The sequence below is a fragment of the Chanodichthys erythropterus genome, chromosome 15 (genome assembly GCF_024489055.1).
Source record: "Chanodichthys erythropterus isolate Z2021 chromosome 15, ASM2448905v1, whole genome shotgun sequence".
NCBI classification, from domain to species: domain Eukaryota; kingdom Metazoa; phylum Chordata; class Actinopteri; order Cypriniformes; family Xenocyprididae; genus Chanodichthys; species Chanodichthys erythropterus.
Genome location: NC_090235.1, coordinates 32,303,883 through 32,448,061, shown reverse-complemented (window position 1 = coordinate 32,448,061; position 144,179 = coordinate 32,303,883). Strand labels below are relative to the sequence as shown.

General features: G+C 36.2%; 6 protein-coding genes across 11 annotated transcripts in view; 4 read left to right on the top strand and 2 right to left on the bottom strand.

The window, feature by feature from the left end:
• The first annotated feature begins 21,425 nt into the window (after nt 1-21,425).
• On the top strand, nt 21,426-40,802 carry ptpn2b (protein tyrosine phosphatase non-receptor type 2b). 2 transcript variants are annotated; one of them, XR_010897239.1, is made up of 10 exons: nt 21,426-21,633; nt 22,615-22,705; nt 22,811-22,911; nt 29,035-29,133; nt 30,491-30,628; nt 30,782-30,991; nt 31,541-31,702; nt 31,807-32,003; nt 33,490-34,952; nt 40,121-40,802. XR_010897239.1 is itself a non-coding variant. In XM_067410813.1 (10 exons), exons 1-10 carry the CDS (start codon nt 21,577-21,579, stop codon nt 40,143-40,145), a joined length of 1,182 nt encoding a protein of 393 aa, XP_067266914.1. In that variant the 5' UTR covers nt 21,426-21,576; the 3' UTR covers nt 40,146-40,802. The 2 variants fall into 2 exon arrangements, 1 of the variants encoding a protein (XP_067266914.1); XM_067410813.1 differs by having other exon boundaries at nt 33,490-33,591.
• psmg2 (proteasome (prosome, macropain) assembly chaperone 2) lies at nt 40,641-47,862 on the bottom strand. The gene is made up of 7 exons (XM_067410814.1): nt 47,703-47,862; nt 47,413-47,584; nt 47,250-47,308; nt 46,347-46,465; nt 45,425-45,598; nt 45,212-45,332; nt 40,641-42,162 (listed from the first exon to the last, which is right to left on the bottom strand). Exons 1-7 carry the CDS (start codon nt 47,757-47,759, stop codon nt 42,082-42,084), a joined length of 783 nt encoding a protein of 260 aa, XP_067266915.1. The 5' UTR covers nt 47,760-47,862; the 3' UTR covers nt 40,641-42,081.
• Nucleotides 47,863-76,301: 28,439 nt separating this feature from the next.
• Nucleotides 76,302-96,077, top strand: ncaldb (neurocalcin delta b). Of its 2 annotated transcripts, none has more exons than XM_067411068.1 (4): nt 76,302-76,440; nt 88,174-88,570; nt 92,153-92,258; nt 93,836-96,077. In XM_067411068.1, the coding sequence occupies exons 2-4, from the start codon at nt 88,193-88,195 to the stop codon at nt 93,928-93,930; spliced, it is 579 nt and encodes a 192-aa protein (XP_067267169.1). In that variant the 5' UTR covers nt 76,302-76,440; nt 88,174-88,192; the 3' UTR covers nt 93,931-96,077. The 2 variants fall into 2 exon arrangements, with proteins under 2 accessions (XP_067267169.1, XP_067267170.1); XM_067411069.1 differs by lacking the exon at nt 76,302-76,440 and adding an exon at nt 77,728-77,821.
• A 2,365-nt stretch (nt 96,078-98,442) lies between these two features.
• Nucleotides 98,443-120,642, bottom strand: grhl2b (grainyhead-like transcription factor 2b). Of its 3 annotated transcripts, XM_067411490.1 has the most exons (17): nt 120,516-120,642; nt 117,918-118,104; nt 116,301-116,368; nt 115,830-116,187; nt 115,690-115,748; nt 115,458-115,614; nt 114,656-114,767; nt 108,967-109,061; nt 105,696-105,854; nt 104,713-104,770; nt 104,291-104,430; nt 103,843-103,880; nt 101,002-101,093; nt 100,297-100,382; nt 99,862-99,926; nt 99,611-99,753; nt 99,242-99,272 (listed from the first exon to the last, which is right to left on the bottom strand). In XM_067411490.1, the coding sequence occupies exons 1-16, from the start codon at nt 120,533-120,535 to the stop codon at nt 99,639-99,641; spliced, it is 1,809 nt and encodes a 602-aa protein (XP_067267591.1). In that variant the 5' UTR covers nt 120,536-120,642; the 3' UTR covers nt 99,242-99,272; nt 99,611-99,638. The 3 variants fall into 3 exon arrangements, with proteins under 3 accessions (XP_067267590.1, XP_067267592.1, XP_067267591.1); XM_067411489.1 differs by having other exon boundaries at nt 98,443-99,753; XM_067411491.1 differs by having other exon boundaries at nt 98,443-99,753; nt 115,464-115,614.
• A 13,201-nt stretch (nt 120,643-133,843) lies between these two features.
• On the top strand, nt 133,844-138,826 carry znf706 (zinc finger protein 706). 2 transcript variants are annotated; one of them, XM_067411448.1, is made up of 4 exons: nt 133,844-134,158; nt 134,660-134,727; nt 134,994-135,129; nt 138,246-138,826. In XM_067411448.1, exons 3-4 carry the CDS (start codon nt 134,995-134,997, stop codon nt 138,339-138,341), a joined length of 231 nt encoding a protein of 76 aa, XP_067267549.1. In that variant the 5' UTR covers nt 133,844-134,158; nt 134,660-134,727; nt 134,994; the 3' UTR covers nt 138,342-138,826. The 2 variants fall into 2 exon arrangements, with proteins under 2 accessions (XP_067267549.1, XP_067267548.1); XM_067411447.1 differs by lacking the exon at nt 134,660-134,727 and having other exon boundaries at nt 133,869-134,158; nt 138,246-138,379; nt 138,469-138,826.
• Nucleotides 138,827-141,566: 2,740 nt separating this feature from the next.
• Nucleotides 141,567-144,179, top strand: part of ywhaz (tyrosine 3-monooxygenase/tryptophan 5-monooxygenase activation protein, zeta polypeptide) — a 14,307-nt gene continuing 11,694 nt past the window's right edge. Inside the window, exon 1 of the mRNA XM_067410891.1 lies at nt 141,567-141,702. The gene's annotated coding sequence lies outside the window, so the exon portion shown is untranslated. The remainder of the gene's footprint in view (nt 141,703-144,179) is intronic.

The following is a 144,179-nucleotide window of genomic DNA, read 5'->3' as shown; positions in this document are numbered from 1 at the left end:
AAAACTGCTGAAAATTGTACCAAGTGATGATTATACCTCCCCTACTGCAATACTCAACTGTTCTTTTAAGATATTTTGAGATAAAGACCACTGTGGTTCTTTTATGTGTGTCACACTAAAAGACAGAAATGGTAGTTATTGCAATAAAGAGAGTGAGCGTATTACATTAAAGTTTTTTTTTTTTAATCTTGAATGTGTCAAAGAAGAAAGAAAATTTAATTTTGATACAAACAATACCAACATGTTTTTGTTTTGTTTTTTGTTTAAAAAAAATAAATAAATAAATATCGACAAAATGAGCAAATATATTTGAAACTTTAACACCCCAAAATCTTTTTTAATGTAATTCATTTGTTTGTTAAAGAAGAAATAACATTTCATTTTGTTACATCATCAACAATGTTTTTAAAAATCACTTGTTTTAGTATATGGCTGCTCTTTTTAAGGCAACATTTAGATTTTTTTTTACTTTGCGTTGTTCTATAGGATCTTTTCCCTTCTGTGTGGAGCCCTGTTATTTTTTTCTCTACTTCTCTGTCCTCTCCCTCCCACTCATTTCTCAGTTTTTTGTGTGCATGAAAATGCAGTGAGATGGGAAGCATTCCATGTCTTTCTATCACTAAGGCTACACTACACTGTAAAAAAATGACCGTGATTTTAACAGTAAAAGACTGTAACTTGTGTACTTGACTGTACTTGACTGTACTCCGTACTATATACGGTGAATAACTGTAATAGATCTAATGGTACATTTACCGTAAAATACCATTAAATTTACAGTTTTTGGAAGTGGAAAATAACAATTCATTGTAAAATTTACAGTGAAAAAACGTAAATTGACATTCCCACAATTCCCTGCGTGACACTTCACATTTGATATATTTTCGTTGAAATAACTCTGTTTCTTCTTAGTTTTTCTTATTTTTTTCTAATCAGTTATGCACATTAGGGTTTTATGTTACATTTTATGTTACATCTAATGTTGTTAAATTAATGTTTATTGCATTTTTAAAATTTCATGCATGTTACCATGATGGTGTTTAGTGTGTGTGTGAATGACACTGTGTGCACCTTCTATAGATTAGTGTTGTCCTCCTCAGCTTGTGGAAAAGCTGCTTGTGATGAACTTTGATTCATCATGTGACTCTTATCACCACTGTGTTTGGTGACTGTCAGTGTATTATAAAGGTACAAAATAGATATTAGTACTTCGTTAGGTTGGTAAATTAACATTATATCAGTTAATGAAATACGTTATTTTACCGTAAATTTAAAAAAAAAAGTTTACGTTGCTACTGTATTTTTTACGGTAAAGTTCTGGCAACCACAGCTGCCGTTTTTTTACCGTAAATTTTACTGGGATTTTTTTTTACAGTGTACAGCACCATTAGCTACCGGGTAGTAGAGAGAGAACCGATGGTGATGAAGCCCATTATAGATTGCATTTTATTGCAAGTGTGTCTTGTTATTTCTATTGCACTGATAAACATCTGACATGATGCTGTTTATTAAATAAACACCATCACATTTAATTTATGAAAGTAATGTTCTGCTTTATCATGTATTTTGTCTTTAAATCTGGATTTAAACACTGTGCATGAACTATTTAAGAAGAACAGAGTGTTCTTTCTTATTGTCATTATTATTATTGATATTATTATTATTATTATTATTACTGTCATCTTAAAATATCTTAAGATCTATCTATTCACTTTTTCTCTACATAACATTACTAGAAAAAAATGAACCAGAAAAATGTAAATGTCACAGACACGCCAGGCTCCAGCACCCTCCAATCACAGCGCACTCTATCTCCCGAATACTGATCACACACACCTGCACCTCAACAGCACGCCAATCAGCACCAGTATAAAAGACACTCACACACTCAGTCACATTGTCCGGTCTTATTTGCATATAGGACTTACCTCAAGGACTCCCATTGCTACTTACCTGTCTCCAGCATATCTGAGTTACCTCGTCTGTCTGTCTGTCTGATCTCTGCTACCGCATCCAACCAGCATCTACCCTGCAATTCACAAAAGGACAGTATCACTATTCATTCACTCATCATTCACCTCAACTGCATCTACAAACTCACCCGTGTTCACCTGTACCTCTGCTTGTGTCAAATAAACGTTATCTGTGATCCTCTGTCTCATCTCCGTCTGTATTGTAACAGTAAATAATAATTACTATAATACATTATATTAATCAATTGCATAAATTATCAGTGTACCTATACAAATTCCTGTATCTATGAATCTGTCACGGTTTGAGTTTGATCTGTTCTGTTCATGTCTGTTTCTAGATTGGGTTTTCCTGTTTAATTAGTTCAGTTCTCCTTCGTTGTCTCCTTGTTTGTTTCTATGGCCACTGATTGTGTTAGTTTAGTTCAGGTGTGTCTAGTTAATTTACCTTGTTAATCACCCCATTAGCTCCTGTTTGCCCTTGTATTTAAGGTGCGTTCCTCGTAATTCCTGTAGTTACGAGATTCTAGCTTGTAAAAAGCATTCACGTCCTCGTAGAGCTCGTAATTACAGCTTGTAAGCTGGGAGTTTTCTGAAAGCTCCCACATGTACCATGTGGCCGCTATACCACCTGACCACTGTAGATTCATTTAGGCATTGATGATAGTGGTGCAAAGGAAACGCATAATTCCCAGTCCGAGGACGTGAACAGCTCCGAATATGACGTCACGTGTTGTCATTTCAAGAATCCGGTAAATACGAGGTGACGTGAACGCAGCATTTTACCCTGTATTTCTTTCAGTTTTCTGTCAGCCCTAATGTTTTATGTTGGTTGTCCTGTTCCTAGCCTTGTTCCTGCCTCCTGAGATTCTGTATTTGTGAAGTTTTTGAGTTTAATAAATGACTGCTGCACCTTGTTGATCACCACTGGAGACTTCCTCTCAAGGAATACTACCTCAGATTCTGGGAATTGGTGGAATCCTCAAATCTGACACCAGCCTCAAAACCATCTATTTGGTTGGTGCATCAGGGTGATCAAGAACTTAAATTCCCTGGGATGGATGGCTACTCATGGAGGGAGTATGTTCTCTCTCTATGTAACTCTTTCCTAGATCTCACTCCATGGATTCCAGCATTGCCAATTACAGTGGTCACAATCAGGGGCGTAGTTTATGGGGGGGATGGGGGTGAGGTAACCCCCCCCAATATTCAAATCCATAAATTAAAACCCCCCCCCCCCCCCCCCATATTTCAACATGAAAATCACAGTAGATCAAATGAAAAATATGTAGAATTCATTTATTTTGTAACTGCTTATATTTAACTGCTGGTCAGAGAGGGATGCAAAAAAACCTAAAGCATGTACTGAGAATGAGGTATGAGAATATTGTGTAATAGCTAAGTACACACCACATATATTTTAGCTAGCTAATCCATTGCAATATATTTAGCTATAACTATCAAAACAACCGTCTGTTTTGCTAGTTCATTTTTCAATAGTCTCTGTAATTATCAATGAGTATTCACATCTGTGTTTGTTTTCTTCCTAAATTAATATGACTTTTGAACGAATTGGATGAATGAACGATTTAAGTGGCTCACTCATTGAAACAGTGAATCGCTGCCGCCTATTGGCGGTTTCAATACTTAATTTATTTCTTTTTATAATCTCTAACGTACTACTATGTTAAAATTTGATTAATGATTATACACATTTCATAACGTTATGAGGTGTATAAGCTCTTAACATGTTTTTATAACAGATTCGAGGTAAATGTAGCAGCAGGGTAGAAAAGTCAGCAGAGGGAGAGGAGGAGCAGGTGATCAGGTAAAAATTTGTTCTGGCCCTCTTCCTGTTCGTCGGAGTGATGAGATAGTTAGCAGCAGGTTATCATCACTCAATGGCTGGCTGTCTAAGTGGTGTCTGCAGAATAATATAGGTTTCATAGACAATTGGAAAAGTTTTTGGGGCAGACCTGATCTGTTGAAAAGAGATGGTATTCATCCCTCCCGGGATGGTGCTGCTCTTCTATCTAGAAATTTGGCAAATAGTCTTAGAGCTGAAACATGACAAACCAGGGCCCAGATCAGGACGCAGATAGACTGGCTAAACCGACCGTCTGCTAGCCGCCTCACGTCACAGAACTCAGATAATTCACAGCACATAGAAACTTTTTCACCTAGATATCACATAGAGACTGTGTCTGTACCTCGAACTAGTAAATACAAAAAATTTCCGAAACCTTTTAAGGGTAAAAATTTAATTGATGTTCAAAAAATGAAAATCACAGATAAATCAGATAAACAAATGATAAAGCTTGTGTTACTGAATATTAGATCTATTTCTTCAAAAGCACTTATTGTAAATGAAATTATCACAGACAATAAACTAGACTTGCTGTGTTTGACAGAAACCTGGCTAAAACCAGACGATTACATTACTTTAAATGAATCTAGTCCTCAAGGTTATGATTATCGACACAATCCTCGACCGAAAGGCAAAGGGGGAGGTGTTGCTGTAATTTATAGTAATATATTCAGAATCATTCAAAAGAATTTCAAATATAATTCCTTTGAAGTGATGGTGCTTTATGTAACATTATGTAAGTTGACATTTGTGCTGGCTACTGTATACAGGCCACCAGGGCACCATACTGACTTTATCAAAGAATTTGCTGATTTTCTATCAGAGTTAGTACTAGCTGCGGATAAAGTCCTTGTTGTTGGTGATTTTAATATCCATGTAGATAATAATAAAGACGCATTTGGATTGGCATTTGCAGACATTTTAAACTCTATTGGAGTTAGACAACACGTGTCAGGAACCACTCATTGTCGTAATCACACCCTAGATCTAATACTGTCGCATGGAATTGATATTGGTGCTGTTGAAATTCTACAGCAGAGCGATGATATATCAGATCATTATTTAGTCTCGTGTATAATACAATTAGCCAAGGCTACAAAATCACCACCCAGCTATAAATATTGTAGAACCATCACGTCTACCACTAAAGATTGCTTTATAAATAATCTCCCCGAGCAGTTTCATCGCCTTAGTATACCTGACAACTTAGAAGAACTCGATGCTGCAACAGAAACTATTGGCTCTCTCTTTTCCAGCACATTAGATGCAGTCGCTCCTTTACGTCTAAAGAAGATTAAGGAAACTAATCCAACGCCGTGGTATGATGAGCACACTCGGGCTCTAAAACGAGCTGTCAGAAAAGCTGAACGTAGTTGGAAGAAAACAAAACTAGAAGTTTTTCGCCTTTCGTGGAAAGAAAAAATGATTGAGTACAGAACGGCTATAAGAAATGCTAGATCTACTTATTTTTCAAATCTCTTAATAGAAAACAAACATAATCCTAGGTATTTATTTGACACAGTGGCTAAATTAACTAGAAACAGAGATTCAACTGCTGACGTTTCCATAGAGCACAGCAGTAATGACTTTATGAACTTCTTTACTTGCAAGATTGATAATATTAGAGAGAAAATTATAAACATGCAACCGTCTACAGCTTCGCTTCAGACAGTGCACTGTAGTGTCCCTGAGGTAAAACTAGAATCATTTGCCGCTATTGGAGAGGAAGAATTATCTAAACTTATCAAATCATCAAAATCAACGACATGTATGTTAGACCCAATTCCGACTAAACTACTGAAAGAAATGCTTCCAGAGGTCGTAGGTCCACTTCTTGATATAATTAATTAATCTCTAACACTAGGACACGTGCCAAAAACCTTTAAGCAGGCTATTATCAAACCTCTTATTAAAAAACCTCAACTAGATTCAAGAGATTTAGTAAATTACAGGCCAATCTCGAATCTACCTTTTCTGTCAAAGATACTAGAAAAGACAGTTTCAACACAACTGTGCTCCTTTTTAGAAAGAAATGGAATCTGTGAGGATTTCCAGTCAGGATTTAGACCATACCATAGTACTGAGACTGCTCTCGTTAGAGTTACAAACGATCTACTCTTATCATCCGATCGTGGCTGTATTTCTCTATTAGTGTTATTAGATCTCAGTGCTGCTTTTGACACTATCGATCACAACATTCTTTTAAAAAGACTTGAAAACTATATTGGCATTAGTGGAACTGCTTTGGCATGGTTCAAATCGTACTTATCTGACCGTTATCAGTCTGTAGTAGTTAATGAAGAGATGTCGTATCGATCACAGGTTCAATATGGAGTACCACAAGGCTCAGTACTAGGACCGTTGCTTTTCACTCTATACATGCTGCCCTTAGGACAGATAATTAGGAAGCGTGGTGTTAGTTTTCACTGCTACGCTGACGATACTCAGCTCTATATTTCCTCGCGCCCTGACGAAACCTACAAATTCACAAAACTAACAGAATGCATAGCTGACATTAAAAACTGGATGACAAGAAATTTCTTATTATTAAATTCAGAAAAAACTGATATCCTAATCTTTGGACCAAAAACTTCCTCACGAAAAAACCTTGAATACTCTCTAACACTTGACGGGTGCTCCATTAAACCTTCGCCCTCAGTTAGGAACCTGGGTGTGCTCTTTGATACCAATCTTTCATTTGAAAGTCATGTTTCTAGTATCTGTAAAACCGCATTCTTCCATCTAAAAAATATATCTAAATTACGACATATGCTCTCAATGACAAATGCGGAACAGTTGGTTCATGCATTCATGACCTCAAGACTAGATTATTGTAACGCTCTACTGGGTGGTTGTTCTGCTCGGCTTTTAAACAGACTACAGTTGGTCCAAAATGCGGCAGCTAGAGTTCTTACTAGAACCAGAAAGTATGACCATATTAGCCCAGTTCTGTCAACATTACATTGGCTCCCTATTAAACATCGTATAGATTTTAAAATCTTGCTACTTACTTATAAAGCTTTAAATGGTTTAGCTCCCCAGTACCTAAGTGAGCTCTTAATGCATTATAGTCCTTCACGTTTATTGCGATCTCAGAATTCAGGCCAGTTGATAATACCCAGAATATCAAAATCAACTGAAGGCGGCAGATCCTTTTCCTATTTAGCACCTAAACTCTGGAACAATCTTCCTAGCATTGTTCGGGAAGCAGACACACTCTGTCAGTTTAAATCTAGACTAAAAACACATCTCTTTGCTCTTGCATACACATAACACATTATCAATACATTAACATTTTTCAAATCTGTTAAAGGATTGTTACGCTGCAATAATTAGGTCGGCCGGAACCGAGAACATTTCCTATAACACTAGATATACCTGTACATCAGAATAAGAATGGCATCTACGCTAATATCTGTCTCTCTGCTTATCCTGAGGTTTGCCGGGTGCTGGATCCAGGCCGTATCCAGATCAGATGGAGAACCTGTGTCTGGACCTGCCTACGACGTAGCCCAGGAGACATTGGGCCTACAGATCCAGTTCTGGCTGCATCTATAATTCTGATTTTTAGTCCCCATATCCGCTTACATATATTTATATATAATCTATTTTTAATCTCTATAATAAAAATGTATAATTCAGATTTTGATCTCCATATCCATTTACATATATTATATATATCTTCCAAGGGGTTTTTTCCCTCCTAGGACTTTTTTCCCAGTGTTAGCACGCTGGGTTTTTCTCCTAGGGGGTTTTTTCCACCCCTGGGAGTCAGCCGACATTGGCTTAATGTAGCACCATCTTGTATATGTTACATATTACCACGCTTGTTTGTACAGCTTATTTTTAACCACTTCCCTTTTTTCTGTGCTTCTAATATGTAAAGCTGCTTTGAAACCAATTACCAATTGTAAAAGCGCTATATAAATAAATTTGACTTGACTTGACTGACTTAAAGAAGATGCCATTCAATCAATAAAATAAAATAGGAAAAAGTATAGAAAAACAGCAGCTTTGTAAAGTTAGGCTATACATTAATGCTTTTAATGTTTTAAAGGGATAGTTCACCCCAAAATGAAATTTGATGTTTATCTGCTTACCCCCAGGGCATCCAAGATGTAGGTGACTTTGTTTCTTCAGTAGATCACAAATGATGATTTTTAACTGCAACCGTTGCGGTCTGTCAGCGGTATAATGCTTGTGAATGGTAACACAATCTATAAGAGTCAAAAATATGCCCAGACAAATCCAAATCAAACCCTGCGGCCCATGACAACACATTGATGTCCTAAGACACGAAACGATCGGTTTGTGCAAGAAACCGAACAGTATTCATATAATTTTTTACCTCTAATACACCACTATGTCCAACTGCGTTCAGCAGTTGTATAAGTCTCGTGCTTATACAGTACTTCAATGAGCGCTAGACATCACTGCCGTTGTCAGAGCGCGATCAGACCTCACTAAGCGAGTGCTGAACGCAGTTGGACATAGTGGTGTATTAGAGGTAAAAAATTATATGAGTACTGTTCGGTTTCTTGCACAAACCGATCGTTTCGTGTCTTAGGACATCAATGTGTTGTCACGATCCCAAGGGTTTAATTTGGATTTGTCTGGGCATGTTTTTTGACTCTTATAAATTGTGTTACCATTGACACGCATTATAAGACTGACAGACGGCAACAGTTCGAGTTAAAAATCATCATTTGTGTTCTACTGAAGAAACAAAGTCACCTACATCTTGGATGCCCCGGGGGTAAGCAGATAAACATCAAATTTAAATTTAAATTTTTGGGTGAACTATCCCTTTAAAGACTCCAGTAAACAGCTTTATACTAAGTCAAGTTCCTATTAAGGCTGTCAAGAAACTGTTTTACATTCCGGCTTTTCTGTATCACAGTGAGAAACAGGGAGAAGACAACAGACAGGCTGCTCTTTCAGACAAATGGGTAAGAAAACAGGGAGGGGTACAGAAATGTTCAAGAATGTTTATCATCAGATTATTATACATCTTTAAAAGTATGCTGTGATTTTTATGAGTTTTATTTAACGAGGATTACTTGGTCAATTAAAAATAGTCAAATTAAATGTTACAAATAGTCAAATGTAATTTAGTTTTTGGTATTTTAGCTGTATGTCTTAGTGGTTTTGTTCTTATATCAGATCCAATGTGAAAGTAGCAGCAGATTAAACCAATCTAAAGAAGGACAGGAAGAACATCTGATCAGGTAATGACATACAAACACTAATGAAAAGTTCATTCAGTCAATAAATTCAGCTAAAACTGTAATATGTGTACATCACAGTGAGGGAAAGAGTGAGGGACAGGGTGAGGACAATAGTCAAACAGCAATTTCAGATGAGCAGGTAAGAATAAAACATTTCTGATAGGGAAGAATGTTTGATATGACAAACTAAATGTACAATTTTCTACACTGTACACAATATACTAGGGAACTATTTAGTGTGTAACAGTGTTGTAATGTCAGTTTCAGAAGGAACCTAATGTTAGAGACCAGCTGAGCACAGACAACAGGGACAGAGAAGATTCAGAAATCGTCGCTTGCTTAAAGCCTGCACATCCTGATAGAATTATAGAAGTACAGACTAGAGCAAACTATGCGCTACACTTTCAGCAAAAATGGTTTCAGATGTTCCCATGGCTGCATTACAGTACCACATTAAAAGGGGTTTTATGCTTTTATTGTGCAAAAGTCCTCTCAAAGAAGACAATGCTTGCCTCTAAGATGGATCCTGCGTTTGTGAGTACTGGTTTTAGGGACTGGAAAAAGGCAGTTGAAAAGTTTACAGCCCATGCTAAAAGCCAATCCCACTGCCATGCAACAACTGTGTATGCTCAGGAAACAAACAGCATAGCATCACAACTTTCCTCAGTTGTTTCTAGACAACAGGAAGAAGCAAGAAATACATTGCTAAAGATTGTAGGAAGTATTCAGTATTTGGCTCGACAAGGTATTGCATTGAGAGGCCATGCTGAAGAGAGGGGGAATTTTTCCCAACTTCTAAAATGCATGGCAGCAGATGATCCAGCCCTTGACAAGTGGCTGGCACAAAAGCATAATTACACAAATCCTCAGATTCAGAATGAACTACTTGGCATAATGAGCAACGTCATCATCAGAGGAATAGCTAATAACATTCGATCCCTTCCTGTTACTCAGTTTGCCTTAATTGTTGACGGAACACAAGATGTCTCAGGTACAGAGCAAGAGTCTATTTGTCTTCGTTATGTTGACCATGACTTGATTCCTCATGAGGAATTCATTGGTTTTTATGCAGTGACAGAAACTACAGGAGAGAGTCTTGCGAAAATGGCAATGGATGTACTCTCTCGATTACATTTGCCATTATCTGGATTGCGTGGCCAGATATATGATGGTGCAGCCAATATGTCTGGAAAATACTCAGGAGCACAGGCTGTAATCAAAAAGAAACAGCCTTTATCTTTATATGTGCATTGTGGAGCACATTGTGTAAACCTAGTTACCCAAAAGGCATGCACAGCTTCAAAACTGCTGCGAGATTCTCTTGACTGGGTGCATCAGCTAGGAAATCTGTATAGCCTGTCTGGTAAATTCAAAGAAAAGTTTAACCAGATTGCTAGGGCAGATCATGGTATCGCAAGCACTCTAAAGCCTCTTTGTCAAACACGATGGACACCAAGCAGTAACATCTGTTCTCAAGCAGTATGATTCTGTGCTCACTTCCTTGGAGAAAATGTCAAACAGTAATGCTCCTAGTGCAGCCACCGCCAATGGCTTGCACCAACAATTTCTCAAAGGCCAGGCCTTACTGGGTCTTGTGTTGGCAGGAGCTGTGATTGGAGAATTGGAGTGTTTGAATGCTTCTCTCCAAAGAAAGACACAGACTATCTCTGGCATGAAAGCTGCCATTTCTTGTGTTCAGTCTGTCTTGAAAGAAAAAAGAAATGAAGATGCCTTTCAAAGTCTTTTTGAGCAAGCAAATGTGATTGTGAATTCTCTAAATCTAGAGCCTATCAAAGTCCCAGAACCAAGGCGACTTCCTAAGCGTTTTAGTACAGACGCAAGCACATACAAGCCAAAAAATTGCAACAGAGTATTACAGAGTTGAGTTTTATCAGGTGCTTGATGTTGTTGAGTCAGAGCTCAATGAACGTTTTCATCAAGAAGATCTGCTGACCTTGCAGAAACTAGAGGACACTCTGCTCACTGGACAAATTGATTCAGTGTGTTGTGAGTATCCTGAGATCAACAGCCAGTTGCTTGCAGTTCAGCTACCAATGTTTAGGCATAACTACCCATTTGGATCCAGTATGGAAGCAGCAAACATTCTTAAAGGTTTGTCAGTGGAAGTCCATGGCCTTTTCAGTGAAGTGGAAACTCTGGTCAGGTTGCTTCTGGTTGTACCAGTGTCATCTTCTGAAGCAGAAAGGAGCTTTAGCGCCCTGAGAAGGTTAAAAACTTGGCTACGCTCAAGTATGTCACAAAAGAGACAGAATCATGTGGCAGTTTGTCATGTCCACCAAGACATGTTGGACCTCCTTAACAACAAGTTGGTGTGCCAAGAATTTGTTGATGCTTGTGAGAGACGCAAGCAGATATTTGGAGCTTTCATTTAACCCTTGTGCGGTCTTCGTTTGGGAAGTACTCTCAGGGTCTTCGGGGTCTCCAGAGACCCCAGGCAACAAAATGCTATTTTGTAACAAAATACTTGTTTTTTTTTGTTTTTTTAAACAAATGTAATTTTACTCTGTTTATTAATGTTTTTACTCCTTGTTTGTACAGTTTTTGGATGATTTATCATATTTTTAAAAATTATATAAATAAATAAAAAAAAAAATTTTAAATAGGTTTTTATACAAAAACAGCTTTATGTAAAATTCACTTTATAAAAGACCCCACATTTCTAAATTTCATTCATGGGGATCACATGGACAATTTGACATGGTTTAGTGTGAGATTTTTGCCCATCTTTTGGAAAATGCAGTTATAAAAGTAAAAAAATATCACTTTTACCAGTACATGCTGCAGAGCTCCACTATTTGCTGTTTGACTGACTGAAAGACTCTTTACACAAGTATTTTCAGTTTAATTCATATCTAAATATTATGAAATCACAATTATAACAATAAAGGCTACTTTTTGTCAAAGTTTTGTATTTTTTGTAATGAAAAAAAAAAAACAGTTTTTCAATATTGTTACATTATGATGAGAAATTGGACAAAATTCATCCTCAAAATCAACATTTTAGAAAAACTTTATTTTTATTATTTGTGATTTCATAACATTTAGATATGAATCCAAAAAAAAAAAAACTTTAGAAAAGACATCTTTCAGTCAGTCAAATAGCAAATAGTGGAGCTCTGCAGCATCTACTGGATAAAGTGATATATATTTTTTTTACTTTTAAAACTGCATTTTCCAAAAGATGGGCAAAAATAACACTAAACCATGTCAAATTATCCATGTGATCCACATGAATGAAAGTTAGAAATGTGGGTCTTTTATAAAGTGAATTTTACATAAAAAGCTGTTTTTGTATATAAAAAAAAATGATATAAATTTAAAGAAATGATAAATCCTCCAAAAACTGCATAAATATGAAGTAAAAACATTAATAAACAGAGTAAAATTACATTTGTTTTATTAAAAAACAAAACCATTATTTTGTTACAAAATTACATTTTGCTGCCTGTGGTCTGTGGAGACCCCGAAGACCCTGAGTGTGAACTTTTTTTTTTTTTTTACACTAACATAAAAACAAGATATCACTCCATTTTTTTTTTTTTTTCTTTGTAGATTTAGAAGGTGTTAACAACTGTACAGAGTTTCAAGTAATTTGGACAAAGAGAGTTTTATTTGAGTAAACGTCGTTGGTGGTGTATCTAAATTTCATGTTTACTGTTGTTCAAGAGCCGATGTGTTTCCCTTTCAAAAAAATGTAAATGCATTAAAGGTACAATATGTAAAATTTTTGCAGTAAAATATCCAAAAACCACTAGGCTAGTGTTATATATTTTGTCCAGCTGATTACAAACAATATCTCTAATGTTTTCAACTACTTGTAAATCATGAGAAAATCCCCATTCTAAAGGCCCTTTCACACAGGACGCGGCATGCGCTGCGCTCGCCGCTGGGTTCAGCGCAGCCCTTCAGATACAAAGCGATTTGCGCTGCGCTGGCCAGAGCACAGTAGGCGGAGTTTTCCAAACATGTAGCGGGAGTTTTATACATAGTCATTTGATTGTTGTTCCACCTTTCGGTCAGCAGTAAAGTATATGTCAAGGCCGTGCTAAGAAGTGAGCAATAGCAATAGCCCTGCTTGTAAGAAGAAAGAGAGCAGCTCTTGAAAGTGTCTGTCATGTCTCCATGACACAGCTTTTCTCCCGATGTCACTATACGACCAGCAAACTTGTATTGTATAGCTCTGGAAATTACAACTCAGTAGCTGTTCATCCATTTTGCTTTCCGATTGTTTAGATGCTCCGTTTCTATTGGCCGCGCGGGTAATCGTCACAGAGCGCAGCGGCAAAAGTTGAACTATTTTGAACTTTGACCGCGGCGTGCGCGCAAGCTGTGCTGTGCCGCGCCGCGCCGCGCTTGCGCTTTGGCCGACGCCGTCCTCGCGCAGCGCAAGCCATTGAAATGAATGGGTTTCATAGCGCAGCGCATACCGCGTCCTGTGTGAAAGGCCCTTAAACCGTGACACGGGGCAGTGCAGTCGCCTGTCAATGACGTCAGTTACCTTTGTTACCGCCTTTACTGACGTAGAAACCACATGACAACAGTGCCGTGGACAAATGCGGAAGGTTCTGAAAAGTGGGGGGGGGGCCAAGATGGCGGTAGGTGAAGACGATCTTTTCTAAGTGGAGTTGCATTTTCCGGTTTTACCCTTCTAACGTTATTTTTTTTTTATTATGAACTGACAACAATATATTTTATGAACTTTGTGTCTAATTGTTGAACTCCATCCACTTTTTCGCCGTGTATATCAAGAAGTTTTTACTGATCTGAACTGAGTTGGCCTTTACCTAAGCCATGGCGGGGAAAGGAGAAAAGCGCGCACAATGTGACGTACATTCCTATGCACATGTTACTAATGCGGAGAAGAGCAAGATCGATGGAACGAGTAGCCCTGCGAGTAAGAAAAAAAAGGAGTTTTCATTGATTGATTTGTATAACTTAATTAACGAGAGATCGGACAGAATTGAATCAAAAGTCTCCGAAAATGCTGTGCTCGTCGAAGATTTGCGGGAGAAAGTGGACTGCATATACAACGAAGTGGGCGGCTTTCGCATTGAAATGGACGCTCTCAAACAGAAACATGAAGCTTATGAACAGAAAATTGCGAAATTAGAAGAGAGACTGTCCGACGCTGAACGTTATGGAAGGAGGTGGAATTTACGGCTCTACGGGCTGTCGGAGAATAGCAAAGAGGACGTCAAGGCCCGAGTGAGGGAGGTGTGTCGAGCTGTCGTTCCAGCTTTCAACACGAGCACAGTTGATGTGGCTCATCGACTGGGTAGGTTTAATAGTGAGAACCAGCGAGCCAGGCCTGTGATCATTCGATTCATCTCGAGATCTGAGAAAGATATTCTCTGGAGAGCAGCAAAAAACAGCGAATATTTAAAGACTAGCAAGTTGCAATTCAAAGAGGATTTGACGTCCGAGCAGCGAGACAAAGTCTGTGGCCAGAAGTGGAGCGCGCAAGAAAAGCTGGGAAAACGGCGTACTTTGTTGGAGCGAAGGCGTATGTGGATGGGATCCAGATTCGACCAAAAGGTGATAAAATGGAGATCTGATGAATTTATCTGTTTTAGTGTCCAGAGGAAAGAACCAGAAGAGAGAAAATTAATGAAAACTGAAACCTTGAAACAGTTGACGTGACGTTTTAATGAGAATTTTTTTTTTTTTTTTTATGTTGAACTGTTAAAAATACTAATAGACCGTTATTTTTTTTCTAACGCGTCATCTCTCTCTCTCTCCATCTACTTGTGTACAAATAGATTGTTTTTTTTTTTTTGATAAGTTCAAGTTCATGTTCATAAAAAAAAAGAAGGGTTGACCGGGAACTGTTTGTTCTACTTGGTGAACGAGTTTATAGCAGTTGTTCAAGTTATCTTTAATCCTGTCTTTTTCATTAGTTTCTCTTAATGTTAGGGGCATCCGCGACATAAATAAAAGAAAGGCTGTGTTTTTGTTTTTGAAAGATAAAAGGGCTGATTTTTATTTATTACAAGAAACGCATAGTTCAAAGGATGATTATAAATTTTGGAAAAGTCAATGGGGTCAGGACATCTGGTTATGTCATGGTACAAATAGATCAGCAGGAGTCGCTATTCTCAAAGGAAATTTCAAGGGGAAAATTCTTCTTAAGGAAAGTAATAATAATGGAAGGTGGCTAATACTCATATTAGACGATTCTCATAAACAATATATTATTGCTAATATTTATGGTACTAATTGCAAATCTACAAATTTGCTTTTACTTCATGAATTAGAAGAACGCATTTCAGACCTTTCTACTAAATACGTGAATGCAAAATTTATACTTGGGGGTGATTTTAATGTAGTCCCAGATAATAACTTAGACAGATGGCCTCCCAAAGGAGTAAAAGATGATGTTAATAACAAAATTATTCCTGGGTTATGCAATAATTTAGGACTTGTTGATATCTGGCGAAAAATTAACCCCCAAAAACTCATGTATACATGGCAAAATAGTGATTTATCTTTGCAGTCTCGTATAGATCTATGGTTAATATCAGAGGAGTTGACATCATTAATTGACAACGTTACTATTGATCCTGCAGTTTTTACGGACCACAAATCTATTCAAATTTCCATTACCACCAATGACAGCAGAAAGAACATGAGCAGAAGTGGGTACTGGATTTTAAACAATTCCTTATTATTAAATGATGATTTTAAACAGGAAGTTTTAAGAATAATTAATAAATATTATAAACAGAGTTTAATTACTAACCAATATGGGCTACATTGGGACATTATGAAATATAAAGTAAGATGTTTAGCCATTAAAATGAGTAAATTAATTGCCAAAAATAAACAAGCCAAAATGCAAGCCATCATTCAAGAGTTTGGTGCCCTGTGTGATAGAACAGATTTAACAGAAGAAGATACTAAAAATCTCATAAAGTTACAAGGGGATTTAAATACATTCTATGAGGAGAAAGCAAAAGGTGCTTTCATACGCTCCAGAAGGAAGTGGCTTGAACATGGTGAAAAAAACACAAGATATTTTTATTCTTTGGAAAAAAGAAATGGTGAAAGATTATCAATTAATAAATTACGCATAAATAACACTGTCACCGATGATTTACCTATAATTTCAAAATATATAGCAGAATTTTATCAAACTTTGTATTCTAGCTCTGAAATTCAGTATCCCTCAATGGAGTCATTTTTAGAAAATTTGGATAATAGAAGTTTTGTTAACGATGAATTTGGCAACATTTGTGAGAAAGAACTTTGTATTACTGAAATTATTGACAATGTTAAGAAGCTCAAGGACAACAAATCTCCTGGTAATGATGGGCTTACGAATGAATTCTTTAAAACTTTCAGTGATGCCCTTTGCCCATTTATTTTAGCTATGTTTAATGAATCTATAAAGAATGGCATTTTACCTCCATCTCTTAGACAGGGTGTAATTACCTTAATACCGAAGCCAAATAAGGATACTCTATCTCTGGATGGGTGGAGACCTATAACATTGTTAAACACTGATGCCAAACTATTTTCTCTTATTTTTGCCAGCAGGCTGAAATTAGGTTTGGATTCCCTAATTGATCAGTCTCAGTCAGGTTTCATGAAAGGGAGGCATATATGCAACAATATTCGTCTTATTCTTGATTTTATTGATTACAGTCACCTTCTTGATGATGACAACCTATTACTATTTATTGACTTTAATAAAGCCTTTGATACAGTGGAACACAAATTCATGTTCGCAACATTAGAATACTTTAAATTTGGAATCTTTTTTAGAAAGGCAATTACAACCCTGTACACAGAATGTAGCAGCTCTGTTAAATTGATTAATGGGACCTCTGGTAGGTTTTTTCTCTCTAGGGGCATTAGACAGGGGTGCCCAATCTCTCCATTTCTTTTTCTGCTCGTCACACAGGTTCTTTCTTGCTATGTAAATATGAATTTCTTTCAAGGTATTAACATTTTTGGGAATGAATTAAAAATTTGCCAGCTGGCAGATGACACAACACTCTTTTTAAAAAATGCTGCAGAGGTTAGCAAAGCGATTAGTACCATAAATAATTTTTCTAAGGTATCTGGTCTCAACCTTAATGTTAGCAAATGTGAGATATTTCCACTTAAAAATGTTAACTTTGATGAAATTGATGGAATCCCTGTTAAGGAGGTAGTCACATATCTTGGTGTAAAACTTTGTAAAGATGAATCTTATCGTAATTCTCTTAACTTTCATCCAATTCTCAACAATACAAAAAGAAAATTTAACTCTTGGTTGCAGAGAGATTTGTCCATTTATGGTCGAGTCTTACTGTCTAAATCTGAAGGTTTGTCAAGATCTGCGTATGTCTCCCAAGCTCTATTTGTACCTAAGACATTTACCAAAGAGTTTGACAGGTTAATTTTTGATTTTGTTTGGAAAAACAAACCACATTATTTAAAGAAAAATATATTATGCATTGCATATGATCAGGGTGGTTTAAATGTTGTTGATTTTACGACTTTGAATAGCACTTTTAAAATAAATTGGTTAAAAAATTTTATTAAAAATAATTGTTCTATGTGGAATATTTTTCCTAACCATTTATTTAATCAACTTGGTGGTATTAATTTTTTTCTTAGATGCAGTTTTGATATTAACAAAATACCTCTTAAATTATCTAATTTTCACAGGCAAGTCCTTTTAACGTGGTGTTTGGCTTTTAAGCACAACTTCTCTCCTCACTCTTTTTTTATATGGAATAACAAGTATATCACACACCAAAACAAATCCTTATTTTTTAGACATTGGTTTGAGTCAGATATATTATTAGTTAGTCACTTGTTGAATACTGAAGGTCAGTTTTTGAGTATTGATGAACTATGTCTGAAATTTAAGTGTCATATTTCTGTTAAAGAATATTGTATTGTCTTGAATTCTATTTCTGCCAAAATTCTATCTCTGTTCAGAAATCAGGGTTCTTGGTGTAACACTGTAGGGAGTAAAGTCTCCAAACATCTGTTTTTAGATGAACTTGATTTAATTAATGATAAATGCAGTAACCGATCAATTAGATCTCTTTTTGTTAATATCTCTTCTCCTCCATCTAAATTTGTTTGGGTTAATATGTTTCCTTCTTTTGAGTGGGAAAATGTTTGGGGAGTTCTTAGTCGGTATTGTGTAACAAATAAAACCAAAGAAGTGTCATTTAAAATTGCTCACAGAATATATCCTGTGAAAGAAACACTAGAGCGTTTTCATCTGAATATTGATTACAATTGCTCTTTTTGTAATTGTGAAAGAGAGTCTATTGTGCATTTATTTTTTGAATGTGCGTGTTCATCTTTCTTTTGGTATGAGATGTCACAATTTCTAAGTGTTAAAATGAATTGCAACCTAGTCTTAAATCTGTCCTCTGTTTTACTTCATTCACATGAATATGACTTTTCCAAAAGAATAATATATATTGTCGACTTGTTTTTGTTACTGGGAAAATTTTTCATTCATCAATCTAAATGGAATAACTCGAAACCCAGTTTTGCTCATTTTCAAACAGTCTTTAAAGGTTATTTAGAATCTATAAAGTTTTCAAAAAACCAAAAAGCCCAAAGAACTGTATATTTGCTAAATGAATTTAATATGTTTGTGATGCCCTTTTAATTTTGTTGTTTTTATTTTAACTATTGTTCTCTCATTGTATACTTGAAACGTGGAAATGTGTGGAATTGAATTGTATTGCTATTGAATTCTGTAATTTTGAAAGTTTAATAAATAAAAAAAATAAATAAATAAATAAAAAAAAAAAGTGGACAAATGCGGAAGTAGTGTCTAGCGTCCAGCAAACCATTAGCTCGCTTCAAGCAGTTCCTTATTTACTTCTTGCACGTTTTATGGTGGATTGTGTTACTTATTTATGGAACGTAATTACTGTTTACCATCTGCCGCTGGTTCTGTCGACAAGGACAGCTCCCGTAAACTCATGACCGGAAAAGCGGAAGCGGCGCCGGCGACTGTGTCATAATAAAAGTCCCGCTGCTCGTGAGGCGTGTGTTGATCAATCGCTCCAGCTCCTCGTTCAGCTCCCGCAACACTCGGTCATGCTCTGCTTCATACTACAGTAACGTTAATAATCGCATCCACGAACATGAGTTATTCCAGACTCCAATCCCTATTCTTTTGCACCGTCCGTTGAGATGGAGACCACATGTCCCAAATTTCCGCTCTAAAGCTTTGCGTCATCAAACTACGCCTTTGTTTTGAATAGGCTTCTAGCGACCTCTAGCGGAAAAAAATATCACAAATTGTACCTTTAAGGTGGAATGTAAAAATCTTAAAATAAATGTCTAAATGTTGTCTCTTTCATATTTGTATATGTTGAATTTGTAATCAGTTAAAGCATGTGTTCATTTCAACTAATTTTTAATCAAACGATGTATAAATGGAGATAGATAAATACATAGATAGATAGAAATTATTCAATAACAATAGACATAAAAAAAAATAACAACAGGCAGCATACCAACGTTCAACCCCCCCAATGTTCAAACCAAATCTACGCCCTTGGTCACAATGCTTCCAGTGAGTGATCTTCCCAAGTCAGCTCCAGTGTGTGAATTCTCAGAGTCTCGTCCCGCCATGACCGCCATTCCCGAGTCTCGTCCCGCCATGGCCGCCATTCCCGAGTCTCGTCCCGCCATGGCCGCCATTCCCGAGTCTCATCCCGTCATGGCCGCCATTCTCGAGTCTCGTCCCGTCATGGCCGCCATTCCCGAGTCTCGTCCCGTCATGGCCGCCATTCCCGAGTCTCGTCCCGTCATGGCCACCAAGTCTGAGCCCTCAGCCAAAACAGCCGCCACTTCGCCTATGACTCTTACTCCCTTCCTTGTCCAGGATCCAGAAATGACCCCCTTCCTCGTCCAGAGCCCAGAGATGGCTCCAGTCCCTGAGACTGCTCCAGTCCATGTACTCATACCAGTCCCAGAACTCAGCTCAGTACTTGCTCCAATCCCAGAGAGCATTGCAATGCCCATACTGGTACTAGCGTTGGTGGTGAGCACTTCCAGGTATATCGCAGTGGGTGATGAACACAGTCTTAAGATTTAGTTCGCATGCAGACCTTGTTTCAACGGCATAGTGGCGTCGGAATTTCAAGCTCAAATCGCTCCAGTTTTAAGAGTGGAAATGCACAATCTCCTCTCAAAAGGGGTTGTGGAGATTGTACCTGACAAGAAACGCAAAACTGGGTTCTACGGCCGCTACTTTCTGGTTCTTTCTGGTTCTCTGGTTCTGTTCTTGCAAAACACTCCTTAAAAATGGTCACATTAAAATGGATACTATCGCTTGTTCAACCCAGGGACTAGTTTATTTCCGTGGATCTGAATGATGCTTATTTCCACATTCAGATATTCCCTCGCCACAGGCACTTTCTGAGGTTTGCCTACAAAGGCGTGACCTATCAATTTTCGGTCCTTCCTTTCGGCGCCTCCACCACCTGCTCATCCAGTTCTATAATCTGTATCACTGTCTGCAGGAAGGACAGAGCCTGTATATGTTCATTCTCTATTGAGCGCAGAGCTCAACGCTCGTTCATTATAACTTCAGCGGTTCCCTGGCCCCTGAACTCTTGTTTCGTTCGCTAGTCCTTGCTAGTGGAATGTATTACTGCATAAGACTGTAGTATATCGCAGTAGTATGTCACATACTGTGCGCCAAGCCAGACTCGCTGTTTGCTGAAAAATTGAATAATCACTGTGTTGTCAACGTTTCTGATAGTTAGTGCTGTTTTTCACTGCTTCTACTCTCAATATTATGTACACACTCATTCACTGATTGTCTTGGCCCTGCCCTCCCTGAGCAAATCAGGCTTCAACATTCTAATGAGGATAAAGTTGTTCCCTCAATGCGTCAGCATCAGCTGTACGCAATGTCTCGTTCCCTTCTCATGGAGCCAAGGTTACCTTTAGTAACCAGAGATGTTTTACAGTGTAAATCAAGATTGTAATAGGCTATTATGTAGTCTACTGTAGATTAGAACAAAATATCATTATATAGTATAATAACAATTGCAAAAAGAATTACAACTGAGAAGTGAGCATCACACTATAACACAAAATAAACTTGAAAACTTAAAAAAGGCTATATATGAGAAAAATGTCCAACACGTACAAATGTTTAAACGGGGTCTTTAAGAATATAATCATATACCTAGGATTGATTAAAGGGTGAGTAAATCAAGGGATAATTTTAATATTTGGGTGTATTAACCCTTGGGTGAATTAAAATATGTTTAAAATGTTCGCCCTGCTCTGACATCTTGAAACGCTCTTTCACTGCGCATGAGCAGAGCAGCGGCGCTCTCGCAGCGCATGCGCAGAGGACTGAGCTACTCGTCGCAAATGTCAGCGACGCGGACAAACACTGTCAGACTCTCAGCGGTTCAGTGTGAGAACGAGAAATGACTGATTTCTACAGTTGTGACGTTCATTCTTAATAATAAACAAGCTTAAAGCGGAAGGAGTTGACGGAGATATGGAGCAGGAGTTTGAGGACATAGATTCAGAGGGCCGCTGGCAGAACCTTTATTTAGTAAGTGAAGCTAAGTCAGCTAGCATGCTAATGAGCCACGCAATCTATAGTAAGCCGAGAGAAAAATATCTCTGTCTTTTTTGTCTCTTTTTAAACTTTAATTCAGTGTGTTTTCACTGTTCTTCGTTTTACTGTTGTTGAAATGGGGATAAAATGAAAGTGAAGCTGTAAAACCAGGATGTTATGGTGGTTGTTCTTTTGTAAACTGAAGTGTTGTGAGTGAAACTGTAACTGTACCTCAGAATCTAGTGAACTGCCTACCTAGACAGCATGTTTGGGCACTGAGTCTGTTTAACTATATATTTTTTAAATTATTATGCTTAATGTTTTGTCACAACAACAGAAAAACTGTAGGCTGAGATTGAAATCGTAACGAACCGTACGTTGTATACAACATTTAACGTGATTTAACGACAAAAATGCCGGCAACGCACTAGGTTTTGGTACAGACATCTTGTGACAATGTAACATTCCCATCGTTTAAACGAATAACAGCTGTTAGCTATTTCTGACTTAAACACGTTTATTTACTGTAAACACCAACTGTTACGTTTTCTTAATATCATTGGCTAAATGTCATCCGTAAACATAAAAAAAAGCAGTCTGTTAAATAAAACTGCCATGTAGTCTCCTTCACATTCAGTATCCTCTTGAACAAAATCTTTTTTAAAAACTTGTATCTGGATTTCAAATCTTTCACTCTTGTAGTGCTAAATAAACAAACATAATATGTAAAGGCCTCATAAATTTATTTTGTTGTTGAGGGAGTTTGTCTGTAACTAAACAAACATGTAGCTTCCTTTCCAGTAATCTTGTGTTACTTTTTCTGGAAGCAGTAGCAAACAACATGATCAGCGAATTTATTTTAAATTATTTTTTCATGTCCTGTGTTTGCAGAAATGTGCAGTTGACTTTACTGAAATGACAGTAATGACCTGATTTAACTTTTGGTTTGAAGCTCTACTTGTATTTCTTTTCCAGGAAATACGCAACCAGTCACATGAGTGTGCTTTCAAAGTGGCCAAGTATCCAGAGAATCGCAATAGAAACAGATACAGAGATGTGAGCCCATGTAAGTAACATCAGGTTCGCCTAAGTGATATGCCTCTCGTCATGGAAGGCAACTAGACTTTAATATTGCATTTGACATTGTTTCCCTTTTTTCCAAACATATCAGTTGACCACAGTCGGGTGAAATTAGAAAACACAGAAAATGACTACATCAATGCCAGCCTAGTGGTAATGGAAGAAGCCCAGAGAAGATACATACTTACACAGGTGAGTGAACTCCACCCCGGCCAATAAATTTACTCTTAGAGCTGCAAGCATGCAGCACTGACAAGGTTCCTGAGGGTCCTTAAAAAGGCTCAAATTCCTTTTTATGAGGTCTTAAATTTAGGGACAGAAAAGAAAAACAGGAATCATGATATGGCCTAATGTTATTATTACATTTCATGAAGCTGTTACTGAAGTAAATAAATTGAAGTGCTGCACGTTCAAAGTCAAAACACAGCACTGTTGCACTTGCACACTCTACAGGCTCACAATTTCAGAGCAGTTTGCAATCAATCAAAACAGCACATTTATGCCAATAATCTTATAATCTACTCAATGTATTGTGACAATGTTTACTTGATATTGTAATATGTTGTGGATGTTTATAAGTGTGCAGATTATGTGCATATTCTTTGTCTTTTTAAATGAGCAACTGGAAGTAGTAAAACATAGACATTTCAAAATAAGAGTCCTAATGTATTTTAGGGTTGTTTGTAATAAAGTCCTACATTATCTGGGTTTTTTCCATGTCAAAAAGTGGTCTTCGGTGGTGTCAAATGAACACGGCCATCCACACACACAGTACAAAAAAACGTACCCATGTAAACTGCCCAGTAATGACCATATATCCAAAATAAATGCAAAGAAACAGTTTGTAGTATTAACTTATCCTGAATATTCATCAAATGGCATACAGTATAAGATTTTGTTCATTGCTATAGTTTTTCATTGTCAGTTTGATTCAGTCGTGCGTTTTAAATATGGTTGTATCCAGAAAATTTGCAAAATGTAGTTAGTAGCATGAAAAATATATATTATATACAGAAATCGAGAAAAGATCGCTGCCATTATAATCACTGAAGCTGTCATTACTACAGCATGAGGTACACAAAGCTGCACTCTTGCGAAAACTCCTGTTATAATCAATGAAGCTGTGTAATGAATCTCTTTTTGACATTGTGTTTTATACTTTGTTGGTTATAATGAAAGGATTTGCTTGTGTACAGAACTCGCGCTGGCTAAATTAAATGCATCTAATTGGCTATTGCATTCAAGCGTTCAATAGATGTGTTTTACAACAGCCGTCTATCAGTGGGTACTGGTACTGCAGAACATTAGGTATCGTCAGATTAAATGATCAAATATATATTTGGTGGGACAAATTCATTTGAGGCCACCAAAATGTTTTTTAATGCAGGGAAAAACCCTGATTATGCATAATTTTAGCTACACAAACTGCATCTGGCATTTAATTTAACAAACTCTTGGAGCTCATAGGAAGGTAAGACGAAAAACATTTAACACCTTCATTATATGCAAGTATCGACACAATAATCTGTTTATTGTCTTTCTTTAGACACGTTGTTGTATCATCAAAATCCACTATCCTCTAATTCATATGTATTGATTTATTAGTACATTAATCAATTTGAGTACGTATATATAATGAGTGTATATATTGTAAAACATGTATTGAGTATTTTAAACTTGAAGTTAACCTGTTATGCAGCTGAAGGTGTGCCCCAGTTTAATTAAGTTAAAGTATTGGTTCACTTTCAAATGAAAATTACCCCAAGATTTACTCACCCTCAAGCCATCCTAGGTGTATATGACTTTCTTCTTTCAGATCAACACATTTGGAGATATATTAATAAATAAATCCTGATACATCCAAGCTTTATAATGGCAGTGAGCGAGACCAACGAGTATGAATCTGAAGAAAGTGACTTCATTCATCATAAAAGTGTACTCCACACGGCTCCGGGGGATAATAAAGGCCTTCTGAAGTGAAGCGATGCGACACTAGTTTCGTTTTTTTTGTTGTTGTTGTTTGTTTTTTTCCCATAACTTAAATACGGAAGGCGGTCTGGCGAAACCTAGATATTTTACTTTATAACTTAAATATGTATATTTTAAATATGGATATTTTTCAAATTTAACATATCCATATTTTTTTTTTTTTGATATGGATATGTACAAACACATTGCTTCGCTTCAGAAGGCCTTCATTTACCCACCCGGAGCCGTGTGGAGTAAGTTTATGATGGATAGAGGCATTTTCTTCAGCTTCATACTCCTTGGTCTCTCTCACTGCCATTATAAACTCGGATGCATCAGGATATTTATTAATATATCTCCAATTGTGTTCATATAAGTCATATACACCTAGAATGGCTTGAGAGTGAGTAAATCTTGGGGTAATTTTCACTTGAAAGTAAACTAATCCTTTAAGAGTTTGAGTCTGAGATACATTATTTATTCTCTATGGTATCCATTTTATCTGTGCAGCTCATAAAAAAGGTTATTAAAAAGTCTTAAAATTGTTTTTTAAAACTCTGCAGAAATAATCACAGCAGTGTTAAAATGAAAGGATAATGTAGTATATTTCATGCTTTGATTCTTCATATTTATAAGACTAGATTATTTTTTCAGTAGAGCTGCACGATTCTGGATAATTTGAGAATCACATTTTTTTTTTTTTTTTTCTAAAGAGATCACGATTCTCCCACGATTCTGAACAGAGTAACTGTTAACTAAAGAATATAACATGTAATTTATGCTGCCTTCACGTGCTATAGGAAATTTGATAATTTTCACGTGAGTGATTGATAATTTTAAGTCGTGATTACGAGCTTATCGATTCTGCAAGATTGGGCGTCCATGTGCAATTTCTACCTAGGAAACTCATTACTATAGGCTCTAACAAAATGTTAATTGCTGCAGTCTATTTAAGTGTTTAATTAAAGCTGGAGTCCGCAACGTTTTTTGTTAAAAATTTGCAAAAATGATAAAATGAGAATATACAACATGAATCCATTTTCCAAACCATGTTTTTGTCTTATCCTGAATCATTATGGTGCACTTATAATAAGTGTTTATGTTCGGACTATTTCAGACCGGACTGGTAGGACTCGCCACAGAGTATCACAGTAACTGTGTGACTCGCCTTAGACATACACGGAGAAAAGTAGCTCCGGCTAGATTGTTCCTCCGCAAGACGCATGCAGTTCTATTTATTAACCGCTAGAGGGATAAAAATCGCGGACAGCAGCTTTAAATTGAATGAATTATTTAAAAAAAAAAAAAAAAATATCAGTTTGAATGATTCAAAGACTCACTCAAATACTTGACTTGTTTTATTATTTTTGGATGAATTTCTTGAAAGAATGATTTGATGACAAATAAAACTTTTTTTTTTTTTTTCTTTTTTTTTATACAGCCACTTCTCACCACCTAGTGGTGTAACAATGTAATCGATTAAAATTGTTATTTGAAGTGCCGAGTTACATTCAAAAAGTGATATGCTCTATTTTGATCGCTACTAAAGACGTGTCTTTTTAAAAAAAAATCTTATCAATAAACATGTACTTCTATGGTATTTTGAATATTTGTAACAGAAATATTATGTGGTTGAAAAGACTGTTTGTGAAGCTGTTTAAAACCTATTCATGACAACTGCTTTCTCTGGGTCAGAGACGCAGATCTGGATGTTCTGGTGTGATTTTGTCAAAGGTTTAATAGACACAGGAGAATCGTTGTCATATAGGAATAAGATGGTGTTTGAATCAAGATTGCTATCTTTTTAACGGTTAATCGTGCAGCTCTAGTTTTCAATAATAGAAAGCTTTTGTTTTGACATATTGAATAAGATGCCTAAGCAGGCACTTTTTTTGGTTATTTTGAGTAGACTAATTGCAGTCCCTCTGTAGAAACCTGTGGTGTAATGGCTTTGCTCAGGTACAGAGAACAGGATTGTGAACTTAGCAGTTTTTGGTAAAACCTGTGTGTTACTCCTCTAGATTCAACACCATTGGCTACCTTCGCTCCACTGGCAGTTGCTTTACATTGATGTTACTACAGGATGATGTAGGCAGGTGGTAGGTTTTACGCACGTCCATTACCAACAAAGTTGTGTGGGTAGCATTTCGAAGGTCACAGACTCTAAAATACATTAGTCAGCCTTTTGAGATGCGGTTTTCGTTTGATATTTTTTAACAAATGTGTAGGTGTGCCAGACTTTTTGACATTACACGATTTTGCATAGCTATCTACTAGAGATAAGTGCTGGGCGGTATGACCAAATATTTGTATCACTGTATTTTTTAAGACTCTGGAGGTTTTTTTGTTTTGTTTTTGTTTTTTTCATTGTACTTTTATTGTGGCTTATTCTACTTATTTTATCAGGAATACAGAGAATATAAAAACAGTGTAAGGACAAATACTTTAAGTACTTTAAGAAATCAATTTATAAAACTGAAAATTTATTTAATGAAATCAAGTGAGAATTTATAATTTCTTCAATTAATACCTTTTACTTTTATTTTGATTGGTTGTCATGAAATGAAGACATAAGATGATATATGACAAATGACGATAGTTTTATTAAATGAAATGGTGAAATGCTGGTAAAGTGACTCTCAGCTCTGCCAATGAAGTTCATGTGTCCATGTCCTCATATAGTGAGATGGCAGACGCTGAAGCGTCACGCAGGCTTCAATATGTGTGTAGTAGATGAAACTGTGGCGCTCATTCACACAGAAATGCAGAACATGCAGACTTCAGAATTCAATAGCAGTATTTTCGAGCTTTAATATCCACAGACACTAGTCCATATTGAGATTTGATTCACTGTATAGCCCTACTTTTGATTTATTCACACAAATTCCATAGCGTTCTGCTTTATACAGTAAGTTCCGTATGTGACTGGATTCCGTGATTCCATCCATGTTTATGCAGTTAACGCTATGCAGTTAATGGAGTTCCTCTCTCGATACTCTACATAGTGCTCTTCATGCCCATTGAATATATACAGCAATAGAGGTGGTGCAGGTATGACATCAGAACCCGGAAGATTCATTCCCCGCTGATTCCTTCAAGATTTTCCGGTGGGGTTTTATGAGAGTTTTCGATTTTATTTGTAAAATAAAGCCTGTGGTAAACATAACTTGACTATACTTAGACATTTTAAAATAAATTGAAAAACCCCATTATAAAACCCCATAGGAAAATCTTAGAAGGAACGAGCAGCTTATCAGACTTCCAGGTTCTGAAGTCATACCTGAATCACTCTATTTTTTCAGCAATGCACCAGGATGGCGTTATTGGATAAATGCATATCGTTCTAAAAATTAAAAACAATATACCTGATGAACCTTTTACCACCCCCAGCACTACTAGAGATGTGCAAGATAGGGCTGCACGATATTGGAAAAATTGACACTGCAATATTTTGTTTTTCTGTGATGTATAAATCACCAGACGACTTCAATAGCTCTATATTTGGAAAGAATTAATAATTCTAGGATGATTGGGGTGATTTTGTAGGTGAGTGCATACACATAGAAAATAATGAACAAATTACAAGCATAGATAAATATAATAGAACAAAGATGCAAATTTATATTTATTTTTTCCAGGTAAGCCTAACAGTATTCAGATACGGAAATTGAATAATCAAATGTAAAATAATACTGTGTGTAATGATTCATAGTGTAAAATAATACATAGTGTAAAATACATAGTCTCACTGTATAAATTAAACAATTAATCTGTGTTAAAACTACAACTTTTTTTTTTCTTTACCCTCTTTCACGTGCATCTGTGGCTCTGTGTGTGCAGGTGCGCACATAAAACAGCAGCCTGTTCAGATTTGAGTTCACTTTCTCGTCTTTGTGTGATCAAATGGTTTATAATCTCTTGAATGTTTAAACTGACAGGACCTAAAACATGTTCAAATGATAAACTTTAATTGTATGATGGTCACACTTTGCTGTTAATCAGAGAATCTTGTGCATTTTAAATCGTGTTGTCTTGTCCGTACGGATTAACTATACTAGACATCGCACATCCTGCGATGTGACTATCGTGGATGCGTACGTCGTGATTTCGATGCTAAAACGATATATCGTGCAGCCCTAGTGCAAGATTACATGTTTTGATTACATGCTTGAATTAGGGTTTACCCATTGACTAGTCAACTTGTCTGTCTATCTTATGTAAGCTCTGAAAAAAATTAAGCTGGTTTCATATTTCTTAAGGGGCTATTACATAAGACATATTCTTGTGACCATTTTGGCCCATTCCTTCCTATTGTCAAACATTCTATGTTTGTTTCTTTATTGTCAGGGTCCTCTGAGAAACACCTGTGGTCACTTTTGGCTGATGATCTGGGAGCAGAAGACCAAAGCCGTTATCATGCTCAACAGAGTAATAGAAAAAGGCTCGGTAAGCATCATTGATCTAAACCTTTTAACTTTGAAAGCACCACACTTTCAGCCTCCATACTTTCATACTTCAATGAAATGTAAAGGCTTTCTGTTATTCAAATAGTTCATATTAGAGAGCTCAGCAGAGCATTAGGGAGTCTAAGTAGTATGTTAAAGAACTAACAGATCTGTAGAAGATGCAGTGCTGTTAAGACTATTAACTAGTCTTCTATAAATGAAATAAAATAAAAAAAAATAAATGTTATATGAAAAACTTTAACTGAAAATTTAATTTAGTTGGTTGTTCATTTCTTATTTTTGTTTAAGTACTAAAATTTAAAGCAGAAATAAAAATAAATGACAAAAGCACATAAAGTTATGTAAACTACAATTAAAATAAAAAATGAAAATATAAAAATAAATGTTAAATCAAAATACAGTAGTCAACATATGAAGTGGATCAAAAGAAAAGTTAATCAAAGTTGTCCTAAGAAGAAGGTTTTAGGACAACTTTGATCAAAGGATTTGATCCACTTTAAATGTTGACTGCTGTATTAATAAATAAATACTGAATAAATGATGCTACAATGGTATTGCCATCCTGTTTTTTTTGTATGACACTGAGGTATTTTATAGAACACTTTATTAGAAAATCTGAGTCTATGTTCAGTTTGAGTGCGTTGGTGAAAAATACTACCAATATATATATTTCACAATAGAATAATATGACAGATATTTTAGAAAGGCCTAACCTTGAGAATATATATATATATATATATATATATTTTTTTTTTTTTTTCAGATCTAGTAATTTATTAAAACAATACATAAAAATGCAATTTAGGTATTTTATAATTAACATTTAATTACTGAATGATTAAATTATTTAAAATTAATATTTCTCAATTCAGAATTCATGATATTTGCACATACATGTGAACTAGATTTTTATCTTCATCTCACATCATTTTTATATGTCGTTGAGCCAGTTATCAATGTATATTCTGTGATGTATGCAGTGGGTGTAACTGAAACTCAGTGGGTGTAACTGAAACTCTTTTTGGCAAATTTTAAATTGGGACATTTAAATCAAATAACTGTCAAATTTTTGCATAATGTCATGTGTTTATGGACATAGTCTAATGACTATTCACATATAAGAGGGTCAGATACTATCACAGAACATAAAAAGGAAACAAGTGTTATTTAGTCTTAATTTTGCACTGACTTGCACTGACTTTTGTATCCAAATTTTATGGACAACATCTTAAAACAGCAAAAAAAAAATCAGCCTTTTAAGTTTTAAAACAACTTTTATATCAGGAAGTTTTTAAATAAAAGAGATGTTATTTTTTTCTACACATTCCTTAATGCAGGAAAAGTGTGCACAATATTGGCCGACACAAGAAGAACGAGAAATGTCCTTCCGTGACACCCGCTTTGTGGTAACACTAGTGTCAGAGGACATCAAGTCATATTACACCACCAGAGTGCTGGAACTCCAGAACGCAAATGTAAGTTTGTCATATTAACCACTGAAAAACACATTAATGCTCACAGAATATTCTTTCTATCTGATGTCTTCCTATGCAGATTTTAATTGCAGTTCTATTCTTTTAGCAATACTAATATCATGTACATTTCTTGTCTGTTTTTTCCCCACTTAGACAGGAGAGACAAGAGAGATCTATCATTTTCATTATACCACATGGCCTGACTTTGGCGTCCCAGAATCCCCAGCCAGCTTTCTCAATTTCCTGTTTAAAGTGCGAGAGTCTGGCTCACTCGGGATGGACCATGGTCCAGCAGTGGTCCACTGCAGTGCAGGAATTGGGCGATCTGGAACATTCTCTCTGGTCGACACTTGTCTTGTCTTGGTGAGTTGGATTTCTAAAACTAGGAGCCTGAAGAAATATAACGTTTTTGTGAATACTTAATTGCACATTCTGCCAATGTTTCTAACATCAAAGCAATTTTCAGATTTGCTGTGGACTGTAGGTCACTGAAGGGCTGATTTTCAGTGATATGGATACAAAATAGGCAATACATTTACTTAAGCCACTTTTTGTATAGTCTGATTTCAAGCATTTTTGCATAGATGCATTTTTGCATTTTAAGTCATGAGAAAACAAATCCAGTCAAGTGTTTTCAAAGTTATGACCGGCAATATTAATTGATTTTTACCAAAAAGTAAACTGTTGGGAGAAAAACCTTTGACTTTACTAGTCTCAAATGATTAGACAACATATACCCGATTGTGGTGCCACATCATGAGTTATACTTGCGGTATTGTATTCTCATGAGGCTTAGAGAAAAGGGGGGGGAAAAATAATATAATTTATATATATATATTATTTTTTTATTTTATTTATCCATTTAAATTTATTTATTAACCACTGCTTTTCCTCTATCACCAATGTGTTCAGATGGACAATAGGAAAGACCCATTGGCAGTGGACATCAAAAAGATTCTTCTAGACATGAGGAAGTATCGGATGGGTTTGATTCAGACCCCCGACCAGCTGCGTTTCTCATACATGGCTGTGCTGGAAGGTGCCAAGTACATTATGGGAGACTCCTCTGTGCAGGCATGCCATTTTTTTAACAGAATCACCATTAACTGGACCCTGGACTAGATTTACTGTGTTTGTGTTTATTGTGTTTATTATAGTTTTTTTATGAATGTATGCAGAAACAATGGCGAGAGCTCTCCAGAGAGGACCAAGAACCCCTATCTGAGTCTCCCCCACCGCCGCAGCCTCCTAAATGCACAGAACGCTACAATGGCAGCAAGTTGTCTCGTCTGGAGGATGGGATGGACTCAAAGACAGGAAAGAAAACAGGCCTAGAGACCCCCAATAAAGAACCAGACAGAGATGCTCGAACAATGTATGTAACAAGACATTGTATATTTTAGATTTAACAAAGAGGTTCCGAAACTGAAAGTGATAAGGAATCAGCATTCATCAAGCATGACTTCAGATGCTGGATTTGGTTTCCAAATGAGTCCCAGGATTATTGTACTATTTTAATGTTTTAGAATGGTTGAATTACTGATTTGCTTCTATAATTTGATGAATCTTACAAAATCTGTCAAGGTCATATTTCATTCCAAAAAATATGATATGAAAAATATAATTTAGCTTTAAGAAAACAAGGCATATTTTAAAACCATTTACTTTTTGAGTTGTTCATTGTTTTGTTTTTTTTGTTTTTTTTGAAGACAATCAAGCACATTTCACATTTCAATTCGAAAAAAAAAAATTATACATTGTGGTATTACTTAAAAAATATGCTGATTTAAATCAGTTTATTTTACTGTAAGAATGTGTGAAATTCTGTAAGAAGTGTGAAAGAAGTGTAAACCTTCAGCTTCGGGTACAGGAGTGCAAGCAAAATTCTGCTGCATTGCGATGCGTTACAATGGATGCTTCAGTACCATACATGGCATCATTATGCACCTGTTCAGAAAGACAAATGTTCCAGTTTGTTTACTTTTATGTGTCCAGTGTAGACAGTCTGTGTCATGTTATGTCAAAAAATGTGCCTGGTGCAGATAAGTTGGATGGGTTTATTATAAGTGAGACGCTCGCGTTCGCTTTAGATAGTGTTATTAGCCTACTCAGTTGCTATTCCTAATATGTTGGACCTTTTATTGAATGTAGTCTATACCTGTTGAGAGATGCCTTCTCAAACACCCATTAAGAGCTGTATTTGTGATGAGTTGGGAGAGGCCTTTTTGTAATTTCGCTAGGTGCCACTAGTGTCGCAGATACTACATGCTTAATTTGTTTTTTTCCTTTTGGTTTTGGGTGTGAACTGGACAGTTTCTGTGAGATTCACCCATTTTGTTTCCTAAATTAAAGGGTTAGTTGACCCAAAAATGAATGCAGAGAGCTACTAAAGACATATTTAAATCAGTTCCTGTGACTACAGTGGTTCAGCCTTAATGTTATGAAGCGAAAAGAATACTTTGTGTGCCAAAACACTGCTTCATGAAGCTTCGAAGCTTTACGAATCTTTTGTTTCGAATCAGTGGTTTGGAGCGTCTATCAAACTGCCAAAGTCGCATAATTTCAGTAAACGAGGCTTCGTTACGTCATAAGTGTTTAGAAATGTCATTGGTTTACACTGGGAGGCATGACTTTGGCAGTTTGATTGACACTTTGAACCAATGATTTGGAACAATAGATTCGTCATGCTTCGTTGAGGATTAAATATCTATTTTGTTCTGATAGACTATGAGTTTGTGTTCTGCTTTTAGTGAGGATAGAAAAAAATACTTTTTACTGGAAATGTGACTTGTATAGTACCTTGTTAGAACACTGTTAAAATACCACATTGTCATGTTATATTCTCTGTTTTCTCTTTCCAGTGGTCACAAAAGACCAAGAGATGAGAAAATGTCCAACCCCATGCAGAAGACTCAGAAACAGACAAAACCCAGGATCAACGACCCTGATAAGAAAAGAAAAAGGTGAAACTGTCTGTCTGGAAGGAATGTTTTTTTTTTATTGTGCTCTACTCTTCACTGCCTCACTGAATCATTTCAACATGTCTGGTCATGTGTATGTAATGTCATATAATCCCACAGATCCTTCAACCCACTCAGTTCTCATAATGTCACTTGGTATTCAGTGTCTCATATGTAGGTGCCTCACTAGACTTTTAAGTTACTATTTAGTCTTTTGGGCCATTCAGAGACCAAGCCATTTGCAGACTCATGTCACTAGGATATACTTGTGTATCTTGCCATCTGCAAAATATATCTGTTGTGTTGTCATATAACAGCAGAAGCAGCTCAGTTTCACCAGTGCGGATCAGTGTACTGCTGTTCTTTTCTCTGTTTGAAATGGGGCATCTACCCAGGGAGAGAATTGAGCTGCGATTCCGTGTGCCTTTGTAATCTCTGTGTGCCAGAACTTACTGTAATTTGCGAGTTCAACTGGCATCACTGATAATACTATATTATATTAATAATATCATAATAGAATAACAAATTATATAGACATGTTGGTCAATACAATAGCAGATAATTATTTTGGAATATTTCTTTTTACAAGTTTTTCAATATCCACCATCATAAATTACCCTAATTGGCGAGTATGACAGATCTCTGACAGAAGGGGGCAAGATTTCAGACTTGAGTAGGCTAGTGGGATGCTGATGTAATCAGATGGAGCTTGATAATAAGTCTGATGGCCTGTTTAAAAAAAAAGAAAAAAAGAAAATGCATTCTGACATTTTCATGACAAGCAGATTTTCCCCTAAATGCTCATTACTGTAATACACTGTAATACAATGTTTTCCTTTTTAATAAAATTTATTTCAACAAATACTGCTATGATCTGTACTTACAACTGTACTTCAAAAATGTATTAATGCCTTTTAAAATATATCATTACTTGCATGTTAAAGTGAGATTATTTTTTTTCACATTACACTAATGATAATTTGGGGGGAAATATAAAAATACAAGAAACTTTTTGAAATACTCATGTTAAAAGTAGTCTTAATTTTCTTTAGTTAACGAGGTTTATTTTATTTTTTTTATTCAATCTTCAGCAATTTTGTAAGTGCAAGGAGGTCATATGTTACATATGAACAGGTTGTTGGGTCAGGTCAGCGTTGTGTCGAGGCTTTGTAAAGTTCTGTATAGCACAGGTGAATTCTGGCAGTAACTGTCTTATATTATGGTTTCAGTCTGGGCTGTATTTGCTGTACGTGACACAGCGAGTGCTGCCCTGTTGGGAAACCTCCCTAATGAGGCAGCAATGGCACATCTGCAGGATTTTTTGTAAAAACAAGCTTGACCAGGCTCCTCAAAATCTTCAGGCTGTACGTGAGCTCCAGACATGAGCCTTGTGTGCTGTGACATGCTGGTTTGGAGCTTGCTGCTATTCTTATGGCCGTGGCTGTTGGCATTTTAAGACTGAGCTTAAGCATGGTGTGATGTTTTTGCTTTTTTTTTTCTCAGATTAAGACGTTTGCTTTCTCTACTTGAATGAGATTAAATTGTGTTCGCAATGGCTAATTTAAACAACTTAAAAGTCTTTTGAGGGCCAAAACCTGATGGTTCTTGAAATGTGGCGAAGTTCTTTATTTTTTGGTACAGCCTCAGTGCATTAATTTTCAAATTTGAAACATTTGTGGGCGTGTGGTTTGTGTGCAGCACTGGTATGTTTCTGCAGACTGAGCTAAGAGTGTGTATTGCTTGGTTAATTTGTGTGTCACTAAAATAGATTTATTTCTTTATTTTTCATGTATATTTTTGTTTTATTCTGCCATTTTAGTGAAAAGGATGCATGTATAACAAGATTTTTTTAAGCAAAAAACTTCCCTCACTTGCCTTCATGCCCCCCTTTATCACGCTCAGGGTTGCGTTTCCCAAAAGCATCGTAAGCTTAAGTTGATCGTAGCTCCATTGAAACCAATGGAGCTACGATCAACTTAGGCTTACGATGCTTTTAGGAAATGCTACCCAGGTTTGTAACAACTGAGAAATGAACCCACTAAATATTTATCATTGGATGGATAAATATCAGTGGATAAATATTTATATCAGTCAGATGTATAAAAATGTATAAAGATGAACAAAATAGTCTAAAAACCAGTGGTTCTCAACTAGGGGACAACTTTCCTTGAAAAAATTAAATTTCTAAAATTATTTAAATGTAGTTATATTAATGTAATCTTAATTAAAATGCTTAAAAACACTTTAAAAAAATGTACAACAGTTTACATAATTGTGAGCAACAAAGTGCCTGAGGTACATATCAGCTCAGACAAAAGGGAACCTTGAAGTCAAAAAGGTTGAACCACTGGTCTAAACTGACCCATCATAACATGCAGAAACATTTGAATTACTGAAGCCAAAGGGGTGAATAAGGAGTAGGGAACAGCATACCAATACTGAATGTAATTTTTTCACAGTAATAAGAGCTTAGTCCTTACTGGTCGTTAATGCCCCTACTGCATGGTGGGACATTAACTACCTGTTATTATTCTTAATAGACTGTCAGAAGCAGAGCTTAAAAAAAACATGCATATATTGAATGTGCCACTTAAAGGGATCACCCAAAAAAATGAAAATTCTGTCATTTACTGTCACTTTCTGTCTATATCATGGAACACATTTGACATGGAATGCATGGGAATATTTATACCAGTCTGTCTCATCTCATTTACACATAATAAAAGCCGCATAGTTACCTCTAAGGCTGCGTTTACACTGCAAGTCTTAATGCTCAGATCTAGAGTTGTAATCACAAAACATCTAAGTCCTAAATTTAGGACTCCTACATTTTTGCTGTAAGAGTATTATGCACAAAGCATTTTAGCACTAAAACTAGCTCCTAAAATCTGTGAAAAGTTAGGCAAGTCACGAAGACCAAATCATAAACAATCCTAAAATGGTTGTGCCCAAAGACACTGAACACCATGGGCGATAGAGCTTTGAATCGTGAGCCTTTTCTTCATAAATGCAATAAATATTTTGATGCACATATTTTAATCTGTGACGACATAACTTGAAGGTTAATTTATGTACAGGGAAAATGTATTGAATGATGGAGAATAAAACATTGCGGTCAAGTTGAAAATAATATCCTATCGTCCTTTCTCTTTTCCACTCCTCTTCCAGTCTACTTACTGTCCTATCATAATAAAAAGGCAAAAACCGCAAAAATAAATCTTTGAAAGTAAAAAAAAATAAAATAATTGTCCGATTACCTATGGCAGTTGTTTTTACGAGGTTACTCTTACAAATGATCAAATAAGAGTAAATGAGTAAAATAAGCGTATTTGGCGTGCTGTCCGAGAAGAGGCTCCGAGCTCGGAACTTAGACCAAACCCAGAGTACTCCCAAGAGTGAGCAGTCGGGGTGGCAAAGGGATGCAGAAAACTGTCGAGGTTAACTAGGTGAGTCGGATGTGTATTTATATGCCTCCTATCGAGCTGATCAGAACATGCTTCTCCCCCAAAAAAAATTATTTATTTTTTTATTTTTTTATATATAAAGGTGCCCTAGAACCAGTTTTTACAAGATGTAATATAAGTCTAAGGTGTCCCCTGAATGTGTCTGTGAAGTTTCAGCTCAAAATACCCCATAGATTTTTTTTTTATTTATTTATTTTTAAATGCCTATTTTGGGGCATCATTAACTATGCACTGATTCCCTGCCCCCCAAGCTCTCAACGATAATACAGTGCATTTACAAAGTTCACACAGCTAATATAACCCTCAAATGGATCTTTACAAGATGTTCGTCATGCATACTGCATGCATGCGTTGGATCATGTGAGTATAGTATTTATTTGGATGTTTACATTTGATTCTGAATGAGTTTGAGGCTGTGCTGCGTGGCTAAAGCTAACATTACACACTGTTGGAGAGATTTATAAAGAATGAAGTTGTGTTTATGAATTATACACACTGCAAGTGTTTAAAAATGAAAATAGCGCCGGCTCTCGTCTCCGTGAATACAGTAATAAACTATGGTAACTTTAACCACATTTAACAGTACATTAGCAACATGCTAACGAAATATTTAGAAAGACAATTCACAAATATCACTAAAAATATCATGTAATCATGGATCATGTCAGTTATTATTGCTCCATCTTCCATTTTTCGCTATTGTTCTTGCTTGCTTACCTAGTCTGATGATTCAGCTGTGAACATCCAGACGTTAATACTGGCTGCCCTTGTGTAATGCCTTGAACATGGGCTGGCATATGCAAATATTGGGGGCGTACATATTAATGATCCCGACTGTTACGTAACAGTCGGTGTTATGTTGAGATTCGCCTGTTCTTCGGAGGTCTTTTAAACAAATGAGATTTACATAAGAAGGAGGAAACAATGGAGTTTGAGACTCACTGTATGTCATTTCCATGTACTGAACTCTTGTTATTCAACTATGCCAAGGTAAATTCAATTTTTGATTCTAGGGCACCTTTAAATAATAATTTGTCACTTGAATTCTGCAATCTCTCAAGTAAGAGGCTGACAATTAGCTAAACATATACTTGTTTAATTATTGACACTTAGCCTGTATTTTAAAATCTTTATTTGAATATGGCAACAATTTTATTTTAAAATCTTGATTTCATTTTAGTGAGTGAAATAAGTATTTGATCCCCAAGCAAAACATGACTTAGTACTTGGTGGAGAAACTCTTGTTGGCAAGCACAGAGGTAAGACGTTTCTTGTAGTTGGTCACCAGGTTTGCAAACATCTCGGATTTTGGTCCACTCCTCTTTGCAGATCTTCTCTAAATCCTTAAGGTTTCTTGGCTGTCCTTTGGCAACTCAAAGTTTCTGCTCCCTCCACAGATTTTCTCCTTGACCTTAATGTGCTGCTTCTTGAGCCACTCCTTTGTTGCCTTGGTGGAATGTTTTGGGTCATTGTCATGCTGGAAGATCCATACATGACCCATCTTCAGTGTTCTGGCTGAGGGAAGGAGGTTCTCATCCAAGATTTTACGGTACATGGTCCCGTTCATTGGCCCCCCAATGCGGTGAAGTCGCCCTGTACCCTTAGCAGAGAAACAGCCCCAAAGCATAAGGTTTCCACCTCCATGCTTAACTGTAGGGATGGTGTTCTTAGGGTCATAGTCAGCATTTCTCTCCCTTCAAACACGGCGAGTTGAGTTGATGCCAAAGAGCTTAATTTTGGTCTCATCTGACCACAGAACTTTCTCCCAAGCCTTCTCTGAATCATTTAGATGTTCTTTGGCAAACTTCAGACGGGCCTGTACATGTGCCTTTTGAGCAGGAGGGACCTTGCGGGCACTGCAGGATCTCAATCCATTGCAGCAAAGTATGTTATTTCTTCCATTTCTGAATAATGACACCAACAGTTGTCTCCTTCTCACCAAGTTTCTTGCTGATGGTCTTGTAGCCCATTCCAGCCTTGTACAGGTCTACAATCTAGTCCCTGATGTCCTTTGACAGCTTTTTGGTCTTGCCCATGGTGGTGGAGAGGTTCGAATGGAAGATACAGATTCTTTGGACAGGTGTCTTTTATACACATAACAAGCTGACATTAGGAGGACTTTCTTAAAGTGACTGGACTAATTTGTGTTTGACATGGGCACAAACAATCTGTAGGGGGCAGAATTCTTGCTGGTTGGTAGGGGATCAAATAGTTATTTCACTTGATCAAATGCTAATCAATTTATAATCTTTTATATAATGTGTTTTTTCTAGATTGTTTTGGTTGATATTGTCTCGATCCATTAAAATAAAACTACCATAAAAATGATAGACTCCTCATTTCTTTGTAAGTGGGCAAACTCTCAGGAGGGGATCAAATAATTATTTTCCCCATTGTATCCAATATCAATAATATAATATACAATAATCATCAGCAAAAATTATTCTTGGTGATTGTTTTACTATGGGAGCAGATTTTTCTGTTTACATGTGTGCAACAAATTCCAATCTGTGTCAGATGTGAGAAAAAAAATCTGTTTTTTTTTGTTGTTTTTTTCAGTGTAATCGCAGCCTAATACTGGGTGACACAACCTGCTTGAACTATATCTAGTGGTGATTCAAAGTATTCATATTTTAGTTTTGACTTTAAAGCGACATTAAGGAGAAATTGAGATGCATCGAGAATCATTTTGAAATTGCATTGTGAAGATTTGAATCATTTGGTGGTTGGCGATTCCCAACAATAATTTAAAAAAAAAAAGAAGAAAAAGAAGGTGTGTCAACTATATTTATTTGTCATAGCTGATCATAAAAATTGCTTAAGTTATTTCTTCAGTTCTCTCATGTCGTTTGACCGTCAGCTGTTTTTGGAACTTCCCATTAAGGAACAACAACAATTCTGCTAAAGTTCTCCTTTGTGTTCCATAAAAGAAAGTCATGTAGGTTTAGAACAAAATGAGTGCAAGTAAATGTTTCATTTTCATTTTTGGGTGAAGAAACCCTTTTATGACCCTTTTGTGATTTGAAATATTACATATTTGACTTTGTATTCTGTGCTTGTATTGACAGAGCAAGAACAACCAGTGACTCCTAAATCCATGGCAACCTCAGCAAGTGATCTCCAACCCATAATCCTCCCCCATCCACCCCAATGTTTTTAAAAGCCGTTAACAGCATGAACTCTTCGAGAAGGTTTCTCCACTCCGAACAACGGCACACACCAGCACTATATGTCAGTGGAGGAAACTCAATAATAATATCAAGAGGACAGTGCATCGCCATGGTTTGGATTGGGTTTTAATTTCATTGGACCTATTGTCTTTTTTTTTATTTTGCTTTTTGTTTTGTTGGAAAAAGCAGCAAGATCTGAAATAGGTCTATGCATTTCTAATGCTGTTCACACATTGTATTTTTAGACAACTTTTTTTCAAAGGCAAAATGAAATGCTCTATTTTTTATATGAAATTACTTGAAATTTCCTATATCTACAGGGCTGTATGCTCAAATCCAGTTTGTGAGATTGTTAGATGATGTCTTATGCTGGAGTGCTCACATTGTGTACATAGTGTACCTTATGAGATGTAAAAAAAAAAAAAAAAAAAAAAATTTAATTGTACAAAATGATGAACAGACATTGCATTTGGTTAAAACAAACAGAACAAACCCGCGGTGTCTGATGTTGAAGAGTCTTACTTTTCTTTATCCAAGAGTAGGATCCATGAATAAAACTACTATCATTTAGTTTCTGTAACTATGCGTTGCTTCATTCACTTTATCCAAGCAGTCAACCACCAATCTAAAATTATGGCTCATTTAATTCTCTTTATGGACTAAGCTGTCCAGTTCATAATTCAACCCTATAATAATAATGTGGCCTTTTTAAGACCATGCATAAAAAAATGCTATTACTGTAAAAATATTTTATATTTTAAAAATATAAAAAATTTCTATGAAAGTGCCTTTTTCCTTTTTTTTTTTTTTTCTCCATATTACAGGAAAGAGAATTGGGGGCTATAATATGCTTAATTATGTAAATTTCCCAATGAGAGAAACCTTATTTGTAATTTTATTTCATCATGAAAAACACTTTTTCAGTGTTTTTTGAAAGAAGTATCTTATGCTTACCGAGGCTGCATTTATTTGATCAAAAATACAGTAATATTGTGAAAAATTAAAATTTATACATTTTTATTTAATCTTATGATTAAATTATTTAATCTCATCCATTATTCCAGTCTTCAGTGTCACATGATCCTTCAGAAATCATTCTAATATGATTTCCTGCTCAAGAAACAATGTTGTGCTGCTTAATATTTTTGTGGAAACAGTGATACATTTTTTCAGGATTAGTTCAAAAGAGCAGCATTTATTTGAAATAAATCTTTTGTAACCATTGTCTTTACTGTCACTTTTGATCAATTTCATAAAGTAAAAATCTTACTGCCCCCAAACAGTAGTATATAACCTGGATATTTTTTGACCACTTGTTACATTAAGCCCATGATAATATTTAATTTCCATCACTGTGTGGTTTTAAGACAGTGATGATGGGATATGACTTGACGCTTTTAATGTGGTAATTCTTGGTGCACCAACAATGAAAGCATAGTCAAGGGGCTTTAAATGTTTTCACTTTCTTCCCACAAGAACAGAGTCACACACAACTGGTCACAGCAGGTTTAGAGCTGCGTCACATTACAAGAACTGCTACACTGCTGGGAAACAAGTGGAAGAGAGCCAGAACTAATTCTGTCATCAACTGGTGGGCGGAGAGATGAAAAAGTATCAGCATGACAAGCATAATGAGAAAAAACAATACGGGACAAACAATTTGCCAAAAATAATGTTACGGTTTATTATTTCTGTACTATTTCACTTATTTACAAGCAAAATGTGTATATAAAGCTTTGTGTAGTTTGACAGCTCAACATCAGTGATTCTCTGATTCATGTTCTAAACGGTCACACCTACAGTTCAGCAGAGTTGCAAAAAGCATGTCCAGGCGCAAACATGATGCTTTCAGCCGCGCTTCAGAAAAGAAGAGGTGGGATCCCACTGCCGAACAGCAGCCTCCATGAGGGAGGAACCTGCCACTGCACTGAGCCCTGCGTCTAAGAGAAAATATCACCATTAACAAAGCAACAACGCTATCTATGCTGGAAAAAAACCTTTCACTTCTGAAATGATGTAACCACATCCTTCTAAGGAAATGTGCCATGCTCAACAATAAGTTTTGAAATTCCATCCAATGGTGCTTCTGCATTTTTTTCTTTTATAATAACCAGATCCCATTTCCCCATGGGTACTTAAAGTCTTAAATTAAGTTTCATCATATTTAAGGCCATAAAATGTCTTAAATATGTTAAATGGTATAATAAAAGTCTTCATTTGAATTTTAAGAGGTCTTAAATTTGGGGAAGGAAAAAACAGGAAATGCAATATGGCTTAAAGGGATAGTTCACCCGAAAATGAAAATTATCCCATGATTTACTCATTCTCAAGCCATCCCAGGTATTTATGACTATCTGAATCTATTCAGATTAACACAATCTGAGTTATATTTAAAAATATCCTGGCTTTTCCAAGCTTTATGATGGTAGTGAATGGGGGGTGAAATTTTAAAGCCCAAATAATGCATCCATCCATTAAATAATCCATACGACTCCAGTGGGGTTTAATAAAGGCCTTCTGAAGCAAAGTGATGGGTTTAGTGAGAAAAATATCTATATTAACTATAAATAACTAGCTTCCAGCAGATGGCCGCATGCATCGATTTGCGGCGGAAGAGTAACCTCTGACCCAGCACATGACGCAATGATGAACGCGGAAGCTCAGAGGATAGAGCAAATCAAAATACAGGTCACAAATTAGAAGTCTAAAGCAAGTATGCGTACGGTCATCTGCCGGAAGCTAGTTATTTTAGTTTATAAAGTTTTAAATATGGATATTTTTTTTACAAAAATCCATCACTTCGCTTCAAAAGACCTTTATTAACCTCCTAGATCCGTATGGATTATTTTTATGACAAATGGATGCATTTTTTGGGCTTCAAAATCTCGCCCCCCATTCACTACCCTTATAAAGCTTGGAAGAGCCAGAATATTTTTAAATATACAGTACTGTGCAAAAGTCTTAGGCCACCTTTAGATGTTGTTTTAGCAAAGATATAATGAACATATATAATAATTTCTCAGTCTCTTTATTAGAATATAACCAGAAAAGCAGGAACCTGGCTCTCTTAAACCTAAATGGAACGGAAAAGGACTGGTAGGCCAAGAAAACTAAAAATCTGATGAGAAGTTTCTGAAAGTGGAAGAAGTCCAGGATGTCACACTAAATACTGATTTCGGCTTAAACAATTTTGTTCTGAATTTTTTTATTTTTTTTATTTTGTGTACATATTTCCTGTATTTTCTGTTTGTATCGGAATAAAGAGACTGAAAATTTTTATTTCATTCAAATGAATGGTCATTAAAACATTGCTAAAAAACAAAGCTGGTGGTGGCCTAAGACTTTTGCACAGTACTGTATCTCTGATTGTGTTCGTCATCAGGATGGCTTGAGGGTGAGTAAATCATGGGAAGATATTCATACCTTTAATGTGATGAACTACAAAAGGCAATGATTAAATGCAAGTTCTACGCATTTCAAAGTAAAAACCCGGCATAGTTGCGCGCATTCTACATCCTTGCAGTACGTAATCAATGAATAACCCACATTTAAGCCAAGCGATTGCTTATGGTCTACTAATAATGAATTATACCGTTTACTTTTATGGTGTTAATATCATAACTGCAAACTTGTCGCCTTACTAGCAGAGAAGGAATTCTACTTCTGCTCTTTTTGTTCAGACCAATGCGAAAATCAACCCATATTTTTACGCAGCATACACATACATGCTGTTATAAATGTTAACTGGTTGATCGACAAGAATCTAATATGCATTCTAAACCAGGATAATAAGGTGTGTGTGTGTGTGTGTGTGTGTGTGTGTGTGTGTGTGTGTGTGTGTGTGTGTGTGTGTGTGTGTGTGTGTGTGTGTGTGTGTGTGTGTGTGTGTGTGTGTGTGTGTGTGTGTGTGTGTGTGTGTGTATATATCATCCCTGTTCTTAAAAATTTGTTTAAAGTCTGAAATGTGAAATTCATTTTTTTTTTTTTATCATTTTATAAAACTTTATTTTGTCACACTTTACAATAGTTATAGTTAATGTATTAACATTAGTTAATGTATTAACTAACATGAACTAACCATGAGCAATATATTTGTTACTCTATTTGTTCAGCTTTGTTAATGTTAGTAAATAAAAATACAGCAGCTGTTCATAGTTTATTCATGTTAGTTCCCAGTGCATTAATTAATGTTAACAAATACAACTCTTGATTTTAATAATGTATTAGTAAATGTTGAAATTAACATTAACAAAGATGAACTAATGTTAACTAATTTAGTTAGAACCTAAAAAACAACCTTTCTTTTTGTCAAAACCTATTTGAACTGTAAAGGTTTTTTAGACTGGTTTTTACAGTCATTTTAGTGTTTAGTATTTTACCATAGACATTGCCCTACTCCACTCATAGTCATACGGTATTGATTTCACTTGTGCAGGTCTTAAAAAGCCTTCAATTTTATTTTAAAAACCCTGCAGATACTCAGTTTCTTTCATCACCATTATTCAGATCAAAGTCCCTTTTATGGAAAGTCTGTTCACTCGGCGGCCGTATTTGCAATGCCTCCAGGCAGCTATTTCGGACATCGAAGACCAAGTCCTACTTATTTGAATGGGGGAAATCAAGAAATCTCAAAAACTGCTTGGTAAACTCACAATTAAATAACATTTCAAATCAGCAACAAAATCTGACATGGACTGTACCATAAATGTTGTTTCTTATGCTCAAATAGCATTAAAAAAGCATATTTTTCAGGCTAGACGAGCCAATGTGCATGTGCAGTCCTACGAGCGAGTCTCAGGTTTCTATGGGAAACGGCAGCTGCAGTGACTCAATGACTTTATCAATCAGCGATTGGCTCTTTTACTTCGAAGGCGGGACGTATTATAGGTACATATTGCACATTGCAGTTTCTCCCAACTAATAGGAGTGAACAGTCTTTCTATATCTATAGTCTTTGTTCAGATTCAGTATATTTTCTCAAACACTTACAGGTTTTTCCAGTAGATGAAACCAGTCATTGAGATGGTTGATGAGAGCAAATGCATCAGGGATGTTGTCCCCTTCTGAGCAGAAGATCAGCAAAACTGCCATAGGGATGTCCTCTGTGCAGCTGACAAAAAAAAAAAAAAAAAAAAAACTCTTTTGGCCAAATTCACAATTGTAGATTTGATCATTTTTCGACTTTTCGATGACAGTTTTTACCAGTCTGTGTAAAGGGCTTTGGTCACTCCTCCTCCAGGAATATAGAGCCGCTGCTCTGAGTCGGAGATCCCAGGGAACATGCTGATTCTCTCCATCTCCCTCCAGCCCAGCTCCTCCACCCTCTGGCCCTCCTCCTTCTGCAGAGACGGGCTCAGGAGGTACCGCAGAGGAGTGCTTCTCAACAAGAAGACGTGGACATCAGCAACACAAGCACAGGCAAATAATTGAATCATCTGGTGTTTTGGTGACTTTTAGAGGATGTCTGAACATAAGTCAGTTCTCCTCACTATGCATAACAGGTGTAGAGAATCATCTACTAAAGTTTGAGGCACAATACATATCTATTAGTATATTGTTTTATCATTTAAAACATGTTTTAATTGAAAAATGAAATGTTTGTGTGCTACCTTAAAATACATGCCATGAAGTTTGATATGTCACTTAATACACAGAACAAAATTATAAACGCAACACTTTTGTTTTTGCCCCCAATTTTCATGATCAAAGACATAAATTAAGTCTTTCCAATTTTCAAAGATCCAAGACTTTTTCCTAAGGCACACCTGTGCAATAATCATGCTGTCTAATCAGTATCTAGATATGCCACACCTGTGAGGTGGATAGATTATCTCGGCAAAGGAGAAGTGCTCACTAACACAGATTTAGACAGATCTGTGAACAATATTTGCAAGAAATAGGCCTTTTGTATACATAGAACAAGTCTTAGATCTTTGAGTTCAGCTCATGAAAAATGGGGGCAAAAACAAAAGTGTTGCGTTTATAATTTTGTTTAGTGTACAATGATATCAAAGATCAGAAAATTAACTTAACTAATACAATGACATTTAAACAATTTTATGTGCAACAAAAAAATAATTGCCTTTATTTACATTCTATCTATCTGTCCTCACTATTTCATTACCCATGAAGCTGTTGGTCGTCTCTCTGATAAGCGTGACTGCTTGACAGCAGCACACTTCTGAGGAATCCACTACTCTTGATCCAGGAAACAATCAGCTTTCGGAATGATCTGACCTTCGTCTAAAATAAACAGTAAACGGCAGTCATGTGCAACTGAAATAACAATATTGCCTTAGTGGGTGACTGATATATTGTACTGTATTTTTGGCATTTTATAATTATCGCCATCAGATGAAATTTTTTCTGCTTTATATATAAAGAAATTATTCAAATAAATTAATAAATACTTACCCCCAGTTTCACAGACAAGGCTTAAGCTAGTCCCAGACTAAAATGCATGTTTGAGCTGTTGTAACTGAAAGTAACTTGTACTGACAGATCTTAAAATATGTCAGTGCCATTGTTTTGTCTCAAGATTCACACCAGTAATGTTTTTTTTCTAGTGAACGTTTATAAATGCTACTTAAATGCCTTAATTGAACTAAGGCTTAATCCTGGCTTCGGCTAAGCCCTGTGTGTGAAACCGGGCCATAATGTTTACATATTACTTTGGTTTAAACAAATAAATAGATTAAAATATATCAATATAGTACTATAATACTGTAGCGAGTTAAAAATCATAAATGATGTAACAATAGAAACTAAATATTTACCAAATAATACTTTAAAAATATTTATAATACTTTTTTATCAATATTAATGGGGTCTTTATTCATGAAACTATATTGCTAGCATTAAATATTTAGTATGGCATTAAATCATATTTGGGGGTCGTGGTATCTAAAAGGATTGAAACTCTCTGCTTTATCAGCAAGATATTGGCATCAGCCATCAAAAACTCCATATTGGTCCACCACTAAACTGTACAATAAAGTGTAAACTTGTATAAATGCACACCACTAACCTGGATGATGGGTGTTCTTATCTGCAGGACAGCCAGCTTTAAGTCATTGTGTGAGTAAACTGCACAAACACATTGAAAACATCAGCCACTGTACATGCAAGAATTGGTGGTGAGGGAAAATAATTCTCAGGAATTAAAGGTTAAAGCTGTAGTATCCCATTACCCTCTGCGCTGGTGCTGAGCTGGGCAGCATCCTCAGTGGATGTTGCATACGGGTTGTTCCCAACCATGGGAATCAGACAGTCCGTGTGGAAGTATCCCACTCTGGGCATATTTAATGTTGAGATGAGGAGATCCACGGCGAGCTGTCCCACATTTCCAACAGATACTGCAGGCTATGCACATGACACACAATTATAAGTAGCTCAATGATAACTGCAGCATACAGAGGATCACACGAGTTTGTGTTGATGATGAAGCTAAAATACTAATGACGGCAAATAACTTACTTACCATTATCAACGTAAAGCCTTTAAAAGATGGAACATCATCCCCCGCCGAAATGAACATTTTTAAACTGTTTATATCTAATTTAGAAGATATTTTAGATGAATTGCAGTGGATCTGTAGTGATTTTTACTTTCAATTTCCTGCGCTGTGGAAAAAAGGACCTGACATTACTGCGTCATGCCTCTCCGGGACAGCCTGATGCCTGAACAAAAAAAATCAAATCTATTAATTTGCAACGTGTATATTGACCAGTTTTTGGAAGCAAAAAATTGTAACATACATAACAATATTTCAATTTTTATCAGACCTTGAGAGACAATAATTTGCAGTTACAAGCATTTATTGCGATATAATCTTTTTAAACGTGTCAAAATAAAAGTCTTTAGCTAGCGAACTTACCAGCTAAACGAAATTTTAATATAATAATAATCATCATTGTTGTTGTTAATTAACTTTTTGAGGGTTCAAACATGCTCGAAAACTCATGAAACTTTGCATGCGCGTAAGAAGTGATGAAAAATTATGTCTGATATGGCTTTCAGAATTAGGTGTGGCAAAATGGCTCGATAGCGCCACCTACAAAATTTCAATTAAGAACCCTTTAAGCTACGTTTCACGTACAAGTATGAAATTCCTACAAAAAAAAAAAAGTCTGGAAAAAAAATCTGAAAAGCCAACAGGAAGTGAGATATTTTGAATTTTCTTTGCAAATTTTTTGCAGTTTTTGCAATTTCCAGATGTTGTACTTTAACGAACTCCTCCTAAAGCTTTAATCAGATCAACATCATATTTGGTTAGTCTAATCTTAAGGCCTTTGCCATGTTGAATTGAGAAGATCTTGAGTTTTCGCTGAAGGGCGTGTCTGTGGCGGCCTGACCAATTTTGATGTTTCGCCATGAAAGGAAGCTGTTGTAGGCATAGGCTAATGAGTGATCTGCTCCAAGAGTCCTGGCCTGAAGACATCTACATCACAATATTCAATTAGACATAGTGCCACCATGCCAGGAAATGGCATGCTTTACCCTGTAATTCATTCCCTGAAACACATTTAAATATGTCATGAAGTACCAAACATAGAAAGGCGTTAAATCATGCAACACTTGGCTAAGTGCTAATGTATACAATTAACGCCATGAAACAGAAAGTTGCTGTAACTCAGGCATACAATGTCCAATCTGCCCCAAACTTCACATGTTTGAGAAGAGTCCTAACCTGAAGGGGAAGTGTGGAATGTTGGACACTTCATGCACTCAACTGTTGCAGCTTTAATTACATATTGGAGGGGGAGGGGTATCAGACTTTGATGTTTAATGACAAAATAACCTTTTACAATTCACACACTACATGGATGAGTACATAGTGCATAAGTACATAGTGTATAAGTGCATAGTGTGTCGTTTGGGATGCAACTATTCTAAAACATGCTAGCAACACTTAGCTGAGTGCTAAAGCATGCTATTATTGTCATTAAACAGGAAGTTGTTGTAACTCAAGCATAGGCCTACAATGTCCAATCTGCCTCAGACTTCACAAGTTTAAGTGCCCTGGCCTGAAGACAACTACATGCCAAAATGTAGTTATAGTCATAGCGCCACCAGCTGGTAGCAGGAAGTGTGGTAAATACAAATGACTGATGTAGTCCTCCTATATTTATATACTTAAATGCATATTGCCCACCGTGCTCTGTTTTCCTAAATCCACTGGGTGGTGGCGGCATGGGTACGTGGGCCCTTTCATCACTGCTTGCAGCTTTTATTACAAATATTTTCCTAAATATACCTATATAACAAATAATTTTATCAATAATAGGAAACAAGCCTTTTCTCAGCTGTAAGAAGAGTTCAGTCTCGCGCGCAGTTGAAAGGGTCACTCAGGAATGTCTCTACGGTGCAGTGCCTGTGCTCTAGAGCAGTATTTCTCAACCAGGGGTCCATGGACCCCTAGTGGTCGTTGACATAATGCCAGGGGGTCCTTATAAAATATCTGAATATGAATTTTTATATATATTGACATTTGACATGTTCCCATAAAAGAAGAAGATAATATATGTATAATACAACTGATGATATGACTAAATATAGAACAAGTCAACTAAAGTAGTAGTAAATTATTCTTTATTACATCTACATTACACTACCTGCTGTCCATGCTTGACATTTCAAGTCAACTAAACTGATTCATCTTTTAACAGATGACATTCTGAGCTGGTATGAAATTGGCAGAATGCTTGGTCAGGGAGGATTTGGATCTGTCTATGAAGGGAAACGCTTGAAGGATGACCTTAGGGTATCGTCATTTCCTTACAATATAGCTAACAAATTGTTTTGTCTCTCTATATCCATTTCAAGTCATTTTAGTGTTTATTATTTTCACTTTTTAGTGCACTTGCCATATTGGAAATGTCCATTTTTTTTTATGGTTTTTATATTGTTTATCATCTGTTTCAACTGCGTGACAACTGGGAAAAAAGTTTATAGTTCTGATTTTTTTTTTTTAACTCTTTTAATGTCTACTGTAGTAAATCATCTTTTGAAAGTAACTTGAGCTTCAAATAAAGATTGTATCAATTATAGTTAGACCAGTAGATGGCGACAAGTGAATGTATTTGTCAATGAAAAAATAGGTCTTTATGAGTGAGTCAATGAATCATGCACAATTGAATGAACTTGTTTGTGCCACACACAATTCATAAATGTTGTTCATGTGCCTGCTTGATACTCAATTTACGTTTATGTGAACATCTCTGCATTTTCCATACTTCTATTTATCTTTATATGGGGAAAACTGTAGGCCTATAAGTCAAAGCTAACGATTAGGTCTTACTCCTGTTTTTTTTTTTTTTTTTAGCTATAAATATTGTAAACTTTACGCTTTGTCTTGAAACTCCTGTTCATTTTTCACTGCTCATTTGAAATATGTTATTTTATTTTCAAATATTGAAATAGAATTAGGCTAAATACTATTACTATACTAAGTAATGAATAAATAAGGACGCAAAAGATTTTTTTTTTTTTTTTTTTTTAGTAATAAGAAAACTCACTGCTAAAGCTCAGTATAGTGATTACTTGAATGACCAGAAGATGACGCTAAACTCTTAAAAAAATTAGTGAAGGCAAATCATTTGCCTTGTCCTATGTTATTAGTCTCATGATGCTGAATCATGAGATTCAAATAAAATTCAGAAGAACATTATGTGTAAATAAAGTCGTTGGCACCCTATAAATTTTATAAAAACAATAGAGAAGAAATATTTTATAACAAAATATTTGATTGAATGTGCATTAATCATTTGCAACTATAAGCAACTCTCTATATAAAACTCTAGGCTATATACTGTATGAAATAAAAATATAATAGACCAATATAATTGATAGATAATTATCTGCACAGCACACACAATTTGAGTGAAAAACGAAATCTTTTTCAGTAAACTCAATATAAACTCAGGCTGAAGATGGTACTCATGATAATATCCCTGAGCCAAGGGCTATGAAACTTACAAAACACAATAAAGTAACTTTGACTTGTGTTTTCTGCAGGGATATTCAGAAATATGGTGTTTCATAAATGACAATGTAAGAAATCAATACAGTCATCAGCCTCACCTGAAGGCTCTCATAAAGCTTTCAGTCCAGCAGAGAAATACAATCTACAAGCTAAACAATATAAAAATGTTTCTTTGAAATGTTTCTACTTTTTAAAGCTTTTAAATTGCAGAAATGCAAACTCAACGGTATGTCATCTTTATCTTTATTGAATATATGTGTCTACACTGTCTTTAGAGTTAATAAACCTTTTTTTCTTTTGTCTTTGATGAAAATTCTGTCATTAATTAATCCACAACCGCAATTCTTCGAAGCTTCATGAAGCAGTGTTTTGAAATCAGCCATCACTAGATATTGTTGAGTAAAGTCGTTATTTTGTTTTTCTGGTACACAAAAAGTATTCACGTCACTTCATAACAAGGTTGAACCACTGTAGTCACATGAACTGTTTTAAATATGTGTTTAGTAGTCAAAAATATCTTAATTTGTGTTCAGAAGATGAATGAAGGTCTTACAGGTGTGGAACGACATAAGGGTGAGTAATAAATGACAGAATTTTCATTTTTGGGTGAACTAACCATTTAAAGTTTTAGCAATTATGTTGTTGATGTTTTTTTGTTTTCTGTTTTAATTTTTATTATATTTTTTAAAACATGTTGATATAGTTTTTATTGATTTTTTCAGCTTTAGTTTTAGTTATTTTAGTGTTTTATTTTATTCTCGTTATACTAAATGAAAATGAGAAGTGTTGCTTTGGCAATTATATTTCAGTTAACTTTTATATTATTTTAAGTCAGGAAAATATCTTTGACAAAATATATTGGTATTTTTTGGACAAAATATTTTAGTATTTTTTGACCATTTTCCATATGGAAAATAGATTTCACTGATGTTTCTTCAGTATATTTTGTAATTTAGCACAACTGGAATGCTGTACTGATAAATGATCTTTCACTAAAAAGATCAGAACTATCAGTTTCACAAATATTATTTTTCCACATAATGCAAATGCATTGTTAAACTAAGCAAACAGCTTTTTAGGGTGTGAAATGTTCAGTGTACTGTACATCTCCAAGGGTCACAAGCATTAGAGCTGATTATCTGCATGATGAAAATAGTGCATCTGCCAGTTAACCTCATATAGGGTCACCAGCATCTCCGATATGTTGGAACTCTCCTCTTCATGTCCAGTTCTGGATCAGAGCCATTGTAACACATGTTCAGTTTAAGGATTTTATATATTCTCTGCTTATGCATTTGCATTCAGAGCCAGCTGTCCTGAAGTGAGCTGTGTTCCTGAAGGGCTTGTGTGTGTGTGTGTGTGTGTGTGTGTGTGTGTGTGTGTGTGTGTGTGTGTGTGTGTGTGTGTGTGTGTGTGTGTGTGTGTGTGTGTGTGTGTGTGTGTGTGTGTGTGTGTGTGTGTGTGTGTGTGTGTGTGTGTGTGTTTTCTTGAAGAAGGATCAAAGGGACTTTAACAGCAGACTTTACCTGTGAGCTATCTATAGAGCATTAGATAATGACTTAAAACAAAACCCCTATGTTCACATGCACCACAGCAGTAACACAGCAGTTAATTATTTAATTATATCAAAGTCACGATGTACCAGCAGAATAATTCAGTCAGTGTTCAGAGACCACAAACATACACATCCAAATCCTTTCTGCCGTTACATGTCGGAAAATTAAAAGCCAGATTTAATTTGATTGATTTAAACAAATGTGCACAATGTGATGAATAGGGTTGTTGAAATTACGAAATTAAGAATTGTAAAAGGCTGTGAAAAATGTAATAAAAGATCTCAATTACATTTCTTTCCCAAAATGCATTGTTGATCCCTCCTTTTTCCTTTTTAGACAGACAAAAGCTACTAAAAAGTATTTACTTTTTATACTTTTGGGGTTTTTAAGTATCTTTAACTATTATGAATATGAACTAACATTTAAATTAATCATTTGATACTTATTGTACATACATGTTTTACACTGTACAAATACCTTCATGTAATTACAGCTGTAATTAATATCTGTAATTGCATAATTACAGTTGACTCTTCCTTTACCCCTAAAGGGATAGTTCACCCAAAAATGAAAATTTGATGTTTATCTGCTTACCCCCAGGGCATCCAAGATGTAGAGGACTTTTTTTCTTCAGTCGAACGCAAATTATGATTTTTAACTGCAACCGCTGCCGTCTGTCAGTCAAATAATAGCAGTGATTGGGAACTTGAACAATAAAAGTCGAAAAAACTTCCATAGACAAATCCAAATTAAACCCTGCGGCTCGTGACGGCACATTGATGTCCTAAGACACAAAACGATCGGTTCGCGCTCATTGAAGTATATGGGCGAGACATCACTTCCGTCTTCACAACGCATTTTTTGACCTCACTAACAGGAAGCTGAACGCAGTTGGACATAGTGGTGTATTAGAGGTAAAAATGATATAAATAATGTTCGGTTTCTCGCACAAACCGATCGTTTCGTGTCTTAGGACATTAATGTGTCGTCACGAGCCGCAGGTTTTAATTTTGATTGGTCTAAGCAAGTTTTATTTACTCTTATAGTTGAAGTTCCCATCTACTGCTATTATTTGACTGACAGACGGCAGCGGTTGCAGTTAAAAATCATAATTTGCGTTCGACTGAAGAAAAAAAGTCCTCTACATCTTGGATGTCCTGGGGGTAAGCAGATAAACATCAAATTTTCATTTTTGGGTGAACTATCCCTTTAACCCACCCTTAAACCTACCCATACCACCTGTCCCTAACTTAACCTTAATAGCATAAAAAGTATTTTGGGTAACACTTTATTTTACAGTGACATTATTACATGTTACATGTAGTTACTGTAGTAATAACTATAAATTGTGCATTATTACATGCAACTAACCCTAAACCAAACCCTAATCCTAACTCTAAGTACATGTAGTTACTTAATATTACTCAGTACTTAAATGTATAATTACAGTGTAACAAAGACAACTTAAAATAAAATGTAAGCGTATTTTGCATAACAACATGAACGCAGTAAGTACATTGTACCTAACAATATTTATTTATTTATTTGAACACTTTTGCTATATGCTTCATTGGTAATACCTTTTGTCGTTGTTGTTGTTGTTTTACATTAACAGAACCAATACCATAACCCACAATGCAATGTGTTCAACATATCTTCTATTTACAGCATGACGAAGTTAAAGCAATGTTTTGCAAAATCATCCTTTAATAATAATAATACAAAATAAAATAATTAAAATACTAAATTAATACATTTTATTTCAATGTTAAGATCATTAGCCTACTACAAAGTTTTATTCAGCCTATACATATAATTATGCATTAATGCATATTATTGGATTCATGATAATATGAATACATTTAAATGTTTAATATTTAAGGACATTTTGTTTACCTTTGTATAATTCACAGTTTTGTGCTGGGTCACCACTTGTTGTCGATGTAAATTCTGGGTCCTGAGATCTGGTCTTTTCCCATTCATCTCAGTGGAAGCGTCACCCAGTACATGACTTACATGTGCCATCTTTGCTCATGGGCACTCAGTTCCACATACTGGTTTTCTTGAGCCAATCACCCCATAAATGCAACGTGTCTGTGGAAAAAAGGTACTTAATTTGATTGACCTTTTATGGAGAAACATGTTTTTTTGCCCACTTATTTGTGTAGCTACATCATCCATTAGCAGGGGCTAACTGCTAAAGCTAACTAGCCAAACTCCTCTGCTACAAGCAACACCAGCTAGAGGGGCAGAGTCGCAAAACAACCGTATGATATTAAAGAACCTTGTGAAAAAGGAGTACACTTTAGCATAGCCTACTTTTTTACAGAAATAATATACTTTAACGAATAGAGGACTACTTAAGTGAATGTAATGTTTTCAGACACTTAATTGCATGTTAATTGAAATTATATAAAAAATTTATTATAGTTTAAATTTAAATTAAATGCAGTTAATTGCTTTTTTGACCCACTTAAGTACACTGTTTTCTGCAGAGCTGCAGAGCTGATTCGACTTTCAGCACAGTTATTGAACTGAACTGAATCAACATTGAACTGAATTTAGCTGTATAATGACACTATTGTCTTCTGTAGAGCTGCTTAACAGCAGAATTAGTTTAATATTTGATGAAGTTTGCATAATTTATTATTTTCCAGTTTATTACTGTGAAACTGCTTTGAAACAATTTGTGCATAAAACGCTATAGAAATAAAGGTTACTTGACTTGACTCAAGTAAATCTTTATGTAATTTTATAATCACTTTGATTGTCTTTTAAATATGATTAATGGTTACTGCATGTACTAGCAAGCATTTATAGTTGATGCAAAAAACCAGTCCAGGCAGTCCAGCAATGATTATGTCAGAGATCAAATTTGAATAAGGAATAACACATTTATTAATTAAAAATTATAGAGACAAACAAATTAATTAAGTAATTAATAGTTAATAATAAAATCCAGAGTTTTGTATCTAACAAAATTAAAACATTTGCAGTATGAAATTAGAGGTAGAAGAGAAGAAGCAGAAGCAGCCAGAAGTAGAAGAGATGCAAAAAAAAAAGCAAAGAAAAAGCTAAACTATGAAAGACCCTGTCCATTTTATATCATAAGCATAGGAAAACTTAAATCCCACTCAAACTTACGTTTTGGTCAAATAAGAAAAGGTCAAACAGACTTATCCATTATGTCATATGGTGTAACAGCTAGGTCAGAGTGACTGGTCAAATGTCAAAAGATAGATGAAAATAGATACAGAAGGTGTTGTTTTGACACCTTTAAGAGAATATTGCAGATCTTGCATTATCACATGTCTGCAGAAATGAAAACAGACATATTTTCTAACAAAAGTACATCGAGTTCAAATGAGCAACTAATTCTGAAAACATCATCGCTTCTGCAGTACTTGGCAGGTGTCCAATATCTAACCACAAACGTGTCAACATAACCTGTCACATTGGAACATTTGAAGAACAATTGAATATAACAAGCATACATACTCTTAAAGATACAAGAAGAATAACCATAAAGGAGTACAGAATAAAGAGTAAATACTTGAAAATATCTTTAATTTTCTCTTTAATTTTACATAACAAAGAGCACTGTTTAAAAGTGTACTTAAGAGTGGTAAAGGGTTAGTTCACCCAAAAATGAAAATTATGTCATTAATGACTCACCCTCATGTCGTTCCAAACCCGTAAGACCTCCGTTCATCTTCAGAACACAGTTTAAGATATTTTAGATTTAGTCCAAGAGCTTTCTGTCCTTCCATTGAAAATGCATGTACGGTAGACTGTCCATGTCCAGAAAGGTAATAAAAACATCATCAAAGTAGTCCATGTGACATTAGTGGGTTAGTTAGATTTTTTTGAAGCATCGAAGATACATTTTGGTCCAAAAATATCAAAAACTAAGACTCTATTCAGCATTGTCTTCTCTTCCGGAATCCTTTCCATTGAATTGATTCCATTGAATTGATTCCATTGAATCCTTTCATCTGTCGGCATTGGTAATGGACTTTTACGTCGCCGTGGTTGTTTTTGGTGATTAGAACATCCGCGACATGCACACTTATGCACCATTTTAAAAAATATAGCAATACCAAAATACAAACAATGTAGAATAGCTTGAATACAGCGTGCCTCTCCCTCAGACTGTAAACGAAGCTCGGGCACACCGGATAACACGTCAGCAGCGTCTTACGTCAGCAGCGTCACTGCGGAATCGTGAACCACACTCCGGAGCAGAAGGGGGCAGTAATGCACCAATAAGCTGGATGCCAACCGCCGTAAAACAGGAAAGAAGAAGAAGAAGCGGAGTCGTGAACACGGATTGACAGCAGACCCGGAAGAGAATACAATGCTAAAGTCGTAGTTTTTGTTATTTTTGGACCAAAATGTATTTTCGATGCTTCAAAATGTCATGGATGTCCTAATCGCCAAAAACAACCAAGGCGACGTAAAAGTGCATTACCAACGCTGACAGATGAAAGGATTCAATGGAAAGGATTCCAGAAGAGAAGACGATGATGAATAAAGTCGTAGTTTTTTTTATTTTTGGACCAAAATGTATTTTTGATGCTTCAAAAACTTCTAACTAACCCACTGATGTCACATGGACTACTTAGATGATGTTTTTATTACCTTTCTGGACACGGACAGTCTACCGTACAAACATTTTCAATGGAGGGACAGAAAGCTCTCGGATTAAATCTAAAATATCTTAAACTCGGTTCCGAAGATGAACGAATGTCTTACAGGTTTGGAACGACATTGTCACAATCACAGTCAGTTCCTGTCACTTCCTGGACTACATTCCCCATAATCCTCTCTGCCAATCACCTGCACTCACTCCACCAATCACTCCATTAATCACCACATCCAGCTGCCATGCATTACCTGGACTATAAAAGACTCACACACTCATCACCTGATCGCGAAGTCTTGTTTTCACTCGTGTTACATTTCTGAGCATTACCTTGTATCCTGTTTGTCTATCTGTGATTGATCTTGCCTGATTCCTGTTTTACGACCCATTGCTGCCTGCCTCGATCCTTGCCTGTACCCTGACTACGACTCTGCCTGTTCCTTATTGCTCCTGTTTGTTCCTGTTTGACCCTGCCTGTACGACCACGCTCACTTCTAATAAAACGCTGCATTTGGCTCCCTACCTGAGTCCCGCCTTCGTTACAGACATGAGGGTGAGTCATTAATGACATCATTTTTATTTTAGGGTGAACTAACCCTTTAAGAAACAGTCATGTGTCAGGGTTATGCTCTGTTATGTTTGATTTTCTTTTTGTTTGCCTGTTTATATTAGTTCCCTTAGTTACTAATTACATTCACCTGTCAGTCATTTGCTCCCTCATTATTTCCCTGTAGCAATGTTTAAATTTCAGTGAAGAAGGAGGTGGGAACTGGAGAATGTTCAACATAAACTTTTAATCATAAAATAAACAAATAAAAAAATGAAAGAAAGAAAGCCCCTCACGGACAACTGCAGCTTAAACTAAAACTTCTCTCTCACCCTTCACTGTCATCACTCCTCCGTTTATCCTTCCGGAGCTCCTCCGTGAGACTCGAGGCTGGTGTGGCACGCAGGTGATGCTCATTAGCCCTCGCGTTACTGGCCTTGCTCCGTTCCCACGGCTCTCCCAAGGCCCCTTCCCTGCTTGCTACATTCACTTTGTATTTAAACCCTTAGTTTACTCTGTTATTTTTTCTGTGTCATCAGTGTTGTGCCTGCGGATTCTAGCTCCTGAGTTTTCCTGTTGGATTTATGTAGAGACTGTTTATTTTGTACTCATTTGTCATTGTGCGTTCATTACAGCCAGCATTTGTAACATCATGAAAGTGTACTCTCTTTTTAAGCACACTTAAGTGGCCTTTTATTATTATTATATTATCTGCAAGCAAGAACAGTTTTTTGAAACTATACTTTACTAAAGTTGAAGTACACTACAATTGCACATTCAATATAATTAAGGCGAGACACTACAGACAAAAACATTGTTTTTTCTTGCATGTCAATTTTGAGATTTTGGGCTAAGTGTTGTTTTAAACTAGTGGAAAGAAAACAACCAAAACATCCAATATTGCATTTTATCTATTTGCATATATAGATTTCAATTACAATATTTATCTACGAGACCGTTTTCTCAAAATGAGTCAGAAATCTCCACTTCAGCAGCTCTTACATATAGCCTACCAAACACTCTTAGAAATACATTTACAGTTTTATTCCTAACCATATTCTGAAAGTTTTTCTGGGGTTTGTTCATATATAATTTGCCCGATTTCATACATTCTATTCCTAAAAATTGTGAAAATGTGGTGTTTTCTGGCTGTTGAGATTTATGGAGTGATAAAAAGAGAAATCCAAAATCTCCTCTGTAAAAAATCTTTAACTCTAGTATGTCAACAAAATGAAACAAAAATTCTGAACCTGGCTTAATCCAGTGTTCAGATTTCTGTTCTGGAAGTTTATGCAAGTTAGTTATGGAATTACATTTGATCCAAAAATAATGAACGTAACTTTTCAAAAAAAAAACTAATAAAAATATAAAGGCAAAATGTTTGACTTTGTTTTTAATACACTGCATGTTTTGCTAACAGTTTCTTTTCTTTCTTTCACTGATCTTTACTTACAAAAGCATTTCCAGAGTTTTCATTTATGCTTCTGAAGTTTTCGTTTACGATCCCAGAGTTTTCGTTCGTCTTTCTGGCACAAATCTCTCGTGGGGGCGGGGCCATCAGTGGTGTGTTCTCATTGGCTACTGAGTTTTTGATTGACAGCTTTTTCTTGACCTGGAAGTGAAGACGTCAGTGTTGTGTTTACATGTGTGGAGGTGAGTGTCTGTAAGCGGCTTCTTATTTCATTTAAAGATATAAGTTTTGTTTTTGAATTTTATCTGTATTTATCTGCGGCTTCTACTTTGTCGACATAAACTTTTAGGAGCGTGAGAGATCAAACACGAGAGAAAATGAATGTCTTGAGGTTTAATTGTACATTAAATGTTATAATGCTGAAGATATTGCATAATGTCCAATGTTTTTGGAGAATATTTGATTATTTCTGATTATTCTTTTCTATTGTTGGGTCTGATTAGGTTGTGCTGTTACAGTTTAAAGAGAATACTAGTATCATATACATGTATATATTCAGCTGTCAAGAAAGTCTCACTCCAACCAGGTAATCAAGGTTTGCAACCATGGCCATCACTCTACCCATTGTTAGCATATGCACATACACCATCACAATTAATGATCACTCAATTCTGAAGGATTCAAACAATATGAAAATAACAGTCGTGGCTTGCTGTAAGACGGTATAGACCTCAAAGGGCATTTCAGTACTCCACACAAAGAATGATCTTGTTGCCATTTTTTATCATTCTAATAATTTTATTTAGTTAATTTATTTAGTTAACATTATCATCTAACATATAAAAGTAGATTTTGTTTAACAATCATCAACAGAAAAAAAAAACAGTTGAATAAATGTAAATAAAAAAATATGAATCAATTCAAATAAATTTAAATTCTTTATTGTCACTACAGCATACACACAGGTATCAAAGTGAAAGTGTTGGATGCAATTATGTTGTGAAAGGAATGACCAGAATCCACAAAACACTAACTGCATATTCATGTAATGCACAGTATTCTCATGATATACAGTACATTACTATAAAAATGCACAAGCACCTATTATAGAATACATGTGTAAAATTCATAAAATTCATTTTATTACCATTTTTTTATAAATATGGTGAATAAACTGTATTAATGAATGGAATGAAATGTTCATGTTGTCTGAATACATTTTGGTTTGACTGTATGACTTTCATTCTCCACATAAGCACAAATATCTTTAAGAAAATAGTCCATCTCTGTGAGCCCATAAGTGGACTGTAACCCATACACGTTTGATGGTTGGTGGGAAACGACTGTTAATAATTAAAACAGTTTAAATTATTAGTATTTTCCTCATCTATTGTTTCACTTCAGAAGACATTGATTCATCCACTGGGGTCGCATGGATTACTGTGTCTTTAGGACTCAAAGACGTATTATTTTCCTAAAAATCCTAATTCATGTTTATCTGTAGAAAGAAAGTAATACGCATCATGGATTGGGTGAGTAAAATATATGAGAATTTTTGAGGTGAACTATCACTTTAACATTCATATGTTGTTGGTATGCTAATCCAAGATCAGTATGGACTAGTAAGAATAAAGTACAACCTCTTGTGTGTTTGTGAACTGTGTCTTGTTTTAATCTAGAGCTCCAAAAAAATTAAAATATTTGCATAATATCAGGTGTCTGAAGATCAAGATCCCAGTCAGTCAAAGGTGATGTGTCTGAACAAAATAAGATTCTTGTCTGATGGGGACAGTGGATCTCTGGGGCTACCACTCCCTCCTCTGGGTCAGCATCAGAATTTTGTTAATGGAAATGTTGCTCCACTCCCTGGAAAATAAGAAATCAGATGTATTATAATCTAACAATACAAACTGCTTTGAATTCCCACATAACAAATTATGCAGACTTAAAATATTTATTTCAAACAAATTATATATCATTTCAGCCATAATTACTTTCATACATTTGGCCATACAGTACTGTGCAAAAGTCTTAGCTTTGTTGTTTTAGCAATGTTTTAATGACCACCCATGTTTATTTTTTGGGCTTTATTACAATGCAAACAGGAAATATGCACACAAAAAAATCAGAACAAAATTGATTCTATAAGCAAAAATCAGTATTTAACATGATCTCCTAGACTTCCAGTTTTTTCAAAGGAGAAACTTCTGATCAGATTTTGAAAGTTTTCTTGGCCTTCCAGTCATTTTCCATTCCATTTAGGTTTGAGAGAGCCAGGTTCTTACTATTACTAAAGTGTAAGGAGAGGTCACTAAATACTTGCCACTTTAGCCTGTAAAAGTCTTTGTTTCTGTTTTTTAATAATGCTTACAAATTTAAAGTATTTCCTGGTCATATTCTAATAAGTCTGAAAAAAAATTATATGGTCACTATACCATTGCTAAAACAACATCTAATGGTGTCCTAAGACTTTTGCACAGTACTTTATATGTATTATTATTAAAGACTACCTTTTCCCCTTTAAATATGATCTAATCCAGGGCTGTATGTACAGTACATAACCAGATCCTGTAATGATTGGGTTAAATCAAGACAACACTGCTGTATAAAGTGGGCTCTAAATGAGCTCTAAAATACCTCTCCATCTGAAAAAGCAAGTAATGTTACTTATATTGATTTTGTAAACGTAAAAAATACTGACTTACCGCGAGTGTCCATATAACGACGATGATTGATAATAATGATGATTATACCATTCGTCTGTGCTAGGCCTAAGAAATCATCTCACCATAGCAGCAGCAGATACAGATAAAATTAGCGATGAAAGGGCCCTCGCACCCGGGCTCACCTCCACCCGTTGGCCTCAGGAAAACAGTGGGTGACATGCATGTAAGCGAGTAAATACAGAAGAATCATGGCCAAGTCATTTCAAAGTGCCACACTTCCTGCTGCCAACAGGTGGTGCTTTGAACGTAACTGAATATTGCAATATATATGTGTTCAGGCCAGAAATATTATCAAACGTGTGAAGTTTGGAGCAGATCGGACATCGTATGACTGAGTTACAACAACTTCCTGTTTCATGGCATTAATCACATACATTAGCACTTAGCCAAGTGTTGCATGATTTAACATGTTTCTAGTATGTTTGGTACTTCGTGGCATAATGAAATGTGTTACTGGGAGTGAATTACAGTGTAAAGCATACCATTTCCTGTTGCCAGCAGGTGGCGCTACGACTAACTGAATATTGTCATATAGATGTCTTTAGGCTAGGACTCTTATCACACATGTGAAGTTTGGAGCAGATCAGACATAGTATGCCTGAGTTACAACAGTTTCCTCTTTCATGACGAAACATTGAACTTTGTCAGTCCGCCACGGACACGCCCTTCAACGAAAACTCAAGATCTTTGACATTTTTCATCGCTAAGGTCTTAAGATTAGACTGACAACGTATGATGTGGTTCTGGTTAAGTCTGTATGAGGAGTTAATCACAGTGTAAAACATTACATTTCCTTTTGCCCCCAGGTGGCGCTATGAGTGTAACTGAATATTGTCATGAAGATGTCTTCAGGTCAGGACTTTAATAAAACTTGTGAAGTTTGGGGCAGATCGGACATTGTTTGTCGGAGTTACAACAACCAGGGGCGTAGCACCAAATTTTGGGCCCTGGGTACAAACCATCTTGCTGGGCCCCCGTACCAAATACCATAGTGATACCAATGGGTGGGGTATTGCATTTTTATCATAAAAACACTTAAAATGTAAACGAAATAAGCCACACTCTGATTAATATATTTTTGTTTTATTGTCAAAAGTACTACTACTTACTGAGATGACAAAAGGTCTAGCAGGTCCAAACCTGGACTATGAATATCAACCTCATCTTCTATTTCTGCCTCTGCTACAAGAGGAGATAAGCAAAATGGGTACATTGTTATTGTACACATTTAAACTTTAAAGGGATAGTTTACCCAAAAATGAAAATTCTGTCATCATTTACTCACCCTCAAGTTGTTCCAAACCTGTATGACTTTCTTTCTTCTGCTGAACACAAAAGAAGATATTTTGAAGAAAGTCGGTAACCAAACGACTGATGGACCCCATTGACTTCCATAGTAGGAAAAAAAAATTATATGGAAGTCAATGGGGACCAGCAACTGTTTAATTACCAACCTTCTTTAAAATATCTTCTTTTGTGTTCAGCAGAAGAAAGAAAGTCATACAGGTTTGGAACAACTTGAGGGTGAGTAAATGATGACAGAATTTTCATTTTTGGGTGAATGATCCCTTTAAAGTTTAAATGTGTACAATAATGTACCCATTTTGCTTATTTCCTCTTGACACTTAATTACTAAGTGTTAAAACAGGAAATTCCGCTAAAAGCTCACCTTGTCTCACTGTCACATCCACCTCACTGTCCCTGCTTTCACCTGGCCATGATGAGGGGCCTGCTGCTGCAGGGTCTGAAACTGAAATATATGGCTTCAAATGGTTACTAAAATATCCTTTATTGTCACAATACCTTTTTTAAAGTGTAGGCTAAGTACAAGTTAATTGCTGATTATTTGTCTGTTTAAAATAATTGCAGACTATAGAATCACATGGTACAGTAACCGCCAAACTAGACATTCAGTCTTTGAATTACGTTTTAAAATAATTCATTTTCAATCATTAAGATGTGCATTAAACTGAGAACAATCCTGTACTTAATGTAAGAGCGTGCGCAAGCTAATTTGCATAACAATGCGGTAAAATAGGTGCTAATGATCTGTGTTTTCACGGATGTTAGATTTTGACAATGGAGGGAAATATACAGTGTTTTCATGAAAACTTCTGACTCTGGGGAGAACTGCAGCAGAAGAGGAGACAAGCTGCGCAGCTGCCTGGAGTGGCAGTGTGTTGAGCTCCCAGCTCCGCCTCCGTCTGCTTCTCACTCCCTGTTATTTACCCAGAAATATTGTTTGCTCGCTATGTAGGGTGTGATACTATAAAGTATTGGTATATTATTCAAATAGAGTACGAACATAAATGTATGCTATTCTACCTGGAGTAGATATTTATGTTAAAACAATGTCCATGCTCGATGATGCATTTGGAGCTCACCTTTCTTTTCAAAAAACTGAGTGAGCAACTGCTTGCCCTCATTTGCCTTTCTCTCTTTAATCTTCTTTTCTTTTCGTTTTTGAGCCCCTGATTTTCCTTTCTTAAGGAAAGACATGACTCTTCCCCTGTCTTCCTAGCTCATATCACGGCTAACTCCAGCTCTTGTCTCATTAACTGATTCACTGCAGGTCCGCAGCAGAAGCACCTGACCTGCGGGTCGTACCATTTACATTGATTCGAGAGGGGTGGTGGGGCCCTGCACAGCATGAAAATGACTTTTTTTTTATACCAAACCAGTGCCTAACTACAAGTTTAGTTTTGCACAGGAACTTTTTTATTTGTACATAAATGCTATACAAATGTTAATGCATGTATATGTATGTATAGAAAACGGACTTCTAAGGGCCCCCCCCTGCCTCGGGCCCTGGGTACTCGGTACCCTTTACCCCCCCAGTCCGACGCCCCTGACAACAACTTCCTGTTTCATGGCGAAACATCAAACTTTGCTAGGCCACCACGGACACACCCTCTAGATCAAAACTCTAGATCTTCGCAATTTAACATCTCAAAGGCCTTTAGATTAGACTGAACAAATATGATGTTGATCTGATTAAAGCTCTAGGAGGAGTTCGTTAAAGTACAATGTCTGGAAATGGCAAAAACTGCCAAAATGTAAAAACTGTCAAAATTTTGTAGAGAAAATTCAAAATATCTCACTTCCTGTTGGGTTTACAGACTTTGCACCCAGGGGCTTTTTTGTAGGTATTGGGCTGTTACATCTGTCTACTGAATTTCATAACTGTACGTGAAACGTAGCACGAAGGGCGCTTAATTGAAATTTTGTAGGTGGCGCTATCGAGCCATTTTGCCACACCTAATTCTGAAATCCATATCAGATGTAAATTTTCACCTCTTCTGACGCATGTGCAAAGTTTCATGAGTTTTTGAGAACGTTTAACGTTAGGCCCTCAAAAATGCGATTCATTTTGGAGAAGAAGAATAATTGGCTGAGCAATTCCAATAGGGTCCTCACACCATCGGTGCTCGGGCCCTAATAATAAAAACGCCTATCTTTACATCACTAAAATGAAATAAGAAGCCACTTACAGACGCTCACCTCCACACATGTAAACACAACACTGACGTCTTCACTTCCAGGTCAAGAAGAAGCTGTCAATCAAAAACTCAGTAGCCAATGAGAACACACCACTGCTGGCCCCGCCCCGCGAGAGATTTGTGCCAGAAAGACGAACGAAAACTCTGGGATCGTAAACGAAAACTTCAGAAGCATAAATGAAAACTCTGGAAATGCTTTTGTAAGTAAAGATCAGTGAAAGAAAGAAAAGAAACTGTTAGCAAAACATGCAGTATTAAAAACAAAGTCAAACATTTTGCCTGCGATTTATTTTTTTAAGTTTCAAAGACATTTTATTCAGTTTCAATTTATATTTTTATTCGTTTTTTTAAAAAGTTACGTTCATTATTTTTGGATCAAATGTAATTCCATAGTGCATATTTAATTGGATGATAAAATATAACATTTTCAGAAAACTTGTAATACAAAAAAATGTTTGCATTTCTTAATGTAATCAGTTACATGGTATGGTAACTAAAGTATGGTATGTATACTTTTTTTTTTTAACCATATTCACCTGGGGTGTCTTGCCTTAAGCACACTTCTTTTTTACAAGAGGAGCCAAGATCACACACCTGCAAGCATCACTTAGGTCAACCTAATCCTGCACACTTGTGTGTCTTTTTTATTTATTATTATTATTATTATTATTATTATTATTATTATTATTTTTGGGGCAGCTATAGCTCACACTGGCTATCAGCCTAGAACTCAGCATGCAGTAGCAGTGACCTTCGCCTGCAGAAAAAAGTGTGATCATGATCAAAACTGCATTTTTGAGAATTACACTGGGTCTGTAGAGATGTGATTACACATTATGAAACTGCATTTGTACTGCACTAAACGTGTGTGTGTGTGTGTGTGTGTGTGTGTGTGTGTGTGTGTGTGTGTGTGTGTGTGTGTGTGTGTGTGTGTGTGTGTGTGTGTGTGTGTGTGTGTGTGAACATGCAGTTACTAAGGTGTTCTTTTGTGCATTGCTATGTGGTTTCTATGTGGTTTCCCAGGCTAAAAAAAAGCTGTCATGTTTCTATGACATTCTGGTCTCTGGATAAGGCTAGGTCCCTCTTTCAATGTAAGAATAGAATGAAAAAATATAGCATCAATAATAGCTCCTCAATAAGCCACATGATTTGAGGTATCATTCATGTTTCTGTAATGTTCCGCTTTGGTACTTTAATACCTGTAAGTTCACATCACCCTAGTTCCCTCGACAAAAACCCAATAGGATTTTTCCTTTAGCTTTTAGAGTATTGCAAAAAATAAGCTTTGTGACCAACCAAAGTTTATGATTCTTACACACTTTGTTCATCATGATAATCTTCACAAATGAACGCAACATTTATGAGTTTTGAAGCCTAGACCAGAAGTCGAAACCTAAACATAGGCTATAAACAATCTACATCATGGTAGGTAGTATTTATTTTAAAACATTTTCCCTGAAAGTTTGAGTTAGAATAGTTTGCAAGAGCGTGATTATAAACACAAAGAGGCTGTGAAAGTGAGTTGAGTTTATCTGTTCAACGTTAAGATGTTTAATATCCCTGACAACCTCTGTAGTCCCATTTAGACACTTGTTAGCAACTGCTTTTTTCAAGTAAAAGCATTTAAAAAAATCATAAGTGGGGTGTTACTGATTTATTTTACGTTGTAGAATGAAACATGAAAATATCTTGAGTTTGAGTTACCCGCAGACCTTATTTCAGGTATTTAACCAAAAACCAATTGAAAAAATCTGGAATGGAACTGGAAGTGCTAAAATGTAACTAATTTCTTGGTTTTGGCCTAGAAAAAAATGACATCCATGCAGCACTCTATTTACTGCTTAGGGTTTGTTCACTATCAAAGCCAATGGTAAACTGTTTTTCCATACTGTAAAATGCACTAGAAAATATAAATGCACTATTTGTAGCCTAGATGTATATTTAGGACTGCTTAGTTTCTAAGTTGATGTCATCAACACCATCTATAATTGAAAACCACATTCTGAGTTCATTGTGAATCATCTCTGCGGCACCATCACCTTTTTGCTGACATTGCAAGGCCCACATGAACTGATGTCTTCCAATGTCTTCACAAGATAAACCCTCTAAAGCCTTGTCTTTGGAACAAAGTGAGTAAAGGACAAACCTGCACACACACCCACAGCATTGAATTGCTGGAGAGCATTGGATAGCTACTCTTTACCTTCTGACTGAAATAGCAGCTCCTCACGCCTGTGGGGAGTAAGCAGGTGGTTAGGTAACAGATAATCATTGAGAGCTCTCCCCTCCTATACAGCTCTCATTATCCACGCTAAAGCTGACGTTATCTAAAGATAAGAGCCCGTGGCAGTGCATGGACTGGCTGATAGAGCTGCAGGCTCAGAGCCAACTGGTGCCTGAACACTGGGAGAACATTACAGGATAGATAAGGCCAGTTTTTATCCTGCAAACATCATCCTATTAGCTGGAGAATTATCTGGTCATATGAAAGAAAACTCACAAATGAGATCTCTTTAATATATCCATTGTGTCTACTTGACAGCAGTGAGATTCAATACAGAGCTCTAGAGTCTAGAGTTTCATTCGAGATCAATGGCTTTGCATTTGCCAAAGAAATGGGGCTCAGATTTGTCAAGACACCAAAGTCTGCAATGATATGCAATCATATGTCAGAGATATCAACATGAACTTAAATAAGTCTCATTAAATCCTTTCAAGACCATAAGAGTCATTAAAACCCATAGAAAAGTTAATGGTTTGATTCATCTACTTGATTCAAGATGGCGTCGGTGTGTGGCTAGCCGTCTGTCCTCTGTGTTGTTGTCAACTATTTTAATGTTATTTCAGACAGGACCACTTTGGCAAGTTACTGAGTTTATTGAACACAATTATGTTTGGCGGTATGGTTTCTTACGGGGGTTCTTGCTCCAAAATTAATTGGACATACAAGAGCTTTAACATTAACCCCCCGGAACCATCAGCTTGGAATACACAGACAATTAAGACACTAGTAATGTCTTTAAGAGCGAACGTTGTATCATGTAGATATGGCAGTAGGACGTCTATACTGTAGCTTGGTTATGAGGATGAGTGTCTCTCAGCAGTGTGGTCCATGCCGGCCGGGACTTGAAGCCTTATTGACTTAAAGGTAGTGATCTGGAACAAAAGAAGACGACAACCAGAAGGTGCACTGTAATATGCTCATGCTTATAATTGGGAGGGAGGGAGGGTTGCGAGCAGTTTGAGCATACTTACCGAGCAGCGATGCCATGTATATATGTCCCGTGTCTAATAGGAGAATAGTAATGATTGGAGCAATTTGACAGCTGACCGTCTCAGCTGGTCGCGGCACTATGCCTACGTTGCCTGACTGAACTAACGCTGCGCTCGATTTTTAATTAATTAGTTTTACCTTATTATCTCACGACCGTCAAACACTGTTAGAAATCAGAAACTTGGCCTCTTTTTTGACTGATGCCGTATGGAGTGGATCCAGTACCAGCTCACCACCTTCTCCTTGAACATTCCTGACTTTCTGTGTCGAAGGCCTTTCAATGTTCCTCGGAGGAGGCGCTGCAGGAGATGAGGGAAGCAGGCAGGTGTTGCCATAAGGGTAAAGTCTGTTGGAGCTGCCTTATCGGTGGATCCGACCGATTGTTCCCAGCTTCCTGGATGGGCCTGTGCATCTTGTTTCTCCCTGGATTTGCAATGGTGGAGTGAACCATGGAGCTCTCCATCTGTTAAATCAAGGTCATCATTTGCCGCTCAGAATGGCAATAATGTTCGCTCTCTGGTCAATAACTTTCTGAGGTAATGTGAGAAAGATGACCTTTGCTTCCCTTTACTCTATGGCTGACAGGCCATTAGCACCTGATGCCTCTCCTCACATTCCTGATGCGAATGAATTTCCTACCTGCTTCAATCAGAAATGCTTGACTCTTCTGAATCTCATTGCTCTGGTTAAAACCCAAGTGTATAAAACCTAAACCCCAGCCTTGGATCAATGATTCATCTCGGTCGCAGAAAGGCCTGCAGAAGGGCGGAGTGTAAATGGTGCAAGGAATGGTGTTTTTCTCCCACCATCCACGTAAAAAATCCCCAGCCGAATTTCCTACTGTTTTTTGACAAACACCAAGGTCATGTGGTAATTTAATTAACAGAAATTCCTGTTGGTAATGGCCATCACCGGCAGGGAACACAGTTGCCATGAATGGGTGCACTTGGTCCACAATGATGTTCAGATACCTGATAGTTGTCAGGGATTGTGCTATTGGGATAATGGGGCCTAAGGTGTTCCAAGAAAACTGCTGCCGGCCTGTGTCTGCCCAACTGTGCATCCAGCGGCCATAGCCTCTGTCGGTAATCGGCGCAACCATGCTTGGCCTTGGACGTGATGCACTGGGAATCTTGATTCGTCAGACCAGGCCACTTTCTTCCAATCATCCACGGTCCAATCTCGATGATCTTGGGACCGTTTCATACGTTGTTGGCGATGGCATGCAGTTAGCATGGGCTGGGTTGTCAGCTACGCAGGCCCATATGCAAAAGTCTGCAATGAACTGTGTGCTGTGAGACATTGCCCTGGTCACCACTGTTGTAGCTGCTGGTGATTTGTCGCAATGCGGCCCTACGGTTGCTGTGAACAATGCACGACAGTCTCTGCTTCCCTCTGGCATCAATGAGCTGCGGACGACACACGGCTGGATGACAGTTCGTCGTTTGGCCATCTGTGCACCACTTTTAATACGTACTCACTACAGCGACAAGTGAACAACCTACATGGCTCAATGTTTCCGAGATTGAAGTTCTGGGGCACCGTGCCATGACAATTTGTCCTTTATCAAAGTCCGATAACTTGCCAACATTTCCCATTTTCTGACACCGAACACTACTGACCGAAAGCCGGTCCTCAGGCTTATATATACTGCTCTGTGAACCTTCAAACATGTAGTGGTATTATTGAACATCTGAGTCCATCCTCTTGCCCTCAAAATATTGTTCCATCTAGATTCCTAAAACAAATCTTTGACACTGTTGGGTCTGATCTTTTATCTATATTATAAATAAAAGTCTTAGGACCGAATAGTCCCTGTGTCAGCGTTACTGAAGAACAGGCAACAGGAAGAATGTTCTTCATTCCGAGTAATTCAGAGATTCAGAGTAACAGCGCAGGTAAGTATCGCAGCGTGGAGAAAGGCACTAGAATGACTTTACTTGATGATAATGTTCTTTGTCTTTGCAGGATGACCCAGGATTTGCACACAGGTTGCAGAAAAAAGTTTTTAGTTGAAAATGGTGTCGTGTAAACAGCCCCTCTAAAGCTTGCTACGGTAACTCAATGATTGATTCTACTATCTTTACTAATTTTAGACCTATATCTAACCCTGCCATTTCTTTCAAAAATTGTGGTAACCCAGCTTATCTGAAGTCAAACTTTAATTGGGTTATAAATCTCACCACAGCACTTAATCTGCTCTTTCAAAAGTCTTAAATTACATTTTATTGGAAACTGATAAAGGGAATGCTGTTGCTTTGGTGCTTTTAGATTTAAGTTCTGCTTTTGATATGGTCGACCACAATATTCTTATTTCCAGGTTTGAGAGTTGTGTTTTTACTGTGGGGCATTGTTTTAAAATGGTTTTGTTCTTTTTTATTACACAAAAGGTTCAATGTTTATTCTGGTCAATATTTCTCTTTCCCATGTCCTCTTATATGTGGTGTACCCCAGAGATCAATTATTGCTCCGATTCTATTTTCATTATATATGCTGCCTATTTTTTAAGAAACATGGAGTTTCGTTTCATCTTTAATCTTATGACATTCAGTTATATCTTACTTTGCAGCAAAAAAACAAAGAATTCTCAGGACGGCAGCTAGCCTGCTTAAATTAATTACAAATATGAAGTTATTCTATTTGGTTTAAATAAGTCGTATGATGATAGTCCCCTTGATCTTGGTCATCTCTCTTCTAGCATTACTCCTTGCGCAAAAAAAAACTCTAGGTGTTCTTTTTGACTGAAACCTAAATTTTGACAAGCAAATTAGTGCTGTGGTCAAATTGAGTTTTTTTCATCTTACATCTACATTTAACGAAAATCAAGTATTTTCTTTCCAATAGACGTTTTGAACAAATCATTCATCTTATCTCGCTTGCAACTCCTTGTATTATGAAGTTGTCATGACCACCAGTTGGAGTGCCCCAGTTAACCACTAGAGGGCACTCCAATATGGACTATTGTCACCTTTTGGAACTTCATTTCCCATAACCCACTTCCCGGACTCATTATCCCTTCATTGCACTGTTTTGAGTTATGTCATTAGCTGTTTTGAGTTTTGTCATTAGTGTTCTGTCTATTTATACTCAGTTGTTTTTGCCTTTGTTTGTGGTTTGTTGTATTGTGTTACGTGCACTTTGTATCTCTGGTTTTCTGTTTTTGTGGACTGTTTGACCCTTGCCTGTTTCTGGTATACGACTTTGGATTATCAAATTAAAAGCTGCGCTTGGATTTTACCATCTCGTGTTTGTGCATTACGTGACAGAACAAACCACCATGCAAAGATCCAGCAGCAAGAGAGTCCAGCCACCGACCAACACACGGGGAAGTCAGAGCAATCCCCAGGATTTGGCTGCGCTTCGGCAGAGGGGTATGGAGGTGCGGGTTTTCTCTCAAAGGTTTTGGTCGCAGGCAGAGAGATTTAATCTCCCCAAAGCGGTCCTCAAGGACATTTTTAATCATTGTCTTGATAACCCTCTGTCGCAGTGGGAGATGGAGCTTGTGGGGAATTTAAGTTTCTGGAATTTCTCTAATTACCTGTATCTGCATAAGAATGGGCAGATTCGATTACCTCCAGCACCCGCTCCAGCCCATCAGTCCACTCCAGAGCCCGCTCCAGCCAGCGAGTCTGCTCCAGAGCCCGTTCCAGAGTCTGCTCCAGCCTGTGAGTCCGCTCCAGTGCCTACAGAGGAGGTAGGCACAGAGCCACCGCCTCACCCACAAAAGAGGAGGAAGAGGGCTTCTTCCATCCCTCAAGGCCCGGAGGCTATTCCAGAGCCCGCTGTTAGCCCAGAAGCCACCCCAGAGGTTTTGGAGCCGAATGCTCCCCCGGTGAGTCCTGACATAACCAAGAAAGCTGTCTTTATCTTCTATATCTTGACAGTTCTGCATGCTTGGAGAACGCACGTAAGGTCTGGTGACCACGGACCAGAGCAGCCCGAGCAGCCCGCTGTCATCCCAGAGCAGCCCGAGCAGCCTGCTCTCTCTGTCAGTCCTGTCATAGCCAAGAGGGCTGTCTTCTCCTTCTATGCTTTGGCGGTTTTGCGTGCCTGGATGATGCACTCAAGCTCTCTTGACCATGGACCAGTCTGCCAGCCTGTGCCTGCTGTCGTCCCAGAGCAACCCACTGTCATCCCAGGAGCAGCCCGAACCCGCTACCGTCCAAGAGCTGCCCGCTCTCTCTGATACGGCCACGGAGGCCGTCATCGAGCTGCCCGCTCTCCCTGATATGGCCACGGAGCCCCCTTGGTCTGCCCTGCTGCCGCCGCCCAGGCCATCTGCCCAGGACTCTAGACCCGCTGGAGTCTGCCTGGGCAGTTCCTCCGGCGCCGCCATGGCACTCAGCCAGGACTCCTACATTTGTGGAGCCCCTGTGATCTGTTCCTCCGGCTCCCCCCTGTCCTTCGGTCGGGGGCTCTGGACCTGGCCCGCCGTCCCTCCCCCTGGTCCTCCTCTGGTCCACCTCCCTCCTGAGAGTTTTGTTTTGTGTTTGGTCTAGTGGAGCGTCTGGTATCCGCTCCGTAGGGAGGGGGTACTGTCATGACAGTGCCCCAGTTAACCACTAGAGGGCACTCCAACACGGACTATTGTCACCTTTTGAAACTTCATTTCCCATAACCCACTTCCCGGACTCATTATCCCTTCATTGCACCAGCTGTTTTGAGTTTTGTCATTAGTGTTCTGTCTATTTATACTCAGTTGTTTCTGCCTTTGTTTGTGGTTTGTTGTATTGTGTTACGTGCACTTTGTATCTCTGGTTTTTTGTTTTTGTGGACTGTTTCTGTGGAGTTTGACCCTTGCCTGTTTCTGGTACACGACTTTGGATTATCACATTAAAAGCTGCGCTTGGATCGTACCATCTCGTCTTTGTGCATTACGTGACAGAAGTAAGTCAGTCCTCTCTAATGTCTCCAAATAGTCCAAAATGCTGTTGACAGGCAGACAAAAGTTTGATCACATTACGCCCATTTTTGACTTCTCTGCACTGGCTACAAATCAAATTTAGAATAGTTTTAAAATTCTAATATTTGCTTTTAAATCACTGAATAACCAAGCACCTTCATACCTCTCAGAAGTGATCTCCACCCATAAAACAAACAGATCCTTGAGATCCAGCAATCTTGGCCTGCTTTCTCCTAGACAGCAATGAAATGTAATTGAGATCAAATGGGGGCTTTTGCTTACATCTCCTGCTTTTTGTTTGTTTTCTCTTGAGAAAAAGACACCAGTGATTTCACTTGTTTAAATTCATCCAATACCAGTAGCATAACCTTTGTGCAATAAAAGATTTCACTAGGTTTTTCTCCTAAAGGACCTTAGTAATCTCACATCTCCTCTAGTTTTTCATAGATCTCAACAATGTCTCATATGGGGCTCAGATTTGTCAAGACATCAAAGTCTACAATGATGTGCAATCAGAAGTTAGAGATCTCAATGTAAACAGTATGTCTGTAAATAAGTCTCATCGACTATTTCCAAGACCTAAAAATCGCAAATGAGATCTCTAGCATCTCAGTTGTTTCTCCTAGACAGCAGTGCGATGCTATGGAGATCAAATGGAGATTTACAGTAAGCCTCTGCTTACTGGTTTTTCTCCAGAGAAAGTGACTCTCTTCTCTCTTCTAAGAGTTTCACAATGATCTCAACAATGTCTCAAACTGTGCTTTCTGACAGACTTTTTAAAAATAAATACATTTGAAAATAGATTTCAATATTAACTTAACTAGGCCTATTTCTCTTCATAATATCAAACATTTGATATCAATCAAAGTTGTTGCTTAAATGAAACAAAACAGAACTCAATTAAGTCTCCTGAGCTATATGGCAGAGCAACCTCTGGGCAATGTGATTTAAGATGTTCCTGGATGTATTTGTTGATCCTGGAACAACATTTCTGTCTGAAAATTTAGTCATATCCCTACCCCTAAACCTAACCCTACCCATAACCCCACATCAGTGGAAAATTATAGGTGAATAACACTGGTGTAGAAGCATCTAACCCTGGTTGTAAGCCTAAACTTGACATAAACTGTAAACTTTAAATCTGATTTGTTGATTGGAATGTTGTTCCAGGATCAACAAAGACGCTGATCCAGGGACATGTTGTGCTTGTACTTAGTGAAACAACAGGAAGACATGATCATGCACATGAAGGTAAATACATCAGCAGTGCTGGTTATAATAGTATTAAAACATATTGTGTTTCACAGATTGCACATGCAAATCACATTGTTTATGTCTGCCTGAGATGTCATCGCCAGTATTTTGCATGTGCACCCATGTTTTGTAATAACGCATTCTGGGTGTGATTTGAGTGCCCATGTAGATAGCAGCCATGCAGATGACTGACTCAGCATGTAGCCTTAAAAAGTGTTCGTTAAGGCTAATGAGAGAGGGCTTTGACTTCCCTTTAATCTGCTTAAGTAAAGCATGGCCACCAATGTGAGGGACGTCTGCTCTTAACACTAACGCTCTCCACCTGTCCTGTGCATCACAATGTGATCATGAAAATAAAGACTTTGCAGAGCAAAGAGTGATTTTTTTTCATTAAAAACACAAAAAAACAATATAATTGCAACAAGTGATGAGAAAGCTCAATAATTCTCTGTGTGTGCTTGTTTATGTGATTTATGAGGAAACAAATTTATATAATGACATGGGTATTACACTGGTATTACAACGTAAACATGGGCTATGAGGACATTTCCTGAGTCCTCATGATTAAAATGGCTTAAAACATACTAAACAATTTTTTTATTAAAAATGTAAAAATGAACGTTTTCTGTGATGGATAGGTTTAGGGATAGGGTTTAGTGTAGGGGGATAGAATATACAGTTTGTACAGTATAAAAACCATTACGCCTGCCCTCAAATGCACCAACGATTTTTCTGTTTTTTTACATTTTCCACCACCAAACATTAAAATTAAACAGACAAAATGTATTAAATTAAATCATAAAAACAGGGTAAGGTTACAAACTTAGCCTAAAATAAGTTGCCTCTCAGTAGGGACTAGCTAGTTTGGGAATAAATGTTGTTTTTTAGTTGCAGATGAACTTAACTTTCACACAAAAAAGAAAAGAGAAAACATGTTCAATAACTTTTATTAAAAAAACTGCAGGATTGAATCTTCAAGACATCAAAAAAAAAAAAGTAGAAATAATAATATACAAATATAAACTTGTTTCCCTTGTCATATTTTATTTTATTTATATAACTAAGTTTTAAATGTAATAGCTGTATCTGACATTAAGAAATAATCAAGAAGTGACAAGGAGCAAGAGTCAATGCTGAGTTCCTGTTGCCAGGACAACGGTGGCTCTCATAGGCTTTTCAGGCAGGTCATGTGACTAGCAGCTTTGACGTCAGTGTGGAAGGCAGTTTGGTGCTCTGAACTAAGCTGCGGGTGAGTCTTGTGGAGTTTTTCGTTGGAGCTGCTGGTTGCATCAAAGCTTGTTCCTGATACCTGTGGCTGCATATCACTATTGAGGCCACACAACGCCTCTTCCCTGCAGAGGTCCCCGGGTTATGGCCATCTAAAATCTCACGGCACAGCAACAGAACAACCACCTGAGGTAAGTTCTGTCCTTTTTCTCCATGTTTTGCTGTTTTTCTTTCAGGTGAAGTCTCAGTGCAGTTATATATTGGCCATGCACTGATGCACTGTCAGACAAGAGGATGAGAACATGAAATTGAAAAGAGACAGTTGAGATTTTTCAGTATCCCGTGAGGTTTGGATGACTGGAAGCAAACTGTTGTTTGAAAGTGAACAGGATGCAACAATTTGAATGAAGGTCACCTGTATCTTCAGTTTTATTCCATTCTCTCCTTCTTCCACTGAGAAATCTGGAACTGACAGCGTGCTGGAAGGCGACTGACCTGAGTGGATTTCAGATCATTTGGCTTTGGATAAATCCTGGAACATAAGGCTTAGAGGAGTGAACACTGCATGATTTCAAAGGAGGCTACATCTGAGCTACATTTCATGCACTTAGAAGTGCCACGTTGATTCCAGAGTTTTTTGAATATAAGAACTTAGAGAATTAGAGCTTAAATAATGACCATGAACAACATGATGGGTTAAAATTTATATACATGTATAAAGGAAAGTCTAACTGGTCACCAAGTTCTTCACAATTTTGAATAACCCTTCAGCTTTTTGCTGGATTTCGCTTCAATAAGCATATGATTACGAATTTTAAAAGTACAAATGGTCCATGTCATTAATTCGAGCCTATAAATTGTCATTTAGAAAGTCAGATTATATCTGTGGAAACATTTTTAATGCATATGCAAAAGTGTTTAAGTCACACCACAGTTATAACAGCTCACCTATTGATTCAAAGCAACATGTGAAAGAGGAAATAAGCCTTTAGATCCAAATGACTTGATTCTCATTATTGAGTGGTTGATCACAAGTACTCTGAAAAATAGAGGAATCAGGTAAAGTCATTGGTGAAGTGTCACTGGGAACTCAGGTTAAGTGACAAACATGTTCTTAGAACGCTTAACAAAACATCTCAGGTTGCAGGAAGTTGTTGAGGCGCTCTCTTTTTTTCCCTTTTGTATTGTTGAGGCATGCATGTAGGCTACACGGTGACATTATTTTATTTTTTTTTTATCTGACAGACTGTTCTGCTCAGACTGATTTTTGAGCCACAATCTGTCTAAAAAGTCAAAAGTGGGCGCTTGGAAAAATTTGACGTCTGTAGGGATGTGGAAACAGAGAAGCACAGCTTTGTGGGAGAGTTTAGTAAAGCCCCAGAGAGCCAAGAGAGAGAGGGAGAAAAATAAAGAGAGATAGAGAAGGAAATTTAGAAAGGGAGAGGGGAGTGTCTGTTTAAGAGCTTCCTGTGAAGAGCTGCCGACATAGAGATGGTATAGAAAGGGAAGAAAGAAAGCTGGTGACAGCTGAAACTGAAATCACATCATTTACTTCAAGGTGGATCAGAGAAGGTGAAAGTTCTTCCTTGCCACTGTCACCTTTGGCTGTATTTGGCTTGTAAGGCAATTTTTGTGTGTGCGTGTGTGTGTGTGTGTGTGTGTGTAAAGCTGCTTGAAATACTATGTATAATGAAATACGCTACATAAATCTATTCAATTCAAACTGGCGTTTTTACAGAGATTGAACCATTCTGGGTTCCTCAAAGAACCATTAAGTGAACAGAAAGAGCCATTTTTTTTTTAGTGTGCAGAACAATTTAATAATCCACTTTAAAGAACCTTTTGAGCAACAGAAAGGTTCTGTGGATGTTAAAGGTTCTTCGTGGAATTATAAAGAACCTTAGTGTAACAGCAGTGTCCTGTTGTTTAATTTGCTCTAAAACTATTTTAAACAAAAGTTTGCCAATTCTTGTATAACTATTAACTGAGCTCATATTAACTGACTACAGAAAGACGTGTAACTCTGATGATTAGAAAGCTGAAGTATATGCTTTGAAGGCAAACGGTTATGATTTCTAGCATTTTGATCATATAGACTGGTTTTATAGAAATTAACATATGTAGGGTATGTTTGGTTTGTTATCAGAGCATTTTGACCAATGCTGTCCATTAACGTCTTCTGTTTAGATGTGCACTTCATGACAGTGTAAATATAGACTTGGTGGCTAAAGAATCCGTCTTCTCTGAGTTTCAGCTTCAGTATAATCATGGTAAAAGCATATACTGCGACTTGTCTCACTTATAAAATGCTTCATTAGATCCTGAGAGCTTTTCACTTGACATCTCCAAGAGCTTAAGAGTCTCAGTGGACTGTGATGTCCAGTGCAATGTGAATGCGGACGGTGTTCAGATTGACTCGTGAGGATTGAATGTATTTTTTAATGAAGCTGAGGGTATAGTTATTATTGTAATGTAAGCTCAAGTACATAAATTCACAGTGACACCAGCTGAGAATAGTAATGGCATTTTGTAATGAGCCGTGGTGTTGAGCTACAGTGATTTCATGCTTGAGTTCATCTACATTCAATTTGTGAGCATTGAGGCTGTAATGTAAAAGCATTTCCAGTTTGTTGAAGTGTCCTGTCACAATTGCTGTAATTGACCATGATTTAAAACTGCAAATGGTATGAAAAAAATGTTTCCAAAAATAGGAGCTTTACAAATATTTACTTTAAGAGCTGGAATTGTGGAGCACGTCTCACGATGGCGGTTATTGCCGTTCTCACAGACGGATGGAAGATTTTGTCGAGGTCAAGCAAGGATAGTTTACAAACAGTTAAAACTTTTAGATTGATGGTTGAACGTTTATATTTGAGCTAGACAAAAATGTTTTACGTCAAATGTCTGGGTATTAATATGGATTTGCTGTTTGTTCTGACAGGAAATATGGACCTTTAACGACCTCGGCACTGGTAAAAAAAAAATGTCAACCGAGGGTGTGTGATATTTATAACTACTTTCAAGTACATTCACTGAATTTTTCTCAGACAAGTGAGACATTTAGAAGGTCGTTTTACTCTATCTTTCAACTGCTTATACTTGCACAACAATTACTGCAATGTATTCCAAATGCCACACTCTTATTTCATAGTGTTTTAAAACCAATTTGCGAAGGCAAAGATCTCAGCAGAGGTCACGCTTGCGAGAGAAGCTCACCATTTTTAACCTGGGCCAGTAAATCCTCATAATACGGTCACAGACTTTCTATACCCATGCAGAATCCCAGCATATTTTAGAAAGTTATACACATTTAATTGTAAAGGATTCATTTTATATTGCATTTTTTATTTCATAGTTAATATTGGGCGATCCTGAGGTTGCAGATTAATGCAGACTCCACAGGGAAGAATGTCTTGATGTCTCAAAACATTTGTGATTTTGCGAAAAATCGATTACCAGTGGATTGCAATATGTATACCTACTGTGTTTTCTTTATCACAAAGTCCTGGTATAAGATATTTAGTGATCCTTACATAACAGACATGAGTCTATATTTATATCCTACGGCTTCAGATTAGCCCAACAGAACCTTGAGTTAATCCTGAAGGTACAAGGAGAGAGAGATTTGTTAGCTAGTTAGCTGAAGAAAATGAAACGACAAAGTTAGTGAAAGTGTTTGATGTATTATGTATTCTGTGCAGTCAATGCAAAGACTCCTGCAAGCCATTTTTACATTTAATATCTCCAGAGACCCAATATTAGTATTTATTGACTGCATTGCTCATACATGGTCAGATCTTGCTAAATGTGATTGAAACTCTTAAACTGCCCCCTAAACCAGGGCTTTTTTTATTTAAAAAAAAATGTGAATACCCTGGAAATCAGTTATCTTATACATTTAATGTGTCATGTCTTATGTTAAATTCTTAGATTTAATCAATGAATTCAGTTAGAATAACAAGACACTATAGGTTTATTACAGATACATGAAAAAATGTTTTAATATTAATGATTTGAATATAAAGTTTTGAATACAGACATTTTTTTTTAATGAGTCTTAATGAGTAAGTCATTCAAGTGACTGTTATTGCGAATGTGTCATTGAATTGTTCACTCAACTGATTCATTCAAAAATATGGATTCATTCAGGAATGAAACACCACTCTGTGATGCTCAGAGATGTACAATTGATTTGTTTTATACAATTTACATTCCGAAATAAAAAAAGAACAAAAAAATAGACAATATTGACAATATTGTGTCTAAAACGTAAATAACTTAATAGTAACTTTTTCGTTTAATGAACTGTTTTATGAAATAAATATCATGTGCAATTGTGCTGATATTTGAGAAAAACAGCATTTTTGCTTGTAATATTGCTTTCCCATACAATATGTAACTATATAAATAATCATAAGAGTTCAGATGCAAAAGCCTGAAACTTTCTTCTAAAATGAGCATTTTTATCAAGGTTGTATGTTTATATTCAGTTATTTCACTTTAATTGCAATGAAAAGGACCTATTAATTGCCATTAAAGTGAAATTACTGAACCTAAACATACAAGCTTGATGAAAATGCTCATTTTAGAAGAAAATTTCAGACGGCACTTAGAGGCTTTTGCATGTGAAGTCTTGATATCTAACATTTTTAACATTTTTCAGGGCATTTTTATTCATTTTAGTGGCATTTTTGCCTCAGGCCCTCGCTAATTCCCGACCCTGTCATGTAATAGCATTATTTTTAGCTCATAGAGGCCTCATGTGAATCATCCATGAAAAATAATGCATTTGAACCATTATTATCTATTGATTTATTATCTATTTAAATTGATTTAACCAAACACTGCATCAGCATTTTTGTCGCTTTCCAGTAAAAATGCATAAACTCCCTTAAAACAAGATCAAAAGCAAAACTGCTTAATATATTGAGATATTTTGGGCTGACATAAAGACTGTTTAATAATTTCTTTTTTTATTATTAATTACTTTGTAAATTATTTCCAAAGTTACTCTTAAGTTTACATTTTGAAATCTGTGATATACATCCTAACATGTGGAAACACTGGTAAAACCTGGGCTAAATGGTTATAAATTAGACAAATTGAAACTGATGCAGCATAAATATTAAGTATGGCACAGATGTAAAGTGCAGATTGAGGTATACAGTTTTCAGCAGCGAGCCACAGAAACCAACAGTCTTGCTAGTGTTGGCATACAATTAATAGCTATATGTGATGAGGTCCGTGACTAAACATTAATAACTCATCTTGAAACATAATCATAACAAGCACGCTAATGCTCACTTGATTTTTCCCCTTGATTTTAATTTTGGCATACATTGAACCTAGTCATGTAAATGCAGCACTGTAGATGACTGCTGATATGTGAAGGAAATTTCCACATTGACTAATGTCACTAGATGTACCCATGATAACTCATAAACAGAAATGCTGTACTTTCTTCAACAGTCAACACAGTAATGTATTTTGGTGAGCTTGGGGAAGAACGAGGAAACTATGAGAGCATTTGATGAGTTCATTTCATAGACCCCTCACAAAGATGAATGCAGTGCTGACATTTTCCACAGTCATACTTGAGTTTCGAAGCCTGAGGTTTTATTTGGCCTCTGTGGTTTTGAGGGGTAGAGGGCAGATATCATCTTTTGTATCATACAACACACACCTTCCTGTGTCTTGTTCTATTTAATGGCCAGCTCATGTGATAATGTTCATTTCTATCACTTTGATGGCTCATGCTTTTGTAAGGCTGTCAAAACAATTCACGTGTCACAAATCATTAGTTTGGTTTAAAAGTGAAGCTGGATGTTCTATGTGTTGTCTGCTCAGTGTTATCAACCTCATTACATCAAAGATGAGAAGGAAAATATTTTAATTAAATGTTGACCTCTGATTGATTGATTGATTGATTGATTGATTGATTGATTGATTGATTGATTGATTGATTGATTGATTGATTGATTGATTGATTGATTGATTGATCGATCGATCGATTGGGGGCAAACAAATTTTTAAAAATTCTGGGTTAAAAACAACCCAACACTCTAAAAAATGCTGGGTTAAAAACAACCCAAGTTGGGTTGAAAATGGACAAACCCAGCAATTGGGTTGTTTTAACCCAGTGGTAGGGTTAAATGTTTGCCCAATCTGCTGGGTAGTTTTATTTAACTCAACTATTGTTTAAAAATTACTGTATTGCTTAATTAAAATTAACCCAAAGTATGTTGGAAATGAACATTTATCAATGTTCAATGAATAATTATTAAACAATAAACATTTATTAAATTGCTTATTAATACATTTATATTAATAAACTATTAAACTATTAAATTTATATTAATAAAATATTAAAGCTTATTAATAAACATTCACCTTTTGTCTATTATTGTTGCCAATGTTTTTAAAACAATGTTTTTAATTATTGTTTGGGAAAAAAAATAAAAAATAGTATATGGCTGGCTTAAAATGACCCAAAATATGTTGGAAATTAAAAATCAAACATAATTACTAGAGGCAACAATAATAATCAATAGGTGAACATTTATAAATAAGCAATTTAATAAATGTTTATTGTTTAATTATTATTCATTAAATGTATTAATAAATGTTCATTTCCAACATACTATGGGTTAATTTTAAGCAAGCAATACAGTAATTTGTAAACAATAGTTGGGTTAAAAAAAACTACCCAGCAGGTTGGGCAAACATTTAACCCAACCGCTGGGTTAAAACAACCCAATTGCTGGGTTTGTCCATTTGCAACCCCATTTGAGTTGTTTTTAACCCAGCATTTTTTAGAGTTAATAAATAAATAAATGTATCTTGTCCAGTAAAATATTTAAATATCTTTAAATGTATTTATTGAAAATTTGGGGGTAAATAATTTTAGGGTTTGGGGGTATATAGGTGAAATAAGCTTTTACTCCATTGGCAAACACTGTTATTTTAGTATTATTTATACACCATTACAGTATTTATTGATATTTTTTCAGTTTTAGTCACTTTGTTTTTGTAATTTTTATTAGATTTTTTTTTTTTTTTTAAACATTTCTACTTTACTTGTAATGTTTTTTATTTGTTTTAGTTTGTCATTTTAGGACTTCAATTGAAATTTATTTCAGTTAATTGCCCAAACAACATTTCTTTTTTTAAGTTTTTCATCTATTTTTTTATATTTTCTTTTATTTGATTAGCGACAATAATTTTTGATAGTTTTAGTACACAGTATATCAAAATTTTGTGAGATTTACACTAAAAAATCTCATATATAGTGAAAAAGTGTAAATCTCAAAAAATATACACTCTAAAAAATGCTGGGTTAAAAACAACCCAAGTTGGGTTGAAAATGGACAAAACCAGCAATTGGGTTGTTTTAACCCAGCGGTAGGGTTAAATGTTTGCCCAACCTGCTGGGTAGTTTTATTTAACTCAACTATTGTTTAAAAATTACTGTATTGCTTAATTAAAATTAACCCAAAGCATGTTGGAAATGAACATTTATTAATGTTCAATGAATAATTATTAAACAATAAACATTTATTAAATTGCTTATTAATAAATTTATATTAATAAACTATTAAAAGAATATTAAAAATATTAAATCTTATTTATAAACATTCACCTTTTGTCCATTATCGTTGTCTCTAATTGCTTCTGTTTTTTAATTTCCCAACTATTTTGGGTTCATTTTAAGCTAGCCATAGCAATTTTTAAACAATAGTTCATTTAAATAAAACTACCCAGCAGGTTGGGTAAACATTTAACCCAACCGCTGGGTTTGTCCATTTTCAACCCAACTTGGGTTGTTTTTAACCCAGCATTTTTTAGAGTGTATATAGTTTTATAGGTGTGATGTGTTCCTGAGTGATGTGCACCTGTCCTCAGCTCATTGAAGGGACACCAGTGTCTTGTGTCCACCTGTAGCGGCATCACATGGCCAAGCTGTCTGTGGGCCTGCGTTATGTAAGCGTGACGTCACCGGGGTGCTATTGGAGGCTCTAAGAGTCTTAGGGTTAATTTGAAACAGCTCTTTGAGCTGTTGACCCCGGAAATAGATTCCAGGAACATCAGTGATCCCGCGAGCCAGCAGCTCTGCTTTATAAATACAGGCTAAGCTCAGGTGAAGTACAAGAACATCAAGAGGGTCAAGAACATGGCTTGTCCTGAGAAGGGATCAGAAGTGATGTCATTGATGATTGAAAAGTCAGAGAGATACCAGACAATAACAGACATGTCTCTGAGTGACTGGAACAAACCCCTAACACCAAACACTGGCACTGAACGTTAACCTTAGCATTGTGGTATCTATCTATCTATCTATCTATCTATCTATCTATCTATCTATCTATCTATCTATCTATCTATCTATCTATCTATCTATCTATCTATCTATCTATCTATCTATCTATCTATCTATCTATCTATCTATCTATCTATCTATCTATCTATCTATCTATCTATCATCTATCTATCTATCTATCTATCTATCCTAATTTAAAATATGTTTTGGAGAATAGATCATGAAATTTTTTTGCTTCAGAAAATGTAGTTTATTTATAGTCTTCCATTTTTCCAAAAGAAACATTGTTTGATTTATCCATAAATATCGTTGTTGAATAATGGCACATTTTCTAACAGTAAGACTAGACTGTCTGTTGCCATGACAACGGGTGGAACGTAATACAAATGCCGCATATCCATTAAGCAATTAAACTCTGATTGATCACAATGCTTTTATCCATGTGATCCATCCACAGAAGCAGCATGAATGTCTGCTGTGGACAAATTGGTGCTTTTGGTGCTCGGACTGGATGGGTGGAGGTGGTATGTGTGTGTGTGGTTGAAGGCTCTGGTTTGTAGAGAGAGGTGAGAATGGAGCTTTCGGTTTGGTCAGGCCTTTGAAGATCATGGGAGAAAACACAATGTGTTCAGAGAGCAGTTATAGATCTTCATAAATTGTCTGATTGTGCAGCCGTTTAGATGTTTAACACAGAGATCAATCCATGGCCACATAATTCAAAATTCAAAACTGTATTAAAATATACACTACCGTTCAAAGGTTTGGGGTTTTAAGTTTTTTTAACGTTTTTGAGTGCTCACTAAGGCTGCGTTTGAAATATTATTACAATTTAAAATGTAAATTTTCTATTTTAATATATTTTAAAGTGATTTTTTTTTTCTTTGATGGCAAAGCTGAATGTTCAGCATCATTACTTCAATCTTCAGTGTCACATGATCCTTCAGAAACCATTTTAGTATGCTGATTTGCTGCTCAAGAAATATTCATTTCTATTATCAGTGTTGAAAACAGCTGTGCTGCTTAATATTTTTGTGGAAAATGTGATACATTTTTTTTATTCAGGATTCTTTGATAAATAGAAAGAACTTATTTATTATTAAATCTTATGTAACATTATAAATGTCTTTACAGTGACTTTTGATCAATTCAGTACTTCTTTTCTAAATAAAAGCATTAATTTCTTTAAAAAAAAAAATCTTATTGACACCACATATTTGAACAGTAGTGTATAATCATCAATTTTTTTTTTTTGACGTATGATTTATCTTTAAACTAGTTGCTTGACATTCATTTGACTGATTAATTTCAACTTCAAAGATGTTTCACCATTTATGACTGACAGTTTCCCACAAACACATACTGTAAACATGAGAGAATATATATATATATTTGTAATGATATTTCTCTCACTTTTTCCCACATCTTTTTGTTAAATAAAAAACACTATATATAGCGTCGGGCTGGACAGTCACATGCGCTACTTGAGGAGCAGTGAACGACAAACTGATGGACTGCTTCCTGTTTACAAGAGGAGTTTCAGTTTCTCCATCTCACAATCTCCCCAGTGTTGTTTTTTGTCCCCCATCACTTTCCATCCACTCTCAGAATAAAGAGACATTGAACATGCCATTTGTGTCCCTCACATAAATATGCATATATATAAAAAATGACTTTTATTTTGAGTACTTAATGCATAGTTTAAAAAGACATTGTTCTGAAAACAGCTACTTATGCAGCTTCTTTTTGCTGTATTAAAATGAATCAGGAAAAAGCACTGATTTCATAGAATTACCCTATATGTGCTCTCGTGATCATATGTGTGTAGGACTGCAGGCACGTGGATTTTTATAAGAGATTTGCATCAGGAAATGATTTTGGTGCAGCTGCACACACACATAGACACACACTGCAGCAGGTGAAAGCATCACTGCGGTCAACCAGTGGAAAGTTCAGTTGACAGATGGGAAAAGGAAGAGAAATTTTAGATATGTGGCATATATGTGTGCTTTGCATATATAGTACAATGACAATAAGGGGTTCCCGTCAGGGTTTAGACAATGTATGTTGCTGTGTTCTGCTGTGTATTTTTATTGCAGAGCTCATGAGAATAAAACTGAGAATGTTATATTTCTCTCTCTCTAAAAAAAAAAAAAAGGGTGAACAGACACTAATGAGAAAATTGTTGAGCTATAAAATGTATGTGGATAGAAAGTCAGAAAAAAATGATAAGAAATGTTTGAGTACATATTGAGGTCTCTGACTTTTGCATTCTTTGGTATCTTGGCAAATCTGAGCACAAGCAGCAAAGATTGCTGAGATCTCTTCACATGAGCTTACTGGGGTTTTTTCTCATACTTCTGTACTATTGTAGTGTACTTCAAATCCTAAAAGTATACTTTAAAATCTGTACTTAAAGGTCTACTTAATTGTATTTAAAGAGAGTTTACTTTCATATGTTTCACTATTTTTTGAAAAGTTTTGTACTTTGTAACAATGTCAAATTAAAAGTGCATTGTAAATCATTTTTTTTAATAATCGTTTGTCGTTTTTTATAAAAGTACACTTATTTTGATGTGTTGACTAACATATTCAAGCACATGTATAATTTTAACTGTAATGTGTTACTTAAAATTAATATTTTAAATGTATTTTACATTTTACATGTAATGAACTGCAACTTTTTACATATAAACATACTTCAGTCCTAATAAACTGTCAAAAAGCACTCTAAAGTTTAGCTTATTATAACAATAAAGCATTTTTGGTAACACTTTATTTTACTCTGTCCTTATATTACACGTTACATGTAGTTAATGTAGTAATAACTATAAATTATGCGTAATTAAATGCAGCTAACCCTAACCCTAAACCAAACCCTTATCCTAATCCTAACCCTATAATAAGTACATGTAGTTAATTATTATTGCTCAGTACTTAAATGTATAATTACAGTGTAACACAGACACCTTAAAGGGATAGTTCACCCAAAAATGAAAATTTGATGTTTATCTGCTTACCCCCAGTGCATCCAAGATGTAGTTGACTTTGTTTCTTCAGTAGAACACAAATGATGATTTTTAACTCAAACCGTTGCCGTCTGTCAGTCGTATAATGCATGTCAATGGGAACTCCATCTATAAGAGTAAAAAAAAAACATGCACAGACAAATCCAAATTAAACCCTGCGGTTCGTGGCGACACATTGATGTCCGAAGACACAAAATGATCAGTTTGTGCAAGAAATCGAACAATATTTATATCATTTTTTTACGTCTAATATGTCCAACTGCCTTGAGCATCCGGTGTGTGAGGTCAGAAAAAACGCGCTCTGATGATGGAAGTGATCTCTCGCGTATATATATGTCAATGAGTGCGAACGATCACTTCTGGCATCAAAGTGCATTCAGACCTCACACACCGGATGCTCAAGGCACTTTAAAATAAAATGTAACCACATTTAATAATAATTAACATGCAATTCAGCGTATGATAAATTACACTTCATTTTCACAAAGGTCATATTAGCTAAGGTTGAGATAAGCGTTTAAGAGTTACTTAATGTGAGACATTTAATAACAGTTTTTCTATTTTTTCTTCTTCATCTCTAGTTGAAACCAGACCATCGACATGGGAAAGCAGAACAGCAAACTCCGTCCCGAAGTGATACAGGACCTGCTGGAAAACACAGACTTCACTGAGCATGAGATCCAGGAGTGGTACAAGGGCTTCCTGCGGGACTGCCCCAGCGGTGCACTCAGCATGGAAGAATTTAAGAAGATCTACGGCAACTTTTTCCCCTATGGAGACGCGTCAAAGTTTGCGGAGCACGTCTTCAGAACCTTTGACGCCAATGGAGATGGAACAATAGATTTCAGAGAGTTTATCATTGCCCTGAGCGTTACGTCACGCGGCCGTTTGGATCAGAAGCTAAAGTGGGCCTTCAGTATGTACGATCTGGATGGCAATGGATACATAAGCAAGGCGGAAATGCTCGAGATTGTACAGGTGTGTGAGTTTATCAGTGTGATTCTGTATCACTCTCGGTTGATACAGGTGTCTTCTGACAAAGTGAGAAATCCCATTTCGTCCATGTTAAGGTACTTTCTTGCTGAAAAACAAACAACAGCTAAAACCAGCCTAAGCTGGTTGGCTGGTCTTACAGCCTGCTTATAGCTGGTTTAGCAGGTTGGTTTTAGATGGGTTTTGGTGACTTTTTACCAGCTGGTCTTACCTGTTCAGACTGGGAGAGCAGCTTGACCAGTTTAAACCAGCTACATCCAGCTTAAACAAGCTAAGATCAGCCAACCAGCTTAGTTTTTTTCCAGCAAGGATACAAAATATAATTATTTTCAAATAAAATGTATCATTTGTGGAGATATGAGTGACTGTCAGCAATACAACGACAATAGAAATGATAAGTAGCAACCTTTTAGCGTTTGCCTGAGTTTTTGTCCAAACCATCCAGAGCCAAGTTGATTGTAGCTCCGCCCACAATCAAATCGGATTGTTTTAACATTCAACTCTCTGATTGGTTCAAAGTTTTACACTTTATGCCTGGTTAGGACAAAATTTTAGTACTCTATGCCTGGTTAGGACAAGTTACAGAGACTGTATCTCTGTGTTGTATCTTTTGAACATTTATCCTCTGTTTTATCACAGAAATAGTACCTATATTATAAGAAGATTCCACAAACCACCTAAAATTACACATTATCAATCAACCATTGTGTACAAAAACACATTTCCTTTGTGTTTTTAATATTTACAGAAAATATATGTTCTAACCATATAGTGTATGTTAAAGGATTAGTCCACTTAATAATTTACTCACCCCCATGTCATCCAAGATGTCCATGTCTTTCTTTCTTCAGTCAGAAAGAAATTAAAGTTTTTGATGAAAACATTCCAGGATTTTTCTCCTTATAGTAGACTTGAATGGGCACCAAACAGTTGAAGGTCAAAATTAGTTTCACTGCAGCTTCAAACTGTTCAACACAGTCCCAGATGAGAAATAAGGGTCTTATCTAGAGAAACCATTGCTCATTTTCTGAAAAAAATTTAAAATTATATAAGTTTTAACCTTAAATGCTCATCTTGAACTAGCTCTCTTCTTCTTCTTCTCTATTTGAATTCCAGCAGTGTAGACATTGCTAAGCGTATTACTGCCCTCCACAGGTCAAAGTTTGAACTAATTGTTATATACTATTGAACTATCATATTGCATATAAAAATTAGTTCAAACTTTGACCTGTGGAGGGCAGTAATACGCTTAGCAGTGTCTACACTGCTGGAATTCAAATAGAGAAGAAGAAGAAGAGAGCTAGGCTGCGTCCGAAAACCTAGGTAGCTGTCTTGCTGCCTCGCTATCTTATAAGAGAATGACTTGTATGGCAGTGTTTGTGCATGAAGGTACCTCACGAAATTGATTTCGGACAGACTTCTGAGGCAGCGTAACAGTTTAATGATCTACAGCAATATAGCACGAGCTTTGGTGAGAACTAAACAAATATTTAATTACTACAGTAGTAATTTCTCGATAGAAATGATATCAAAATTAAAATATGTTGATCAAAATCGTACATTTGTACAACAACTGAGCAGCAAACGCAACCTTCGGACGCCATCTTTATTTTTCTAGCTCAACTGTCACAGAATGGAAAGCACAGGATTGTGGGATATCAAAGGCAGCTAAGGATACATCTATGCTTCCTTCAAAAATCGATCAGATGAAGGTATCTCATGAGAGAGGAAGTGAAGCCAACATTGGATTCGGACGTGCCTTGATGCCTTACTACCTTGAAATGTGTCCTCGTAAGGCAGCATTTTCCAGTTTTCGGACGCAGCCCTAGTTCAAGATGAGCATTTAAAGGGATAGTTCACCCAAAAATGAAAATTTGATGTTTATCTGCTTACCCCCAGTGCATCCAAGATGTAGGTGACTTTTTTTCTTCAGTCGAATGCAAATTATGATTTTTAACTGCAACCGCTGCCGTCTGTCAGTCAAATAATAGCAGTAGATGGGAACTTCAACTATAACAGTAAATAAAACTTGCTTAGACAAATCAAAATTAAAACCTGCGGCTCGTGACGACACATTAATGTCCTAAGACACGAAACGATCGGTTTGTGTGAGAAACCGAACATTATTTATATAATTTTTACCTCTAATACACCACTATGTCCAACTTCGTTCAGCTTCCTGTTAGTGAGGTCAAAAAACGCGTTCTGAAGACGGAAGTGATGTCTCGCCCATATACTTCAATGAGCGCGAGACATCACTTCCGTTGTCAGAGCGCGATCTGACCTCACTAACCGGAAGCTGAACGAAGTTGGACATAGTGGTGTATTAGAGGTAAAAAATGATATAAATACTTTTCGGTTTCTCGCACAAACCGATCGTTTCGTGTCTTAGGACATCAATGTGCCGTCACGAGCCGCAGTGTTTAATTTGGATTTGTCTATGGAAGTTTTTTCGACTCTTATTGTTCAAGTTCCCAATCACTGCTATTATTTGACTGACAGACGGCAGCGGTTGTAGTTAAAAATCATAATTTGACTGAAGAAAAAAAGTCATCTACATCTTGGATGCCCTGGGGGTAAGCAGATAAACATCAAATTTTCATTTTGGGTGAACTATCCCTTTAAGGTTAAAACTTATATAATTTTCTTTTTTTTTTTTTTCTGAAAATGAGTGATGGTTTCACTAGATAAGACCCTTATTTCTCCTCTGTGATAGTGTTGAACAATTCGAAGCTGCAGTAAAACTAATTTTGACCTTCAACTGTTTGGTGCCCATTAAAGTCCACTATAAGGAGAATAATCCTGGAATGTTTTCATCAAAAACTTTAATTTCTTTTCGACTGAAGAAAGAAAGACATGGACATCTTGGATGACATGGGGGTGAGTAAATTATCAGGAAAAGTTTATTTAAAAGTGGACTAATCCTTTAATATATTTCAGCTATTCCCATTCAGTGAATAAACATGGCAAATCAATAATATCGAACTGCCTCCAGGTAGTCCCTTATTGCCAGAAAAAGTAGCAATATTGATTTGTGCATGATGTTTTGCTCAGATAGGGAGACTTGAGTGCAGCAGGCAATTATATTTTGCTCATATTTAGGTAAATTTCACGCCATTGTAGCAATCGGTGAGATGTGTCAACTTCCTAAGTGCACTCCCTGAATCTGACAGCTGAGTGCACACAAATGGCTGTAATTTCCTTTTCGATTCTTTCAATTATCTGAGAAAAGCAGTCGCTATGGTTACTTTGAAATAGTTATGAAGTGATGTCTCCAATTCCAAATCATACCCAGAGTTCTATAATTTTCTCTAATAAGATTTACAAAAGGCAGAATTTAGTGCCTGCTTCGACCATAACAGCATCATAGGTGCACTCCTAAACCAAAAGCTAGCAAATCCTAACACAGCATTGCACGTATCTTTCCCTGATAAGACAATATCATAATGCGTTGCAATGGGTTCAGAATCTAAATATAGATATGCTTGTTAGAGATCCATAGTGTTAGAGTGTCCTAAGCAACATTTTAACACCAAACTCTACTGAAATCATTTGTGTCTTCTTCAGGCCATCTATAAGATGGTATCTGCAGTGATGAAGATGCCAGAGGACGAGTCCACACCTGAGAAACGCACAGAGAAGATCTTTCGCCAGATGGACACAAATCGTGATGGTGAGCTTTCTATCTCCTTGTAAAAGAAAAAGAAGCGGCTAATTATATTGAATGTGCACTTGTTGAGTACTTGAAATCTTAAAAGTATTTACTTTCAGATAATATAAGCCTAATATTAATGAAATAAAAGGCAATATACTGTAAGTGTACTTAAAGGGTTAGTTCACCCAAAAATGAAAATAATGTAATTTATTACTCACCCTCATGCCGTTCCACACCCATAAGACCATTGTTCATCTTCGGAACACAAAATAAGTTATTTCTGATGAAATCCGAGGCGAGAGGTATATGACTTGTCCATAGACAGCAATTTAACCACCGCTTTTAAGGTCCAGAAAGGTCCAGAGTAAAAATTTTACTGTAAAGTATATTTTAAATAATAGTTTTAATAATATTTTGTCATGATTTAACATGATTTTTTGTTGTGACTGAATGATTAATTAGCTACTTAAAGGATTAGTTCACATTCAAATTAAAATTTCCTGATAATTTACTCACCTTCATGTCATCCAAGATGTTCATGTCTTTGTTTCTTCAGTCGAAAAGAAATGAAGGTTTTTGATGAAAACATTCCAGGATTTTTCTCCATATAGTGGACTTCAATGGAGCCCAAAAGGTTGAAGGTCAAAATTACAGTTTACAGCGATCCCAGATGAGAAATAAGGGTCTTATCTAGAGAAACCATTGGTCATTTTCTAAAAAAAAAAATTTAAACATTTTATACGTTTTAACCGTAAATGCTCATCTTGAACTAGCTCTCTTCTTCTTCTCTATTTGAATTCCGGTTTGAATTCCTGTCAGTGTAGACGCTGCTAAGTGTATTACTGCCCTCCACAGGTCAAAGTTTGAACTAAATTGTCATATACAATATGCTAGTGCAAATATATAACAATTGGCTTAAACTTTGACCTGTGGAGGGCAGTAATACACTCAGCAGTGTCTACACTGCTGGAATTCTAATAGAGAAGAAGAAGAGAGCTAGTTCAAGATGAGCATTTATTTTTAAAATGTGTATATATATATATATATATATATATATATATATATATATATATATATATATATATATATATATATAATATATATTTATTTATTTATTTATTTATTTTTTAGAAAATGAGTGATGGTTTCTCTAGATAACTGCACTGAAACTGTTATTTTGACCTTCAACCGTTTGGGCTCCACTGAAGTCCACTATATGGAGAACAATCCTGGAAGGTTTTCATCAAAAACCTAAATTTCTTTTCAACTGAAGAAAGAAAGACATGAACATCTTGGATGAAATGGGGGTGAGTAAATTATCAGGAAATTTGAATTTGAAAGTGAACTAATCCTTTAATCATTTTAACTGTATTGATCATATTACATATATTGCCCTGTGGCAACAAATATATATATAATATATATATATATATATTTGTTGCCATAAATTCTTGTCAATATATTTGGCTGTACACTAATTATTTTAGTAACAATATTCAAGTAACTAAGAAAAGAGGTAACTGACCAATGCTAACCAGGCAAACGCTGACTCTTTGCTGGTTATTTTTAACCTTTGACCCTTTGTTCTCCCTCAGGCAAGCTGTCACTGGAAGAGTTTGTAGAGGGAGCAAAGAGCGACCCATCCATTGTGCGACTGTTGCAGTGCGATCCCAGCAGTGCCGGGCAGTGAATCAGCAGCGTCTCGCTTCTGTCATAACCTCTCATAAGTCTTTCTGTTCAGTCAGAGCCTGGACTCCAAAACTACACCCCTATCTGAGTGTCTGTGAGTTTCCCACTGAACACCAGGCATGGAAACCATTTCGGACGCCCATTTCGGCAACCATTTTTTCCCCACAGACACACATCAGGTAACGTTCAGAAACTGATATACAGAAGTCATGCACACTAAGCTTGTGTGCATGCATCTCTCTGTACTTTGACTTCCTCACATAAGACTTTTACACATTAACACAATGCAAGTGACAGTACTTTTGGTACTGAAATAAACCCCTTCAAAATGAGCTTTAAAAATTAACAGAGGTTCTCTGAAAGGGTGCTGAAGCGAACTTTTCTAAGCATGCAAAATGCATGGGATAATATGACACTTTGTCAAAAATCAGATTGCATATGCTTTCTAAACACCGAACTATAGTATATTTAATAATTATTTTTAAGAATTTACTAAATTAAATAATTTTACACATACAATAGCAATTGTCATTCTTTGTGTTCCTAGTATTTCAATTCCATTCAGCACATACATCTATTTAAGAGAGGAAGTTGGGCGACATATCAAAGTTTTTTTTACTTGAAGTTTTTTTTTTTTTTCTTTCCAACATTTATTGCATTATGATGTCAGAGCCTGTGATAGAAAATCTTAAAGAAATGCTTGGGATAAAATTTTGTCATGATGGTGCTCCTTTTATGTGCACCAGAATAAAGTTTAAAAATAATAATTCTTTAAAAAAAAAATTTAAAACATTATTGCTGCATAGGACTGAAAATAACCATAGTTAGAAAATGTCATTTAAGAACATGGACGACAATAATATTGATCTTGCTGCTTCAAAGGAGTGGAAACATGAAAAAGTATTAGACAAAGACATTTAATTTAATTTTGGTTTAACTGGTGGGTGATAAAAATGTTTCACACCACAAAAAAAAAAAAAAAAATGCTTTTCATTATGAAACTGCTATTATTGAAATTACATTTTCTTCTGTTTCAAATAATCATTTGTACAGTGAAAGCATATCTTATGTTGCATTGTGACAATGAGCAGTGAAAACCACACATTATTGACCATAAAGTCCTGCAGCATTTACTGCCAGACACCAGACACCAGCCAACAGATTCACTAGCAGACTTCCCAGATTTCTAGCACCCTTCCTGCTCTATCCAGACCTTGATTCAGTCAATGTTCTGCCCAAACCTACTACATATTAGCATGAGCAACATGCTAAAGTGAATTCAAATTTGACTGAATCTTGGCCTTAGTATTTTTTTCAGGTCTTTTATTTTTATATCCTGGGTAAAACAACAGCTCAACTCATTTTGCACATACTGCATGTGGGTCAAACTGAATGTATTCTCTGCATTTTCTGGGACATTCTGTACGTTTTAGGATGAATATGTGCGTATGTGGTATGTATGTGGTGCTTTTTGAGTACTCGTGTGTTTATCCAGTGTTTGTCTATGCATACATTTCAGTCAGCACTTGTGAGCGTTCTGTCAGTGACAGGACTATGGAGAGACAATTGGAGCGTATAGGAAAGAATATTAATGTGTATGAATATGACTGCACATCCTCAGGGTTTGAAGTGGCTGTGTTTTAAAATGCAAGGGACTGTGTAAATGGATGACATGTGCTTTTTTGTGTGATGCAAATCCATAGTACATTTATAAATGCACAAACACTCGCTCACAAGCAAACCACATCTTATTTGAGGCCACATGTGAGATGGATAGCCATCAGAAACTCTTTGCTGTGAAGTCAATGTTGTAATGATCAAATGTTTTTCAGCCACATGCTGAACAGAACAATCGTGAAGGAGCTTGGATTTAAAACCAATAAGAAAAGAAAACAAATGAGTTTTTTTTTTTTTTCCTTGTTTGTAGAATCTCCTTCATAGAAAAACGATTTAGCATCTGGCATTCTAAACCGCACAAGACAGCAACATGTGGTCAAGTGCCAAACACATAAATATATATGGCAAAACAAACAGTGTTCTATCACTTTATGCTGTACAACTGTTACCTGTCAAACTAAATGTTTGTCATTATCATTTTGTAGATTTTATATGGTAACCTGTACATTGTATGAGTGTAGATATTATAAACGCAGGCATCTGTTTTGGTTATATCATAAATAAAAATCTTAAAGAAAGAAACTGTTTCTGTGTCTGATTGTCTGGTTTTAAACCCTGGTTTTACACAATTCTCCTCTGAAATTCCCGGTGCAGTATGTAGGATTTATGTCCGCTAGAGGTCGCTAGAGGCCTGCTCAAAAGACAGACATAGCTTGACAACGACAAGTTTTACAATCTTGGGGGAATCATGTGGTCTTCACCTCACAGCCGGTGGAAACAATCGGGATAGGACTCAGGAAGAAATCATGTTCATGGATGCGATTATTAACGTTACTGTAGTATGAAACAGAGCAGGACCGAGTGTTGTGGGAGCTGAATGAGGCCCCTGAAGCGATTGCGCAACACACGCATAGACAGTAAAAGAAATGGACACAGCGACCCCATTGGAACTCAATTGAGACAAGTGAAGCCCATTTTTAGCGATTTTTAGCACTTCCTTTTCTGACGCGCAGACTCAAACTAAGCTTGATGATGTCAGCAACCTGTCTGACAGATGTAAATCTTCTAATAGCTGTGCGTGCAAACTGCCATCGTTAATCTCGCAGAGACGGCGAGCTTGAGCGGGGAGTTCTTTGGCGTGAGTGAGCAGGAGTAAGTATTCTGATTAATTATTTTTTATAGTATTAAAAAATGTAACGCCAGTAGGCTTCTCTCTTGACGTCTCCCCGATTGCCTGCGAGCTTCTCCTCCTGTCTGTACGGTAACTTCTCTTCTGTGCGACAGAGAGTCGAGTGGTTATGACGCAATCGTTAGCTTATTTTTACAAAAACTGTTTCTACGGGGCCATAATGTAACATAGAAGGTAATGGAGCCCTTTATACATTGTCTTGTATCTTTGGAAATAAATAATGGACAAATGGAGTCTTTAAACGCCTCAGATGTAAAGTTATTCACTGTCAAAGTGACGCCAAAATGAATGGGAGTCAATGGGGATGCTAACGCAAGTGAAGTTCTGCTACAAGATGGCGGCACCCGGCCGACTTCAACTTCCGGTCGACTTCCTTGGGCACTGAACACACGCCGCATGCAGCGGGACTTTTATTATGACACAGTCGCCGGCGCCGCTTCCGCTTTTCCGGTCATGAGTATGAGGTAACGCAGCTCTGTTTATTATATTAGATACATTTGAGTGTTTTGAAAATTATGTTATAACGTTACTCTGTGCGTTTGCTTGGTGGCTGCTGTGAGACACTTGTTTGAGACACACTGCAGTAAGATAGATCGATTTTAGAATATCATATTAAATGCTGGATGACTTGTGTTGATAAATGGCATGCACATTTTTTTTAAAACGCATTGTATGATGGAGAAAATGCTGTATTACTGTTAAATAAAGCTGCATCTGATTATGCTATGTCAGCTACTTGACAAAATAGTGTTTTTCTCTGAGGCATGGTGAAGCGTGGTACTCGCAAAAAATCAAGAAAATGTAAACATTTAAACAATAAGACTAAACGTGTTGAGCTATATAACAATAATTAGTTTTCTGTCTATAAATATATCAAAACAGTTGTTCCCTTGTCTATTAAAACATGTAATATATTAAAGCGTCTTTTTGTGTTTCCATGGGTTCAACAAAATAAAGGCTATGAAGCAATTGACAGGCGACTCCTCACACTTCCCGGAGCCTTGGTGAAAATTGCAATTTTCTAATGATTTACAAATAGTTAGAAACATTTGGGATATTGTAAGTACTCAAGTGAACAAAATATATAACACTGGCCTAGTGGTTTTTGGATATTTTACTGCAAAATCTTTGGGAGGATCTTTTGACAGAAATGCAATATAATATACATGTTTTCAGTGGTGTATAAAGACGTTACATAATGAACCGTTATGTTTTTATTACGTTAGAATGAGGCATTTCTATCTACATACACCGCGGGTCCCCTCTCCATGTGAAGTCGCCATTATGCGCCATTATACTATTCGTAGTACTAATAGTCGTCTGGTTTATTAGAAGCAGAGACCGTTCTTTGTTAAAAGTAAGAAGAAACCTCATTGCTTCACACAAGCTACTCTCTGCTCTCTCAGGCAGCATGTCAGTCAGACGGCCAACCGTAGCTTCTCCGAAAGAGAGGGGTGCGATTGGTGTGTGCTGTTAGTTGCAGTTCACAACCTCACCTCTAGATGCTAAAATGCACACACTGCACCTTTAAGTGTAGTATCAAAAAACCTTTGGTCAAAACTTGATAAAAATGCATTTATTTACATACAAATTATTATTTTCCGAAGTGCCCTTTTACATAATTTCAAGACAATGATATTCATAAACAGCTCATCATGGCACTGATCGACTGAATCTGGACTACATAGTTAATATGAACCTGTTACACTATACACAAACACTAGAAATGAACCAGACTGAAAGACTGAATAGTTAGAGAAAGGCCTTGACTGGTTATGTGAGGATGTTCAAACCTCAAAAAAAGTCATGAAATCTCTAGCATTTGAAATAAATGGAACCTCTAAAAACATTATTTCCACATTAAAGGGATAGTTCACCCAAAAAGAGCTTCCGCGTGACAGCCGTGATCATACGTTTTATGATCGATGGATGCTCGATCATCCTCCAATCACTCCCATTATAAAGTTTAGAAGAGCCAGGATATTTTTAATATACACAACTCTGATTGTGTTTGGCTGAAAGAAGAAAGTCATATACACCTAGGATGGCTTGAGGGTGAGTAAATTATGGGGTGATTTTCATTTTTGGGTGAACTATCCCTTTAAAACATTGAGTAGAACACGTAAAACATGGACAAAATGTATCATTTGAAGACTTTTCTGATAATGCAGTACTGTACACATTATTCATTCATATTTCCTGTTTTGCACCATTAAGCATACAAACATTTGTGGCAGAGTAAAAAAAATAGCTTTCTTTGTGCATCAGAAAATGTTTGTGAATATTCAGACGGTAAGAACTTAAATGATATCTACCAGGCTAAAAATAACAATAATATTAATGTCAACATAATAAACAAATGGAAAAAAATATATATTTACAGTATTGGACACTTTTCACAGATCAATATCTCTGCAGAGTCTCAAATTCCACAGAAAAGTCCCAAATTCATATTTTTTGCTGCATGCAAATGTATGTTGGCATTGTAATTTTTAATGGACACTATTGTTGCATTTGCTTTCCACTCCAGTGAAATCCTGTGGAAGGTAGAGTTGAAATTCAGGTGAGAAACTGTTTTCCAAAATCGAGTGAAATGTGAAATAGTCTGTACTTTGGTAATTAAAATTAAATGCAAAAATCAATGTTGTAGAATCCAGTGGACACTGAGTTCAAATTCAAGCAAAATCCACAGTAGAACAGTGAAATCGTGGACATGTTCGGTACACGCTAAAACTCCTGTGGACTGTTTACAAATCATACTTGAGGTCTCTTAAAAATGAGGTATATCAGCTTTTTCCGATTCAATTTGTGGACAGCTGACGATGAATTTGACCAGGTTGGAGTCCAAGTAACAAGTCTTTTAGCTTAAACATACTGAATGATAGAAACCCATGCGAAGATGTTCATATTTCCGTTAATGTGATTTTGTATGCATCTGCGTAGTTCTCGATACTCAGGATAAATGTGTCCTCATTAGAGTAGTGCTCGATGATATTGTCATCCATGTTCACCAGGATCCTGCAATGGAGAGAATGAACAGTCAAAACGGGCTTTGTTGTCATGTGAATTTTACTATACATTTTTTTTACCCTATTGTGTAGTTGTTTTTTTCAGTCAGTTACTTACCCTTTCTTGCTCTTCTTGTAAATCTTGGCCATTCTGTCAATAGGAACACCATACTTCTCAGAAATCTGTCGATATGAAAGAAATTATCACTCAATCATGTATCAGAGCATCACACTGACAATGATTTGATTTCGATTGTTTATAATAAACATTAAAATATGTTGCATTTGTTTAATGATTCAGTTAGTTCTGGTTATTTTGGTGATAAATATGCTGAAGACACATATAACTTAAGGGACCATTTTCACCAGAAGAAGATTAAGATCAGGCTGAAACTGAAAATAGATTTTTTCTTTTAATAATAATATAATAAAAATGCAATCTTTGCACTGAATTTTCATTTTCAAATCGATGCATTTGCATTTGACACCTCTGGTAATCAATCAGCACAATGCTTTAGTCATTTAGAGTAGAGTGCCCCCTATAGATACTCACTGCATCCATGAGTCCTCGGAGAGTGGGCGTCCGCAGCATCAGAGCATCAAACACTTCATCTGACTCCTTCCTCACATACAAGAGCACTGTAAAAACACACAGTCATATTAATCTCAAATGAAGTAACTTGATGTAATTCCACATTCTGTATAAATTATATGAAAACTTTAGAAATGTGCTACAATATAATTTGCAGTGGGAATGCAGAGAATGCTGTACATGGAAATAACATCTTTCTTTAAAATATAGTTAACATAAATTTGAAATATGACATTTCTGTGCTACAAAATCAACACCAAATATTTCAAAAATGACTATTTTTTCCATACATACAAAATCCCAAAGAGGCTTCAAAAGATTTTTAAGTATTGTTTATTGTTTTTGAAACTATTTTTCAATTCTGTGTAGTACAGCAGAAAATACTAACACAATCTCATAGCAATTCATAACCATTTTATGTTTTGCCAAATTGGTGACTAATTCCTATGAATTTGTACAATCTCATTTGTACATTTTCATACAATCTGTGTGATGATTATGTTTAGTGTGGGGTTATGGAGTCAATTCAAATTGTAATTCACATTGTACAAAATCATACGAAATTGGCACCTTGAATAACAGTTAAGTTTTTTCATAAGTTCCAGGTTGGAAAATCAAACATATCAGCTATAAATGTGTATATGTATAGGTCTGTCCTGCTCTGACCTCTCTTCTGTGTCTCCTCTCTTAGCTGTTTATGAGGGGGTGGGCAGAAGTCATCCTCAGATGGCCGGAACATCCTCTTCACCAGCACACTTCTAACACAAACACACAAGCAAATACCATGACTTAATGCTTCTCTTAACTGGCCAATCAGATGATCAGATTTCCTCTAGGCAGCCCAGCTAGGTCTGTCACCTGAACGCGGTTGTATGATCTAATTATGGTTATTTGAGAAAACAGCAGTCATTGTGCACTTTAAATTACAGGATATGTTTACACGACAACGATGTACTAAAACTGGAAAAGTTTTTCCTTTGCCTTTTTCAAGTACAGAAGACAGCGGTGTCGAAACGTTTCCCGTTCACACAGATCCATGAAAATGATTAAAAATGCTGTATTATGCACGCCAGGCCAGTAGTTGGCGATGTGACTTTGTAAAGAAACACTATGCGCCTATAGACTGAATACGCAATACACATATATTCATGACATCACTGTTTTCACAAATTTGCATTTTTGTAGTTTACACGGAGACGATAACGCTATCGTTTACGAAAAAACTTGCACTTTGAATCCCGTTTTTAAAAGTTTGCATTTTCAGGCACCCAAAACACGTCGATTCACAAGGTAGTTGAAGAAAAACAGCATAAACAGAACAGAACGGAACGCATGCAAGCTACAGCGACAATGGAGGCCTACATAGACGAGAGATTGTGCGAAGAGGTTAAAAATACCTTCATTTGTACAACTCTAGCATGAAAGAATACAAATATATTTACATGAGTTGTAACTCATGGTGAGAGATTGCTTAAAACTGTGCATGCGTCGAACGCCTGTGTATGTGTATAAGTCAAATGAAGTATACTTTTTCAAGGCTGTGCGTTCATCTGTGTGCGTACTGTATGCGTAAAAAAACTAAGTATACGTAGGGCTTAAATGAACGGCCAAAATGCATAACAAATTTTCTATTTTTAGTTGAAAACCGTGCCGTGTAAACTGCCCCTCAATCATAAATTTCAATATTGATATCCAAAGAAATTCAAAGCAAATATTGAAATGTCACAAAATACACAATTTATTTCTCCTTTTGAGTGCAGTAGTGTGCTATGTGACTATTTTAAAGGGTTAATTCACCAAAAAATAAAAATAATGTCATTTATTACTCACCCTCATGTCGTTCTACACCTGTAAGACCTTTGTTCATCTTTGGAACACAAATTAAGATATTTTTGATGGAATCCAGTGGCTCAGTGAGGCCTCTATTGAGAGAAAAGCCACCAAACCAAATCTCAAGATCCATTAGGTCTTAAAAACATTTTTAAAACAGTTTATGTGAGTACAGTGGTTCTACCTTAATTCTATAAAGCGACGAAAATACTTTTTGTGTGCCAAAAAAACTAAATAACGACTTTTCAACAATATCTCGTGATGGCCGATTTCAAAATACTGCTTCATGAAGATTCTGAGTTTTTTTTTTCAAATTAGTGATTCAGATCTCCTATTAAACAGCTAAACTGCTGAAATCACATGACTTTAGCGACTAAAGCCCCAAAGCAGTGTTTTGAAATCAGCTATCACAAAATATTGCTGAAAAGTCATTATTTTGTTTTTTTGGCGCACAAAAAGTATTCTTGTCGCTTTATAATATTAAGGTAAAACCACTTTACTCACATAAACTAAGTTTTAAATATGTCTTTAGTACCTTTATGGACCTTGAGAAGTTCAGTGTCTTTGCTCTCAACAGAGGCCTCACTGAGCCATCGAATTTCATCAAAAATATCTTAATTTGTGTTCCGAAGATGAACAAAGGTCTTACGGGTGTGGAACGACATGAGGGTGAGTAATTAATGACAGAATTTTCATTTTTGGTGAATTAACCCTTTAAAATAGTCACATAGCACACTACTGCACTCAAAAGGAGAAATAAATTGTGTATTTGTGTGTGAACTAACCCTTAAAGACTTAAAGTAGGCTACAATTTAAAATATTTCAATGTGTAAATCACACATATCAGCATATGCATATCATTCTGGCCTCTGCAATATTTGTTTACAATGCATTAAATAAAACATGCTGCAGATTTTTGTAATAAAATGACTTTTTAAAGTATATGTGTATTATATTACTTATGCTATAAAAGACTATTAAGACAATTAAATAATTAATTATAAGTACTGTAGCTGAAAATTATAATCAAGACACCCCTAAGCCAAATATTATATTATTAAAGGTGCTCTAAGTGATCCTGGGTGGAGTAACTTCCTGTTGACGTTAGAAGTGTTGTCAAACAAAACAGAAGCTAGCTAGACCCTCCCTCCTCCTCCTCCTCCCCCTCCCCTCCATGCTTCCTGAAACAGTCATGAATGCGCATTTAAAATCATTCTCGTCGGATATTGGCTGGAGCATGTTTATTATGTTAATTTGTCCAGGCTGCACCAGTTTGTTTTTGTGTCCATTTTTGGAGCTTATGGCGATTACAGAGACCGCGTTTTTTTACAGTGTGTTCAGAGGACAGGCAGCTAGCTGATAGTGAGTTGATGTTTGCTGTATGTGACAAAAAATGTTTTGGCCTAAAAACACGTGACACTGCTTAGAGCACCTTTAATATGACATTATACTTAAATCACTACAACTAACTATGTTTTACACTGAATCATTAGTTTTACATTAAAAATTAGTGTGGATAGTTACTTCTATTAATAAATATTCTTAAGGATCCCTGTAATCTACTATTGCGTCAGTGCTACTAGTAAATCTGAGGTGATGTGATGTTCATACAGTTCAGATACAAGAATATCTTTTTCTGGTTTACAGCTTAAATATTGAGAAAAAGATCAAACTCACCCCTCTCGTTCAATTTCCTCTGTATTAAATGCAAATACCTGCAAAGAGTACAAAGTTTGTAGTTTTATCTCCTGTAAACATTTATATGCTCAAACATCTCTGTAACATTCAGAACAAGCCTCAAAACAGACACTACAATGACCAGTTCAGCAGATATCATTCCTAATAAACAAATGTCACCGAAGTATCCAAGATACACACACTTGCATGCTTCATGTCTGGTTTTGAAAGGTCAGTCAGTCTCTAATAAGTCTAAGTCTCATTAGACACACAATGGACCGCTAAGGTCTTCAGGCCGGATTTGTAATGAGCTTCTACAACTTTTTTGAGAAACACTGAAGGCAGACTAGGAGACTGCAATTATGGTTGTCTGCAAAATCGCAGAGGACTTTTAACACAAAAGAGCATGCGATCTGTTCATTGAGTGTGTTTGCAGACTGACTCATACCTGGCCTGCCCTCTGTAAGTTTCCAAAGTGTACATCCGGGATAAAGAGAACAGGCTGGGCATCCAAATCAGTCATCATTTTAAAGAAGGTGGTGTCACACTTTTTCGGGAGAGTAACCGCTCCAACACCTCCATCCTTTCCTAATGAGATGATATCATTTGAACATGTAAGAATAACTGTTATTGATAAAAAAAAGTGGTGACTCATTTCACACTACACAGGTTTCTGTCAAATCAAATGCTCACCAATAACAAAAGCCACTGACTAGAAAGTAGCACAGCATGGTTCATGGCTGTGATGTAACTAAAGCCTTCATATTTCAATAGAAAATATGTAAAAACAGTTAAGAAATAATGGTATCAAATAAAAAAAAAAGCTTATTTTTTGAAGTATCAATATTTGTAACTTTCAGTGCTTCAGACCTTTTGGCTTCTTGCGGTTCTGTTTCCTCTCCTCATCCCTGATCTTCCTCTCCGCTCCCTGTGCCGCACAAACACAGACCGAATGACAGAAAGACATACAGACAAGAGAAATTAGATGACTGTAAGGGCTGTAAAAAGTAACAATAATGAACAACCACAAGGTGGCGCTACAGTTACTGAGTTTGATGATGTCAGAATTCAACTGACCCACTTAAGCTGTAGGTGAAAGCAATTTACCGCTTAATAAAAGAAGAGATCATGCATGCATAATAAAGGAACGAGCATTTTTAGCACTTCCGGTTCCATCGTCCTGAATGGGTTTTTTGAATGGGTTTTTCATTAAATGCCTGAAGGTCTGTGGTTATTTTCACATTTTATTCTATGACAAAAATACACTAGTAATACCCCCTTGTGATTTTTAAAAGCTTTTACTTTTGCTAACAAGTGTCTAAATGGGACTACAGAGGCTGTCTGGGACAATAAACGTCATCACGATGAACAAATAAACTCATCTACTCACTAGTACGCTTTCATAGCCTCATTGTCTTTATAATTGCGCTCTTGCAAACTATTCTAACTCAAACTTTCAGGGAAAATGTTTTTAATTAAAGACTCAAAGAGCTGTCAGAGTTTAATGGTGGTGACATAGAAGTCATGTGACTACAATGTAGTTAGTTTATAGCCTGCCTTTAGCTTTTTACTTCTTGTAACAATATTTAGGCTTCAATTTTTTTAATTTTTGAAGATTATTATGATGAACATCATGGTCACAGAGCTTATTTTCTGCAATAATCCAAAAGCCAATGGAAAATCCTTTTGTGTTTTTGTCTAGGGAACCAGAGTGATATGAACTTAAGGGTTGAGCTACAAAAATATGTCATCATTGCAGCGCACTGCAACAATTCCCCATGACTGCTTCCACAGATATAGCATATGTTGGAATACTGTATGCACAGATTCAAATGTTAAAGGTCAAGGTTCACCTTATCACAGAAGACCTTGATCTGGCAGTAGGCTCTGTGCAGGGGTTTGTTACTGCGGTTGTTGTAGCTGTAGGTGTCTATCTGTATCATCAGAGGAAGACCCTTCACCCCTTTCTGAGAGGAGAAATCTGTGCTCAGACAGTTCACCGTGATGAAGATCTAACAATAAGAGAAGACAAGAAAATGTATTTTTGCAAAATAAGTGTGTCTCTACCACTATACTAGCATGTTGTGGGAGGTTGTTATGATATGTGATGTAAATTCAACACTTTGTATCCAAATGCACATGTAACAGACTGTTGCATAAGAACTTCCATATTCATATTTTCGAACAGCTTTGACCTACACAATCCTGACCGTTGAAAGAGCACCTTGTTTTTCACCCACCAACCACCTACACACGCAAAACAGGTGCCTGCCTCGACACGTCTATCTGTACCACTGACTGCTACTGAAAGCAACGTTCATACTTCCCACTAAAAACTATGCCGTTTCATTTTAACAGAATATTAAAAGCTCCAACTGAGGTAAATAATAATTTTATATAAATGTAAGACCAAATTTTAATCTTAAATATCATCTTTCCATGCAGTTTTAGCCTCTGCTCCTCAAAGGTTTAAAACAGTCTTTTTCACCATATTTATGTGGTTAGTTATTAACAGTTGCATATAATCAACCATTACCAATGCCAGAGGACAAGAAAGAGGCCATCGTTAGGTGAAGCATGCTAAAACTCAGAAAGGTAAAAAAACTGGATTGGAGAACTTCATATGAACTCTACACTTGTATGGCATAGGAAAATCGGTACAACTTTATTTTAGGGTTCAATTCTCACTTTTAAGTTGTTGCTTATTAGCTTGCATGTTACTAGTATATTCGTTGTTTATTAGTACTTATAAAGCACATATTAACGTCTTATTCTGCATGACCTTATTCTGTATCCCTTAATCCCACCCAATACCTAAATTTAAACACTACAAAAACAACCTTACTAACTATTGATAAGCAGTAAAATTAGGTGTTAATTTAGGTTAACAGTGAATACGTGTTCCCTATACTGAAGATCTTTATTTCCTACAATGCCACAGCAATGATTGATTATAAAAAACAGTAACTGCATAATTAAATTTTTTGTCCAAAACATTTCACACTGATTATAATCTAACTGGGCACATTCTGATTTAGAATTGGGACAGCGATTTTGATTAACACTACAGACAGTGAGATGGAGTCCAAGACAGGTGGCATACGCTACCATTCAAAATTTGTGGTCAGTAAGATTTTCTTTCTTAAAGAAAATAATGTTTTTATTCAGCTGCATGATGTAAACAGAGACAGTAAAGACATTTATAATGTTAATAATACTATAATGCTAATGTTCTATTTCAAATAAATTTTTCAAAATGTTTTAACTTTCTATTCACTAAAGAATCTTGAAAAAAATGTATCATGGTTTCATTAAAAATATTAAGCAGCACATCTGTTTTCAACTGGTAATAATAAGAACTGTTTCTAGAGCAGCAAATCAGCATATAAAAATGATTTCTGAATGATCATGTGACACTTAAAACTGGAGTTATGATGCTAAAAATTCATTATTTTATATATCTATATATATATATATATATATATATATATATATATATATATATATATATATATATATAATGATGAACACCTTGAACATTTCATTATTACAGTTTATTCACTATAGTTTAGTTTTAAAAAATGTAAATAAAATATGACAAGAACTCAAAGTTAAACTGTGTCAGAAAAAATCTTAATTATGTCAGATAACACTTAAGCAAAACATGGTCAGGTCAAAGTGTCTGAATAATTTTTGGTCCCAAGTTTTTATCAATTTTACTGGTAGTCCACTGTATGAAGAATTTTTGTGTATTCAGTTTACTTTATTTTGCTATCCTCACTTATATAAATGAACTATAGTGTCCTGCACCCACAAGTAAAAAAAACATTAAAAAATACATCTAGTGTCTGAATAATTTTTGGTTTGACTATATATATATATATATATATATATATATATATATATATATATATATATATATATATATATATATATATATATATATATATATATATATATACAGCTCTGGGAAAAATTAAGACACCACTCCAAGTTCAGAAATCAATGTTAAGTGGTCTCTTATTTTTTTCCAGAGCTGTATATAATTGTTTTCTACTGTATTTTTGATCAAATAAATGCAGGCTTGGTGAGCATGAGGGGCTTCTTTCAAAAACTTGCTGACCACAAAGTGCTACTGAAAAAAAAACACAAAAAAAACAGAGCCTTTCCACACTGCAACAAGGCCATAATTTCCACCTCACAGATCAATGGCTCATGGAGAGACTTCATGGAGTTTATGGCTTCCTCCATTCCAGCCTGCCATGATGAGAAGCTTTGAAGGAACTTGTAATAAAAGCTGAGAGTATATTAGGTCAGAGTATGAGATACTTATCAGATCAAACTGAGAGCATTTCACACCCCATTGCATGCTTTCACATGAGCTTGGACGAATACACTTATATATGTCCAAGGGCGGCTACACAACTACATAAGACATCATATAGTCCAGATTAATAGGTATTACCAATATGAGTTGGCCCAATAAAAAGCAAATGTTTGCGTAGAGAGCTTTAGTTGAATATCCTCTAGAGTCGAGTGTTTGAACTGAGCTGTATTGCAACAGAAGAGCCACAATGGGAGGGCAGGACTCTACCTGTGAGGCTGGGAGGATCTGGATTCAGGTTTGTGTGCATTTGGCCGTGTACACAGACCTGGTCCATTTCCTACTGTCAGCAACATACAGGTGTAACCCGAGACCCCATACAGGAGAAAATAGAGATTTAAATTAATAGACAGGACTGGGGAAGATGCACCAGGGTATTGTGAATCCCAAACATCACGCTATACAGGGCTCTTGGGGAAGGTTTAACAACAGGAGAGAGAGACTAATGCGTGTAAAATACACATATCATATGTCGTAACACTCCACCCTGTGTCTCAATAACATTTTGTGTATCACACACAATGGTGGTAATACGACTAAATGAAAAGTTTGTGACAAAACATAGATGTGCTGATGTAGTCAGACTGAAAACTATATTTACACCTGCCAATTCATCCTCCATGATGACCATTAATGCGAGCAGGATGTCCATAAAACCAAAACACACACTGGAGAACGTATTCGTTGTAAATTTGCTGCGCCACATCTGAACCATTGAGTCTTGGTGCTAGATGACTTACCTTGGCCTCCTCATTCACGTCCCAGGTAAAGGACACAGCATTGTAAGCGATTTCTTCAATATTCCCAATTGTGTTGAAGCTCTCTTTGTAGTCAGCTATAGATAAAACAGGAAAAGTCAGTTCTCATTCTTGCTGGACAAAAACAAAACACAACCAGGATATTTTGTGTTTTGGATACCAGGTTTACCAGGTATGGACCACTACACCAAAACTAACCTGCATAATCCAGTCAAGACCAGCATGCAATTCACTCACAGGCTGATACTTATAGTGGAGGCATGTACAGTATTGTAAAATTTGTATGGTATATGTAAGCAATAAAGTACTCAAGGCTGTGCTGTATCGTGAATAAGTCATGGCTGAAGGGCGTTGTTACAACTCTTCAGTAGGTGCAACCCCTGTGACTTATTCACGATACAGCACTAGCCTCGAGTACCGTACTGATTTTACAAAATGGTTTCCACACAATACAAATATTAAAGCCAAAAATATGTAACAATGCAACTTTCATGAAGTAACCTCTTACTTAAGTCTTCCTTCCGCCAGAAAAAAATAGTCCCTGACCGTGAACAGCAACAGAAGTTACATTATTACACCTTTAGATGGCGGCAAAGACTGTCTTTATGTGTGTGTCAGTCAGTAGCGAAGACTTTTACATTGAAAAGACTGAATTGTTGTGAACATGGAACAAGACGCAACTGACAAATGCTTTGACTAGCTCTGTCAGTCACGGGAAAACCCCTTAACTGTTAAAAGGTCAAGATAACACATCGGACATTTAAACAGATTTTTTATTATGAACATAGGACTGACCTGAAGGAAAATGCTAAATCTGAATGCAGGTAATAAACTCGCTCACTCAGAATCAAGGACAGGAACTAAACATTTTATAAGATTAATTTTAGAGAGAGATGTACAAAATGTAAGAAATGGGTATATGAACCGCTCTGATGAGTGTCGGACAATGGCGACATTAAAACAATGTCTGCCAAAGCAAGCAGTGTTAAGCTTGATAAGCTGAGTGTATATAAAACAGCACCCTTCCATGCTAGATAACTCTTATCTGTTTATGTAAACAAACACTTGCTTTTTTAGTAGCCGCTTGATAGGCTATTTATGACCACTCACTTTAAACATGTCTGTGATTCAATCTACGCGTCATTACTTTATAGATTTACAAAAAAGGATGGGTGATCTCATAACTGTTTCAATGGCTGGAGTCAGCCTGTCTAGCTTAGCTACGGCAGTTAACTTTACATTCTTGACTGGTGCTTCCTAAGTGTCTGTTTTATTGTTCACCAGCCTAAAAGTATTAGTCAAATTGCCTAGAAAACAAATAGTACCCATTTTTCAACAAACCGCATGGTTTGAGGCAGTGATGGGCAACTTCGGCAGAGATTGTATATTATAGGGAGATGAGAGGGTCTGTATTTCTTACCATTGGAGAAAGTGTAACGGCTAACTTAATCATGTGCGGCACCTGTCAGCCTATTGTGTAATGGTAGTGACATCAGTGTCCGCCATTCAAAACTCCTTCCCTGCGTACCGTCTATGCGTACCACAAGAGCCGGAACATTAGCAGGTAGGCTTGCCTTCCAGTGGCTTTGACTTTGGTCCTGGAGGGCTCCAACTTTAATTGAACACACCTGAACAAGCTAAACAATGCCTTTAGGATTACTAGAAAGCTACAGGCTCGTGAGTTTTTAACAGGGTTGGAGCTAAACTCCGCAGGACAGTGGCCCTCCAGGACCGAAGTTGCCCATCCTTGGTTTGAGGTATCGTCATTTGCCATACAACAGGTTACACACATGCTCATTATTATAGAAAAGCTGTACTCAAGTCATCGCATGTACAGTATAAACTGCATTTCCTACATACAATCTATGTATTTATTAAATTAACAGGGAAAAAATGATCCCCATGACTCTTAAAATCCCTAACCCTTAGTATGAGTGGTAGTAGTAGTGGTGATTTCCTATGCTAATTACGCATTCTTTCTTCAGTTATGAAGCACTTAGTAATTTAATAAGCTGTCATTACAGGGGCGTTTATCTCCATGTTAAGTAAACCCAACACCTGTCTTACTTTGGGGTAACTTGGGGATTAGGAAGGGCAAAACTCTTCCCAATGGACCGCCTTTGCATGGTTTACCAAGTACACCCGTCGATGCCGTAAGCGAACCTCCCCTGTTAAATAGCCCCATTCAAATCCCAGCTCTAGTGACATGGCCCCAGGCCTGAGGAACAATCCCGCCTCAACTGCTATTCAAATCCCAACTGTGTGGGTGTCAGGTTTCAGTCACTGTCTCCCCTTCTTGACTTCATCATACTACCATATACAATGTGCCCAAACATCTGTCCACCTCACCAATCCACCAACATTTTCTTTGCATCCCATAGTACAGTGTTCACCTTAAAGTGTCTCACCAAAGCATTCCTATACTTTTGCCCAATCTAAGAGGGCAGGGCTTAAAACAAGAATGGCTGCCATCATGGCTCAGATATTCCCTCAGGGTGCTCCCAGGATTTGAAAGTCTTGGGGCCAAATCTTGACAAAGGACATAGCAGAGCGTCTGATTACTGGAGATGAGGGGAGGACAAGAAGCAACAGGTTCAGGATGACTATTCTTTCAAGGTGTGACAAGACCAAGAATAAGATGTGAATTGTTTGGGCTCATAGCTGCCCCATGCCAGGTGGACTCCTACAAATTTGGGCCTGTTTGTTGGGGTTTTTTCTCATTCAACTTGAATCAGAAACTGGGCTAGTGATCTGAAGGTCACAAGTTCAAATCACAGGTGGGGTGACTCATGGAGCTGGAGAATAATTGGGATCTTCTAACACCATAGCACCCTTACTTAACCCCAGGTTGCTCCAACAGTAGTATCCCTTTAATAAAGTGTTCAACTGTGGATAAGAAACCACCTGTCAAGTGACTAATTAATAATTAATTAACACCACAGGTTTAGTAAGAAAGGAAATCTGTCCAAATGTCAAAAATAATCTGTAAATTGATCTGTATCTATCTGTATAAAAAATCTGAAAGCAGACTCTACAGTAATCCGTGTGTATAAGCAGGGAGGTGCCTGAAGCCTAAATCCGAATTCAGAAAGTCATTGAAAAAGAATAACGCACTCTACTGAGCGCCTAAAGGGACATGGTTAGGCTTGCTGCGGTAGTCAGTTACATTAGAGTACAACAGATTTCACTTATCACGTGAAGATAGTAAGGAGAGATGACTGACAGAATGATGCCAGAGGATTTGGTGTGCAACAGATCCTGAGCATCATTGACAAATATCTTATCTTGTAAAATGTGTGGCCAGTACCGACGCTCCCTACACAAAGAGTACGCGTGATTGCGATTTGGAAAGCAAAAGTAAAACGCAATTTCAATACCTTGCAAATTAATAGCAGCTCCCTGATGCCCGCAAATTATATACAATATAATTACCCAACTGTATAATTATGAGAGAATGCAAAAGCATTAAATTATTTTTATTTTTTTTTCTTCCATTTCATATTTTTTTCCATCACCATGTCTCTTTAGGGGCTCCGTAGAATGCATAATTTCCGTCGCGAACACAGTATTCGGCTCCGGGCACGTCCATAGTGTAGCTATTTAGCAACCTAGTACCTTTTAGCTGAGCAGGGGAAAACCAAAAGGAACCAATCTCCAGAAAGCCCTGAGGGCTTCTGGGATGTGAGGCACCATCAGTCTGCAAACTAGAGATGAATACACAATGAACTATTTTGAAGGCAATAAATACTTTGTTCATAGGGCGATTCAGACCAAAGACTGTTGAGTAGTACTGTGGTTAATGATTTTTGGGAAAATATGATACATAATCTACGCAAGTACAAGAATGTAAATACTTCAAGTTAACTCAATCTCATGCGTTACTGCATTCAAAAATGTTTACTCTTTCACGTCAACTACAGCCAAGGTGGAGCAACCGTTTGAAGAGAATCTTGCTGCTGTCATACATATAGCTAGCTACCTGTTCTATTCTGTTTAATGCAGGGGTGTGCAATCCTTCTCCTGGACCGCCAGTGTCGTGCAGAGTTTAGCTCCAAATTAGCTTTAGCTTTATTAAACACATCTGTACCAGCTGATCAAGGTCTTCAGGATCACTAGAAACTTCCAGGAAAGTGTGTTGGAGCAGGATAGAGCTAAGCTCTGCAAGAAGTTGGTCCTCCAGTAGCAGGACTGAACACCCCTAATTTAATGGCACAGATATTTGAAGGTAAATCTTTTGCCCTCTTAAGTCTGCTGTACACCAAACACTTTATATACAACTAGATTGCACTCTTGCAATGCATTGGCCAAAGCACATATGTCAGCAATAGAGTGCCCCAGGGACTACGAGTTTTTGTAGGCCAACCCGGAAGTTAGCGGCGCACGGGTTCCCTCGGTTGAAAGCCTATGCATTTTTCCCATAGACTTTTGGAAAATCGCAGAAAATAAGCTCTATGTTTAACAAAGGGTTATGACATTTACACGTTTTGTCTATCAAGATAATCTTTACAAGTTAACACAACATTTATAGATTTTGAAGCCTAAATAAAGTCGTCAGATATAAAAGGCTAACAGTAGGCTATAAACAGACTACAGCACACCATGGTCGCGGATCAACGTCGTCACCACCAAGCGTCCTCAAACTTTATTTAAAAACAACTTTGCTGTCCAAATGTCCCGTTTTTAATGATAACGTCTAAAGTCCCCGCCAAAGGAAGTAGTCCCTTTTAGCAATTTGTTAGCAACCGCAGATTTTAAGACACAGTAAAAGTTTAAAAAATCACAAGTGGGTTATAACTGGTGTGTTTTATGTCATAGATAAAAACGTAAAATTATTTAGTGGCTTTGTTAACCACAGACCTTATTTCAGGCGATTTAGCAAAAACCCATTCAAAAAACCCAGAGACTTGACGACGTTGGAACCGGAAGTCCTAAAATGCTAACTCACTTCCGGGTTTTGCCTACAAAAATGCGTCATCCCTGATGCACTCTATAGCATACTTGTGTAGAGCAGTGGTTCCCAACCCTAGTCCTGGAGTATCCCCAATTCTCCAGAACACACCTGATTCAACTTATCAACTCATTTGTACATTATCTTTCAACCCTGGTTCTAAAGGACCCACAACACTGCACATTTTGTATGCCTCCCTAATCAAACACACCTGATTCAGATCATTAGCTCATTAGTAGAGACTACAAGACCAGAAATTGGTGTGTGAGACAAAGCACACATTCAAAATGTGCAGTGTTGGAGGTTTTCCATGAACAGGGTTGAGAAACACTTCATTAGTAGACACCCCAAGAGCTGAAATTGGTGTTTCAATTAAGGCATCCAAAATGTGTACTGTTGGAGGGCTCCAGGACCGGGCTGGGAACCACTGACATAGAGTATCTGTTAGGCTTAATTAGGGTTAGCCCACTCTTCTCCTTGAGGACTTCATTTCCGACCCGCTTCAACACGCCTGCTTGCTATTTTCTAGTTATTCTGAACACATTGATTAGCTCGTTCAGGAGGTGTTTGATTAGGATTGAAGCTACAGTAAATTATGCAGGATGGTAGTCCACCAGGAGCAGGGTTAGACACCCCTGGGCTAAATATTTGAGCTGGAGTAAGTCAGCAATTCCTGATTCAAGATTCAAGACTAAACATTGATCTCAATAATGGAAGCCTCACCGATGTCCAGAACCCTCTGCTTTGCAGTGTGTTGGCGAGAGTGCCAATATTTCCAGTATTTGAGCTGCTCATCACGGTTCTTATCTTCACTGAATACAACCATAATGACACTCTGATAGAGGAAATGAGAGAAAGAGGGTTAACAGAGGTTATCACACTCCACTCAATTACTTCATGTCTTTTCCATATGATCAAGAGCTGACTAGCATGTTGATAAAATATTACCATAACAAGAACGGAAGATATAGTCATACATTGAGATTTTTAATGTTTTTGAAAGAAGTGTCTAATGCTCTCCAAGGCTAAATTTATTTGATCAAAAAAAGACAGTAATATTGTGAAATATTATTACAATATTTTTCTCTTTAATTTTATAAAAAAACAGTTTATTCCTGATGACAAGACTGTATTTTCAACAGCCATCCCTCCAGTTCTTTAGTTATCACAGTCATGCTTTCGAAATGTTTTGTGTAAACCGTGATACACTTTTTCAGGATTCTTTGATGAATAGAAAGTTCAAAAGTACAGCATTCATTTGAGATATAAATATTTTGTTTTGTAACATTTTAATTGTATTTACTGTCACTTTTGATTAATTTAATGTTGAATAAAAGTATTAATTTGTAATAACAGTTTTAAATAGTTTTATTACAAAAATCTATTTAAAAAGTGAAATTACATATGACAATTAATCAAAGTCATGTCATTGAATTAATATAATTCAATGACATGACACTGTTACATTATACCTTCCTAGTTCCTTCAAATATCTGGTTCAAATATCTGGTAGAACATCACTCACCCTCACTTTGCTGATGGGATGTCGGAGGCGTTTATTGGCACTTGTCTCATTCAGTGTGATAGCGTAGAATTGGCCCTTGTTTAGATAGGTCATAGGCCCCTCACCCTGCTTCTGCCGCAACGATCTGCTGGCCTCTAATGTGTACTGGAAAGTGTCTCTGTTGAAGAACATGTATTTCAGAGATGATTCATCATAATAATACAAGCCTACATTAATTCCGTATAACACTTACAACATATCCGACTGGTCAAATATGAAGTCATCAGCTCCAAGCGATGATGGGCGGTACTTCTGCACCAAAGAAATAATCACCTATTAATTTGCTTATGACATCAAAGTTTTACAACACACAAAATCAGATATTAATCTCACTTCATTGCTGTCTTCTTCATAGGTGCTATCTGGACTACTGCGATGGTCATCCTTCCTATATCCACTATGACATATGGCTGAGCTGTCGAACGATTGGGCCTGTTCACAGATGACCCGCATCTGTTCCTCTCCTTCTGTCCTGTAATGAACTCCCGAAGCCATGAAAGCAGGAGTGTACACTTCAGCCTTTACCACGGCAGCGGCCCCACTCTCTCCAGCCGCCACGCTGTACTGTTCCCGTTTGGTGTCTTGGTGATCCGTGTTGAGTGACAGATTAACGGGCACTGATTTCAGTACCTGCACACGATTATCCACTGTCTCTGGCTCCATTTGACTGCTATTTCCCAATGTAGTGTTTCTGAAACAGTATATGAAAGCATTTCTTGTGTGCATTTTATGGTTAAAATAAGTCACATTTTTAATACATTTAGTCAACTCCATATTCACCATCGTTTTAATCATTTCACTAACCTCTTTTCCGGTTCCTCTGAAATGTCAACCGCTTTGCTGATGGGTAAAACTCTCCTATCTTTCGGCACCTGCAGAGGATAAAACATCATTATCAGTAGTGCTGATAGTATCACTGTTTCACCATAATTTTTTTATTGGAGATTAATCACTTCATAGGGATAAAATCATTCCCTTATGAAAACTGAAAACTGCCTGATTATCTTCCATCAGAGCAGCAAAAAAGCATAATTGCACAACATCCTTACTATGCTTGTATGTTTTGGATAATGTAAGCAATACAGTTATACCTTGGTTGCATTGACAATGAAATAATTATGTATTTGTTCATTAGTTGTGGAAGAAAAATGATGGAAAGTGGAAGTGTAGAAATAAACATGTGATACTTTTTACAGTGTATATAAGTATTTGTATCTATTTGATTTTATTTAAATAATCATATTTATATTTATTCAAATTCCTTAAAATCTGCATAAATCTGTTAATTGCAAAAACAAATTTAAAGGATTAGTTCACTTTCAAATAAAATTTTCCTGATAATTTACTCACCTCCATGTCATTCAAGATTTTCATGTCTTTCTCTCTTCAGTCGAAAAGAAATTAAGGTTTTTGACGAAAACATTCCAGGATTTTTCTCCTTATAATGGACTTCAATGGCATCCAAACGGTTGAAGGTCAAAATTACAGTTTCAGTGCAGCTTCAAAGGGCTTTAAACGATACCAGACGAGGAATAAGGGTCTTATCTAGCGAAATGATCAGTTATTTTCGAAAAAAATGTAAATGTATATGCTTTATATAAACAAATGATCGCCTTCCAAGTGGTTCTGCCAAAACCGCACTTTCGTATTCTTCAAAAAGCTTACGCTGTATACGTCTTCTCTATTCTATTTACAGAAAAAATGGAACTGGTGCCGCGTTCGTTCTGTAAGTAGAATAGGGAAGGTCATTAAGGTCCAATATAAGGAGAATAATCCTGGAATGTTTTCATCAAAACCTTAATTTCTTTTTCGACGGATGATATGGGGGTGAGTAAATTATCAGGAAAATTTTATTTGAAAGTGAACTAATCCTTTAATCAGTTAAAAATGATGAACATAGTTCAAATATGGTTAGCTTTGGTACAAGTAAGATTCAATTAAGTTAAAATGTTTAAGACTGGTTTACATATAATAAATTGGATTTATTGATGATAAATATATAAACCTGGTAACTGTGCATTTAAAATACATTCACTTGATTAGTACTGTTACATAAATCTCGTTCTTATTTTCTTATCTTCATTTATGTATGACTGAAAAATATGCATTGCATTACATTTATTATTTTATGTTAAAACTGTGTAATCCAAATGGATTTAAATTTTAGATGTGATTAAAATACATAAATTTTGTGTGTGTGTGGTGCTTTAATGGTGCTTTTTGGAGCTTAATACTATAGGCCCAGTTACTATCCACTTTCACTGTATGAAAACACAGCATGAACATTCTGCTAAATTTCTCCTTTTGTGTTTCACTGAAGAGAGAGAGGTTTCGAACACCATGAGGGTGAATAAATGATAATGTGAAATGAAAACATTATTATTATAATGAAAGTAATAAGTCTAAGCTGATGTCACTGACCTTGTAGTACTCATAGAGGAGCCCAAGGGCGGCAGCACTGTCTTCATCTCCATTGATGCTCATCATGGCCTTTGTGGCCGCAGTAAGAGGATTCTCCAGGTAAGACCTCCAGGCCTCATCCTCACTGGTGTAGGCCCGACGTTGGTGGAAGGACGTCTCATTGGGCACCACTACAACCAGCCTCTTACTGGGACACACACACGCACGGACATAAAACAGTATATCAGCACACTAGCAGACAGAAACACAGACATAAATGATCCAGCTGATAAAGGATCATGTAAAAGTGCTATTTTGCATACTGATGAAAACAAGCCTGCACACTGCACCTTTTGTGAGAGTGTGATGTACAGTGTATTGATGCCAGAATGCATCTAACCAACCAAATAGTGACCGCAGATCAGATTCAAAAGTTCTTCTGCATTTTACTGCCTGACAGACAGCTAGAGCTAAAACGTATCACACACGACATGAGGAAGTACCAACTTGGTATTATATGATATTAAATCTATATCTAGCTGCTTTCATTCTTCACTATAAACAAGAAATTCAGTAACATACAGTGGCCCCCAAAGAGTTTTTGGATACTTAAGCCATATACCTAAAGAGAAATATACAATAAAATTGAGGCCACAACAAAAATGTAATAATACAAGCATTATTAAAAAAATGATGCTACTAGAACATATTTATTGAATGGTTATGCTCTATTTATTAATCTTGACATTTCATCTGCACATCATTTGTGAGAATCCATATTCATATTCTTATTACAACATAATTTGTGAGATAATAATTCATGTTCCCTATTTTGAAGTTAAATAATTCTTGTCACTGAATAATAGTGATATCTGAATTTATTTTGTGTTGGATACAAGAGGGTTTTATGTCTATTTTTTTATTTGGGATATCCGTATGGTAACAAATACTAAAAGATAAAGTGAGACCCTTGTAGTACGAATTTCTTTTTAACGTTTTTTGTTTGTTTGTCCCCAGGTAGGGTTTTATCTTACCCCACTAGTGGGTCAGAAAATCATTTCTTTAAATTTTGTAACTATATTTTAAAAATCTTAATTATTATAATAGTCAAAGGTTTCCATTTATTTCCCCAAATAATATATACATTAACACATACATAATAAATGCATCATCATCCTCTAGTTGCTTAACTCATCTCTAAATATGTTAAAATATAACAGCTAATGAACAGTTTTGTTTTGTTTTAAGAAGGGCATCTTACTACATCTTACCCTGCATAATGTATCTAATGTATATTCTTTGTTACATACATAGATATATTTTTCCAACCCAAATCTGGGTTGGGTTCACAGTTTATTGAAAAGGTTCTAAAAATATTGAAGTGTCTATAGTAGTGACATAAGTAGTGTCTTCACAACACACATTAGTAAACACAGATATGCAGACAAGCAGTGAGCACTGTGTGGTCTTTCATTGGAAAATGCATGGTAAAGTGTAGAATAAGGTAAAGTAGGACACTTAATCTTATTCATCTTTATCATTATGTGTATATTCTTCCATAAAAAATAATAATAAGCACAAGTACCTAAGTTCTGGTATAACTGTGTAAAATTTGAATTTTCAGGCAAATCATGTTGTGGTTATAAAAAAAAATAGTATTGAGTTGATATTAAGTGATTTTTTTATACATGTTTGTATTTAATTTTATATTTATTTAAACAATTAGTCATGTACAAACAACAAGGCAATATCAGTACACCTTTCATCTTTTTATCTGTATAGTGTGAGTGATTTAGCTATTTAATATGGTTTTATGTGAGGAGCTAAACCATCTGAAACACATTTCTATGTACAAATGATCACAACGTTTCCAACTTTACATGTAATTGGAACATCTAATTCTTTGAAACACCTAGAGATTAATTAGATATCATCGTGATCTGAGAAATGTAAGACCCCTATTACAACCAACCACCCTACAGAAACTAATATTCCATCTTTGTCTATTTAATAAACAGAAATGTGTTTTAGTCACCACAAACATAAATAAACGGGTTGTTATTATGGAGGACACAACAGAACTGAACACTGTAGATTAAAACAACAATTTTTTCAAAGTTCACATAAAACAAAAAGTCTTGTATTAAAACAAAAAACAAAAAAAAAAACGTTGTCATAAACACTTCTACATTAAGTTGATACTTAATGTGCGGAATAAACTAAACAACATAAAAATGCAGAAAAATCTATCTATTCTTTGTTTTAAGTATTTAAAAAAAAAATAGCATAGCGAATAAACTTTCCCCTTTAAATTGTAAATAAATGGGGATGAATTTCAGGTAGCTTATATTCAAGGTGTTTCCTCCGTGAAAAATGGCGTTTTGACCGCAAAAAAAACTTTCCCTCTGCGGTGGGATTCATCTATAAAAACAACAATAAACCAACAAAAAGCTGAATAATATTATACGCCGTTAACATAGCTAATGCAACTGTAAGATAAAGTTTTTAGAGTTTAGAGAGAATATTTAACACGAAAGTAAAAATGCAGAATGGCACTCGTTGACGTTCCGATACTTGTGTTGAGGTAATGGAAGATTGTGTCGCAGTCATGACTCTTACCTGTCTGTCTCCTGTGACATATTTCTCTTCCTCCGCGGTTCTTCCTTGTGGAACTGGACTTTCAAGTCGGTGCAGGTAACAGAAGACAGAGCAGAGTGAGAGATGCCAGAACCCGGGCTACAGGTAAATCGACTTTTCCCTCTCTGGTGATTAGCCTATTTCTCAAGGGCTGAAGGAGCAGGTACAAAACACCTGAGCACCCTGTCCCGTCCTTCTCGAAAATTTTAATGTGTAATTTTGAGTTTCAAAAATCTTTATAACATGTTAAATCTACTTTTAATGTTCTTATTGTTTGCTTATAGACCTATAGGTAAACTTTGATGGGTTTTTTTTCTGTGTAAAGTATTTGGGTTCGAGTAGGGGCTGGTCAGCGCTCTGATTGGTCAAAGTGTGAAAAGTACCTCTCTGATTGGCTTACAGGTTAGAAGACCCACCTCACCTGTAGCCATAGCTTTGTACTAGAAATGAAGGGCAGGATGGAGAAAGCCTTTGTGTGATCTCGGGAAACAAGTTGTTTGTTATTTACCCGTATAAGTATAAAATCTTAATGTTTGTTTAGTACAAGACTTTAACCAAATATTTAAGACTGAGGGAGACCAAATGTAAAACTTATATTAATTGACCACTATTCTAAATATTAGAAGAATGCATGTGTCTCATTGTCCATGGTGGCTCATCTCTTATCCACAAATTGCTGGATTAGTATTGCAGGTGCAATGAAGATGGACTATCCTGGAGTTCAGTTCACAATTACATCATAAAATGAATTTTACTATGTTAATATTAGAAACACCGTGTACAGTTGAGTTGTTCCGCAATAAATAACACACATCCTATTTTGATTCTTAAGAATTCAAATCATCAAGACCTGACATGCCCAGAAGTCAAATAGTAGTCAGTCAATATTAGGTCCTTGAAGATGTAAGGTGCAATTTTGTGTGAGAAAAATTAATCTAAGTGGCATTTCCCACACTTTCGGGCCCTGGAAAAACTTGTTTTTCCCAAGTGTCAGGTGTGAACATGTAGGATACACAGTGACATCACTCAATGACAAAACATGGGAAATAAGAAACCTCATACAACTTGAAAACAACAAAACTTATCACATGTAAAGTACCAAACATGACGTAAAGAGTGATATTGTATTACTCAAATTTTATTATTAGTGCTGTTTTCTATGTCAAATATCACTAATGCATATACAGTCAGTCATACAGACACTAGATATAATTTTTTTATATATATTTTTTTTTTTACTAGTGGGTGCAGGACACTATAGTTCATTTATATAAATGAGGATAGCAAAATAAAGTAAACTGTGACATATTATGCCCAAAAATTCTTCATACAGTGGACTACCTGTAAAACTGATAAAAATTTGGGACCAAACATTATTCAGACACTTTGACCTGACCATGTTATCTTACATAATTAAGATTATTTTTTTTCTTACACACTTTAACTCTGAAATCTTGTCATATTTTATTATCATTTTTTTTAAACTGTATTAATGAATGAAATGTTCAAGGTATATGATTTATTTTAATATACAATTATTATCTGCCATAAAACTTTGGCACATACTGTAATGTAATATTACGCCACACATTTGCACTAAGGACATGAATAAGATGAATATCAGATTATGCAGATTGTTGATGAAAGGAGTGATTTTACTTTTCTAAACGATTAGGTTTATGATTTTAACCTGGTGGACGAAAACACTGGGGGGAAAAAACATCCTGTGCACCTAAATTGGAAATTGAACTATATCTAGAGCTCAGAATATTTTAGAGACTTGAGATTTTCACATTTTCTTAACTCACGTTTTCTTAAGAAAATGTCAAATCTATTTTTATTACTATTATTTCATTGAATGATGTAATGACTGTGAATCCGTAAATTATATAAAATATACATGATTTCTTAATTGAAATGCCCAATATAGCCTACTCAGTGTTTCTGCCACTACTACAGAGAGCTTAATACGTTGTTTACCCAATGTTATTGTCACCTTAATGAACCTATTGTGATCGAATGTAATGTTTGCCATTACCCCTTCTAAACAAACCAATTTGCGGCAGCTTTGGTACACCTCAGGTCATTGGAGTGTAAACACTGGGCATCCATTGTGAGGGAGTCTGAGGACTGACACCTTGGGCAAGCAAACACAGACCTTTGTTTTGAGCATAGCTCCGTCATTCAAGAGAAGCAATAAAAAGCCTGAGTCAGAGACAATGGGTCTCTACTTTCAGGTCAGGTAGTCAAGGGTACTGGGGCAGTGGGGCCAGAATGAATCTTGATAACATCTCCACGGTCTGCCCTCTCCTTAAGACCCTTAGCCTGACCTCATGCTCTCTGGATACACAAAAGACCAATGAGACTCCTGACAGTACACCAGAACAATGCAGCAAAGTTCTGACTTCTTTGTCATTTAAATGCAAGACTCTTTCAAAGAGATGTGATGATATTCTTGAGCTGTTATGAGACTGAACTGTATGAAAGTAAACAGGAGGCACATTTACACTACATATATGTATACATCATCTAAAACTAAATAAATAAGCTTTCCATTGATGTATGGTTTGTTAGGTTAGGACAATATTTGGCCGTGATACAAATTAAAAATCTGGAATCTGAGGGTGCAAAAAAATCTAAATATTGAGGAAATTGTGTCGAAATGAAGTCCTTAGCAATGCATATCCACTCACAAAAATGAATTTTTGATATATTTACGGTAGGATATTTACAAAATATCTTCATGGAACATGATCTTTACTTAATAGCCTAATGATTTTTGGCATAAAAGAAAAATATACCCGTGCAACTGGTTTTGTGGTCCAGGGTCACATTTACTATTACAGCATTGTTCATATTTTGAATTAGCTAGTTTTATATTTTCAGTTTTCATTTTAATTTTTATGCTTACATTTTTGTAATTTTTATTTATTTTATTTTTTTTTTAGTACTTCTTATTTATTTCAGGTAAAAAGGCAATATTTCTAATTCCAAGTTCTTTAAGTTAACATTTTTCATCTAATATTTTTTTTTATTTTTTTTATTTCAGATTTATTTCAATTACAAAAAAATTTGGTAACACTTTATTTTACATGAAGTGCTGTAGTTATACATGTACTTACTATAGTAATAATAGTAAATTATGTATAATTACAAGTAACTAACCCTAAACCAAACCCTAACTGTAACTCTATAGTAAGTAAATGTAGTTAATTAATAATACTGTAAAATAAAGTGTAACCAAAAATTTATATAGTTTTAGTTTTATGTTACACTTTATTTTAAGGTGTCCTTGTTACAGTGCATAAGATTAGTTGCATGTAATTATGCATAATTTACTGTTATTACTATAGTAAGTACATGTAACTAGAACACAAATAAAATGGTTCCTTAGTTTTTTTTCCATTAATAATAACTACATTGGTATATAAACCAGATTTTCAAATGTCTAAATAAATTTGAGCAGTCCATGCCCATACAAAATTTGCCAGGGCTTTCCCATGCTAAATGCTAATTTTAAGCATAATTTCAGGTATCATTCATGTCCATAGCGCAAACGGTCTGAGATTAGTTATGTGCCGAGGTTTAATATTTAGGTTTAGTGGTTTAAATCACTAACCTTGAGAATGAGAAATAGTAATGATACTAGGCTTGGCAAACACCACAAATATAGGCTAATCGTTGTCAGCAACATTAGCATAGGCTACACTGCTAAAAATGTCAGATCAAGCATAATAGTAGATCCACTTTATATGAATACTTAGCATGTCTTTATAGTTATAACCCATCTTTTCTAATCTCACATTGGGAGCACCTGGTGTTTTCACTACTGTGTGCAAATGAAGTTGCTAAATAAATACAGGTGGGGTCTCAAAACGGTATTCTCCCAGCTTTACCTAAAGGCTTATGGCTAATGCAGAAAAACCGCAAGCCTGTCTCACCATGCCCGGACTGCCCACAGTAAAAGGACAGGATGTACAGAAAGCCAGAAAGCAACAATAGGAGTGGATTACATACTGTATGTACACACAAGCAAACCCTATAGCAGCCAGGGCTTCTTTAAGACTAGTTAAACAAACTTTTGTAACCCATAACAAAAGTCATGGCCTACTATTGAAACTGCTGCTAGTTGAAATTAAGGTATTAGTTTTGTACCTAAAATTAAATCTAAACGTTCCCAGCCCAAGCTGGGCTACATTAGTTTGACAGATGAAGTGGTAACCTGACAAGTGGCGGACAGGCACAGGCATGAAGTGTGCGGGCTGTCACGATTATTTCTATCCATCGCATTCCTATGAAAACACAGGCATGGTCGGCTATCAGAAAGAGAGGGAGGTATTCCGCATGCCATGGATTTCTGAGATGGGAATAGGATGCCTGTTAGGACCTGCCCGACTACTGCCACTCACCCGTTTGAGAGGTAAAGCCCCAGCATGCAGCGGGAGTGTGGGTTAGGGGCTGGAATGCAGTAGGCGGAGGCCCTGGACAGCAATCGCATCTCCAGCTACTGCACAGGTGTGCAATCAGGGCTCAGACGGCTTTTTATGGGGTGGTGGAGGGGGACACGTGCATTCCAGTGGGCCTTAAAGGGACAGCACCATTTTCTCTACACATGCCAGGATGTCTTCAGTCCAAACCAGTCCTGTGGGAAGCTGCTGAACAGGTTGGGTGAAGAGAATAATTCTCTTTGCATCAGCACCATAAACTCGTCTCTGTGGCGCTGCTGTCAACAATGATGAATTTGTCCTTCGTGTGCATTTGCATTGGCAGCAGCATGTCATGCTTCAATTGTACTTCATAGGAAGTTCTCAGAAGAATTAAAAACATTGATAATGCTAAGAACAGACCTTGTCAAAAACAAGTATACTCTTGCATACTTTTAAAAAGAATGCTTATGAAAATAATATACTGTACTGTTTTCAGACACTTAATTGCATGTTAATTGCAATTAAATAAAAATGTATCATATTTACTTTTGATTATATTTGATAATAAATGCAGTTAGCTGAACTTTAGAGTGGTGTTCAGCCAAAAATGAAATTTCTGTCATTAACTACTCACCCTCATGCCGTTTCAAACCCGCAAGACCTTCATTCATCTTCGGAACACAAATTAAGATATTTTTGATGAAATCCGAGAAGTTTTTTTTATCACAAGCAATAAAATTACCACATTCAAAGTCAAGAGAAGTAGTAAAGACATTGTTAAAATAGTCAACGTGACTAAAGTGGTTCAACCTTAATGTTACGATGCAACGAGAATACTTTTTGTGCGCTAAAACAAAACAAAAATAATTACTTTATTCAATAATCTCTGTGTTTACGTCCGAACACCAGCTTATGCGTATTGTATCACACAAATGCTTCATGCTGTTCACGTGAACAGCATCGGCCAATACTGAGCCGGCGTTCTGACGTAAACACGGAAGCACTGAACTGCATTCACTGCATCAACTGTGTAGGAGACTGAAGAGATCGTTAAATAAAGTTATTATTTTTTTGTTTTGTTTTTGCACAAAAAAAGTATTCTTGTCGCTTCATAACATTAAGGTTGAACCACTGCAGTCACGTCGACTATTTTATCAATGTCTTTAGTACTTCTCTGGACCTTGAATGTGGTAATTTCGTTGCATTCTACGGAAAATAAAAAAAAACTCTTGGATTTCATAAAAAATATCTTAATTTGAATCGAAATCGAAATTTCATTTTTGGGTGAACTAACCCTTTAAGTATATCTTTATTTCATGAATACTTCAATTGTCTTTTGAGATATGGTTAAAGTGTAATGCTGAATGTATTGACAGGCATTTATGGTAAACTAATACTTTAATGTAATTTCTATTGAAATTTGTGTCATGTATTTAAATAAATTTGTTCTTGCCCATTTTAATGATGAAGTTTGGAATGTATAACAAACTTTAAATGTAATATTGAATAACACACTACAGTTAAAATTATACACAAGTACTTTACATGTGCTTTAATATGTTAGTCAACACATCAAAATTTGTGCACTTCTGTAGAGCAAAAGATTATTAAAGCATAATGATTTAAATTGTACTTTAAAGTGAAACGTTTAATTTTACATTATTATAAAGTGCACAATTTAAAAGAATACTTACAGGAAGTCATGGAAGTGCACTCGTTAAATGGCCTTTATCATTTATATTAAATTATGTGCAAGTACAGTTTTTTTTAAATATACTTTTAAGATTTGAAGTACACTACAAGTGCACATTCAATACAATTATTTCACAAGGGAGCAATTGGTACATTTTTCGGTATACTTCTGCCATTGTGGTGAACGTGGAACTTGTCAGATGAGATGTATTGTTTTTAATATGGTTGGATGTCAGTGGAAAACAGAGGAAGTGTCTAACGGGATCAGAACAACTTCCTCATGTGTCAAGCTCAGGTTCCTCCCCCACTCTCTACACGGAGAATGTTTGATGTACTGAATGTCTTTCATATTGAGATATGCAATTAGTGCGCATTAAAATATATTTACACAGACGAATTTCACCACAGCTTTGTCAAGACTTGATCAAAGTTCTAAAATGCTGGGAAAATATTATAGCTATTACAGTTCATTTTACGCCCACATTTGAGTAATGAAAAGCATGCAAGGAATGATAGGAGAAACTTTTTTTCTTTAACTATGTTAAAGGGAAAGTCCAATCACAAATGAAAATTCAGTCATTATTTACTCACCCTCATATTGTTCAAACCTGTATGACTTTCTTTCTTTCACAAAAGAAGATATTTTGAATAATGTTGATAACCAAACATTTTTGGTTCCCATTGACTTCCAATGTAACTTTTACTAAGGAAGCACTTCTTGTACTATTGCTCATACTTAAAGGGTTAGTTTACCCAAAAATGGAAATTCTGTCATTATTTACTCACTCTCAAGTTGTTCCAAACCTGTATACATTTCTTTCTTCTGATGAACATAAAGGAAGATATTTTGAAGATTAAAGGGTTAGTTCACCCAAAAGCAGCTTCCTGAAGCAGTGTTTTGAAATCGGCCATCACTATATAAGTCATTATTTAGTTTTTTTGGCACACCAAAAATATTCTCATCACTTTATAATATTAATATTGAACCACTGTACTCACATGAACTGATTGAAATATGTTTTTAGTACCTTTATGGATCTTGAGAGAGGAAATGTCATTGCTGGCTATGCAGGCCTCACGGAGCCATCGGATTTAACAAAAATATCTTAATTTGTGTTACAAAGATTAATGAAGGTCTTACGGGTGTGACACGACATGAGGGTGAGTAATAAATGACATTATTTTCATTTTTGGGTGAACTAACCCTTTAAGGGAAACTGCACCATTGACTTCCATAGTATTTTTTTCTACTATGGCAGTCAATAGTGCCCCAAAGCAGCCTGGTTACAAACTTTCTTCCAAATATCTTCCTTTGTGTTCAGCAGAAGAAAGAAACTCATAAAGGTTTGGAATAACTTGAGGGTGAGTAAATGATGACAGAATGTTAATTTTTGGGTGAACTGTGCCTTTAAGCCCTCGGTATACCTGGGCGTACACGCACAGTCGAACAAACAGCTTCGGAAAGTATAATTCATTTGACTCGTACGAATACACAGGCATTCGACACATGCGCAGTTTTGAGCAATCTCTCGCCAAGCGTTACAACCAGTGGCGTACAACCTAAAATAGGTCCAGGTGAAATTGCAAGCACAACAAACCTCACAAGTATCGAAAATGGGCTACTTTACCATAGACTGGAGTGAGACCATAGACGTCTCTCGAGCTGTCGCGATCATTCTTGGCTCTCTGTGGCTTGTGTGGCTTTCGATTTTGGCTTCCAAGGATCAGAAAAGATATCTGAGGCAAAACTATTAAAAACTAGCCGCGTTTCGTCTAGCACACCTTCTATTCACAGCTGTGCGCGTTCATTCCTCCCAAAACCCAAACTTAACGTCAGAATCAGCACAATCGATGATTGTTGTAAAATCCAGTCTTTACTGTTGCTAAATTGCAGTAAATGTTTGATTATTATCAACGTTTTAAAACGTTGAAAGCACAGTAATCCGCGCAAGAGACGCTGTGCGCGCGCTCCAAAACGGATCGCAAATATATTACACGTTGGGCTTCAGGTGCACGTTCAAACGATCAAATGCACACAAAAATATGTTAAAATAACCGGATTTAGCTACTTAAACGCAGTTTATATCGTAAGTGTGCATGAACAGCTGGGAGAAAATCCGATGTGTGTTATAGCCTATCTATTGTCTTAAAGTGACAGCAGTCACCTTCTGATGATTGTGCCATCAATGTTAATCAAACAAGAAAGTGCAAAGAGAAAGTCACTCACAGCTCTTCATCTGAATATAGTTAGATTTAATAAGCATTAATCTATTAATTTATACAGTGAAAATCAGGCAGTTATTTTACATTTGGTTAATTTACTTCAATTTCTTTTATAGGCTAGGCCTATATTGCTTACCTGAACACATGAACAAATGAAATCACTTTATTTCATTTGTATCTTTGTTTTATTGTATTTGTCAGTTCTTACTGTATATTATATAAAACACTAAAAATGCCAGACATCATATAATATAAAGCAAAGTTAATTCAGCTCTTTACATATATATATAAACAAAAAGTACCGATAAGAATACTGTTAAAGTACCGGATCGATAAGCAGTATCGGTAAGAGTAGTAATACCGTTAAAACCTTAACGATACCCATCCCTATCCAAAGGTTTCAACTATGGAAAGGTGTCATTAAAACATATTGTAATAATGTCAAATTTACCGTCACATTTACCTCAGAAAAGCCCTTCAATGTCCAAAAACGCATCAGTCAGCTACAAAAATTAACTTCGAGAGGAGCATTTTGCTAAATATATGCACTATTGCATATTCATTGTATTTGTGCTTAACATGTGCTTCAATATTGAATGTATAGATCTGTTTTATGACAGCCACCATTTAAATGTTTAGGTCTATATAAAAATGAATAGAAATATAATTGTCATAATTTTGTTTTTATTATAACGTTATTATAAACGTTATAACGTTATTATACTGTGTAATTTATATGTAAGTAGCTTACAAATAAATTAATCTTTAATATAATAGTAATGTAGGCTACTAGCTGTGGTTCCCTGTATAGTTTACAGTGTTGAGAGAGATTTTTTTCTTTGAGGAAATTTGCTGTACCTGACTGGCCCCAAATTAGTCAATAATGAATCAAGGAAATCAAATCAAAATCAAACCACAAGCTTCAGAATCAAAATCAAATCCACTGGTGAAATTGGTGTCAATGCCCAGCCGTCAATAATTTTTTTGTTTGTTTTGTTTTTACTTAAAGCAAATGTTGTTTTTTCCAATTATTTTCTTGTCAGAGTGCACCAGAATGCGTCGTTAAAATCCCGAAAATGGGGGAGGATGCTCCCAGACCCCCCTACAACAATTTACTTTGTCCGGTTGCACATTAATCGGACATTAAATATGGCATACCCAGTTTTTCTGATGCACACCCAGAGTCACTTTTCTGGCTACGCTGCTGGTTACAACCCATGTAAATATCTTTGTATTCTTTCATGCAAGAGTTGTACAAATGAGGGTACTTTTTAACCTCTTTGCACAATTTTTCGTCTATGTAGGCCTCCACTGTAGCTGTAGTTTCCACGCGTTCCGTTCTGTTCTGTTTGTGCAGTTTTTCTTTTGACTACCTTGTGAATCAACGCCCCCAGGGCACGGTTACCACCTTTTGGATAAAATAATTACTACAAAATAAATACATAAATGCGCACGTGCGACCTGCGCGTACTGACAAAAATCCAGTGGTGCGCGTACTCTTCTGATGACGAAATTCGCGTCAAGCGCACTGTACGCTGACCCTCGCGTACGCGTAAAACGAAAGAAAAAAAAAAAAAAGGAAAGACACTTTTGTGCTATGGAAAGTCCCATGGATTTTGAAGGTTCTTTATGGAATTATAGATGCCAAAAAGGAACCTTTACTTTTAAGAGTGTACAGAGAACATAATATAATAGAGGTAATAGAAACCACACAAAACACCCTAGCAACAACCACTCCAAACCACTTAGCAACAAACAACCACCCACAGCATCTTGATATTGTGGTGGCAAATCACATTTTGTTAAACATAAATAGTTTGGTAATGGTATATGGTTGTGTTGTGATATGAAGTATGCTGTTTTTACCTCCAGAATAACCTAAAAAAAAAAGAAACTGTGTCCAAATCTCAGGGACGTCTTCCTTCATTTTAGCAGAACAAAGGACAGACTGATATAATTCTCGTGTTGCTATTGACGGTCTGACACCTGGGAGATTTCTTTTCAGAAACCCTCAGGCAGGACATCTCCACCCAAGCATGGTCGAAACTTCACCCAGTATTCATACAAAATTATGATACATTGTGTGCGATACGCAAATGATAAACACTAGATATACATATGTTTAAAAACAGCTGGGTTGATTTAGAACATTATTTCCTCATTGTCTAACAGGAAATAATAGACATTTTCCTTTTGTCCTCATTGGGAATGATGTACTGGTCAGAATCTCTATTCTTTCTTATGATGTGAATGGACACGAAACATAACACCATTGACAGAAAACGTTTCTCACAATGATACAGTTTCCCCTTGAAAGAATAAAACATGACATATACATATGTTTACTAACATTTTTACAGTCATAGCCTTAAGCAAGTTGAGCAAGGGTGTTTTGCATATTCAGACATGCCATAGCACGAGGGCTAACGCATTTCCTTCTGTTTTCAGATCAGCAGAACATTTTCTTTCTTTAAACTGGAACTGAAAATGTTCACGTTTATATACTTGTTGATGCAAGTAAACATATTATATGTGTTCTAATGTGTTATTGATTGGTTTCTTTCAATAAATCCAAGTGGAAATGTAGCTCTTTATGTCGATACTTTATACTTGTGGAGTGAGTTATAACAGAGGGAAATATAGGGAGGAATAGTTCACCCAAAAAATGAAAACTGTGTCATCTACATCATCTACATGCCCTGCATGATTTTCTTTACTCACTGGAATGCTATGGAGATTTAAGACTGAAGGGATATGCTTTTCCAGTGAAAAGATGAAAAGGAATGTGATCTTGTGAAGCCAGTTGTAATATATATATATATATATATATATAAAAATATATATATATATATCTATATATATATATATAAAATAAAGTGCTTCCAAAGATTTGCAATATCACTCAAAAGTATGGATTGGTTATCTTGTTTATGATTGAAAGCTTAAGTCCCCATTCGTTGTATATATAAAGAAAGAAAGAAAGAATAAAATAAAGAAGAATAAAGAAAATTAATACACATTTAAAACAACATGGTCAAGGAAATGATGACATATTTTTCTTCTTTTTCTTTTTTTATGCATAAACATTAAGGTTTTACTTGTAACATTACTGCAAAAATATTATCTTGTTAGTCTCAGAATATTAATGTATGAGGCTAAATTAAGCTAAAACTGAGTTTTTAATTTCGTTTATGGTTACAGAATTGAGAGAGGCCAAGGGTAATTAAAGATTAATACTGCCACCTACTGGTAGAGTCTGAATATAGACTTCATGTGTGAAAAGTAGCCTCACAAAGGTCATAATACCAGAACTCAACCAACCATTCAATTTCCACAATAAAAGCAAAGGCATTTGTGTGTGTGTGTGTGTGTGTGTGTGTGTGTGTGTGTGTGTGTGTGTGTGTGTGTGTGTGTGTGTGTGTGTGTGTGTGTGTGTGTGTGTGTGTGTGTGTGTGTGTGTGTGTGTGTATCAGGACACAAATTTGTATAATGACATGGGTATGACATAGGTATTACAAGGAGAGGGTGACTTATGAGGACATTACCCCATGTCCCCAGTGTGTGAGTGTAATAAATAAATAAATGTATATATTTTAATATACATTTGTTTTATTGTGTTCTAAATATTTTTTCAAAATAATAATAATACTGCAATCATTTGTAAAGAATATGTCGGAGAAAAGAAAACATAAAAAGCTTCTTAGTTCGTGCATGTTTTTTTTTTTCTATGGACAAAATGGTTGCAGTTTTTGAGACCTCGAGAATGAAAGCATATGGCATAGCCATGCATTTTGGGTGATTTCTTAATAGATAGGCTAATAATTATAAAGAGTGCAATAATTATACATTCCAGTGTGTTGCAGAATAGATCACAAGTGATTGCTTTCATGTTGGAATAAGCAGCTTGAATTGCAGTTATGACATGAAGTATGAGAATCAATGTCAATAAATGCCAGATCACAATACTGAACTCACGATACTCCCAGACATAGCCTAAGGATAACAAACAATGTACTGTTGATTAAAATGCTAAATTTAGTATTGCATTGCAAATGAATAATCTGGTGCTGGTAATTAAATGCACAGGACAATGGTGACACCATAATAAAAATATTGTAAAGTTGAAACATTAATTTTAGATGAATGTGTTTGCACTCTGTCACTGGCTAGATATATCTAAAATAATGTAGGCCACTTTTTACTGGTAACATAAGACATTTGGCATTATCAGGACCCACAAATATCACCCTGTTGCATTATTATACATTATATTCAACATTCAACATACATATATATATATATATATATATATATATATATATATATATATATATATATATATATATATATATATATATATATAGTTTAATGTAGTACTGACACTAAAACTCTGTAAACTTGATTTTTTTTTTCACACAACACATAGTCACTATCCACGACACGATATTGCTACATATTTGTATTGCGACAGGCCTATATTGTGACACGATATACTGTATTGTTACACCCCTAGTAGTTAGTAAAGTTTCTCAATGTCGTTATTCTGGTGTCATTTATTGTGCAGGCTGTAGACGGCGTTGTTTTTCTTCGGCGCAGGTCAGGACGGACCATTCAGAGTAGTCTGCTTTTTTTATTAAATATTTTTATAGATTGTTTGAATTAAAATTACTTTTTAAGTTTTGCTTTAAACATAAAAAAAATGATTGACAGCGAGCATTTATGAAAATAAATAAATAAATGTTGGGCCGCTCCCCCTACTGTTTTTGTTGTTAAAGAGCCATGTGCTGTCACAAAAGATAGATGTGATTTCTCTGCAGTTATTTTAGTTACATATATCCATGTGAGCTAGATTTTAGATGCACAATCTATAAGTATGTATATATAGATACCACCATGGATGCCACATTCGACCGCTCCAGGCACGTCGGCGCGTCGCCATCTTGGAACGGTCAGCGTGTCGTCACGCAGAGTAAGAATCAATGGTGCCACAACATTGCGCAGCGTCTGGTTGACCTAAACGCCTAGATTTAAATTCCCGGAGAAATTTGATAACTTTTAACTGGTGAGAATGTGTTTGTGTTTGCGCTAATGAGGTATTGTCACAGTCATCACCACCACTTTGCAATCTTGTAAACGACTAGCGCGCATGTCGCTCTCTAGCGCTCAGTGTCGCTGTGGTCAGTGCAGGAATTACACGAGAGGCGCTCTGGGAAGAGCACAGCTGTCATAAGCGTGCAGGAGTACACTTAAGCCTGTAGCTGCCTACGGATCCTAGTTCGCCAGGTATGCTCATAATATTTAGTTATAGATAGAAAAGAACATATAGTAGTATTTTAATAACACGTATTCAAGTCAGTTGCGTGTGTAGTTGTGTCAAAAGGTCTGGTATTGTTAGTGTGTTTAGCATGCTAGCTGGCTAACCATATGGTATTGTTAAGTAAGCCCAGTATCTTCGCTCACTAATCTACCTCAACTCTTAAGATATGCGAGGTTTTACATTTAATATTTCGTTTTTAACCTCTGAATGTCCTTTTAAAGTCTGGATAATCGAAGAAGTAGTATGAAATAGTGCTAAATGTCGAGCTAATGGGCTATCGAGCCTCAATGTGCAGTGACAGCTAGCTCATGAACAGTTAAACTCTCCATTATTGTGTACTGACATATTATTCGTGATTTAAAAAGTGCTGAATGCGACAAAACTGTAATAGCTGTTAATTAGAGATATTATTCACATGTAATATGTAATTTTCTTGTAACCTTGTCCACTGTGATTTCTGTTTCCAGCAACAACATTAACATTGCTTGTTATTGTTTTAAACTGAGGCAAAGGCAGAACATGGTGTACACTAACTGTTAGTAAAATTTCTGATATCTTATGCCCTCTATAAGGACACAGTCTTGGAAAAGTATTATCAGACAAAATTTTTATTAGCATAATAAGTTGTGTGGAATTTGTATTGTTTATAGATAACTGCCACACAGACACATGTTGTTTTGTAATTACTTCTGTTTCATGTTCGTTCTTGATAGCTGGGTATGTAAATCCATTGACCGTGTCTGACTTGTACCGTTTCAGTCTCTGTATGTTGTTGACGTCATTTTGTCATCAATCCAACAGCATGGCTCGTGGACACCAGAAAATTCAGTCTCAGCAGAAAAACGCCAAGAAGCAGGCAGAGATCAAGAAATCCAAAGGCCACGACCAGAAGACCGCGGCAAAAGCGGCGCTGGTGTTCACATGTGGCGTCTGCAGGGTCAGTAGAATTTTAGCAGGTTATTTTTACACCACAGATCATCTTTGGAAGTTCTTTTCAGCCAAGTTTCAATGCCAGCTTATATAAATTCTATTTTTTAGTGCTTTTTGAATCGAATTTCATGCACTTCATGTACTTTTATTGAACATAGCACAAAGAAAGAACCCATGTTTGCCCTGCATCAAGATATGTTGTCGATATGAAGCTGATTTTAAATATGGGTGTATGTAGTAGAGGATGAATGTGTTGGGAAATTTCATTCTCAAGTTGGAACTTGTCTCTGCCTTAAGTTATTCACTGCAAGTAACAAATCAGACTTGTCAGTACACCTACGAATTAAGCATAAAACTGCTTAAAGTCACAATGAAATGGCGTTCACAACCCATTTTACCTCTTGGTGTGACGGATGGTATGACGTATGTATAGTGACTGTAGAGAATTAGCATAAATAACTATATTATAATAAATACAGTATCATAAGTCAAAAACTATATATAAAAACTAAAATTGTGATTATTAATTATACATTTAATCAGAATTTTGCACTTTCACATAAGCACAATTCAAGAGAACACCAACTCATATGCAGGGTTTACTTTACCTCATCTAGTTTCCTCATTTATTATTTTTACCGTATACATTAAAGAGTGAGATCACCCAAAAATTAACATTCTGTCATTAATTACTCATCCTTGTGTTGTTCCGCATCCGTAAGACCTTCATTCATCTTCGGAAAACAAATTAAGGTCTTTTTAATGAAATCCCAGAGAAATGAATTAAATGAAATCCCTCTATAGAGATCCAATGAAACTAGAACTTTCAAGGTCCAGGAAGGTATGAAAAGACAAAATTAATGGTTTAACCTTAATTTTATAAAGTGACGCGGGTGCTTTGTTTGCGCAAAAAAACATAATTTACCACTTTATTCACAAAATAATATAATCCTAAGCGTGTTCACACAGCAGTCTGAACACAACTCACATGCGTGGTGATGCTCTTATGAATGCAAGTTGCAGATCAATATTTTCATAAATAAAGTGGTCAATTATTTTTTTTGCGCAAACAAAGCACCCGCTTCACTTCATAAAATTGAGGCCAAAACACTGGAGTACTTTAATGATGTCTTTCCTACATTTCTAGACCTTGAATGTGGTAGTTGCATTGGATCTCTATGGAGGAACAGAAAGCTCTCAGATTTTATTAAAAAGATCTTTATTTATGTTCCAAAGAAGAATGAAAGTCTTTCGGATGTGGAACCACACAAGGGTGAGTATTTAATGACAGAATTTTCATTTTTTTGTGTGAACTAACCCTTTAACAAGCTCAACTAGGGCTGCACGATATTGGAAAAAACTGACATTGCGATATTTTAGTTTTTCTGCGATATTTATTGCGATATGAAAAAAAATCACCAGATGACTTGAATAGCTCTATTTGGAAAGAATTAATAATTCTAAGATGATTGGGGTGATTTTGTAGGTGAGTGAATATGCATAGAAAATAATGAACAAATTACAAGCATAGATAAATATAATAGAACAAAGATAAAACTTAAATAGGCCTTTATGTTTTTCAGTTAAGTCTAACAGTATTCAGGTACAGATACTGAAAAATCAAATGTAAAATAACACTGCATAGTCTTCACTGTATAAAGTAAATATAATTAATCTGTTAAAACTGCAAAAGTGTTTTGTTTGATTAACATTCATGACACAGAAAGCAGTGGGGCTGCTGTCACTTTAAGAACGAAAGGGCGGCAGTGACCCAAAATACTGTTACACATCCGTTTTTCTTTCCGGTAAGCCATAATCCATTGTGTTTATGAGGATGGGAGATCTTTTATGTGCATTTTAACTTTTTTGTGTTTTTTTTTTTTGCATTTATGTGTCCACTCAGACACAAATAGATGCGGAAGAGAACGGTGTGTGTGCACACGCACATAAAATAGCCGCACGTTCAAAATTGAGTTCTGTTTTGCATCTCCGTGCACTCAAATGGTTTAAAAATCAATTGAATGTTTAAACTGACAGGACCTAAAACACATTGAAATGACAAACTTTCATTGTATGATGGTCAAACTTTGCAATTAATCAGAGAATCAACATGCGTTTTGAACTGTGGTGTCTGGTCCATCCGGATTAACGATCCCTATTAGACATCATACATCCTGCAATGTGACTATCATGGATGCGCACATCACGATTTTGAGCTGTGCAGCCCTACTCTCAACATTGTGAAAACTGGTAAAACCCTAAGAAGCTTCTCTCAAAAGCTAAAACATTGAAATTACTAAAATAATGTTGTTTAAAAAAATTATATTTTTATATTAAAACCGTAAACAGCATTGTATTGTAGCACAAGCCGCCTCATGAAGGAACGCAGACTGGCTGTAATAAACGTTTTAATTTGAGAAGAATATCGCAATGGAGATCACTAAACTCCAACATACATGGATTTTCAGATCATCAGCACTTTGTGCAATTTATTTGGTAAATGTGTTTCCATTGTAGCTTATGCACGTCTTCTTATAAATAATAATAATAATTTGAACTGGATTGTGACACTGTTATTGAACTAAATTTAATCAACATAAATAGAGCTGTAATGACACTATGGTCTTCTGTAGAGCTGCTTATAGCTGAATTGATCTTGTTTCATAATTGATGAACATTAACACTGTTATTTCCCTGTTTTATTAATGTGAAGCTGCTTGGAAACAGTTTAAAACTGGATAAAACTGTATATTAATTCAAATAAATAAAATACAAATTAAGTAAAAACTGGGCAAAGAGAAAAGTTCTGATTGTGGGAATTAAACTCTTAACATCTGGCAACCTCAAGAATGAAAACATTACCAATGCAAATATCAAATGAGAGAAGAAAAAAAACATTATAAAATAACCAATATGTCAATACTGCAGATGGTTAATCAATTAAAATACAATTAATCATGCAGCTCTAATACATTTAATGTGTTATTTGGTCAAACCGCCCATGCTTATCCTTCTGTAATTGATTGGATAATGCAAAGTGTTCTTTTCATACCAGAATGAAGCCAGTAAATTCCTTGAGACATAATGTGATGAACTAAACCATGAAACCTCTTTGTTTTGCAGTCACAAATGCCAGATCCCAAGACCTTCAAGCAACATTTTGAGAGCAAGCACCCCAAGACCCCCCTTCCCCCAGAGCTGGAAGGTGTTGAGGCATGAACGGCCCAGACCGGAGGCTGATTGTATAAAACCTCATAGTAAGAGTCCTGATCTCAAATTTTATTCAGCAGAACACGATCATTGCTCTTACCTGAGTTTTATACATGCATCCTCCCCTTCGTTGCAGACATAAATCCCGTGGATCAAAGACTGATGACGTTTAGCTTCCCTCTCTCAACACCGTTTCAGAACACTTGCCTTGGCTACGATCAGATCAGTGCATTACCTCAACCTGCACTCACATGCTTTCTTTTCTCATCGTACTTGTGTAATTTAATGGATTGAGAGAAGTTAGCAGAACACTACCAGTGATTAAGTCAGTTTCATCCATTGATCATAAATGTGGTAGTCACAGATATATTTGCTTTTTCCTTGTTAGATGAGTGCAAATGAATATGGGTGCAGTTTCCCACTTCTTGACGTTTAGCCTGGGCAAAAAAAAAAAAAAAAAAAAAATTGGGGTTTTACCTTAATTTTCTCATGTACTAACTTTGCTTTCTACTGAAGCTGTCTTTTAGTTCAAAACAAATGTGGTTCTGTACACTGAAAACTGGAATCTAATGCGTTTCTGTAAAATCACTGGATGTGCCCGAGGTAACTGTATTCTTAATTTAATGTTGCTGCAGAACTTCTTATTTCTCTTTGGAATTATCTCAAACAATATTGCCTCAATGTTTGATATTCCTGCTCAAGCCACCTGGTTTCCACACCAATGTAATATATCTCTTTAATAAAATTTAACTTTGTTTAAGAAGTTTTGAGGCATGTCTTCAACACAGCTGCTGAAGTCAAGTGGTGTTGCTTGTTTTTTGTGTAAGTCCAAAAACCTTGATCTAAATTAGTGTGTGAAGGAAAAAAAAGTTTACAGTGGTAACAATGAAAAGTGTTTTTAGGTCAGTTATTACGCATCATTACCTCGGCAACAACAAAACAGGTCATTAATCACAGCAGAAGCAAACAGAATCAGACTCTACCTTTCTGACCTAGTACATGCATTTATACTATTATGACTATTAAAAATCATTTTCATTTATTGAAATAACACTGAAATAAATGTTGCATGTACAACTGAAATAAAATAAAATAAATAACGCTGAGTAGTTAAGAATTAAAGGACTTCTGTTCAATTACCTGAGGAATTTACTTTGTTTTTCAAAGATCATTTTTTTTAATCGGTTTGTCGTTATTGCTTCCACAAGAGAACTTAAGTGCAGTGTGTCTTTATCACATTTAGGTAACAATAATACTTTCCCCATAGTGAATCCCTATTTGTCCCACTCTCACGTAGGAGAATGCAGGTAGTCAATGATCATAATGTGGATGAACGGGAAGTTGCCATGCAGGTTGAGACGAGTCAGGGCCGCTCGTCTCATACAGGACACACCCTCCAATAAAGCATTCTGATGGGGAGACTAGTTATGATGAATAGGACTTAGTGAAATACGGCAGAACCCTCACTGGAAATGACTGGTATACCGTTTTCACAAATAGGTACAAAAATAAAGTTTCCAAAAGGGGGTTTTAAAGTCACCAGGAATTCGTAATACTCTCTTTTGTATGGAATACTGGAATATGTTTATTATATATGATTTATCTGTGCACATCATTATTGTTTTAAATGTTTCCCAGGGCAAGACAACACATGAGATCACAGCAATAGCAAACCACAGCGATCAAATCAATTCACATTGGATAAAATCAAGTCATGTTTTCATACTGACTGTAGAAGTTTTGAATTTTGGTATTAAGATTGAAAATAGCTTTTTACAACACTGAATCGAATATCAATTTAACAGATTTTTGTTAGTTGCAAAGATGTAACAGGCCAAAATTACAATTTTAATGGGGGAACACAATTTTTCTTTGTTAAATCAAATGAATTCTCATGCAAGGTTAATTTTATGTCAAGTAATAGTTTATCAAACATTTATCTATGTCACGGCAAACGATTTGGGATTTGTGCCTCGAGTGCATAATCGTGGCAAGTGCCAGATTAATTTTTCTTTGTTGGCAATGCATAACTGTGTATTACAACCAAATGTCAATGGATTTAGCTGATTTGTGTAAATGACTAAAGATAAATCTCTGGTCTGTGTCATCAGTGACTCACCAATGAAAATGATGATTTATCATCACTGAACACGTTGAGGTAGGTGTGGCTGTGGGTGAGGTAGAAATCCCTCTTTATGAGTCAAAATCTTACATTTGAGAAAGTATAGCTTACTTTTGAGTGGCAGTAATCGTCTTGTTGATAGTCACATTATACTATTACACAAATGATTTAAAAGTGAAAACCATGCCAATAGGATTGAGATCTTGCAATTATGGTGTGGCTATAGTCATAAATTGGGTTGTAATATCTTTACACGCCTTTCCAATGAGAAAATGTGACCCTGTTAAAAATTAGAACATGTTCTCTTTATGGACCTCGATGGAAGATAATTGAGATTCTGCTTTTATTAATATCTCACTCCTCTGCTCCAGTTTAGAGGCCGAGCTGCTCTGACAGTGTGTTCAGACCATGTATCTGATCAGACAATATTGTCTTCTTTCCTCTGTCAGTGTCTGTGCTTAATGATTTTTAAACTATACAGTGTCTATCACAAAATATTGTCTTCTGGGTCAACTTTTGTGCTACATTATGACAAACCTAATTACAGCTAAACAGAGGGTGTATATGCAAGACAGTTATGCAACTACAGTAAAACTTAACTATTTAGACATCAAAAATAATAATTAAAAAACATAAGAACATTACTAAAACTTTAAAAAGAATCATGGAGACAATACAAAGAACACTAAGACTTTATTGGGAGATACAGAGTAGCAGCTGATAACTATACGCAATTTATGTAAGTTTTTCAGTTATAAAACATTACATTAACTATCAGAATTTTATTTTATATGCATATTTTTGCTCAGTTTGGGCCTCTGTTTTGTTCCTCCTCGAGTATGAGCTCATATTCTTATTATATATGGGCCATAAAAGCCAAAAAACTTTAGATTTACAAAATCTTGACGTTTCAAATATAATATAAAACACATAATCGAACATGTCTCTTTTTTAAAATCAATTATTCCATTTAAAAAAGTAGATTTTTCTAACTATTATTTCATATATCAGGCTTTACAGAGTTAACGCGCTCCAGGTTTATCCTTGCAGCCATAACAGCGCACGCCAATCAAATATCCGGTTGCCTTGGCAGCGGTTGACGTCATGGCCCCTGCCCAGTCCCTGCTCCAGCAGCTTGTGAGTGGGACGGAAACCCCGTGGATTGCACGGGAACGCTGTGCTGCGCGCCACAGTCAGTCAGTGAGTGGCAGCTGAACCGTACAGCCGGAGATAGACCCTCATTTACAGGTTGGTTGGCTTACTTTCGTTTCGTTCACCTCTTCAGTGTATTGTTATATAAATAAGAACTGTATTTCTTTATTCTGAGTCTGCTCATTTTAATTGAGCAATTTACATCATTCGAAGTGAAGCAAATGCTTAGTAATAGCTAACGTTACTTGCCACAAGGATGCTTCAAAGCTCTAGCTTGGGTAACAACTCGTGGTTCAGCACGGATAATACCAGAATTAAAAGTTAGCTGTGAATTACTTATTTTAACACAGCCGGGACTGTTATGTCACTTAATAACCGCTATTTTCCGCATATTAGCTCCTCTGAGTGCTTCAAGCAGATTTCCAGACAACGGAAGGATGAGTCTTCCTCCTCCGCACAGAAATATCACTTCGTCTGTTTCATTCATATGTTATCGACTATAGAATATAAGTGTAAAATTGTGATTTAAAGCATTCAAGCGTAGCCCTAGAGGATATCTGGCAAGCCAGATCTTGTCGGGCACATTGGGCAAAAAGTAGGGCGTTTACCTCACCGCTTTACTACTGTGGAGTTCCTGTCAGTTGAAGGTATCGACAGTGTGTCATTATGAATTTGCTTATGGAAATGAAAGGTGTTTTGGTCTTTGTCTGCACAATTTAATATATTCTCTTTGTCTAAAAGGCCATTGGAAGATAAAATGGTGCAAACAAATCCCCAGTCTAGCACTGGTTTCGTATTGAGACAAAGCGGACGCTAGAAAGGTAATGTCAGGTAAAGAGCGGAACGCACTCGGTTGGACACGCGCGCGCAGGGCGGGAGCAGTTCGCACGCATAAATCCCCGGATGGACCGTGATCAGACAGACATCAGACTTGAGATCAGTCCTATGGATAGATAGAAGTGTTTTGTTTAAACATTGTGCGCTACTTGCTGTTGGGCTGGTGTATGCACTGGGCGTGGTCGGCGAAGTCATGTCCGCATTTTTGGGCATTTTTCACTCCTTTTCTTACATATCACATGCAAAATGAATGGGGTTTTGTTTTAGCTGGAATGTTGCAGTATTTTCTATAGTCCAAATGATTTATTCGTGAACATCATCATCATCATTATTATTATTATTATTATTATTATTTTTTAAAGAAAAAATCATGTAATGTCCTTTTCCGCTTGAAATAACAAGCGTTTTCTCTTCTTTGATGACGTGTTCACCGGCATGAGGGCGAGACAACCTGTCACTCACATGACATCACAGCAATAGCAAACCACAACAATCCAGTCAACTCCAGATGGACAAAGTCATGTCCACGGATTGAAACCACCTCGATATTTAGCCCCTGGAATGTGAATTTTACCAGGGAAACCCCACCAAAAAGTGTATTTTACCCCCTAGAATTCAATTGGGCTAGTTTTGAGTAGAAATTGGCAGGTTTTGTTGTGAAATCCTGGCAACCCTGAATTGGACATGTCACAATAGGGAAGAAAAAACTTCTGTTTCATGCTGACTTTAAGGCCCTCTAATTTCTCAGGCAGTTTTCATTCTTACATGATGATGGCCCAATAAGTCAGCCAAAATTTCAGCATTGGCTGATTAATCATGTTTGCTTGGATTCACACGATTCATAAAAGTGACACTCATAGAAGTGAACTCTTCCCTGTGTTAGTGCTAGTAACAGACTGGTCAATGGGTAATGCATGCAAGTCTGTTTCCAAATATATTTTGGAGCCATTTCAGCCAACGTTTTGTAAAACTATATATATGTGTATATATATATATGTATATGTGTATTTTTTTTTTTTTTTTGCAAACATCTTATTTGTTATGTTAAAAATGTATTAACTTGTACCACGCATATATCAAGGCACACAACAGATAATCACAGTGGTGCTGGTATTCAGACCAAAAGCATAATTGCGAGTGTAAAATTGTTCTTGTTTATTTAAACTGTATAAATTAATATTGAGTAATTTACTTTTTTAGTAATTTATATAATCGTACTATTGCCAGATGCTTTGTCTGTGAATTAGTTCTAAATTAAGTCAAATTCATCAAATTCAAGCACTAAAGCTAACTGTTAAGTGCTGTTCACACCAAGGCTGATCGTTCTAATTCTGTAAGAATAGGGAAGTCCTTTACAACAATAACTGTTGGAATCACATTTCAGAATTATGTTTTTCCCTTGCGCTTTTAAAAAAAAATGTAATGTTAACGCCCGTTGCTCTGGACACAAATATAATTATTATTAAGGCTGCAGGATTTATTGCAATTAAACCACGCGCGATTTGGCAAAGGCTGCAATTATTTTATGCGCAGCTTGTCAGAGCTGTACGGCTCTGTGATCAGTAGTAAATGCTTCTCCATCTGAAAGCCAGAGGGCGCTCTTGCCCAGAAACGCTAAGTATGCCCTGCAGCAGAACAAGATAACACACGTCATATAGCTGAATAAACAGAAGATTGAAACGCTTTGATTAAAAATGACTAATAAACACACGACTGCCTTATTCTGTGTTAGAAGC

Coding starts and splice junctions, on each gene's coding strand:
- ptpn2b (XM_067410813.1), top strand. CDS start 21,577: ATGGAGCAGGAGTTTGAGGACATAGATTCAGAGGGCCGCTGGCAGAAC. Junction 22,912..29,034: donor GAAGATACATACTTACACAG/GTGAGTGAACTC, acceptor CTTTATTGTCAG/GGTCCTCTGAGAAACACCTG. Junction 30,629..30,781: donor TGGAACTCCAGAACGCAAAT/GTAAGTTTGTCA, acceptor TTCCCCACTTAG/ACAGGAGAGACAAGAGAGAT.
- psmg2 (XM_067410814.1), bottom strand. CDS start 47,759: ATGTTCATTTCGGCGGGGGATGATGTTCCATCTTTTAAAGGCTTTACG. Junction 47,585..47,702: donor AAGGCTTTACGTTGATAATG/GTAAGTAAGTTA, acceptor TCATGTGCATAG/CCTGCAGTATCTGTTGGAAA. Junction 45,333..45,424: donor AAAGCCCTTTACACAGACTG/GTAAAAACTGTC, acceptor TTTTTTTGTCAG/CTGCACAGAGGACATCCCTA.
- ncaldb (XM_067411068.1), top strand. CDS start 88,193: ATGGGAAAGCAGAACAGCAAACTCCGTCCCGAAGTGATACAGGACCTG. Junction 88,571..92,152: donor AAATGCTCGAGATTGTACAG/GTGTGTGAGTTT, acceptor TGTCTTCTTCAG/GCCATCTATAAGATGGTATC. Junction 92,259..93,835: donor GATGGACACAAATCGTGATG/GTGAGCTTTCTA, acceptor GTTCTCCCTCAG/GCAAGCTGTCACTGGAAGAG.
- grhl2b (XM_067411489.1), bottom strand. CDS start 120,535: ATGTCACAGGAGACAGACAG. Junction 114,768..115,457: donor ATCCCATCAGCAAAGTGAGG/GTGAGTGATGTT, acceptor TTCCTCTATCAG/AGTGTCATTATGGTTGTATT. Junction 101,094..103,842: donor GAGGAAATTGAACGAGAGGG/GTGAGTTTGATC, acceptor TGTTTGTGTTAG/AAGTGTGCTGGTGAAGAGGA.
- znf706 (XM_067411448.1), top strand. CDS start 134,995: ATGGCTCGTGGACACCAGAAAATTCAGTCTCAGCAGAAAAACGCCAAG. Junction 135,130..138,245: donor TCACATGTGGCGTCTGCAGG/GTCAGTAGAATT, acceptor TTTGTTTTGCAG/TCACAAATGCCAGATCCCAA.